The 117352-nt window shown below is 42.7% G+C and overlaps 4 protein-coding genes and 2 non-coding genes across 8 annotated transcripts; 1 reads left to right on the top strand and 5 right to left on the bottom strand.

The window, feature by feature from the left end:
- Window positions 1–5281: 5281 nt before the first annotated feature.
- On the bottom strand, window positions 5282–10557 carry LOC119919875 (T-cell immunoglobulin and mucin domain-containing protein 4-like). The gene is made up of 3 exons (XM_038740657.1): window positions 10431–10557; window positions 7221–7559; window positions 5282–5944 (listed from the first exon to the last, which is right to left on the bottom strand). Exons 1-3 carry the CDS (start codon window positions 10477–10479, stop codon window positions 5916–5918), a joined length of 417 nt encoding a protein of 138 aa, XP_038596585.1. The 5' UTR covers window positions 10480–10557; the 3' UTR covers window positions 5282–5915.
- Window positions 10558–30831: 20274 nt separating this feature from the next.
- Window positions 30832–47556, bottom strand: LOC119949844 (hepatitis A virus cellular receptor 2-like). The gene is made up of 9 exons (XM_038771684.1): window positions 47508–47556; window positions 45190–45531; window positions 42258–42341; window positions 38685–38768; window positions 37895–37993; window positions 36096–36151; window positions 35372–35486; window positions 33181–33217; window positions 30832–30988 (listed from the first exon to the last, which is right to left on the bottom strand). The coding sequence occupies exons 1-9, from the start codon at window positions 47554–47556 to the stop codon at window positions 30832–30834; spliced, it is 1023 nt and encodes a 340-aa protein (XP_038627612.1).
- Window positions 47557–63755: 16199 nt separating this feature from the next.
- Window positions 63756–79649, bottom strand: LOC119919485 (hepatitis A virus cellular receptor 2 homolog). 2 transcript variants are annotated; one of them, XM_038739929.1, is made up of 7 exons: window positions 79575–79649; window positions 78064–78405; window positions 73672–73755; window positions 70572–70624; window positions 69207–69321; window positions 65650–65686; window positions 63756–64458 (listed from the first exon to the last, which is right to left on the bottom strand). In XM_038739929.1, exons 1-7 carry the CDS (start codon window positions 79621–79623, stop codon window positions 64338–64340), a joined length of 801 nt encoding a protein of 266 aa, XP_038595857.1. In that variant the 5' UTR covers window positions 79624–79649; the 3' UTR covers window positions 63756–64337. The 2 variants fall into 2 exon arrangements, with proteins under 2 accessions (XP_038595857.1, XP_038595858.1); XM_038739930.1 differs by lacking the exon at window positions 73672–73755.
- On the bottom strand, window positions 75296–75433 carry LOC119920348. The gene has a single exon (XR_005448101.1). It is a non-coding gene; the product is annotated as a small nucleolar RNA SNORA7 (small nucleolar RNA).
- Window positions 79650–90035: 10386 nt separating the features above from the next.
- TRNAS-UGA lies at window positions 90036–90118 on the top strand. Its single transcript has one exon. It is a non-coding gene; the product is annotated as a tRNA-Ser (tRNA).
- Window positions 90119–97549: 7431 nt separating this feature from the next.
- Window positions 97550–102312, bottom strand: MED7 (mediator complex subunit 7). Of its 2 annotated transcripts, XM_038772887.1 has the most exons (3): window positions 102248–102312; window positions 99960–100076; window positions 97550–98703 (listed from the first exon to the last, which is right to left on the bottom strand). In XM_038772887.1, exon 3 carries the CDS (start codon window positions 98683–98685, stop codon window positions 97984–97986), a length of 702 nt encoding a protein of 233 aa, XP_038628815.1. In that variant the 5' UTR covers window positions 98686–98703; window positions 99960–100076; window positions 102248–102312; the 3' UTR covers window positions 97550–97983. The 2 variants fall into 2 exon arrangements, with proteins under 2 accessions (XP_038628815.1, XP_038628816.1); XM_038772888.1 differs by lacking the exon at window positions 102248–102312 and having other exon boundaries at window positions 99960–100180.
- Between the last annotated feature and the right edge of the window lie 15040 nt (window positions 102313–117352).

Here is a 117352-nt window from a genome sequence, read left to right as displayed (position 1 = left end):
ACTCCTGCATTATCTCAGTTGGGATCATTTCTAGCTCGAGTTCAATTGCCAGAATCAGACAAGGCTACTACAGAATCATAGAAATCATCATCATCATCAATCGTATTTATTGAGCGCATACTGTGTGCAGAGCACTGTACTAAGCACTTGGGAAGTACAAGTTGGCAACACATAGAGACAGTCCCTACCCAACAGTGGGCTCACAGTCTAAAAGAGTCTAAAAGAAATGAGGCAAGGTGAAAGATCCAACGGCTCCTACTCTATCCTAATCCTCCTCGACCTCTCAGCTGCCTTCCACACTGTGGACCACTCCCTTCTCCTCAACACGCTATCCAACCTTGGCTTCACAGACTCTGTCCTCTCCTGGTTCTCCTCATCTCTCCGGCTGTTCATTCTCAGTCTCTTCTGAGGGCCCCTCCTCCCCCTCCCATCCCATACTGTAGGGGTTTCTCAAGGGTCAGTTCTTGGTCCCCCTCTGTTATCTATCTACACTCACTCCCTTGGTGAACTCATTTGCTCCCACAGCTTCAACTATCATCTCTACGCTGATGACACCCAAATCTACATCTCTGCCCCTGCTCTCTCTCCCTCCCTTCAGGCTCGTGTCTCCTCCTGCCTTCAAGACATCTGGATGTCTGCCCGCCATCTAAAACTCAATATGTCCAAGACTGAACTCCTTATCTTCCCTCCCAAACCCTGCCCTCTCCCTGACTTTCCCATCACTGTTGACGGCACTACCATCCTTCCCGTCTCACAAGCCCGCAACCTTGGTGTCATCTTCATAAGACTCAGCTTCTGCTAGCAGGCCAGGGAATTCCGGTTAAGGAGGTACCTAGATTGATGAGAAAGTTGCTGGAGGAGGTGGCAGCTGTTAGCGCCCCATCTGACCTGCTCGTGTTGCTGGACATAGCGGAGATGCTAGCTCATCAGGTGAAAAATACCAGGATACCACTCAATGAGAGCACCTTGGAGGTGAGGACAAGCTTGGGGTCACAACAGTGCTGGAAGTGGTAGACTGGAGGCCTCGCTGGTCTTGCACTGAGCCTTATTATCCTCTTATTAGCCTTTCAGATAGTAGCTCTGTCAAAAATTATCTTGTTTGCTCTCCCAGTTTTTCTAGGAGAGTGGTGGGGAGCTGAATTTAGGCTTCAGTGCATTCAGGGCTGTGGAAACGTGGGGAGTCCCCTTGACCAAATTTGCCCCAAGTCACAGTTTTCTAGATTGTGAGCCCGTTGTTGGTTAGGGACCCTCTTTATATGTTGCCAACTTGTACTTCCCAAGCGCTTAGTACAGTGCTCTGCACACCATAAGCACTCAATAAATACGATTGAATGAATGAATGAATCCTCGACTCTACTCTCTCGTTCACCCCTCACATCCAATCTGTCACCAAAAGCTGCTGGTCTCACCTCCACAACATCGCCAAGATCTGCCCTTTCCTCTCCATTCAAACTGCTACCGTGCTGGTTCAATCTCTCATCCTATCCCTACTGGATTGCTGCATCAACCTCCTCACTGATCTCCCATCCTCCTTTCTCTCCCCACTTCAATCTGTACTTCACACTGCTGCCCGGATCATCTTTGTGCAGAAACACTCTGGGCATGTTACTCCTCTCCTCAAAAATCTCCAGTGGCTACAAATCAACCTATGCATCAGGCAAAAACTCCTCACTCTTGGCTTCAGGGCTCTCCATCACCTCGCCCCCTCCTACCTCACCTCCCTTCTCTCCTTCTAAAGCCCAGCCCACACCATCCACTCCTCTGCCGCTAACCTCCTCACTGTGCCTCGTTCTCGCCTGTCCCGCCATCAACCCCCAGCCCACGTCCTCCCCCTGGCCTGGAATGCCCTCCCTTCGCACATCCGCCAAGCTAGCTCTCTTCCTCCCTTCAAAGCTACTTAGAGCTCTCCTCCTCCAGGAGGTCTTCCCAGACTAAGCCCCCTCCTTCCTCTCCCCCTCCTTCCCCTATCCCTCCGGCCTTACCTCCTTCCCCTCCCCACAGCACCTGCATTTATGTATATATGTTTGTACATATTTATTACTCTATTTATTTATTTTACTTGTACATATTTATTCTATTTATTTTATTTTGTTAATATGTTTTGTTTTGTTGTCTGTCTCCCCCTTCCAGACTGTGAGCCCACTGTTGGGTAGGGACCATTTCTATATGTTGCCAACTTGTACTTCCCAAGCACTTAGTACAGTGCTCTGCACACAGTAAGCGCTCAATAAATACGATTGAATGAATGAATGAATGAATGAATGAATGAATGAATGAATGAATGAATACTTTGAAGAAAAGGAGCAGAGGAGGCAGCATGGCCAAGTGGAAAAGCACAGAATTGCGAGTCAGGAAAACTGGGGATCTGGATTCTAGTGCCTGCTCTACCCCTCACCTACTGGGTGACCTTGGGCAAATCACAACATCTTTTGCCTCAGTTTCATCACATTAATATAGATGGGATCCCTGCCATTACTTCTGTTTAGATCATGTGGGATGGGATATAGTCCAACCTAATTATCTTGAATCTACTGGAGTGCTTAGCCCAGTGCTTAACACATAAAAAGCACAAAAGTATTTGATAGTATCATCATAATCATTAATGTTAGTCAAAGAGAAAATAGGAATTTTGGTAAATTGTAATGGATTAAAAAATAGATTGTGGGGCAATCAGATTAACATGGGTAAAAGGGGCATAATAATAATATTAATGGCATTTATTAAGCACTTACTGTGTGCAAAGCACTGTTCTAAGCACTGGAGAGGTTACAAGGTGATCAGGTTGTCCCACGGAGGGACTCACAGTCTTAATCCCCATTTTACAGATGAAGTAACTGAGGCCCAGAGAAGTTAAGTGACTTGCCCAAAGTCACCCAGCTGACAATTGGTGGTGCCAGGATTTGAACCTATGACCTCTGACTCCAAAGCCTGTGCTCTTTCCACTGAGCCACACTGATTCTCCATATAAAGCAGGTCTCAAAATTTATGAGGCCACCTAGGAAGGTTCTGACCACAGAAAGGTCAGACCATCATGATCGGCCCTGCTGTCCATTAGATCAAAACCGTTTCAGCTATAGCCTGTCATCAACTTTAAATGTTTTGAGTTATATTGAGAAGCAGCATGGCCTAGTGGATAGGGCAGGGGCCTGGGAATCAGAAAGACCTGTAGGTGTCCACTTTATTCAAGAAAACTAAAAATAAAAAAAACTGAGAATTCTGTGTGGTTGAGACAAGAAAGTTTCATTTTTTTTCATTTATTGTACTCTCCTAAGCACTTTTAGAACAGTGCTCTTCACACAGTAAGCTATTAACAAATATGGTTGATTGATTGATTCAAAGATTGCAATGGCAGCAGTACGATGAAGCTAGCCAACCTGGGTATCCAGAAAAGCCAAGCTGTGAAGACAATCCTGGTCAGTCCAGATGTGGTCTGGCTTAGAGCAACTTCTTACTAGCTCAGAGCTTGAAACTAACGAAGAGTGGCTCAGGGGTGGTTAATCAATCAATCGTATTTATTGAGCACTTACTGTGTGCAGAGCACTGTACTAAGTGCTTGATAATAATGGCATTTATTAAGCACTTACATTAAAGGATGAAAACAGTGGTGTTCCTACCCCTCAAATTCCACCTCCACCAACAGATCAACCCCTCTTCATGGAAAATCACGCTGTAATCACCAACTGGTTAATCTCTAAGTGACTTCAGTTGAAGAAGAGATCAGCAGACTAAACTGCCCCTTTGCCATTAAAAGTAAAACCTTCCAGCAAATATGAGAGAACTGAATTACCTGGTTGAAGTTGAGGAATCCTATTTCATCTCTACCCGGTCTAAATGTCAGTCTAAAAGTTTTCATTTCCCCCAAAAGACAAGTTCCCAATATTAAAATAATCCACAAAAATTGTTTCATTTTTGAAAACACTAATAAGGACAAGAAGTGGAGGAAGCAGCATGGCCTAGAGGAGAGAGCACAGGCCTGGGTGTCAGGGGACCTGGGCTCCAATTCCGGCTCTTCCAACTGCTTGCTGTGTGACCTTGGGGAAGTCACTTAACTTCTCTGTGCCTGTTTCCTCATCTGCAAAATGGGGATTTAATACCTGTTCTCCCTCCTACTTAGACTCTGAGGACAGGGACTGTGTTCAACCTGATTAACTTGTATCCACCCCAGTGCTTAGAACAGTGTTTGACACAGAGTAAGTGCTTAATGACATTTAAAAAATTACACTTTTCCAACCATAAAAGTCTGTCCCAAATTCAAAATTTAGCTGTATTTGTAATAATTTAAATTAGAATGATGACTTTTTAGTAACTTAGAAGTTAGAAAAGGTTAAAGAGGGACCCAAAAATAATTCCAAGATGAAACTTGAGCAATGCTGCTACTTCACTTTCATGCATCGCCAGTTAGAGAAAAGATAAATTGAATAAGAGAAACCATGATGCCTGTGCACATAAGGAAGTCTGTTTTGAATATATGTAAAGTAAAGGATGATAACAAAGCTAGTAGTACGTCTGACTAGTCTAACCAAGTAATATTCTGGGATCCTCGGCTTTCAATAATATTCTGTATTTATTTATATATCTCCTTTTAAATCATCAAGTTCCAAAGCTAAGAGCTCAATATGCTTGCCTGCAGAGAAAAGGGGGAAAAACTATATAATAAAGAAGATTTATGCAATTGAAAAAGTTCAACTCCTATTTGATGATACGCTAGGTATTTTAATGATCAATCATTTATCTTAGGAGAATCATTTCCTGAAAAAGTATTTGAGTCTGACTAAATGGTATGCTTGATGGTACAACAGGAAAGTTTAGAAACTTCAGTCCTACGTGTCCCCCTCTTTCCTTCTCCCTCAGCTCTTACCACTGGTATAAAGTTGATTCCTGTATTTTGATTCACAGATAAGATATAAAGAGACCCTATGATTTTCCCAAGACAACCCAGCAAGCCAAACACTCCCCAGTGATTCCAGTGTTTTCTCTGTTTTAAGATAGACTCACCAGAGTTAGCGAATGTTAGAAAATTCTTGAATCAATCAATCAGTAGTATTTATTGAGCATTTACCCTGTGCAGAGCATTGTACAAAGAGCTTGAGAGAGTACGAGTTGGTAGACATGGTATCTGCTCTCAAAGAGCTTACAGTCTATAAGATGCTAGAAAATACTAGTAGATACTTTCTACACTAGTAGTGTCCTGAGTGGGGACAAAGAGAAAGAAGAGGGATTTGGGAAACAGCCATAATAGCCCTGGTGGGTCATTGTCACAGAGTCACAATGAGGAAAATACTCAGAAGCAGCAAAAAGCAGCTTTATTTTTGTCACATATCAAGGAAGAGTGCTACACCAGTTGTGTGCCCAATAGATAGGGATGAACCTTCTGTAACTACTGGAGAATGCACACCAATCCACCCATCCTCATAAACCCTCCCTCATTCCCAGTGGTTGCCTGTGTCCCAGCTGGGGATCCACTGGTCCTCCTGCCATCTGTGTCTTTCTGTGGTTGGTTGGTCAGATTGTGTTGTCCCCATGTCCGATCCTCTCGCCCATCAGTTGGATGATGGACGATCCCTCGTGCTGGTCTCTGTGCCTCGACATGGTTACATCTTTGTTGCTGCCATAAGTTGTAAGCAAAACTTGCTCCCTTATGCTACAAATCTACCACCATTCTGTAGAGCCTGGAAAGACTAGCTGTCCAAGCACTAACTCCCCCTAAAGTACAGCCTACAGTTACAAACTACGCAGCATATCACAGCAGACAATTGCAAAGCGTTGCTAGTACATACCCCTGCATTCCTTCATATTTTATTGTTGTTGTTTCTCTAGGTTTCCCTTTCACACAGACTGCCATTACCAGCCTCTTAAGTACATACCCCAACAGAAATTGAAAGAAACAACACCGGCTGATGGCAGGAAAGGAAAACTCACACCCAAGAGACGTCCACAAGAGAACCTGGGAAGAGAGAAGGGCAGAAACAGCAAGTCAATCTTTGCTAATTAACATGCTCAGTACTATTTTCTGCTATAACATATGTTCAGATTTCATGTTTTGGGTACAACACAATGAATCAGGGGGAGAATTAGTTCCACAACGCAAGTCTCTTCTGGAGAAAAGCGATTCACAAATTGGTACAGGCAGATTGGTTGTAGCGTGCCTTTGTTGAGGCCTAAAAGCCATGTACCCTGCAATTCTTTGTGTTCCTTTGCCTTAAGCTAATTTACATTATTTAACACAGTGAATTAGCAATGAGTGGATGTAGTGGTAGTCTTCCCTGTTGCAATAGGAGCTAAATCAGTCAAAGAACATGTAAATCAAGGGCAAAGGAAAACACCAAGGAATTCAACAGGAATTCAAGGAACCTAAGAATGATACATTCTTAGTGCCACCCCCTGCCTCTAGGCACACAAAGGCCTAAGGTGGATTTTGGTCTGGCTATTCTTTTCTTAAAGGCCTCCAGATTCTTATGCATTACAGCTACTAAGATATTTTTGTTGCTGCATCACCCAGCAAGAAATTCCCTATTGCAAAAATTAGGTATTGTCAGGCCCAGCAGCAATTCCTAGAGTTTGTTAAACTGACAAGGAAACCCTTCCAAAGTGCTGATTCCAACTCCACTGGCAGCTTTGGAACACAAAATTATAATTGAATTCAGCGAAACAAAGTTAATAAATTGGTACCACTCATTCAGTCATATTTATTGAGCACTTACTATGTGCAGAGCACTGTACTAAGTGCTTGTGAGAATACAATATAACAATTAATCAATCAATCAATCATATTTATTGAGAGCTTACTGTGTGCAGAGCACTGTACTAAGTGCTTGGGAAGTACAAGTTGGCAACATATAGAGACATTCCCTACCCAACAGTGGGCTCACAGTCTAAAAGACTATAACAATAAACAGACACATTCCCTGCCTACAATGAGCTTACAGTCTATCAGGGAGGCTTTCCTACTAAATTCCCTATTTGGCAAAGATTCTGACATTGTGTTCACAAAAAAAGTTGTATTCACTTATCCCTGATTAAAAATACCCTAGTTATTTCCTTAATTCCACTACACTTGGAAGAAGAGGTAATCTACAAGATTAACGAGCCGAAAACAAGGGGCAAATTGGGTAGCATTTTTTTATTAATTTTCCTCAGCTCCTAAAGAAGTCTACTTCCTCCAAAATACCACATTTAGAGTATTACAGGACTCTCCTCCAGATGAGGAACATTCCACTCACCTTTCCTTATCTGCAGATTCACATTATTTTTTATGTCATTGAACCATCCAGGGACTACTATCCGGCAGCAGTATGCACCACTATCATCTTCGTTGGCATCCATGATCGTGAGGGTCACATTCCCTTGACTGAGAGGACTGTTGAGTTGGTATTTTGGTGACTTCCTAGAGGTCACCTTCCACCCATCGGTTTGGAGAATTTCGTCACCGCAGTTAAAAATAGAGCATCTGCCCCTTCCCCAGCATACTTCCCTTCTGCCATCCTGTGTTCCATAGGAGCAGGGTAATTGCACGGACTGGCCCACTATGCCTTGCACTAGTTTGTCAGATGTGGCACAAGCTGCAGGAAGATGAGAGAAAATGAGGAGAAGCATTTCAGTTCCATAATGATCCTAAACTGGGATCTCAAAACCGTTCTAAGACTCCAACCTGTTGAGCAGCCCCAGTTGCAGGGGAATTAAAAAAAAAAAATCCCTCTTTCTATTTACCAACTTCTTAAATGCAGTCAGGGCTGGAAAATGGGACTGGTTATTATGGAAACCACATCTATAAAAATAACAATAACAATAATAATAATAGAGGTGTCGTTCCTATAATAGTCGTATTATTATTGTTATTGTTATTATTGTGGGATTTGTTAAGCACTTACTATGTGCCAAGCACTGTATTAAGCGCTGGGGTAGATACAAGATAATCAGGTCCCACAGTTGACGAAGGAGAGAGAACAACCATTGAATCCCCATTTTACAGATGAGGAACTGAGGCACAGAGAAGTTAAGTGACTTGCTCAAAGTCATCAGCACGTACGTGGCAGAGCCAGAATTAGAACCCAGGTCCTCTGACTCTAAGGCCCGTGCTCTTTCCACTAGGCACCCCTGCTTCTCACTCTGAAAGCCTTCAAACTGTGAGCCCTTTGTGGGACAGGGACTGTATCCAACCTGATTACTTTGTATCAATCCCAGAGTTTATTGCAGTGCATGGCATCTAGTAAGTAGTTAACAAACACCATTAGTATTGTTGGCTGTTAATTTTAAAATTATTTTAATATTTTTAATGATTTTTTACCAGCCTCCCCAGACTACCACTCCCCCACCCCCACATCACTTCTACCACTCAGTATTTCAAGTCACCTTTGTTTAGTCTGGTGTCAGAATGGTGGTCTTGAGAGCAGCTGTGCTCGCTAGTTAGACAGTTTGCCTCTCCTGGTGTACAAAGGGAATAAGGAAGATGGATCTTCCCTCTCCCCATCCCCAGCCCAGCCATACTTCAGAAGGATTCTCTGCTTGCTGACCCAAGTATGTTCCTGAGAATCACATGACTGGTTTCAGCAAGCAATCTTATCTTCATTCCTGAATTTGAGGGCTGAGGGGTTTCCTTCCTCCCTTATCTCCCCTCTCCCAGTCATTCGAACTTGAAAGGTCTGTCCAGTCAGCAACATGTTTACTTGCTGGATTTTTCCCTCTGATTCATGAAATCTCTCAAAACTATCTATTTTCTAGTGGACTATCAGCAGCCACTGGAAACTAAAGAGGCACAGTCCTAATGTGATCAGATATTTTGCTTTTCTTGAGATGGGTTAAGCGTTTTGGGATTCCACCCCGAATGAATAAGAGTTGGAAACCAATTACATGTTGATCGTCAACCAATAAAAAGATTGAGGTACAAGTAAGATCTTTACTTGCATCTTTCCAAGATCCTCACTATCCTAGAGAAATGGAGAATCCAGGCAAATTGTCTGGATGGCATCGGTAATGGAATCAGGATTTTACATTGCCTTGATACTAGAGACCAGATTCTCTCCTTCCTAGGATAGAGGCAGGAAGTATCTTTTTTCCTCTTCCGTGGTGTAAATGAAGGTATTACTTAAACTTTATTCTACTCCTCCTCTCCAAAATTAAGAATAAAATTGGTAGTAAAAGCTGCTTTGCCCACATACAACTGGAAGCATCCAGCTGATATTTTCTTGCAAGAAAAGAAATATTCATGTGAACCCTGAACCCTCCATACCATCAATGGCGCCTAGAAACATAGCTTTCTTTTGGAAATATTCCATTACAAGCATTAGGGTCATGGGTGGACTTGGGCCATTTGAAGATGAGAGAAACCTGGAGACCCTCCTCCAACCAACTCCAGGATCTGCTTTCCCCAAAAGGGTTGACGAAACCCATTTCATCAGAGTCCAAATTGGGCTGCTGTAAAAAAGCAGCCTCCAAAACACCAGTTCCCCAAATTAAATCGAAACATATAAAGCCTTTATACAAGTGAAAAAGTGTTTGCTGTTTATCACCTGCTCCCCACCAAAAATAAACACCCTTTCCAAATTTAAATGATGGCTTGGCTTGTCATATTTATTGAAATAATTTCTTCTTGATAACTAGATCTCTCCTATGAATCAACACTTTACAGTGGCCGGAGAGTTTCTGTATTCTAATGAAGCTTAGAGCTATGCCATTAAGAGATACTCTCTCATCAGGATTACCCATAATGGAAAGTTTTAAGCCGAAGCATCAGACAAAGTTGATTCACCTGTGCTGGGCAGCAGCGGCATGGGAAGGAGTCAAAGGTGGATGATAAAGTGACCAAAGACAAAGACGGAGACTTAAGTTTTTCCTGCACGGAAGAAGGCAATGGTAGAACACTTTTGTATTTTTTACCAAGAGAACTCTATGGAAAAAGAACCACAGAGTCACTATGAATAGGAAAAGATTGGACGGCATCTAAGAACGATAACTAGATGAGAATTTCAATCTGAAAATGCATATAGAACGTGCAGGCACTTCTTGATGCATCAGCTATTTCTGGAAATGTAAATTATGAAAGAGAAACGTCATGCTAGAAAATTACCCACATAGAAAAAAAAGATTAATTAAAGAACAGTAAGGAAATAGTAATTTTGACCCTCTAAAGTGTTCCATTGATTCTGGCTATGGTAACAGTGACTGCCAGGATATCATCTCCTTTCAATTCAATTTCATTCCCAGTTTATTTCTCCCGGTAGATCAGGACCTCTAATGTTACTAAAATCAAATACCGTCAGCAAATCACAAAGGGAACAGCTTACATGACTAACAGCAGAGAGCCAGGGGAGAGCCACTGTCCCCAACACACCTCGTGTTTGGCTTTATATCTCAGCAGCCCATCGTTCCTAACACTACAGAGTCTACAGTGTTCTCAGTCTAGAGTTGAATCTGTAAAACCTCTGAACACTTACCTGTGGAGACCTGCCCCACGATCCACAGAAGAATCACCAACTTGAACATTTTGTCTGGTCCCGGTTGGCATATGTCAGAAATGCCAAAATCAATTTCTTATACACATCTGTAGTGCTGACTGAGCTGGACTCTTCAGTTTCATTTCTCTAACTGACTTTTACTTTTTTTTGCCCCCACCCCCACCCCCATGAACTCTAGTGATTTTTAACTACCCTGTTGAAATTTGCTGAACTTAACCTTCCTCTGTGGGGATTTTTTCTGTTGTTTCCTTTTTTCATTTTTGACCCTAATAATAATATAGGAATTTGTATCAAAAAATATCAGCTGTGGTGGCAACTTCATACTATCTACTCTCTAACCAATTAATTTTCATTGCTTAAATGGTTTTTATAATGTGATTTTCTTATAACTCAGGGTTCTTTAAGAACACAACCCCCATGATATAAGAGAATCATCAGTACTTGCTATATATCAATTAAGCAAGCAGTAGCATTTATTGAGCACTTACTACATGCAGAGCACTGTGCTAATCGCTTGGGAAAGTACAATACAATAGTTTTGGTAGACATGATCCTTGCCCAGGGAACTTACATTCTAGAGGGGAAGACAGACTTAAAATCAATTACAGGCAGAGGAAATAGTAGTGTATAAGATATATATATTAAGTGCCATGGAACTAGGGTGAATATCAGAGTGTTCAAGGGTACATAGCCCAGTGCATAGGTGACATAATGGAGTGGGTAGGGAAATGAGGGCTTAGTCAGTGAAGGACTCGTGGAAAAGATGTGATTTTATGAAGGTTTTGAAAATGGGGAGCGTGACGAACTGCAGATATAAGCAGCATGGTCTAGTGGATAGAGATCAGGCCTGGGAGCCAGAAGGACCTTGGTTCTAATCCTATCTCCACCACTTGTCTGCTGTGTAACCTCGGGCGAGTTACTTAATTTCTCTGTGCCTCAGTTCCATCATCTGTAAAATGGGGATTAAGACTATGAGCACTACGTGGGGCAATAACTGTGTCCAACCTGATACTTTTCTATATAGCCCAGTGCTTAGAACAGTGCCTGGAACATAGTAAGCACTTAACAAGTGCCATTTAAAAAATACTTAAGCAGGGAGGGAGTTCCAGGCCAGAAGGAAGATGTGGGCAAGGGGTTGGGGGTGAGATATATTGAGATTGAGGTATAGAGAATAGGTTGGCATTAGAGTGAAGTGACTGAGTTATAATAGGAGATCAGTGGGGTAAACTAGGTAGGAGAGGGCTGATTAAGTGCCTTAAAAGTTGACAGTAAGGAGTTTCTGTGATTCAGAATTGGGTGGATAACCACTGGAGGTTTTTGAGGTGTGAGAAGATGTGAACTGAATGTATTACAAAAAATGATCAAGGCAGCAAAGTGAAGTATGGACATGGAGATGGGGAGAGACAGGAGGCAGGGAAATCAGTGAGGAAACTGAGGTAGAAGTCAAGGAGGAATATACTAAATGCTTGGATGAACATGGTAGTGGTTTGGATGGAGAGGAAAGGGTGGATTATAGAAATGTTGTTAAGGTAGAGACAACAGAATTTTGTGACATATTGAAAGTGTAGACTGAGTGAGAGAGGTGAGTCAAGGATAAAGCCAAGGTTACAGATTTGTGAGACAGGGAGAATGCTGGTGTTCTCTTCAGTGACAGGGAATTCACAAGGAGGGCAAAGTTTGGAGGGGAAGATGAGAAATCCAGTTTTGGACGTGTTAAATTTGAAGTGTCAGCAGTACATCCAAGTAGACATGCTCTGAAGGCAGGAGGAAATATGAGACTGCAGAAATGGAAGAGAGGTCAGGGCTGGAGAATCAGATTGGGGAATCATCTACATAGAGATAGAAGTAGATAGGAGATAGTAGAAGCCTTGGGAGCAAATTAGTTCTCCAAGGGAGTGGGTGTAGATGGAAAATAGAAGGGGATTCAGAACTGAGGCTAATGGGTCCCCCACAGTTAAAGGGAGAGAGGCAGAGGAGGAGCCCAAAAGAGACTGAGAAGGAGCAGCCAGAGAAATTGGAGGAGAACCAGTGAAGTCAAGGGTAGATAATGTTTCCAAGAGAAAGGACTAGTACACAGTGTTGAAGGCAGCCGAAAGGTAGAGGATGGAGAAAAGGCTATTGGATTTGCAAATAAGTGTTCATTGGTGACCTTAGAGAGGGCTGTTTCAGTGGAGTGAAGTAAACCAGGTTACAGGGGTTCAAGGAGAGAGTTGGAGGAGAGGAATTGGTAGCAGTGACTATAGACAACTCACTTGAGTAGTCTGGGGAGGAATGATATACATAAGTTAATGAAAGACAAATAATAAGTAAAATAATGGTGAGATGTGGGGAATAAATATTCTATTCCTAGAAGATTATAAAAGGGGACACCAAGCTCTGCATGAAAGAATGGGTATTTTTCTGAAAACAATTTTGAGGTAGTTTCTCATTTGAAAGGGGCAGTAAAGGAAACTATGCTCTGAAGAAATTCTGAGGAGAATTCTACTAGATAATTCATTCAATCGGATTTATTGAGCACTTACTGTGTGCAGAGCAATAATCCCCCTAGCTACACTGGGATTACTCAATAACAGCTCTGCTTCTTTCTGAATTTAGAAACTCCTTACCATCTGCTTTAAAGCACTCATCATCTTGCTCCCTCCTACTTTACTTATCCAATTTCCTACAACCCAACCTGCAAACTTTGCTCCTGTAATGCTAACCTACTCACGGTCCCTTGATCTCATCTCTCTGCCAATCTCTTGCCACTCTTCCCACCATCAAAACTTTTTTGAAGATACATCTTCTCCAAGAGGCCTTCCCCAAATAGGTCCTCATTTGCCCTTAACTCACTCTTCTGCATCATCCTTGCACTTGGATTTGCACCCTTTATTCACCCCTCTCTCAGCCCCACAGCACTTATTTACACATCCATAATGCATTTATTTATATTAATGTAATTCTGCCCCTCTAGACTGACTAAAAGCTCACTGTGGACAGGGAACATGTCTACTAACTCTGTTATATTGTACTCTCCAAGCGCTTAGTATAATGCTATGCACACAGCGCTCAATAAATAGGACTGATTGACTGATTAGAAGGTGGGCTCCTGGTTGGATGTTTCTTCAAGTTTGGGCACATTGAATGAACAAGAACATGTATATTTCCAGGCAGTATACTAAACTTTTCAGAATTCCAGAAAGATCATTCAGAGAGTTCATCAGAGATCATACAGAAGATCACTCAAGGAACCATTTGCTCCTCTGAATCATGTATGGAGAGTTTTTATGACTCTTTCTGAGCTCTGTGGGAAAATCATCTTCCTTTAGATCAGAATCTTAATCCAAGGGCATGGTAGGGAAGATATCTGATTACCTAGTAAGCTATAGCAGGACATCTTGTTTCTTCCAAACTGTGTGCCATTGGCATTAAATCTGAAGCAAGAACATGCCAACCAAGCTTGAATTGTGAAGTCTAGCAGCCAAACAATGACAATACAGAGGAGTTAGCCCAGTTTGAGACAGTTTTTTAAGAAAATTTCCACTGACCTACCAATCTTTTGGACTGGGTTAAAGAAAACCCATGGACTCCCTCAGGTTGATCCTGGGCTACTGATTGCCCTTGGGTAAACTTTACACCTTCTTACTGGAAGTAAGGGGTACACATTATGTTACGAGAACATGAAGGTTAAGCCTTACAAGGTAATGACTTCCTGTGGAATTTTTTGGGGAAATCCACAGGACCAGAGTGTTTCACCTAAGGAACCCCGGGACCACCCCTTTGTTCCAGGTTCATCATGTTCCCCTCCCAGAGCCCTGTGAACATGTTGCCACTTCTGAGCTACAGTACTGAAAGAAGGAGGGATGCTGGGTGTTTGGAATAAAATATGAAATAAAGCGGACAAATGTAGTATCCTCTCAGGACAGGGGACAGGCCAGTTGAAGCTTGTTCTTTAGACCGTAAGCTCATCCTCTAGATTTTAACCTTGTTGTGGACAGGAAATGTGTGTGGTATAATGTTGTGTTGTAGGCTGGTCTAGTGGATAGAGCATGGGCCTAATCTCATCTCCGCAACTTGAATGCTGAGTTACCTTGGGCAAGTCACTTCACTTCTCTGTGCCTCAATTTCCTCATGGGGATTAAGACTGTGAGCCCTTTGTGGGACAGGGACTGTGCCCAAGCTGAATGTATTGTATCTACCCCAGCACTTAGGACAGTGTCGGGCATTTAATAAGCACTTAACAAATACCACAATTATTATTATTATCATTAGTAGTAGTATTAATATTGTACTTAGTACTTAGTGCTTGATTGATCGATTGAAAACCAAGCCATTGGACGTAAAAGCAAGACAAGTGGGACCTGACATCCAGGGTAGTGTGGCTTAGTGGGTAGAGCATGGGCCTGGGATTCAGAAGGACCTGGGTTCTTATTCCAGCTCCACCACTTGTCTGCTGTGTGACCTTTGGCAATTCACTTCACTTTTCTGTGCCTCAATTACCTCATCTGTAAAATGGGGTTTAAAACTGTGAGCCCCAATTGTCACTCTGGTGCTAACCTTCTCACTGTGCCTTGATCTCACCTGTCTCACCACCCACCCCTAGCCCACGTCCTACCTCTGGTCTGGAATACCCTCCCTCCTCATATCCACCAAAGAATCACTTTTCCTCCTTCAAAGCCCTACTGAAGGCATACCTCCTCCAAGAGGCCTTCCCAGATGAAGCCCCCTTTTCCTCAGCTTCCCCTCCCTTCCGCGTCACCTCAACTCACTCTCTTTGCTCTCTCCCAACCCCACAGGACTTATGTATACATGTATGTATCTATGATTCTATTTATTTATATTGATGCCTGTTCGTTTTGATGTCTGTCTCCCTCCTCTAGGCTGTAAGCTCATTATGGCAGGGATTGTCTCTCTTTATTGTTGTATTGTACTTTCCAAGCACTTAGTACAGTGCTCTGCACACAGTAAGTGCTCAATAAATACAATTGAATGAATGAAAACAGGGACTGTGTCCAACCCGATTTGCTTGTATCCACCCCAGAGCTTAGCACAATGCCTGGCACATAGTAATCACATAGTTAATCAGTCATATTTATTCAGTGCTTACTATTCATTCAGTAGTATTTATTGAGCACGTGCTGTGTGCAAAGCACTGTACTGAGGACTTTGGAGAGTACAATATAACAACAAATAGACACATTCCTGCCCACAATGAGCTCACAGTCTAGAGGGGGAGACAGGCGTTAATTTAAATAGATAAATAGATAGATAGATTAGATAGATAGATAGATAGATGATGATAGATAGATAGATAGATAGATAGATAAATTACAGGTATATACATATGTGCTGTGGGGATGGGAGGGAGGATAAATGAAGGATCAAGTAAGAGTGGTGCAGAAGGGAGAGGGAGAAGAGGAAAGGAGGGCTTAATCAGGGAATGCTTATTGAAGAGGTGCAGAACACTACATGAACTATGTACATGAACTGAATGCTGAGCAGTGACCTTTGTGCAGAACATTGTACTGAGCACTTGGGAAAGTACAATATAACAGTCTAGAGGGCTAGACAGGCATTAATATAGATAAATAAATTACAGATAGGTACATAAGTGCTGTGGGCTGAGGGTTGGGATGAATAAAGGGAGAAAGTCAGGGTGACGCAGAAAGGAATAGGAGAAGAGGAAAGGAGGGCTTAGTCAGGGGAAGTCTCTTAGAGTAGATGTGCCTTTAGTAAGGCTCTGAAGTTGGGGAGAGTAATTGTTTGTCAGGTATGAGGAAAGAGTGTTTTCCAGGCCAGAGGCAGTACATGAGTGAGAAATTAGTAGCAAGATAGATGAGATCGAGGTACAGTGAGAAAGTTAGCATTAGAAGAGTGAAGTGTGCAGGCTGGGTTGTAGCAGGAGACTAGTGAGGTGAGGTAGGAGGGAGCAAAGTTACTGAGTGCTTTAAAGTTAATAGTGAGGAGTTTTCGTTTGATGCGGAGGTGGATGGGCAACCACTGGAGATTCTTGAGAAGTGGGGAAACATGACCTGCACTTTTCAGTAGAAAAATTATCCAAGTTGCAGAGTGAAGTATGGACTGGAGTGGGGAGAGACAAGAGGCTGGGGTGTCAGCAAGTAGTCTCATACAGTAAACAAGGCAGGACAGGATGAGTGATTAGATTATCATGGTAGCAGTTTGAATGCAGAGGGAAGGAGAGATTTTTGTGATGCTGTGAAGGTTGAACTGAGAGGATCTAGTGATGGATTGAGTATGTGGATTGAATGAAAGAGGAGTCAACGATAATGCTTAACAAATGCCACAATTATTATTAACTTTGTCAACAAGGCAGGTGTATTACTATTGACTTGAACCAAATCATCTGCCATCCTATCCAAAGAGGATTCAGCTGATGTATATGGGTGAGCCTGGAATGTTCCCTCACCCCTATATCTTCACCTCATTTCCTTTAAATGCTGGCTATGGTATTTTTAGGGCCTGCCATTCTGCCTCTTGTGTCACTGGATGATGAGTTGGCTGAAATTGCAACCCCACTTTTTTGATAGCCACAACTCCCTGCTAGTCACATCACCAATAGCCCAGATGAGAGAAAATCAAATGGAGCCAATTGTAGTCACTAAGTAGAAGAAACAAGGATTGAAAATAAGAAGTACTGAGGTGGCTTTCTGTAGGAACAAAAGCAGCAATGCTAAACTATCAAATAGAATAGAGGAAATAGGTCATAGGTGGGATAGAGCCAGGGTTGGTCCTAACACTCATCACGGCATTACTTTCATCCATGAAGATCACATTTCCCATTTCAATAAACGTGGGGAGAGTGGAAATAATCTCAGTATAACTCTACCATGCCTTTGAAACATCAGAGGCTCTTATCATGTGAAATTCATTCAATTGTATTTATAGAGCGCTTACTGTGAACAGAGCACTGTACTGAGCACTTGAAAAGTACAATTCAGCAAATCAGCAAATGTGAAATGAAACTGAGTTATGGACAAAAACTTAGGGTCCTCTCTGTCCTCCCCAAGAATCACTCTGGAGGTTTCAAACTGTCCTGCCGGAGCAGAGCTGAAAAAGGTCAAAGCATCAGGAGCAGCGCATGGCCTTGACCTTCCCACACTGCCTGCCCGCTGGCCCACACTGCTTGGGATAAGAATAATAATAATGATAATAATAATGATATTAATAATAATGGCATTTGTTAAGTGCTTACTCTGTGCCAAGTACTTTTCTAAGCACTGGGGATACAAGAAAATCAGTAGGGCACAATCCTTAACCCACATGGGGCTCACAGCCTTAATCTCCATTTTTACAGATGAGGTAACTGAGGTACAGAGAAGTTAAGTGACTTGCTCAAGATCACACAGTGGATGTGACAGAGCCAGATTAGAAACCAGGTCCTTCTGAACCCCAGGCTCATGCTATCTCCACTGGACCATGCTGTTTCCCTACTTCATCCTGGGCAGGGTCCAAATTGTTTGTCAAAGCAAGGTAGGGACGGGGTTGAATTTTTGGGGAGGCTGGGCTGGTTGTGACTACTTGACTATAAACCACAGTCTAAAAATTAAGACTGTGAGCCCCATGTGGGACAACCTAATCACCTTGTATCCCCCCAGTGCTTAGAACAGTGCTTCACATATAGTAAGTGCTTAACAAATACCATTACTAGAGAAGCAGTGTGGCTCAGTGGAAAGAGCTCGGGCTTGGGAGTCAGAGGTGGTGGATTCTAATCCTGGCTCCTCCACTGATCAGCTTTGTGACTTTGGACAAATCAGTTCACTTCTCTGTGCCTCAGTTACCTCATCTGTACAATGGAATTAAGACTGTGAGCCCCATGTGGGCAACCCGATTACCTTGCATCCCCTCAGTGCTTAGAACAGTGCTTTGTACATAGTAAGCACTTATCAAATACCATTATTATTATCATTTGCCATCATCATCATCATCATCAATCGTATTTATTGAGCGCTTACTGTGTGCAGAGCACTGTACTAAGCGCTTGGGAAGTACAAATTGGCAACATCTAGAGACAGTCCCTACCCAACAGTGGGCTCACAGTCTAAAACTGTGCCATCCCACTAGGATATCTGTAGAAGGGTAAGGGAATAAATCATGTTCCATTTGAACTCTGTGTCCAGAAGAAGAAGCCACTCTTTAGGGCAGGCAAATTAACACTGATGCGGTGAATCATTTAGTTTCTAAAAAACTGCTGTTTCCAAGTAAAACTAAAGGAGAGCTAGTCCTTTGGCAATGCAATTAAACTGATTGAAGAGGGAAAGTGGGAATGTGACCCAGACTTGTTTAGGTTTTTGCTGATGGCAGGTGCAATGAAGTTCAGCTTCAGAAATGTGGCTAGTTGTGGATTTAAGGAAGAGAATGATAGCAGACTCATCTGATCGGTGCATGGCAGTCAGAAAGGGGATCAGACACTTTGGGAACATGGCCAAACTGGAGGCCTACTTCCAAAACAGCCCCTACTCAACAGATAACAAATTCAACAGTACTACCTCCACCAACAATTTCCCACTTCATTCAGAATATTCTAAAAGTCAAACAAAATCATCAATTATCGCTAGCCCTTATTAATTTGTTTATGCCCATCTCCAGTACTTTTGAATATTGTCACATTCAATTATTTATCATATTTGCTATAATTGAGACTAAGCACCTTGTGTGCAGGGAATGTTCCACTTTGTTTTACACATCCAAAGCCCAAGCAGTCCTGCTTATTGGATAGAGTGCAGGCCTGGGAATCAGAAGGGTCTGGGTTCTAATCCGAGCTCTGGCACTTGCCTACTTTGTGTGACATTAGGAAAGTCACTTCACGTCTCTGTGCCTCTGTTATCTCATCTCTATAATGGGGATAATAACAATGATGGTGGCATTTTTAAGCGCTTACTACGTGCAAAGCACTGTTCTAAGTGCTGAGGAGGATACAAGGTGATCAGGTTGTCCCATGTCAGGCTCGCAGTCTTAATCATGCGGCTGCTCGGATTGACTTTGTCCAGAAACGCTCTGGGCATGTTACTCCCCTCCTCAAAAATCTCCAGTGGCTACCAATCAATCTGCACATCAGGCAGAAACTCCTCACCCTGGGCTTCAAGGCTGTCCATCACCTCGCCCCCTCCTATCTCACCTCCCTTCTCTACTTCTACAGCCCAGCCCGCACCCTCCGCTCCTCTGCCGCTAATCTCCTCACCGGGCCTCATTCTCATCTGTCCTGCCATCGACCCCCGGCCCACGTCATCCCCCGGGCCTGGAATGCCCTCCCTCTGCCCATCCGCCAAGCTAGCTCTCTTCCTCCCTTCACGGCCCTACTGAGAGCTCACCTTCTCCAGGAGGCCTTCCCAGACTGAGCCCCTTCCTTCCTCTCCCCCTCGTCCCCCTCTCCATCCCCCCCATCTTACCTCCTTCCCTTCCCCACAGCACCTGTGTATATGTATATATGTCTGTACATATTTATTACTCTATTTATTTATTTATTTTTCTTGTACATATCTATTCTATTTATTTTATTTTGTTAGTATGTTTGTTTTTGTTCTCTGTCTCCCCCTTCTAGACTGTGAGCCCACTGTTGGGTAGGAACTGTCTCTATATGTTGCCAACTTGTACTTCCCAAGCACTTAGTACAGTGCTCTGCACACAGTAAGCACTCAATAAATACGATTGATTGATTGATTAATCCCCATTTTACAGATGAGAGAATTGAGGCACAGAGAAGTTAAGTGACTTGCCCGAAGTCACACAGCTGACAAGTGGCAGAGCTGGGATTAAAACCCATGACCTCTGACTTCCAAGCCCGTGCTCTTTCCACTGACCCAGACTGTGAACCCTATGTGGGGCATTGACTATGTCCAACCTGATTAGCTTGTGTCTAACCCAGTGTTTCCCCTCAGGGTCGCACCTGGAGAGTTTCCAATACTCTGTTAGTCATGACTACGGGGGGGGAGAGTCAAGCAGAGTCATACTCATTTCATTCCCAGCTTGGGCAGTGGCTAGTGAGTGGAAGGCAATCTGCTACAAGTCAAAACTTACCTCTGCTGGGCAGCAGCAGCCTGGGAGAGAGTTGAGGGCAGAGACTTACTTACTACATGGAAGGAGAACCACTTCCATATTTTTACCAAGAAAACTCTACAGATACGCTACCAGATGACTGCAGATGGAAGTGGGGCATTCTGGAAGAGATGTGTCTATGACATCACTACGGATTGGATACAACTCGACAGCATAAGACAACAACAACAACAACCCCAGTGTTTAGTAGGTGCCTGGAACGTGATGAGCGCTTAACAAGTGCCATAAAACAAAAATCCAAAGTAGGAGCTCAGCAAGTATTAATACTAGAAAAGACACTTGCTGGGTATTCATGGCACAGAGGATATTGTTGGTTACCAACCAGCATTTTCAGCCCCCATCTACAAATATGAGAGCAACTTCATCATTAGCGGAGACAACTTCCATATGAGCCAGAAGGAATTCACTTCTTCTAGAATATAATAATATAATAATGGCATTTATTAAGCGCTTACTATGTGCAAAGCACTGTTCTAAGCGCTGGAGAGATTACGAGGTGATCAGGTTGTCCCACGGGGGGCTCACAGTCTTAATCCCCATTTTACAGATAAGGTAACTGAGGCACAGAGAAGTTAAGTGACTTGCCCAAAGTCGCACAGCTGACAATTGGCAGAGCTGGGATTTGAACCCATGAACCCATGACCTCTGACTCCAAAGCCCGAGCTCTTCCCACTGAGCCACACTGCTTCTCTAAAAGTGATTGAAGTTTAAATCCCCAGACTTACTCACCTATCTATCAATTTTTCCTTCTCTTTTCTATGTCTGCCCCACTAGATTGTAAGCTCCAGGAGGGTAATAATAATAATGATGGCATTTGTTAAGCGCTTACTATGTGCAAAGACTGTTCTAAGCGCTGGCACTGTTCTAAGCGCTGAAAAGATTGTGTTTTCTAACTCTACTGTGTTATCCCAAGCAGTTTATAGAGTGCTTTTCCTACAGCATGTGCTCAATCAATGCAATTGTTAGATTGACAAAGAAACTCCATTAGAATTAATTTTACGTAGCTCAGTAGGAAGGTGAGTCAGATGTATTAGTCATGATTATTAGTATTGTCACTAATACTAATAATATCAATAATTGTGGTATTTGCAAGTTTTTACTATAAGACAAGAACCAAGCTAATCCCTGGAGTAATTACAAGTTAAACAGATTGGACACAGATCATGTCCTACCTGGGCTCACAGTGTAAGAGGGAGAAAGAAGAAGTATTAAATCCCTATTTTGCAGATGAGGAAAGTTCAGATGCTCCTAGAGGAATAAAAGCTGTCCCTCTGTTAGGAAGCCCCTTGAAGATGAATGGCTGCTATATAAAATTTTATCTCTGACTTCTCAGATGTTTGCTCCATCTGCCTTAATTTTTGTCTCTCAGTTTTGCTGTCAGAAGTACTGAAATCATTCACATGAAATGTCCTAAAAGGAAGATTAAAGTAAATGTAAATAAAAGAATGTTATTAAACTTATTTACAGATGAAGAAATTGAGACGGAGTAGTGGAGAAATTTGCCCATCAAGCAAGTAATCCAAGTGACCTTTAAAGGATGTTCCTTATCTTGAAACTTTTTTGGGGGGAAGGTAAATGGCAAAAACAAATCCAGTTCACATCCTCTCGTCTGTAAAAGAGGAACTTAGGAGTGGAAATATGACCTGAAATGTCCAGCTTCCTTAAGCACAGGCCAAATAGAATGCTACTCTAGGAGTTTCACTTCTCCTCTCCCTCCCTTTATTCTTCACTGGAAAACTTTTAAGATTAGAGAGTCCAGCTGATATTATGTCAGATAGCAACTTGGAAATGCTTACAGCCATTTGTAAGCTAGTTATCGGCAGGGAATGTGTCTGCTAATTCTGTTGAATTGTACTTTCCCAAGGACTTAGTACAGTACACTCCATGTAGTAAGCACTAAATAAATACCATTGATTGATTCTGATAGTAGGGAAATAACAAGATGGTTGAATTAATATCATTTCACTTCCAAACTGCCTGTTCATACATGCTTGCAAGTTCTCTTTGACTCTGGACATTTTCATCCACCCGTAAGCTCATTGTGGACAGGGAATGTGTCTGTTTATTGCTATATTGTACTCTCCCAAGTGCTTAATACAGTGCTTTGCACATAGTAAGGGTTCAGTAAATACAATTGAATGAATAAAGTCACTGAACTTCTGTGTGTCTCAGTTTCCTATCTGTAAAATGGGGATGCAAACTCTATTCTCCCTCCTTCTTAGACTGTGAGCCCCTTGTAAGCGCTTAACAAAATTACAATAAGGGGTACTGATTTGCCCCATTCCCCTTTAGCCCCACCCGCTATTGAAAAATGGATAGGGGCAAAGACCACGACTGATGTCCTTGGGCCCAGAAATATTTTCAGTTGCCCCAAAATCACCATACCATTTGCAGAAAATTAGTTTTAAACTGCTTATGGCTCTGTGGGAAGTGTCTAGACTCACAATAATGCTCATTTAGCTCTAAGAATTGCTCTATCAGTGCTGATATTTCATGAAACAAAAGCTCTAATATGTGAATTTATGCAGAGTTACCCCAAAAAGTCTAAGTCAGCTTTCTAGGCTGTAGTAGAATATGAGAAACTGACAGTTTCAATATGACAGGCTTACAGTCTCTAGACTGTAAGCTCATTGTGGGCGGGGAATACATCTGTTTATTGTTATATTGTACTCTCGCAAGTGCTTAGTACAGTGCTCTGCGTACCATAAGTGCCCAATAAATGCATTTGAATGAATGAATGAATGACAGTTAATGCAAGTCTTCAAGAATGACATAATCAGAATTACTGGTGGTGTTTGGTTTTGAAATACTGCAGAAGTAGCATTTAATGATCATCTCCTCCATATAGTGCACTATGCATGGCACTTGGCAAGTACAGAATAATAAAGTGACTCATTCCCTGTCCACCAGGAGCTTATAGCCTTATGGGGGAGAATAATATAAGTAATGGGGGATGTTAAGAGCTCTAATAAGTGAGGGACATGTTGCTTTATTTCCCCTTTTATCCTTCATTTCTGCTTTGTCTTTACTTTTGTTCATTCCAGGGTTAAAAATATCAGGTCTCTACCACTAAATAACCTATCCTTTGGACAAAAATGTTGGGACTTTCCGTTCCCCTTCTCTATGATTATTGTTGATGGCCATCGCCCTTGCACAAGTCACAGAGCCCAAATCAGTACACCCTCACCAACTCTGTTCTCACTAGGTATCTGTATTCCCCACAGAAGGGTAAAAGAGAGAAGGGGAGAAACATTCCAGTAATAAGCAAGAGCAGCATGATACTGTATGATATTTATCCACCCACATATTTATCTACCTATGCAGCCCCACTTCCTTCCAACTAAAGAAGGCTTAATCTGGTTGGAGAGGAGATGATAGGAAGTTAAATGGAGTGAAGCTCTATATTTCTCTGCTCAGGAGGGCATGCTGCTAGCACCATCCTGTGGTTAAATGACAGCGGCAAGCTCAATATTTTAACTAATGTGCATGTGTGTTTTGTCCTCTGGGACTATTTCAAACTCAGAGGGCAACACAATCCTACTGAGAGCTCACTTCCCCAAGAGTCCTTCCCAGACTGAGCCCCCTTTTTCCTCTCCTCCTCCTCCTCATCATCAATCGTATTTATTGAGCGCTTACTGTGTGCAGAGCACTGTACTAAGCGCTTGGGAAGTACAAATTGGCAACATAAAGAGACAGTCCCTACCCAACAGCGGGCTCGCAGTCTAGAAGGGGGAGACTGACAACAAAACCAAACATACTAACAAAATAAAATAAATAGAATAGATATGTACAAGATAAATAAATCATCATCATCATCATCAATCGCATTTATTGAGCGCTTACTGTGTGCAGAGCACTGTACTAAGCGCTTGGGAAGTACAAGTTGGCAACATATAGAGACAGTCCCTACCCAACAGTGGGCTCACAGTCTAGAAGAGGGAGACAGACAACAAAACCAAACATACTAACAAAATAAAATAAATAGAATAGATATGTACAAGATAAATAAATAGAGTAATAAATATGTACAAACATATATACATATATACAGGTGCTGCGGGGAAGGGAAGGGGAAGAAAAGCCCCAACCCTGGACAGCCACGAATCCCAGACCCCGTTAAGCGCTTAGTACAGTGCTCTGCACACAGTAAGCGCTCAATAAATACGATTGAATGAATGAATGAGTAAGCGCTCAATAAATACGATTGAATGAATGAATGAATGACCCCGGAGAGATCCCCGAGAGACCCCGATCGGAGAGATCCCACTGCCAGAGAGACTCCGATCACTGAGATGTCGATGGCAGAGACCCCCAACCCGGGAGAGACTTCGCTCCCAGAGAGACCCCCAATTCCAGAGATCCCGACCTCAATGGGACCCCAACCCCAGGCAGGGAATGTGTCTGTTTATTGTTATACTGCATTCTTCCAAGCGCTTAGTACAGTGCTCTGCACCCAGGAAGCGCTCAGTAAATACGACTGAATGAAATAATAATTAAGGTACTTGTTAAACACTTACTCCTCCCCATCCCCCCCCCGCCCTACCTCCTTCCCCTCCCCACAGCAACTGTATATATGTTTGTACAGATTTATTACTCTATTTATTTGACTTGTACATATTTACTATTCTATTTATTTTGTTAATGATGTGCATTTAGCTTTAATTCTATTTGTTCTAACGACTTGACACCTGCCCACATGTTTTGTTTTGTTGTCTGTCTCCCCCTTCTAGACTGTGAGCCTGTTGTTGGGTAGGGACCGTCTCTATATGTTGCCAACTTGTACTTCCCAAGCGCTTAGTACAGTGCTCTGCACACAGTAAGTGCTCAATAAATACGATTGAATGAATGAATGAATCCAGTAAATGCCCAAGGGTTAAAATCTTGGGTAACCGTTGTTGGATCGGGCTGTTGACCTCTCAGGTCCTATGGGATGAAGCCATTCATTTGATCATATTTATTGAGTGCTTACTGTGTGCAGAGCACTGTACTAAGCACTTGGGAGAGTACAATATTAGAATAAACAGACACATTTCCCACCCACAACGAGTTTACACTTTAGAGCATATGGGGCTGGGTGAAATGTCCCTGGACAGTGAGGGTTAGGAGGTGAGATTCCCCTTTAAATAATGTTGATCCACCAGTTGTGAAAATTCATCCCACTCTCTCCACTTAGTCCAAGGACAATGTTGGTGAAGGCTCTGGACTCGGGTGTGTTCAGAACCCTGGTCCTTAGGCCACTGTTCAGGAAATTTTGCCCATCAATCAAAAATCCCCTCCAAGTGTCATCATGGGTTGTAAGTGTTTTGAGGACAGGGACCATGTCTACAAAACCCAAATTTACTCCACCCAAGTGCTTACTATAGTGCTCTGCAAAGAGTGATGGATCAATAAATATTGTTGATCCATTGATTTGGAATACAGGAAGCATGCAGTAAATGACGCAGTTCTCTAGGAAGGTAGACCGAGCAACATAGAGAGAGGCCCTCACATTTTAATAACTACAGAACAACTACAGCAAAGTGGAAAAGTGTACCTTCAGATGCAGGAATTGTTTTTTCCTCTTTAGTGTGATCCTTTATTGTGATCAGTGGTATTTAGTGAGTGCTTACTGTGTGCAGAGCACTGGACTGAGCTCTTACCTCAGGGTTGCATCGCTTTTGCCAGAAAAAAGGAAGCAAAGGCACAGTGATGGTGTCAGAAGGAAGTTACCCAAGATACTGGGAGTACATATTCCATGCAGGGTCTTGGAACTGCAAGCAGAATTCCGGGGAGGGCAAGGACTGCCCCAGCACCCACGTAAGTCCTTGTATCCAAACCCCCAGGATTGCACTTCCCCAGTCCTTCCATATATCCCAGGTGTGTGAAGGATCTACTTAGAGTCTGTATTCCCAGTAAATGCACATCTCTCAAATCCACAGAATAGTTTGCCCGAACAGCAGCCTCACTTTCATCATTCATTCATTTAATTATATTTATTGAGAGCTTATTGTGCACAAAGCACTGTACTAATACTGATTCTGGTATTTGCTGAGAACTTACTATGTGCCAGGCACTATACTAAGTGCTGGGGCACTGTACTAAGTGCTGGGAGTGCTGTGGAGAGTAGAATATAACAATGGTGAAAAAGGGTTGGGAGTAAAAGGATGCAGAAGAGGAGGAGGGTAGAGGAAGGGTTTGTCTCTTAATACTATGATTAATTGTGGTATTTGGCCCCTCTTCTAGATGGTAAGCTCCTTGTGGGCAGGGAATGCGCCTACCAACTCTGTTGCATTAGTACAGTGCTCTGCAATAAAAATAAGGTAATAAGATTTGATCGTATTATACTCTGCTAAGCATTAGTACAGTGCCCTGCACAGTCAGCACTCAATCAATCAATCAATCAATTGTATTTATTGGGCACTTACTGTGTACAGAGCACTGTACCATAAGCTTGTTGTGGGCTGGGAATGTGTCTCTTATATTGTACTCATTCATTAAAGAAGCAACGAGGCTTAGGGAAAAGAGCACAGGCTTGGGAGTCAGAGGACGTGGGTTCTAATCTCAGCTCTGCCACTTGACTGCTCTGTGACCTTGGGCAAGCCACTTAACTTCTCTGTGCTTCAGTAACCTCATCTGTAAAATGGGAATTAAGACTGTGAGCCCCATGGGGGAAAACCTGATTACCATATATCTACCCCAGTGCTTAGAACAGTGCTTAGCACATAGGATGTGCTTAACAAATACCATAGTTATTATTATTATTATTATTACTCTCCCAAGTGCTTAGTACAGTGCTCTGCACACAGTAAGCCCCCAGTAAATGTGATTGACAAAGTACTTGTTGCTGATTTGTACTTCCCAAGCACTTAGTACAGTGCTCTGCACACAGTCAGCACTCAATAAATACAATTGAATGAATGAATGAGAGAACAATATAACAGTATAACAGATTTGGTAGTTTCCTGCCTACAATGAGCAGATACCATTAATTAATTAATTACTTGCAATGTGCCAAGCACTGTGCAAAGTACTGGGGTAGTAATAGGATAGTCAGCTCAGACACATTTCCTTTTCTACCTGGGGCTTCCTAAGAAGCAGCAACCTACTGGCAAATTCTTAGTGGTTAATCTATTTATTGAGACATCTGGGACATCTTAACAAAGTTTTCTTTAATGAGGATTAGAGAAAAACTGAATCATGGTTCAAAATTAATCATTATATAGCATTCATTTACTGTACTATACACAAACAGCTGCAACCCTGACAAAGATGAGCTGCATACCAATACCCTCTTCATTCTAGAAACACCATTGAGCAATAAACTGCCTTTGTTACAATGAACAATTAAATGCAGTACAAAAATACTCCTTAAGTATATCGATCTCCTGGATGAAATATCCACCCTTTTTAAAAATGGGAAAACCTGACACACTTAAAATCACATGGCTCATTACCAAGGGAGATCAGTCACCAATGATCTATGAAAAACACCAACATGTGAAATCTCATTCCTAACTGTGTAGGTGGAGACAATATTCATTGTAAGAGATGACACTGTACAAAATTGCTACTGTCTAAAACACTTCATTCAGAAAACAATTTCAAATGATTAAATATGCTCTGGAAGTTTTTTTTTTGCTCCCACCTCATGAAGAAGTGATCACCATTAATCAAAATAATATCACTGGCTGGTTTCAAGGAAACGATCTGCAAAGATCATGGAAAGAAGAGTTAGCAGTTTCAACCTTATGAAGTCATCACCATCATCACTATCATTACTAGAATCTTAAATGAGCATATGCTATATGCTTGGCCTGACACTGAAGTATGTAGACCCAAAAATGTTATTTCTGTTGGTGTCCTGAAATAAACAACATTCATCTTGGGGTACTGTGAGGTTTCCAGGGGGGAAGTAAATAGTAGGGGGATGAGGGGGGTAGATAATTAATGCATTCTAGCACTCACTGATTCCCTTCTGTCAAGCCTGAAGGAGAGACAGTGGGGCTAAAGTAAGGCATGGGGGGGGCATGTGTGTCATAATTAGCACCCATTAATGCCACCCCTCCCTCCATTCCCCCGTCTCAGAAGGATGTATTGACAAATTTGTCTAGCTGCAGACAGGGATTCCAGGTGTCTACTGGTCCCATGGTGACTGTTGAGGCAGCCGGATAATGGCCCTGGGAGACCGAGTTGTTCCTCAGCTGCTCCTGTGCCACCTTCGGCATGGCTACCTGGCTCCCACTACCAGCTCCAGTCTTGTCCCTGTTCAGCTCCCACTGACACAACCACACCATGAGATACTGCAGGGGTGGGCAGTTCCAGAATTTGGTGACTTAGGACCAGGCTGAGGTACCCACTCAGCCAAAACCTCCTGTCCCAATGGATTTTACCGGGATTTGGGGTGAGGAAGGATGCAGAGGGTTCCCTCCGTTATGCCTCATTCTGAGACATGCAGGCTCCTTGCTTGGGCTACCCATCCCCAGCCTGCGCAGAGCAGGGGCTGAGCAACATGGTGAGTACACCATGCTGACCGCCAAAAGTTTGTACAGATAGCAGGCTACCCTGATCAACTTGGCTACCAATCCTAGGGGCCTGTGCTCAGCTGGAAGGATTTGGGTGGGTTGAGGATGGAAGAGCCAGAACAATCCCAAGAGAAGCACCTGAGCGCCAGAGCTGAGCTCCAAGCAGGTGACCCCACTAGGTTTGCTACCTCCTCCATTTTTTTCATCAGCCTCCCTCTCCTTTACAGAGATGAAAACTTTCAACGGCTTCTCTGTATTCATTAGAGCAGAGGAAGAGGTAGGGGGAGAAGGAACAGGCAGCAGGATCTGTAGACCAAAGTCAGTTCTACCCTGATTCATCTATGTTACATATGCGTGGTGGCCATTTTTTAAAAACCTACTTCATGTACTGTCTTCATAGTGTCCCAAATGATTGTGATGTTTTTAGGGTCAGGAGGTGTAAGATTACTATTTGAAGTTAGAGCAGCTAAAGTTGCACATATCTGGGAAGTGACTAGGGTCTCCTCTAAGTACTAGGAAATGGAGCTTTTCCTCTTAACGTCTCTACATTAATCTGGCCCTGGAAAGGGACAAAAAATAAGCCAAAGTGATATTTTCAAACTTCTACTCCATAACCCATTGATTCCCACTGAATCAACGGTAACTACAGTGATTTTCCCATAACCTGGGATTCTTTGAGAACAAAACTACCAAATAATAGTAGAAATTACAGTATTTGGTTTAATGTTTGCAGAAACTATCACCTTTTGCAAGAGCTATTACAAACAACTCTTCCTCCAAAGTTCTTCCAAATTTTAGTTGAAGATATTTCATTTCAGTTGAAAATCATTCCAGGGGGTAAATTCTAAAGAAATATTTGGGAATGACCATTTGACATCAATCTAACTGAAACTATCACTGCAACTGAAAACAAAAATTCATAGCTGCCTGAAGATGAGCCAATTCCAGGACTATTCCAAAAGAACTGCCTTTCTAAAATGACAATGGGTGAATTTTTCACACCTAGAAGATAGGATGGGGTAAGATTCAGTTTTCTTGAATCCTACTATATTCTTCCACATAAAACCAATCACTTTTTTCCAGATGTGTTATATGGGATGTACTGTGGGCACTCAACAAGAATTGTTGAGTGACTGAGTGAATGAATCTCCAAGGCAAATAGGATTTCCTAGTTCCCTATAATTCTGGAAATGAGCTATCCTGTCTTTTAGGGAAAGTATGTCATAAATCATACTTTGAAAGTCATAGGATGCACTTTTGTAGAATAAAATTAACAGTCGTAGCCAGAGGGAAAAATGAAACTTAAGGAGCCATTTGATGAATAAATAAATCCATTGGCTCCTAAGAAATAATGAAGAATTTGTAGTTTCCAATAAAGGTGACAGTTTAAAGAAGTAGTTATGACAGAGAAACTGCATGTTAGTTGTAGTCTTTGGGCTACAGGGTCTGGAAGGGATGCCAAGTCACCAGGAGTCCATCTATGAATCCCACAGTACACATTACTGTCTGATGGAATTCAAGTTAATAAGAATTGCAACATATGATGGCTGCCAGTTCAGGACCTGTTTGAGGGCTCTGATGGTTCAGTTCATTTCTCTAGAGATTGTTGACTTTGAGCCTTGATATAAATCAGTTTTAGAGAGGTCCCTGCATCGTCAAAATTGTAGATTGTACATGTGTTTATCCCAGCCTTGTCCGTTTTTGTTTAGGTGGACATAGGGTTTTCTGTCAGATGTAACATCCCCTGAAAATTGTCAACAAGTTTGAAAGGGGATAAATATAGAGATTAGAGACTCTTTGTTTGCTCTTGATGGCACCTCTGTTTTTCATCCGATAATATAGGCATTGTCCTCTGTGGTGAACTCATTTTCCTCAGTGGTATAAGCATTTTCCTCAACGGTGTATGCATTTTCTTCCGCACGAATGCCTGCCTCCATTGCAGTCCGTATTCCAGTGGGTGGAGGGCTATAGAGTGAAATTAAACTGGGAAGCAAAAGCATAAATCAGTATCAGGAGTGGGGTTTCACAGCTGGACAGGAAGGCAGATGAAATAATTCATCATAAAAGGACGTTATAAAAAAATTGGATATGTATATTCAAGCCTTTTAGCCTTGGAATGACAAACAGTGCAGCTTGAAAAGATCAATTTTTAATGATATTTAAGTGGTTACTATATGCCAGGAACTGTATTAAACACTGGGGTAGGAACAAGCTAATCAGGTTGAACATAGTGAACTGAGGCACAGAGAAGTTAAATGACTTCGCCAAGATGACACAGGAGACAAGTGGCAAAGCCAGGATTAGAACCCAGGTCCTTCTGATTCCCAAGCCTCCTTCTGATTCCCAGGCCCATGCTTTAACCATTAGGCCCCGATTTCACTAGGCCATGCTCCTTCTTGAGTGACAAAAGTAGTTGCCTCTAGACTGTAAGCTCATTACGGGCAGGGAACATGTCTGCTAATTCTTTTGTATTGTACTCTCCCAAGTGCTTAGTACAGTGCTCTGCACTTAGTAAATGCTCAATAAATACCATTGATTGATTGACTTTGCCCCTAGGGGCCCCACCAGGCTTCACCAAAATAATAATTAATAATTGTGCTATTTGCTAAGTGCTTACCATGTGCGAAACACTGCACTAAGTGATGGGGTAGATACAAGGTGCAATTAGACTGTGAGCCCCATGCATGTGGGACAGGGACTGTGTCCAACCTAATTAACTTGTACCTATCCCAGCCCTTAGAACAGACCTTAACAAATGCCATAAAAAGAAAAAAGATAATCAGGTCAGAAACGGTTCCTCGTCCACTGGTCCATATCAGACTAACACTTTAAGTATGAGGGAAAACAGGTATTGAATCGCTATTTTGATGAAGAAACTGAGTCACTGAGAAGTTAAGTAACTTGCCCAAGGTCACACAGCAGGCAAGTGACAGAGCTGGGATTAGAACCTGGGTCCCCCGATTCCCAGGCTTGTGTTCTTTCCACTAAGCAACACTGCTTCATTCATTTATTTATGTATTTATGTATGATAATGTATTATCTATACTATGTGTATTAATTTTTATCGATGCCTGTCTCCCCCCATCTAGCCTGTGAGCTCACTGTAGGAAGGAATTGTGTCTGATGGTTGTTGTATTGTACTTTCCCAAGCACTTATTTCAATGCTTTGCACCCAGGAAGTGCTCAATAAATACAATTAAATGAATGAATGAATGAACGAATGCTTGTAATGGACATGTAGAGAAAGGGAGTGGACAGATGCAGAGGGCAGCAGCAAGCTGTGACAGGATTCAACCATGGAAGGGTGAGAGTCATGGATCTCAACATAGACGATTCTGCCCCAGTTCCTGTGAATGGCCCAGTACTGTTCCCACCAGCACTGTCCTGGCCCAGGTCAGTGACATTCGTGGTGGTGGTGATGGTAGTGCTGAAGTGGAACTGGCCAAAATTTTCTTTCTGGAAGCTGAGTGGTTTCTATTCACTTCTGGTTCAGTGCCAAGATCACCTAGTCTGATGCCACCAAGCCCAAGCCCATCCTGGGGGCTGTGAACTTGACCTTATCTAAACCAGTCTGGAACTCAAGCTCCAAGGACTTTCCTCAGTCTGGCTAAAGCTTCCTTGCTCTCCTCTGTTCCTCTCATCCTCACCAAGAGGGAGGAGGTAACCTTGGCCAAGGTCAGGGCCCTACAGACAACCTAAGCCCCTGGGTCTCTTGTTCCATTACTGGCATATAATAACCCCAAAGGGGCCAACACTCTCAAGCTGAGTCAATATTGCCAAGCAAGTTTGTCGTGAACTTTAATAACTGGCCTTCATGCTATTCCCCTAACTTGATTGTGTACAAAGAGAAAAACAGTTCATCTGATTTCTTCCCTCACCACAGAGCTTGCTCAGCAATTATAGTCTCCTTGGTAAATTGTGACCACCGAATGACTTGTGCAGCTGTTTATAACGGCAGTGCCAGGCAACTGAGAAAGCTAGGGGATAGTCCTGAAAGGGCAAATTCTGGGCAAATTCCTCAAGAGGAGTGGGAGAAGATGAGAGATTAACAGTCAGTAATTTTCACTGATGAAGAAAAACAAGAAACAAGAAACCGATTCAAAATAAAAATCAAGCCTTCTACCCTTAGGATAGGCACAGCCTCTCAAATAATCATTTTAATAGGAGTCACTTACCTTAAGCTCTGCATCTTCTTTCGGTTGTGAATATGCCCTAAATAGAGGGAACAAAATGAGATTCAAATTCCCAGCGGCAAAAGTTGAGCATCTCAATTATAGTTCAAAGATAAGATAGCATTTTTGTTGAAATTGTTAACTGTTACCCTCCAAACAGGGAACACATTTGCAATCCAAGAATAATGTAGGGAAAAAGAGAGGGGTGGGGGAATCTAAATTTTAAAAAATGAACCCTGATAACATCAAATCACTATTCATATTACTCTATTGATGTCCTTTTATGTTTTTTTTTTAAATCTATTTCTAGGAGATAAAAGTTCTGGGCAAGCACTTTCTCATTTCAACTGAGAGGTTAAGGAAGACCATCAGCATTTCACTCATTTTGTCAATGGAGCAACCAGGGCATTGAGAAAAAATAGACTTCAAAAGCATAGAGGTCTTTTATATCTTGGTTGGTGTAAGCATTCATTGAATTCCAGGAGATGAGGAATTTGTCCAGATGATCTATTGAGGCCTTTCTAGCTCTAGGATTCTGTGATTTTTCCCAAAGATAATTTGCCTTCCAATGAGAGAGCTCAGAAATAAGGCCAAGAATGAAAGTCTCCAAGGCTCTGTCAAATAGTAGCACCCATTATTGCTCTTTGACAGACCCAACTCACAAATACAGTAGTGTATCTGAAATATGTGACTATCCCATTACATGTTTCTGATGTCCAAGATGTACGGTTGATTACTCTAATGTTATGCAACCTGCTGGAAATGGATTCTCAACTATTGCAATTTCAGGCAGAAGATAGTGCTTTTCTGGGCCAGAGATTGGAGCTGTAGGGGGGCTAGGGTAAAACTGGCTTGTGAATTTTGAAACTGTGTTTTCTAATTTACACCTGTGGAAATCTTCACCTCCAAGAAGCCTCCCCTGACTAAGCCCTCCTCTCTTCTTCTCCCACTTCCTTCTGTGGAGCCCTGTCTTGCTTCCTTCATTCACCCTCCATTCCAGCCCCACCGCACATATATATCGCTCTGGGCATGTCACCCACCTCCTCAAAAATCTCCAGTGGTTGCCAATCAACCTTCACATGAAGCAAAAACTCCTCACTATTGGCTTCAAAGCTTTCCATCACCTTGCCCCCTCCTACTTCACCTCCCTTCTCTCCTTCTACAGCCCAGCCTGCACACTTCGCTTCTCTGCCGCTAACCTCCTCACTGGGCCTCATTCTCGCCTGTCCCACTGTCAACCCCTGGCCCATGTCCTACCTCTGGCCTGTAATGTCCTCCCTCCTCACATCCACCAAACTAGCTCTCTTCCCTGCTTCAAAGCCCTACTGAGAGCTCACCTTCTCCAGGAGGCCTTCCCAGACTGAGCCTCCCTTTTCCTCTGCTCCTCCTCCCCTCCCCATCACTCCTACTCCCTCCCTCTGCTCTACCCCCTTTCCCACCCCACAGCACTTGTGTATATTTGTACATATTTATTATTCTATTTATTTTATTAATGATGTATATATATATCTAGAATTCTATTTATCTATTTTGATGCTATTGATACCTGTCTACTTGTTTTGTTTTGTTTGTCTCCCCCTTCTAGGCTGTGAGCCTATTGTTGGGTAGGGATTTTCTCTATCTGTTGCTGAATTGTACTTTCCAAGTGCTTAGTACAGTGCTCTGCACACAGTAAGCGCTCAGTAAATATGGTTGTATTAATGAATGAATGAATATATATACATATGTATTAATAATTTATGTATATTAATGTCCATCTACCCCTCTAGACTGTAAGCTCATTGAGGGCAGGGAATGTGTCTGTTGCTGTAGTGTACTCTCCCACAGACTTAGTACAGTGCTTTGCACACAGTAAGTGCTCAATAAATATGATTGAAGGAATGAATGAATCTAGAGTTCAGTCTTGTGTCCAGATGAGGGAACTAACTAGAAAATTCCTATTTATTTTGTGATTTAGAAGACACAAAATGACCTAACCTACCTGAGGTAGGTAGGAACATCATTATGGTCCAATTTTGTCAAAGATTCTTCTAGACAATGGAAATAATTACATTAAAAATCCACCACACCGTGTTCCATATGCAGATATGCTCTACTACCCCATTTGTTCCTCTAACTACTCACTATAGATTAATGTTCTGTCCAGAATGCTACTTCTCAGTGCAGTATGGAGAAAATTTCTCTGGTAACTTACATTTGAAAATAAGGATAACTAAAATAAGGCTGAGAAGGGCTCCCGCAAAAACACTGACTCCAATATATAGCCCCTTGCTGCTGGTCATCCATGGATCTGGTGCTGTTGTCATTTCCTATAAAAACACAAATAAAAGGAAATAATTAAGGGATAAGAATGGAAACAGCAGCACACTGTGAAAAAACAAACACTGATTGAGCATCCACTGTGCTAAGTTTTATGGAGAACATAAGAGGCAGAGAAAGATGTGGTTTCTCCCCTCAAAGAGTGTATAAACTAAAAGGAAGATGGACAATCGTTCTCACTTCCTCCCCTCAACCCTACCTCTAAAACAGCAACAACAAAAGTAATCAGGAACATGCAGTCCATGTTCCAGACATAAATTCATGCATACATATTTACATATATTCAGCGCTTCCATAGGAGGAATGGAAAACTCCAAAAGCACTCTAAGCCAGAGAAAAACGATATGTGCAATAACTTGTGGGTGAGAAACCCATAAGTGTAAAAATATTGAAATGTTAACATGGTCCCATAAGAGAATATGAGCACTTTCAAGGAAACGATAGAGGTGGAAGAGACATGGTGCCTGCCTCCAGACAGCTTGCAACCTAATGATCATATTTAATATCATATCTCTAAAGGTGTCATTTGTTTCCATGGAGTATTACATACTCTGGAATAATCAATCAAAAAAATGAAACTAGAAAACCAAAATGCTTACTGTTTGATTTCTATTTCGAAGGCCATCCAAAGTCTGTGTTACTGGTATGTTCACAGCTGCACAAAATAAAGAAAAATCACTTAGCTCTAGGAATGATTCCCACGCACACACACAAGCACCCACACCCAGGAGATATGGGTATCTGAGAAGCAGCGTGGCTCAGTGGAAAGAGCCGGACTTTGGAATCTGTAGTCATGGGTTCAAATCCCGGCTCCGCCAGTTGTCAGCTGTGTGACTTTGGGCAAGTCACTTAACTTCTCTGGGCCTCAGTTGCCTCATCTGTAAAATGGGGATTAAGACTGTAAGCCCCCCATGGGATAACCTGATCACTTTGTAACATCCCTAGCGCTTAGAACAGTGTTTTGCACATAGTAAGCGCTTAACAAATGCCATTATTATTATTATTATATTGTAGATCTAAAATAAAATTGGAATCACCTTCTCATAATGAATTAAAGGGATTAATAGAATGAGGCAAAATAGGAATAGTGCTTAAATTATTACTTAGCACATTTATTGCCTTTTAAGATGACTCCTTTTTTCACTGACAGAAAAGGCACTGAAATCTAATAAACTGTGAGAACAACGTATGCCTTTAGACTGAACACATGACATAAAGAAACAATGAGTCAGAATGGAAGTATTTTGTCAGATTTTGTTTATAGAGAAACTGTCTTGACACTTCTCTAAAGTAGTTGAATGGTAACTGTCACACCATGGGTGAATGCCAGTAGTACTACATTAGTCTAGTTTGACTTTTAAAAAGACAAATTATATTAAATCTACCACATTGCAAATACCACAGGGACAGGCATTTACTGGTCTCACCCACAGTACAGTTTCTATGAGCATACAAATTAAGAAAATCTTTCCACTACTCAGTGTATGCTTAGTAAATATGGCCCTCTGCTGCTGAAACTTTTGGAATTTGATTTCCAAAGGGTTTGATGACACTCAAAATATTAATGATCCAACTTCCCTTCTAGTTAAAGATTCTGGGCATTTATAAAATTCTCTAGACACTGCAACAGGTGACTGTATGAAGCTGCACCAAGCACATAAAAAGTGATTTTTCAGTTCATTATGACTTTACTTCTTGGTGCAAAATTATTAGAGTACGTAGCTGATTTGAGCATTCACATGTCTGGTTAGTAGAGGAATAATGTCAGAGCCCCTGTTAAACTGCTAAGACTTTTGGGATCTGAACTAAAACAAAAGCCTAACTTGCTCAGAACATACCAGAATTTCAGTCAGGCCTGTGCTTTCAAAGCAGATTTTGTGTCCAGATGATTTTTTAAAGATAGTTTTTATTCATTGCATTTGTTAGTGTGCTACTGTCCTGTTTGTTGTTCTCTACCAGTTTATATATTTGGATATTTTAATGTTATATTGTACTCTGAAGTGAGTCCATAAAATGGATTAGTTTTCAAAATAGAGTGAGTAAAATTAAATCAAACCCCACAAATTGTTAGTCCGTTCTTATCTTGAAATCCTATTTAATTTGATCAAAATAACAGATTGACAGGCATTTCAACACATTCTTAATTAGTCCAAAAGGTTTCCCGTCACCGTCAGCTATCTGGAATTACACAGAGTGTGAAAAAAAGACAACCATTTCTTCTCATTCAGGATGTTTGCACGTAAGCATACTAGCAAGACAGTGGTATGAATTCTCACATTAGTAGGCAAGGCAGTTGGGTTCTGAGAAGAGTGAGCACAAACTAATTTTATGTGTTAAGAACAATAGCTTAATGCGGCTCTAACATTTGTGGTATCTAAAATGCAACACTAGTATTTACCTATTGGGCAACACTGGTCGCTGGACTGGGTCCCATTCATTTGAACCGATGTTTCAGAGGATCCTGCCACCTCTGTTCTCAGAGTTGAAATAAAAGGAGCTTCCAAAGGAAAGAAAAATTTCAAAGTTATTTAAGAAAGGTTGACGTGAATTGATTCAGAGGAATGATTTTTCACCCACTGAACTGAGAACCACCTAAGCACATAAAGGAGGTAAGGAACCAGGTGCTCCAGATTAAAAAATGCAAAGTCTATCCTGAGATCAGGGTGATATCTACAAGGTCTAGGGTCTGGTCCACTCTAACTCACCTAAATCTAAACAAGCCACCGAAAAGCCATATTTTTTTTCCTTCTTCTCTGACCCCTCTCATCTCTGTAATGCTACAGAAGTATATCCCCTGAAGCATTCGAACCTAATCAGTAGGGCTTTATGAAATGGACTCCAACTCTTTTCTGACCAGGGAAATTCACACATATGTTAACTTTTAGCCTCTTCCATTAGCTAACCATGCCATAGCCAAATTTAATTACAGACAGAGAGTAAATTGCTTCTACTCTGAACACCCTGGGCAGGGGGAGTGAAAGATATTTTGGTGCCCTGGGCAAGAGGGAGGGAAGCAGGAGGTGGTTGAATCATGAGGAGAAAAGTGGAAGTAGGAAAGAGGAAAGAAGTATCAAACAAACACAACAGGCATTTGCCTCGCTGACCCTGGATCACATATTGTCTTGCTCCCATTATGAAGTCTGCCAAACTCAGAAACAAGAAGAGGGAATCTCTGTCCAGTACATTACCTGAGCTGTATCGTTCCATGGGGGCATATGTTGGAATTATTGAAGGGAAGTCCTTGGCTGGAGATAGAGCAGTGGAATTTCTGGCTGGTGTTAGAAACAAAACAGTGCAGGTGAGAAAATCTCAAACAAGTCATTGTTGCTTTGAATTATACAGCAGAGTACAGTAAAATGGAGATTAGTCTGTAAGCCACAGTTAGTAATAGCCATGAAACCCCCATTCCAATATCAACCAGAAGCAGCGTGGCTCAGTGGAAAGAGCCCAGGCTTGGGAGTCAGAGGTCATGGGTTCTAATCCAGGCTCCTCCACCTGTCAGCTATGTGACTTCGGGCAACTCACTTAACTTCTCTGTGCCTCAGTTCCCTCATCTGTAAAATGGGGATGAAGACTGTGAGCCCCATGTGGGACAACCTGATTACTTTGTATCTACTCCCGCGCTAAGAACAGTGGCACATTGTAAGTGCTTAACAAATACCATCATTATCATCATCATCATCACAAGGCACCACCTTACAGCGTTTGAGCAGCTTGGCTTAGTAGGTGGAGCAAGGGCCTGGGAATCAGAAGTTCCTGGGTTCTAAACCTGGCTCTGCCACATGTCTGCTTTGTGACCTTGGGCGAGTCGCTTCACTCATCTGGGCCTCAGCTACCTCATCTTTAAAATGGGGATTAAGAGTGTGAGTCCCATGTGAGACAGGGACTGTGTTCTACCTGATTAACTTGTATCTACCCCAGTGCTTAAAATAGGGCTTGGCACATAATTATACTTAAATACCATAATGATTATTGAGTCCCAGTATTTTACCATTCATTCATTCAATCGTATTTATTGAGCACTTCCTGTGTGTAAAACAGGATATTCACTCTCATGGACAAGATTCTAGAAGTGCTTAATGAGAAAATAAATATTTTCATATGGAAGTAAAGAAAATCTAGAGGAAGATTTCCTAAAATTGCCTGTGTCCCTCTCTGGTAATGCGTAAGTATTAGAAATACCAATTTAATCTGGAAATTAGAGAGAGGACTCTCTCACCTCCCAATATAATAGCTTGAATGGGATGGGTGGACTGTCAGATGAAAATAAAGAAGAAAAGAGGAAAGGATGAGAGTAAGAAAGGTTTTAGCAGTAAGCTTTTACAGGAAAACCTAAAGCAGTGTGTAAAACATTCATTCATTCATGCAATCATATTTACTGAGTGCTTACTGTGTGCAGAGCACTGTACTAAGCACTTGGGAAGTACATATTAGCAACATATAGAGTCGGTCCGTACCCAACAATGGGGGAAAACAGTAAAATGATGAACTGAAGGGATTCCTGAGGCTTTAGAAGGTAAATGTTCAGTTAAGCCAAAAGGAAATACACTGGGTTCTCTTTGTGGTGGGGCTGATTTGCAGTGTAGCTGACAGAGTAGTAGCATTATTCCTGGGCAGTGACAGCAATGTTTTCCCATAGGATTACCTATATTTAAAGCTATTTCTTTGGGATTTTCTCCTTGTTCCAGTTTATTCTTTTGTATTTTTACCAGGTAGATACAAACCAAGGAAAGCCATGTTATCCAGTTGCCGATTTCTCTCCTCCCTTTCCTCTCCCAGACCCTGCTTCTAGTTCCCACATCTGAGGGTAAGAAAATATGAATCTAAATTTTCTAGAGGTACGTAGAGGCAAAATTCATGGGTTTAGTTTAAAAAAATCAATTGATCAATGTCAGTTAGATTTATTGAGCACCTATTGAGTGCAAACACTGTAATAAACACTTGGAAGAGTACAGCAGCAGCAAAACATGTTTGCTGTCCTCAAGGAGCTTCCCACAACAATAGTAGCCCAAGCCTCCTGAAGCTTACTCCTTTATACCCCTCTCTTCTTACTCCAAAGTCCCTGTTTTTTCACTCTTTTGACTCACTCTATAGACTATAACTACAGACTACAACTCTTTCCTTCCTGACAAGATGTTGTGGATGCATCAGATAGACTCATCAGGCCCATTAAGCTGTAGGCTCCTTGAGAGTGGGGACTACATCATATACTTCTACTCCAATTCCATGTCCCTTAAACAGTGCTCTGTTCCTAGCCAGCCCTCAAATACTACTAATTATTTCCCATGTTTGGCCTGGGATTTTCATTTCTATTTGCTATAACGAGCTTGCTGTGGGCACGGAATGTGTCTGCTTATTGTTATATTGTATGCTCCCTAGCTCTTAGTACAGTGTTCTGCACACAGTAATTGCTCAATAAATACGACTGAATGAAGGTTCTCATTATAATCCATCCTAATTGAACAATATGCTTCCTTTAAACTTCCCTCAAATAAATGTTATGAGAATGAATTAATTAGTAGTGTGATCTCTTTAGAATAAGACCTAAAGTGCCCAAAATCTTAGGTGGAATGAGGGAGGTGGCCTCAGAGCATGGGAACAAAAAGACGGGGCCGAACGGGAAATAGAGAGTGGGGACAGAGCAAGGAGAAACAGAAAGTTAAGGAGAAGGAGAGAAAGAGAAAGAGTCATGCTTCCTTCAAGTAACCACAGCGGCCCCAGAAGGTTATTTTAACCCCAATCACTAGGGCTACTGCCATTTCCGCTTCTACTTCCGCCACCTCTTCCACCCAGTTAGCTGTAGCAACGTGGCCTAGTTGAGAAGTAGCATGGCTTAGTGGATAGAGCACGGACCTGGGTTCTAATCCTGACTCCTCCACATGTCTTCTGTGTGACCTTGGACAAGTCAATTCACTTCTCTGGGCCTCAGTCCCCTCATCTGTCAAATGCAGATTATGAGTATGGGACAGGGATTGTGTCCAACCTGATTAACTTGTTTCTACCCCAGCACTTAGAATAGTGCTTGGCAATAATAAGCGCTTTACAAGTACCATAATTATTATTGTTATTACTATTATTATTATTATGGCTACTCAGAGCTGGCTAAGTGGATGAAGAATGGTGGGAACAGGCTGCTCCAGAATAACCAAGCCAATGTCTATTCAAGACCAGGAAGATATCTCAAAGATCCAGGGTGTTAACCACCCTAAATCTATTACCTGGCACTGAAAAACCATATTTTCTTTCTTTTTTCTCTTTCAGTAAATCAGTCAATTAATCATACTTGTTGAGCACTTACTGTGTACTAAGCACTGTACTAAGCACTTGAGAGAGTGTAATATTGGAAATATATCTCTCAAAGCTCTCAAACTGGATCAGTAGGAGTTTATAAAATGGGCTCCAACTCTTTCTTGACCATGGCAATTATATGCTAACCTTTAGCCTTTTCATTAACTGGCCACTTCATGGCCAACTTTAACTGCTGACCGGAGGATAAATTGCTTCTTCTCTGAACACCCTGGGCAGGGTCAGTGAAAGTAATTTTGGTGCCCTGGGCAAAAGGGAGGGATGTGGAAAGCAGTTGAGTCATCAGGAGAAAAGCAGAAGTAGGAAAGAGGAAAGAAGTGCCGAAAAACATAGTAGGCAATTGCCTCATTTCCTATGTGGTAGAACTGATCCTGGGCCACAGTGTTGTCTTGCTTCCATTATGAAGTCTCCCGTGCTCAGAAATAAGAAGTGGGCTTCTCCGTCCATTACATTACCTGAGCCGTAGCCTTCCGTGGAGACATAAATTGGTATTCCTGAAGGGAAGTCCTTGGCTGGCAGTAGATCAGTGGAATTGCTGGCTGGTGTTAGAAACAAAGCAACACTTGTGAGAAAATCTAAAAAAAACCCTTCATTATTACTTTGAACTATGCTACCTAAAGCAGTGTGAAAGTGTTGGTAAGATGATGGACTGAAGGGATTTGTAAGGCTTTGGAAGGTAAATGTTCAGTAAAGCCAAAAGGAACACACTGGGTTCTGTACATGACAAGGTAGACTTACAATGTTGCTTCTAGAACAATGATGGAAGTGCTTTCCCATAGGATTATCCATATTTAAAGTAAATTCTCTGGGATTTTCTCCTTGGTCCAGTTTATTCTTCTGTAGTTTCCCACTTAGAAACAAAGCATGGAAAACCATGTTCTCCAGCTCCCTATCACCCTTCCCCTTCCTCTCTCTGCCCTCACTTCTAGTTCCCACACATGAGGACAACAAAATATGAATAAAAATTTTCCAGGGGTTCCACAGTGGAGAAACCTCCTAAAGATTCATGGGCTTCATTCAAAACTCAAATAATCAACCATTCAGTGATATTTATTGAGCACTTAGTGCAAAAATGGTACTAAACATTTGGGAGAGTAAAACAGCATCAAGGCCTAGTGAAAAGGAGGACAGGACTGGGATCCTAATCCAACTTCTGCCCTTTGTCTACATCGTGACCTTGACAAGTCACAACATCACCGTAACTCAGTTTCTTCTTCTGTTAAATGGCAATTCAGTACCTGTTATTCTTCCATAGCACAGTGTTTGGCATATAATCATTATTATTTTATTTTTATTATTATTACACTTGTTCCCTGTCATCCAGGAGTTTCCCACAATGATTGTAAATCAAGCCTCCTTCATACCCCTGTCATTTCTCCCTTGCTCAGGAGTTTGGTTTTAACTCATTCTGTAACAGACTGAAAGCTACTTGAAGTTGGGTATCACATCTTTTGCTTCTGCAAAATTCCCCAGGTTCCTGGTATGCTGCTCTGCACCTAGTCAATCCAGAAATACTACTGATTATGGTGATGACTGAGTTTGTTTCCTATCTTTGGCCTGGGGTCTTCATTTCAATTTGCTATAACAAGGTTCTTATTACAATCCATCTTTGTTAAACAATATACCTCCTTTTAACCAACCTCAAACAAATATTATGAATTAATTACAAAAACTGTTAGTGCTCTCCCTCTCCATCCCCCCATCTTACCTCCTTCCCTTCCCCACAGCACCTGTATATATGTATATATGTCTGTACATATTTATTACTCTATTTATTTATTTATTTTACTTGTACATATCTATTCTATTTATTTTATTTTGTTAGTATTTTTGGTTTTGTTTTCTGTCTCCCCCTTTTAGACTGTGAGCCCACTGTTGGGTAGGGACTGTCTCTATATGTTGCCAACTTGTACTTCCCAAGCGCTTAGTACAGTGCTCTGCACACAGTAAGCGCTCAATAAATACGATTGATGATGATGATGCTTTGGCCTCTTTAGGGAAGGGCTTAGGTGACCAAAATCTGGTTACCTTAGATGCAATGAAGAAGGGGCCTGTGGGAACAAAAAGGGGACAGAGCCAGAAATAAAGAGGGGCCACTGACTGAGGAGAGAGAGAGAGAGAGAGAGAGAGAGAGAGAGAGAGAGAGAGAGAGAGAAGAGTTACTGCTTCCACCAAGTAACCTCAGCTGCTCTGGCAAGTTATATAACTCTGACCACCATGGCCACTTCCACTTCCACCACCACTTTCACTCGAGTAGCACTGACCTGGGGTTGGTGATGGTCTCTGATGAACCAGCCCTGCCAAGGCAGCTGGGCGGCCAACAGAAGTGGTAACAAAGCAGCAGCACAAGCCACGACAAACCAGTTTATCCACGGCCACCATCAACACTCTCATCACTACTGCCAAAGCCCTTAGTTGAAATGATCTTTGCTGGGGTCAGCACAACCACTTCAACAACAGGGCCTGCTTCCACCAAAGAGGAGGGGAAACTACCCTTGGGCTCAGGTCATCACTGCCACAAAGTAAAAATGGGTCCTCCAAAAATTCTGCCCTTCCTCATTTGTGATGTGGGACCAAACTCACCATGGTTTACATGGCCGTCTGGTCACAACATGTTCTCCATCCCCAGAATGTTCTCTTGTATTCAGCCATCTTATTCCTTCTTTATAGCAGCTTTCCCAACATTACCCTAGGGATACATTCCCTGACAGAGGGTCCTAATAATGATACTAATAATTGTGGTATTCGTTTAGCGCATACTTTGTGCAAAGAGCAGTCCCTGTCCTACATGGGGCTCACAGTATAATGGCTCACAGTCTAACCCCTATCCTGTCCTGTTCCTATTTTTGCATCCCCATGTTGAGAAAGTCCAATAAATTACAGGAAATGGCAAAACTTAAAGACACTATGATCTCTTCCTCTTTTTTCCTCATCAAGGATAAGTGAGGGAGAAGAAGAGCCAGCTTTTGGGAAATGTAGGCAGAGTTCTGTGAAAAAAATAAAAGATCCTTTGTTACTCAAAATGTTACCTAAGTGAGACTAAGCAATTAACACAGCCCTAGAGATCCAGAGGATATGCAGGAAGTTCAGATAAAGGTCTGAGAAGAATTAGCAAAGGAGACTTCCCTACGGGCTTCCCAGGCTTGGGCTCATCATTTCCTGAATTAGTCACTAAGGGATGTCACTGTTCGGAGGAGAAGTGGGCTGTAAAAAAAAATAACAACATTACTCATGATTTACTAAAAGTCCCAAACCCTCCTTTAGTGGTCATAGGGTCAAGAAAGTCTCCAGGAGCAATAGAGAATACTGAGGAGAAATGGGGGGTGTTCCTGTACCTATCAGAGGAAGGGAACCTTAAAAGATGATCTTAGAAGAGAGAATGCTCACCTTGCTCAATCACCAACTGTAGGTTAACTTTCTTATCATTAAACCAACCAGTACACTCCACCCGGCAGCAGTACATTCCGCCATCTGCACCGGTCACATTTGCTATAGTCAGGGAGACCTCTCCTTTGAGGAGATCCCCTTTCAACTGGTATCTGCTGCTCCTTCGATAGGTCACTTCCCTCCCATCGGTCCAGATGATTTCATCCCCACATCTATTCAGAGGGCACACTCCACGACCCCAGCACATGGATGTAAGATGTGTTTCATCAGGAACTGAGTAGAAACAGGGTAAGGTGACAGAAAGACCCATCACTCCTACTGTTTGCCCACATTCTGCACAACCTGAAGGGAGAGAGAAAATGTTTTCGGCCAAAATTCAGAGGCTATTCACATCACCTCTTCACCTCCACAACATGTAGGCACATATCTTTGCACTCTATTGCTTCCTTCTACCTGCAGTTTATTTCAGAGCCTGTCTCCCCTCCTAGGTTGTAAGATCATATCTCCTAATTGTACTCTCCCAAGAGCTTAGTTCAGTGCTCTGTACACTGTAAGCATTCAGTGAACACTATTTAATTGATTGATGGATAGATATCTCAGGAGAAGAGGAGAAATCAAATTTTAGTTTATTCCATTAGAAGATAAAAAATAAAATAGGTGTCTTTAAGTGGAATAATTGATTATCATCTTCTGAGCACTGGAATTTCAGGTGTGTGCATTTGAGAGAAAAACCTCATTGCTTTAGGATTAAAGAGATGGTGAAGGACCCTGTCAGAATTAGTGAAATGTTCCAATTGAAAAATATTTAATAGGTAGCATACATTGTCAAGAAATGGGACCTGATATCAATTTCACAACTCTTCTCTGTCCTTATTCATGCCATTGGCATTCCATCAAACATTTACTAGATAACCAATAATAATAATATTTTTAAGCACTTACCATGTGTCAAACACTACTAAGCATTGGAAATATAATAATAGTAATAATGGCATTTATTAAGCACTTACTATGTGCAAAGCACTGTTCTAAGCACTGTGGAGGTTACAAGGTGATCAGGTTGTCCCATGGAAGGCTCACAGTCTTAATCCCCACTTTACAGATGAGGTAACTGAGGCACAGAGAAGTTAAGTGACTTGCCCAAAGTCACACAGCTGACAATTGGCAGAGCCGGGATTTGAACCCATGACCTCTGACTCCAAAGCCCATGTTCTTTCCACAGAGCCACACTGCTTCTCCTATATAAGATAATTAGGTCAGATACAAGCTCTGTCCTACATGAGGATCCCAATTTAAGTAGGAGGAACAACAAGTATTTAAAGCCCATTTTACAAATGAGAAAACTGAGACACAGAGAAGTTAAGTGACTTTCCCCACTATCATTTACTTCACCAATATGATAATTTATTTGTCATCCCTGGAACATCATCAAGCTGTTTTAAGATATACTAGCAGCAGCATATTTAAAACTTCCTTTCCCCCCCACAAATTAATTACTTTTTCCAAAACTTTACACATCTCTTGTTATCCATCAGTCAGTCAGTCAATGGTATTTACTGAGTGCTTACCATGCACAGAACACTGTAAATATCTTCAAATTATACAGTACAAATTCTTTATTTATATTAATGTCTGTCTCCTCCTTTGGACTATATGCTTGTTGTGGGCAGGAAACAATTCTGCCAGCTCTGTTGTACTCTCCCAAGTGCTTAGTACAGTGTTCTGCACATAGTAAGTGCTCAATAAATTCCATTGATCGATTGATTGATTATTTAGGAGAGTACAATTCTCAAGTTGGTAGACACGATCTCTGTCCTTACAAACCCAACAATCTATTAACACAGTATTAATGTAAAAGATAAGAATGCCTTAAGACATGTCTGAATTACCATGAATTCCAAATTGGTGGGGTCAGAATGAATGAGATTGTAGTTAAAAAATCATTGATTAAAAATCAGTGCCAATCTCAACAAAACCAGAGCAAAGTCAATAAAAAATGGTGGAGTAACATACTAGTTACACAACTGCATATTTCTGTACTACCTCAAGGCTTGGAGAAACACTATGAAAACTAGATTAAAAATTTTAAAGCAACCACCATTTTTCTTTCATGCTTGAATCTCTTACTGACTTGTTTTCTCTCCTAAAATGTTTTGCCGTCAGTTTCCAAGGGAGATCAGCAGCCTCATCCAGTATGAACTGAAATGACTTGCTCTTCAACACTAAAATAATTTTTGTGCCCTGATGGATTTTCCTACCCCTCATTTCCCTGTCCGTAATATCATTTTTGTGTACCGTCACCTCAATTTCTTTCTTACCTACAAGAAGCAGCATCAGTATCCAACTGAAGAAGAAATGAATAGACATGGCATCCGCTGAAGAAAAAACAGAGGGCAGAATGATAAGTACTCAGTAAATATCCCTCACAAGTCACATGAGCTGCTCACAGCATTCACCAACCGGGGGTCACAGTTCAAATAACATTAGATTTGCCTCTGCTTTGTTAGTTCATGACTGCGGGGTCTTTAGCTTCAGCTGAGGAGAAACGAAAAATCACTTGATCAATCAGTGGAATTTATTGAGCGCTTTACTGCGTGCAGATGGCTTGGGGGAACTTCATAAATGTATTTTAGAGACCCACCTCTCTTCCACCGGAAATAGTGTGCCCATACCATGGATTATGACTCCAAGATACGCAAAAAGGAATAGAACAGCAGTGACATCTGAAGAGTGCCATTGAATTAAGGAAGCAACATGGCCTAGTAGATTGAGCTGTGCCTGGAGTTGGAAGGACTTGGCTTCTAATCCCAGCTCTACCACCTGTCTGCTGAATGACCTGGGGCAAGTCTCTTAACTTCTCTGTGCCTCACCTGTAAAAATGGAGATTAAGACTATGAGCCCCATATGGGCCATGGACTGAGTCCAACCTGATTAGCTTGTATCTATATGGACCAGTTTGGTGCCTGGCACATGGTAAGCACTTAGTAAATACCATTTAAAAAAGGAGAAATTTTACATATCATATGTAAGCTACCCTCTCCCTTATAGCTAGCTGAATGTTTTTGCTCTTTCAGGTCCAAAGAGAAATATTCAGCCATCCCATCCCGCTTTAGAACTCATATATTTATCTGTTTATTTATCCCTAACTGGTATATTCAGATATTCAGATATTAGTTAACTATTTCTCCTATTTATTAACACTGCAAGCTTCTTGAGAGGACAGCGAATTTTTGCTTCTTTTGTCTGTTCACCAAGACTTCATTGAGTGAAGTCTTACAAAATGGACACCCAATAAATATTCTTAATACTGAGACTCTTAGTATTTTGGCAGTCTAATAGAGTTAGTGCAGACTACATAGGTCACCTCCTCCAGGAGGCCTCCCCAGACTGAGCCCCCTCCTTCCTCTCCCCCTCCTCCCCCTCTCCATCCCCCCTGCCTTACCTCCTTCCCTTCCCCACAGCACCTGTATATGTGTATATATGTTTGTACATATTTATTACTCTATTTATTTATTTTACTTGTACATATCTATTCCATTTATTTTATTTTGTTAGTATGTTTGGTTTTGTTCTCTGTCTCCCCCTTCTAGACTGTGAGCCCACTGTTGGGTAGGGACCGTCTCTATGTGTTCCCAACTTGTGCTTCCCAAGTGCTTAGTACAGTGCTCTGCACACAGTAAGCGCTCAATAAATGTGATTGATTGATAGGTCTCTAACTTACTTGCAGGGTATAGATTAGAAATAGTAGACATTGCTAAATTTCAGCATCCTGCAGCATTCATTCATTCATTCAATCGTATTTATTGAGCACTTACTTTATGCAGAGCACTGTACTAAGCACTTGGAAAGTAAAAGTTGGCAACATATAGAGATGGTCCCTACCCAACAACGAATGGGCTCACAGTCTAGAAGCATTCCTCAGGTATTGCCCCTTTACCTAGAGTTAAAAGGCGTTTTGTTCCCTTTGTCTATAGAACTAATAGAGAGCTTGCTCTAGCCTACTCTGGCACCAGATTTGGATGTGTGTGTGTTTGTTTTATGGTATTTATTAAGCACTTACTGTGTGTCTAACACTGTTCTAAACACTGGAGTAGGTATAAGTCAATTAAGTCAGACATAGTCCCTGTCCTCCATGGGGCTCACTGTCCAAAGAAGGAGGTTACAGGTTACAAGTTATAGTTTACATTTTATAGTTGAGAAAACTGAGGCACAGAGAAGTTAAGTGACTTGCCTAAGGTCACACAGCAAGCAATTGGCAGAGAAATTGGCAGGTCCAGGATTAAAACCCAGGTCCTCTGCCAGATCCGTGCTCTTTCCACTAGGCCATGCTGCTCAAACCTAAAGAACTCAAATCAGACTCTTTTTATCTATGTTCTTTGTGGATGGGCTTCTTCACCAGCAGGCCAGTTCAAAACAAATCACTCCAAAGCAATTGGTCCTCAGAACCCTTTCTAATGACGCAAGCATGTTTGTTGAGATATCAGCATGGAATAGTTGGCCCAAGCTAAATATCCACAGTGAGATCCCTCACCCCCACCCTTCTTCAATTCTGTTTAAAAAGGGATAAACTCTGCTTGCATTAAACCATTTTCAGTCCTTCCACTGACTCTTTCATACACCATTCATGGTTTGGGAATAATAATAGAAATTGTGGTATTTGTTAAGCCCTTATGTGCAAAAAACATTGCATTTAGCACCTAGGTACATACAAGATAATCTGGTCAGACACAGTCCCTGGACCACGTGGAGCTCATAGTTTAAGTAAATGGGAGTACAAGTAATGAATCCTCATTCCTCATGAGGAAACTGAGACACAGCGAAGTTAAATAACTTGCCCAAGTCCACAGAGCAGGCCAAGGGTGGAGTCAGGATTAGAACCCAGGCCCTCTGACTCTCAGAGTCATACTCTTTCCACTAAGCCATGCTGTGGTAACAGCTGTGATTATACCCATTTTGCAGCTGGGAAAACTGAAAAGTTTAGCCATTGGATCACCCCAAAATTTTATAGCCAAGTCAGAATTTTCAGTCCTGGGCCACTCAGCTTTGTTGTATTCTACTTTTCCATCATCATCATCATCATCAATCGCATTTATTGAGCGCTTACTGTGTGCAGAACACTGTACTAAGCGCTTGGGAAGTACAAATTGGCAACATATAGAGAAAGTCCCTACCCAACAGTGGGCTCACAGTCTAAAAGGGGGAGGCAGAGAACAAAACCAAACATACTAACAAAATAAAATAAATAGAATAGATATGTACAAGTAAAATAAATAAATAAATAAATAAATAAATAGAGTAATAAATATGTACAAATAAATATTTCCAAGCACTTAGTACAGTGTTCTGCACACAGTCAGCACTCAATAAATACCGTTAATTAATTGATTGATTCCATGAAGGGGATGGGAGGATTTTCTGCAGAATGTAAAGTGCTAAATGACTCTGAAGCAGTCATTCAGGAATCCGCATAAGCCCGATTCAAATAAACGCATAACAGTGCCTCACTTAGAGAATAGTTTAACCTTTAGAGGTTAGGCATACAAGCCGCATATACCCAGGATGTTATGCTTCATAATGAGTCACTGTGGGTAACCAACCACATAGAAGCACTAGTATAATAATAATAGTGATGGCATTTATTAAGCGCTTACTATGTGCAAAGCACTGTTCTAAGCGCTGGGGGGTACAGGGTAATCAGGTTGTCCCACAGGGGGCTCACAGGCTTCACCCCCATTTTACAGATGAGGGAACTGAGGCCCGGAGAAGTGAAGTGACTTGCCCAAAGTCACGCAGCTGACAATTGGCAGAGCTGGGATTTGAACTCATGACCTCTGACTCCAAAGCCTGGGCTCTTTCCACTGAGCCATGCTCCTTCTCCAGTGTTTAATGTATAAGCATAAAATACTTCAGCTACAGGATCCAGCTATTTAATAATAATAATAATGTTGGTATTTGTTAAGTGCTTACTATGTGCAAAGCACTGTTCTAAGCGCTGGGGTAGATACAAGGTAATCAGGTTGTCCCACGTGGGGCTCACAGTCTTCATCCCCATTTTACAGATGAGGTAACTGAGGCCCAGAGAAGTGAAGTGACTTGCCCAAAGTCACACAGCTGACAAGTGGTGGAGCCGGGATTTGAACCCATGACCTCTGGCTCCAAAGCCCGTGCTCTTTCCACTGAGCCGTGCTGCTTCTCTATGTCTCTATTTTTGAAGCTAATCATCACAGCTTGAGCAGTAAGAAAAGGAGCCTGGTCTAGATACCTGCACAGGTATTATATTTTGCACCAGTATCTGGAACCTGACACCTGCAGATCAAGCATCCATGCCTGCAAGAAAATCTACTTACCAAACCCAACCCACATCATAAGTACCACTGTGGGTACCACTGGTCAAACTAGTTGTATTGTGGGTATCTACAGTAAGGCAGGCAAGGTAGCCATTCATTCATTCACTCCTTCATTCATTCAATCTTATTTATTGAGTGCTTACTGTGTGCAGAGCATTGTACTAAGAGTTTGGAAGAGTACAATATTACAATAAATGGATGCATTCCCTGCCCACAGAGAGTTACGGTCTAGAGGGTCACTTATGTACCACCCCTACAACTGTTCTTGTACCACTCTGGAGAGCCTGGCATCTTCTCCTTAGGGCAGAGTGGGGTGGGTCAGGGGCCAAGGCAGGATAATAATTGTAGTACTTGTTAAGCCCATGTGCCAGGCACTGTACTAAGCACTGGGGTGGATACAAGCAATCAGGTTGGGCACAGTCCTTGTTCCGTATGGGGCCCATAGTCTCAATCCCCATTTTACAGATGAGGTAACTGAGACCCAGAGATGTAAAGTGACTTGCCCAAGGTCACAGAGGTTCTCTCCTTCTACAGCCCAACCCGCACCCTCTGCCGCTAATCTCCTCACTGTGCCTCGTTCTCGCCTGTCCCGCCATCGACCCCCGGCCCATGTCATCCCCCTGGCCTGGAATGCCCTCCCTCCACACATCCGCCAAGCTAGCTCTCTTCCTCCCTTCAAGGCCCTACTGAGAGCTCACCTCCTCCAGGAGGCCTTCCCAGACTGAGCCCCCTCCTTCCTCTCCCCCTCTTTCCCCTCCCCATCCTCACCACCTTACCTCCTTCCCCTCCCCACAGCACCTGCATATATGTTTGTATGTATTTATTACTCTATTTATTTTATTTGTACATATTTATTCTATTTATTTGATTTTGTTAATATGTTTTGTTTTGTTGTCTGTCTCCCCCTTCTAGACTGTGAGCCCACTGTTGGGTAGGGACCGTCTCTATATGTTGCCAACTTGTACTTCCCAAGCGCTTAGTACAGTGCTCTGCACACAGTAAGCGCTCAATAAATATGATTGAATGAATGAATGAATGAAAGTAGTGGAGCTGGGATTAGAACCCATGCCCTTCTAACTCCCAGGCCCTTGCTCTACCAACCACGTCATGAAACAGGATGGGAGAAAGTCTGGAGAGGAAAGGAGGAATAGGGGAAAGAAAAGTGGGATGGTGGGGGTTAGGGAAGGGAATGGGGTGGGAGGGGTGGATGACCTCAGCCTGGGCTGTAGCCCAGTTCCAGTCACATCTTACTTGGAGCACCTTGGTTCGTTCATTCAATCGTATTTATTGAGCTCTTACTGTGTGCAGAGCACTGTACTAAGCGCTTGGGAAGTACAAGTACAAGAGACGGTCTCTACCCAACAAGGGGCTCACAGTCTAGAAGACTAGATCTCTATAAGATCTTGATGACGGTGGTGGTCTCCAAAGCAGGTCTCTATAGAAATTGACTCATTATTCAGTTTATCAGCATTTACTCGCATCTGACCAATGCCCACATACTTACACTGATTATCTGATGCAACCTACAACTTGGCTGTTGGTCAGGTTGGGTAACTGACAACTCTCGACCTAACACTTCTCTCTTCTTGTATCTACCCTGATGTCCAAAAATGGTAGAAAACTCGGATTGTATGGTATCTCCTGAGAATTAACTCCATTAACTTCAAAGGGTTTGAACTTGAACTTTGAAACTGACACTCTCAACACCACCCGCACTACTGAACTTAACTTACTTGTTGCCTTATCCCTTCCTTGATCTCTTACCACAAACCCACAGCCCTGTATCACCTCCATAGTCTGCCTTCTTCGCTCTTGTGCACGTTCCACAGAGCGCTGCTGTGGAAATCTAGATATTGGGCAGACTTTGTCCACTTAAGTTTGCTTTAACTTTTCCCTCTCCTGTGTCTGGCAAAATTAGTTCTCCTTCCTTATGGACACACATGCCCACTGTCCTCACCACTTGTTCCAAACACCTAACTCCCCCCTCAAATCACCTGTCCCCCTGTCTCCCTCATTCTTGGCCCCTAATAACCTGGCTACCTACTTTATTGAGAAAATTGAAACTATTGGGCCTGATCTCTCTAAAATCTTCCCAGCCTGCCTCCAGTCCCTCCGTTCTCCTGCCCCTTCTTCAACTCAGCGGTTCCTCAGGAGGAAATCTGCCTTCTCACAAAATCCAGCCCCTCTACCTGTGCATCTGATCCCATTCCTTTGTACCTTATCAGAACACTTGCCCCCTCCCTTCTTTCCCCCATAACTGCCATCTTCCACTGTTCCCTCTGCAATGACTCCTTCACCACGGCTTTCAAACATGCCTATGTCTTCCCTAGCCTAAAAAAAAACCCTCCCTTGACCCCACAGCTCCCTCCAGTTATTGCCCCTTCTCTCTCCTACCATTTGTCTCCAAACTCCTTGAACAAGTTGTCTACCCCCGATGTCCCAAGTTCCTCTCCTCCAATTCTCTCCTTGACCTTCGCCAATCTGGCTTCGTCTCCACTCCACAGAAACCTCCCTCTCAAAAGTCACCCATGCTCTCTTCCTTGCCAAATCCAAGGGCTGCTACTCCATCCTAATTCTTGACCACTCAGTTGCCTTCGACACTGTCAACTACCCCCTTCTCCTGGAAACATTATCCAACCTTGGCTTCACTGATACTGTCCTCTCCTGGTTCTCCTCTGATCTCTCTAGCTGTTCACTCTCAGTCTGCCTCCCAACCCTTAACTGTGGATGTCCTCAAGATTCAGTTCTGGGTCCCCTTCTATTTTCCATCTACACCCACTCCCTTGGAGAACTCATTCACTAATATGGCTTCAACTGTGACCTCTCTGTGGATGAGTCTACATCTTCAGGCCTTGTCTCTCTCACTCTTTCTCTCGTCTCACATTTCCTTCTGCCTTCAAGACATCTCTACTTGGATGTTCACCATCACCTCCAACTTCACATGTCCTTATCTTCCCACCCAAACTCTATCCTTCCCCTGACTTTCCCATCACTGTAGATGGCACTGCCATCCTTCCTGTAACTTTGGCGTTATCCATGACTCCTTTCTCTCATTCATTCATTCATTCATTCAATCATATTTATTGAACACTTACTATGTGCAGAGCACTAAGAGAGTGCAACTCAACAATAAACAGACACAATCCCCTCCCACAACAAGCTTACAGTCAACCCACATATTCAGTCCTTTACTAAATCCTGTTGGTTCAACCTATACAATGCTGCTAAAATCTGCCCCTTCCTCTCCATCAAAACTGCTACCACATTATTCCAAGCACTAATCCTATCCCTCCTTTATCAGCCTCCTTGCTGACTTCTCTGCCTCCTGTCTCTCCCTACTCCAGTCCATATTTCATGCTGCTGCCTGGATCATTTTTCTACAAAAATGTTCAGGTTATGTTTCCCCACTCAAGAACTTCCAGTGGTTGTCTATCCACCTCCACATCAAACAGACACTTCTTAAAATCGGCTGTAAAACGTTCAATCACCTTGCCCCCTCCTCCCTCACCTCCGCCTATTACAACCCAGCCTGCACATTTTGCTCTTCTAATACTAATCTTCCCACTGTACCTCTATGTCTTCTATCTCGTCCCCAGCCCCTTGCTCACATCCTGCCTTTGGTCTGGAACGCCCATCCTTTTCATATCAGACAAACAATTACTCTCCCCAACTTCAAAGCTTCATGGCAGGCACATCTCCTTCAAGAGGCCTTCCCTGATTAAGCCCTTCTTTCCTCCTTTCCCACTCCCTCCTGCATCACCCTGACTTACTCCCTTTATTCATCCCCCACCCCAGCCACAAAGCACTTAAATACCTATCTGTAATTTTATTTATTTATATTTCTGTGTGTCTCCCTCTCTAGATTGTAAACTCATTGTGGGCAGGGACAGTGTCTGTTGTATTGTTATATTGTACTTTCCCAAGCATTTAGTAAGTGCTCTGCACACAGTGCTCACTGACTGTTCCCATTACTCTATGGAAAAATAAGAACACAGAAACTTTCGCAAGTGTTTCTACCTCAGGTTTTGGAGAGAGGACCAATCTGCCTTTGATTATGTTTTTCCAAGGAGTGAGCCGAATTCTCACTGCCACTGAACATGAAACCAAAACTGGATCGGGTAAACAGGGAAAGCATTTGGAAGCCAGGTACTCCTAGTCCCAACTCCAAGCCTGAACCAATAACTCCTCTAGACTGTAAGCTCCTTGTGGGAAGGTAATATGTCTACGAGCTCTATTATATTGTACTCTCCTAATCACTTAGTACGGCACTCTGCACACCATAAGCACTCAATGAATAATAATAATAATAATAATAATGGCATTTATTAAGCGCTTACTATGTGCAAAGCACTGTTCTAAGCGCTGGGGAGGTTACAAGGTGATCAGGTTGTCCAACGGGGGGCTCACAGTCTTAATCTCCATTTTACAGATGAGGTAACTGAGACACAGAGAAGCTAAGTGACTTGCCCAAAGTCACACAGCTGACAAGTGTCAGAGCGGGATTTGAACCCATGACCTCTGACTCCAAAGCCCATGCTCTTTCCACTGAGCCATGCTGCTTCTCTAATGAATGATTGATTGATTGATCATCAGGTGTCAGAACATCAATATGATTGACAGAAGGCATCTCAAGATGAGCCTGTCCGCAACCTCTTCCCATTTTATATTACTTGGATGGCCTCAGAACACCTATCCAATCCTTGGCACCGTAGACATTAGTCATCCTACCGGCAGAGTTTGGAAAGATCAGGAAGCCCAGACAAGGAAGCACACATGACAATCGCCTGGTTTGCTCTATGAGCCCAAATTAGCATTCGCTAAGGAAAATGAGTTCAATTGTGGGGGAAAATATGTTTATACGACTTATCAAGCTCCCTTTTGATGACAGCAAATGAGGCTGAGAATGTTTGCAGTGATAACCACAGAGATCTGTTAACTTTTCATTGTTTTCAAACTGCTTCTGGGAGGCAAACTTCTGAGACACGGAGCCTGAGACTGCCAGTGACAGATCAGGTCCTCAAGAAGTTCTTTTTGAGCAGAAGCTCCGTAAGGACAGTGAAACGAGGAGACACATATCTAAGCAACAGCGGGCAATGCAAGCAGCAGATATGTCAGCACAAGAGACAGTCTAGGTCTGCGTACAGTGCAGGTAGGATTATGAGTCTATACTATTATTTTTATATATTATTTCTAGACTGTGAGCCCACTGTTGGGTAGGGACTGTCTCTATATGTTGCCAACTTGTACTTCCCAAGCGCTTAGTACAGTGCTCTGCACACAGTAAGCACTCAATAAATATGATTGATTGATTGATTGATTGAGAACAAGTCTCTCTATATGTATATGTGTATAATAATTACCATTATTATAATATTTGTTAAGCATTTACAATGTTCCAAGTACTGTTCTAAGAGCTCTGGTAGATAAATACATCCCTTCAAAGCCCTACTGAGAGCTCACCTCCTCCAGGAGGCCTTCCCAGACTGAGCCCCCTCCTTCCTCTGCCCCTCCTCCCCCTCCCCATCCCCCCACCTTACCTCCTTCCCCTCCACACAGCACCTGTATGTATGTATATATGTTTGTACGTATTTATTACTCTATTTATTTTATTTGTACATATTTATTATATTTATTTTGTTTTGTTAATATGTTTTGTTTTGTTGTCTGTCTCCCCCTTCTAGAGTGAGAGCTTGCTGTTGAGTAGCGACCGTCTCTATATGTTGCCAACTTGTACTTCCCAGGCGCTTAGTACAGTGCTCTGCACACAGTAAGTGCTCAATAAATACGATTGAATTGAATGAATTATGAGTCATATACTTTTCAGTCACTCATGCACTCATAGGTAAAATTCACTATCAGTGAGTGATGTCATCTTTAAGTGTGGAGGACAAGTCTCTCTCTCTCTCTATATATATACATATAATAAGAATTATAATTATTATAATATTTGTTAAGCATTTACTATGTTCCAAGTACTGTTCTAAGAGCTCTGGTAGATAAATACATCCCTTCAAAGCCCTGCTGAGAGCTCACCTCCTCCAGGAGGCCTTCCCAGACTGAGCCCCCTCCTTCCTCTCCCCCTCATCCCCCTCCCCATCCCCCCTGCCTTACCTCCTTCCCCTCCCCACAGCACCTGTATATATTTATATATGTTTGTACATATTTATTATTCTATTTATTTTATTTGAACATATTTATTCTATTTATTTTGTTTTGTTAATATGTTTTGTTTTGTTGTCTGTCTCCCCCTTCTAGACTGTGAGCCCGCTGTTGGGTAGGGACCATCTCTATATGTTGCCAACTTGTACTTCCCAAGTGCTTAGTACTGTGCTCTGCACACAGTAAGCACTCAATAAATACGATTGAATGAATGAATGAGTAAATAGGTTTAATATATACATATTAAACATCTCCAATGGAAGGAATTGATTTTAACCCTGAAGCTCTTATTAACAGTCCTACTCCCTTGAAAATAACACATGGGCCACCTTTGAATATTCACATTACTAGTGAGGATTCCTCTTGTCCTCCAATATTGTCAGGAAGCTTCTGTTTCTTCCTGGGAATTCAAGAGCCAGATCTTGTTTCTTAAAAGTGTGGGAGATTTTCAGTGACAAAAGTGTACTTATATTACAACGTTAACTATTGTTGCAATATTGGAGGGGCTTCCATATCCTCTGTATTGCCCTCTTCTGTCTCATGTACAAGAAAGTTGGAGAACTAGAGAATGAGAAGAGGGAAGACTTAGAATGAGATAATGGGTGTAAAAGAGGAATCCCTGAGGCATTCAGTTATTGGCTTAAAGGAGGGTGGGCAGAGGAGCCAAGATGATAACCTAGATGGCAGTCTCCCTAATCCTGATGACATCCCTGAAACAATAAAACTCACAACAAACAAGCTCACCCAGACACAGATAAAAGAAATCTGATCGAAATTAAAATGGTGAGAGAATTTCACCGACCTGCCCTAAACACAGTCAAATACAAGAAGGCTTCAGCCTTCCCTGGGTGGCTTCAACTCACCTCCTCGGGCTTTACTAATTTACCGTAGAAAAGTCTCATAGAGTTTTATGGTTCCGGTGAGATGCCTGGGGTTAATTTTAACATATTTCTTAATTTGAGGATGGAGACTTAAAAAGGAGATTCCACCAAGACACCACCAAGACACACAGAACGGCAGCTGGTATCAAAATTAGTCTCCAAATTCATGGCAGTAGTTCATATTTCACAAGAAAGGAAAGAAGTAATGAGGAATCACTATTCCCTCCAAAGTTTCCTTTTAAAAAGAGTCATAACAGACTTGAAATAGTCTTGATTTGACTTGATTTTATTTGAATCAAATTTGATTTGATTTGATTTGATTTCGAATTTTGATTTGATTTGATTTCAGACTTGATTTGAACTGAAGATTCCAAACACCATGGCAAAAAAAGTCTCCAACGGCAACCATTGAGGTTATTGATCCCTTACATCCCATTAATATACAGATATTTGAATCACAGACCTACAGACAACTTCCATGACAGCCATTCCTCTTTAACAAAAATGCTTCCAGAGAAACCATACCTACCTTAGTGGAGTGAACCTTGGACAATCCCCAGTTTGTAGTGTCTCTGTCCTGGTCTCCCTGCCTCTAATCCTGCTTCCCGGTGTTCCCGTGAGAGAAAAGAGGTTTTCCCCCAGAATCCCTTTTTCTATCACTTTAACCCTCCTTCAGCATACCTCAGAACTGGGTCTTTGAAGTAACTTTGAGAAGTTAGACTGTCAGAGTCCACCTATCTCCTCACATATTTTGACCTCATTAATTTAAACAGGTCATTAACTCGAACAATAGCCCCTTGAAGATGGTGAAGGGATTGTAGGACTAGCCTGAGACCTGGAACAAGCAATTGTTCTCTTCAGCACTGAGTTTAACACCTTCATCAAAGGCCCTTCAGGCTAGCCTGACTTGGTTTAGAAAAGGACAGTGGAGGCAGGGTAACTGGAAGGTCACTGGCTCACGCTAATTTACAATGATAAATCTCAGATAAGTGGCTTTCTTACTAATTTCCAAAATAACTAATGGAGCTGATTGAGTACTCAATTTTATTTATTCTGTGTCCACTGTTTGTAGAGTATTTCTATAATAATAATGGCATTTATTAAGTGTTTACTATGTGCAAAGCACCATTCTAAGCGCTGGGGAGGTTACAAGGTGATCAGGTTGTCCCATGGTGGGCTCACAGTCTTAATCCCCATTTTACAGATGAGGTAACTGAGGTGCAGAGAAGTGAAGTGACTTGCCCAAAGTCACATAGCTGACAATTGATGGAGTTGGGATTTGAACCCATGACCTCTGACTCCAAAGCCTGTCCTCTTTCCACTGAGCCACACTGCTTCTCATTTTGGGGAAGCAGAACTGAGGTAGAGGAAGGGAACAACGACTCCACAGAAGGCCACAGGATTGCACATTTTGGTGGGGGCTTTCAAAAATAAGATCAATCAACATTTTCTCTGAACACAGGAAAACCTGCACCCAGGTCATGGGTGTAAAACCCAGCCTGACTAGGAAAGGAAAGTTTTCAATTACTATAATTCAATTCTATTAGTCTTTCCCATTAGAGTGGAAGTTCTTCAGGGGTAGGGAACACATTTAATATTTCTCCAGTATTTAGTTGGGTGCATTGTCTTCAATAGGCCCTCAATAAATACCATGATTACTACTTTCATCCTAAGAAATAGAAATAAGACAGGGAGAATGAAGCAGGTAAAACTGGAAAAAACATAAACACTTATAAAAAGAGAGGAGTTTTCCAGCAAAGCAGAATTAGGTGCACTCATGCGATGCTGTGTTGGATGTTCTCCAAACAACTACAGTAAAACAGACTTGACCCCGTGCTGACCCCTAGGATTTTACAGTCTAAATCAGATTAATAATGGGCAGGGAGTCCCTGATGCAGTTTCTTCCAGTTGTGGACCTTGTGATCAGGATGAAGGGAGAGATCATATCTCTTAACTCCTTCACTCCTCCTCCTCCATATGGCACACCACTTAACCGACCTTTCTTTTGGTTCAAGGACTGTTGTCGTTCTGTTCATTCTGTCTCCTGAAGGTTTATAGTCAATTTAATACTTTATTTCAAATGGACATTTTTTCTGCTGTCATATGAAAACTGAAAGACACAAAGTGATGCTTTTTTTCAGCTGCTAATTGCCCCACACTGTGTAATAATAATAATGGTATTTGTTAAGCACTTACGATGTGCAAAGCACTGTTCTAAGTGCTGGGGAGATACAAGGTGATCAGGTTGTCCCAGGTGGGGCTCACAGTCTTAATCCCCATTTTACAGATGAGGGAACTGAGGCCCAGAGAAGTTAAGTGATTTGCCCAAAGTCGCACAGCTAATTGGCAGAACCGGGATTTGAACCCATGACTTCTGACTCCAAAGCCCGTGCTCTTTCCACTGAGCCACACTGCTTCTCTAAAGCAGTGTAAAAATATGTTCATCAGTTTGGGCGGTGTAGATGGGTATGAAGCTGCTTGGCAGGGTAGGGGGCCAAAGGAGAAGCAGCGTGGCTCAGAGTAAAGAGCATGGGCTTTGGAGTCATTCATTCAATCGTATTTATTGAGTGCTTACTGTGTGCAGAGCACTGTACTAAGCGATTGAGTCAGAGGTCATGGGTTCAAATCCCTGCTCCGCCAACTGTCAGCTGTGTGACTTCGGGCAAGTCACTTCACTTCTCCATGCCTCAGTTACCTCATCTGTAAAAGGGGATTAAAACTAGGAGCCCCCCGAGGGACAACCTGATCACCTTGTAACCTCCCCAGAGCTTAGAACAGTGCTCTGCACATAGTAAGCGCTTAACAAATACCATCATTATTATTATTATTATTAAAGGGGCCATGTTGGGACAGAGTTACAAAAAAAAATTTAGAAAAACCGCAAGGATGCAGGAGTTGGGGCGTGGTTATGGGTGTGGAGTCAGCGGGAGGGGATGGGTGCGGGAAGATTATGGGGAAGGGGATGAGGAAGTGGGGAGGGTTGTGTTCCAGGCATAGGGAAGTGGATGCATAGGGAAGTCACAGGACAGAGATTTAAAGAACCAATACCATTCAAAAAAATAAAAATTGGAAGGGCAGGGATGGAGGGAATGGAGCGGGCAGGGATGATCGACCTGGGAAATAGGGGGACTTTGAAAAAAACCGTTTAAATACCACAATTACAATTTTCAAGGAAAAAGTTTTATTACTTAATGTCAATGGTTTAAAAGTCTCATTAGTATTTTAACCGAACAGTTTTTTAAAGGATCTGTCACAATATCACTAAATCATTTAATCAATAGTATTGATGGAACACCTACTGTATGCAGAGAACTTTACTAAGAGCCTGAGAAAGTAGGACAGACTTAATGTTACCAACTTGTACTTCCCAAGTGCTTAGTACAGTGCTCTGCACACAGTAAGTGCCGGAAGGAAGGAAGGAAGGAAGGAAGGAAGGAAGGAAGGAAGGAAGGAAGGAAGGAAGGAAGGAAGGAAGGGACTCACCAATGGAAAAATTACCAAAAGTAGAAATTCTGACAGATCCCTAAAGAAAGGAACAAGGAAATAGTGCAATAATGTAGGAATAAGACTAGAAAAGCAAACACTATAAAGGAAATACATATGATTGAATGAATGAAATACATATAATATGATATTCAAAAGATAATAAATATCTTTCCAAACATATATATATATATACATATATAATCATACTTCTCTATAATAGAGGAGGGATAGAAAAAGGTGAGCTTTTAGTGGGATTTTTGTTTGTTTATAGCTTTACAGAAAAGATTGAAAGTGAACAGCTCAACAATGCAAGACCTATTCAGATGACAAGTAGAAGAAACAGTTAAAAGACATTTAAAAAAATAGATGCATTTCAGTTAATAAGCACTAATGATTTACAGTCTAGGGTACTGTAAAAGTGTAGATGTTAGTGCAGAATCACTAGCTATTATTCTTTAAATCTCCAGTAGAAAGGTGTGGCCTTGGTAACTGGGAAAGGCTAAGTGTGTTCAGGTCTAACAAGGGGAAGAGGGAAACACTTGGAATTGCAGCAGTCAGTTTGAAAATAGTGATCAATCAATTAATCAATCAATCATATTTATTAAGCACTTACTGTTTGCAATTACTGAACTGAGTGCTTGGGAGAATACAATATAACAGAGTTAGTAGACACATTCCCTGCCCAAAAGAAGCTTACAGGCTAGAGGGAGATAGATATTAAAATAAATTACGGATATCTACACAAGTGCTATGGGGACTGAAGGTGGGGTGAATAAAGGGTATAAATCCAAGTGCAAGGGCCACACAGAAAGGAGAGGGAGAAGAGGAAATGAAGACTTAGTCAGGAAAGGCTTCTTGGAGGAGATGTGCTTTTAATAAGGCTTTGAAGATGGGGAAAGTGGAACAAATTATCAAACAAGAATTTTGCCTCCTTCCTTAGGTGGCTCTGAACTTACCTTGAAAGGGCTTTTTCAAGAAAACTTTAGGCTCACAAAAAATTATATATTTGGGAAAAAAGTCTGTCCTTAAGAGTTTTCTATAGTCCACTTTGCAAAAAAAAATTTTTTCATTTTTTGCAAATTCATCATTTTTCATTTTTTAAATTTTTCTTAAGTATTTCTGAATTAGGAAGGTCTTACTTCTAGACTGTAAGCCTGCTGAGGGCCGGGATTGTCTCTCTTTATTGCTGAATTGTACTTTTCAAGCACTTAGTACAATGCTCTGCACACAGTAAGAGCTCTATAAATACAAATGAATGAATGCATGAATAGTACATCCTTCATATCAAAATGATTTATTCCCCAAAACTGCCCCCAAAGGATTTTATTAGTGGAAAGATAATTCCCCTAGGATATTCTTGTCTCACTAGGAATAGGATATCCACTATAAGCTCTCTGTAATCACAACAAGTGGAAAACTCAGTTCATTTCTGCTCTATGTTTTCAGATAAATTGGAAAAACATTTTATAGAAACTTGCCATTGCTGGGTCTTTAAGAAATTTGTTGTACCCTCCCCTCCTTGTTTGTATCCAATTTCAGTTCACCAATCCGCAGTTGTTTGAGTATCCTGCTATTATTATTCATTCTTCTCTTTGTGATGGTATTTATTAAGTGCTTATTATGTGCTAAACACTAGGGTGGATTCCAGATAGATTGGATTCAGTCCCTGCCCTACATGGGGCTAACAGGCTTAAACCAGGGGGGGGAATAGGTATTTTATCCCCATTTTATGATGGAGGAAGTTGAGGTACAGAGAAGTTGTTACCTGGTCTAGGACACTCAGCAGAAAAGTACCTCAGCCTAGACTAGATTACAGATCTGCTGATTCCCAATCCCATTCTCAAATGTCTGCTAAAGCATTTGGGTTATGATAAGCACAGGTTTAATGCTGAACTGTATTTGAAGACCTCATTGTAAATCTTATCCCACCATTTAACACAAGTGTTACCAATCAGTAAATCAATGGTATTGACTGAGCACTTACTATGTGTAGAGCACTATAGTAAGTGCTTAGGAGAGTACAATATAACAGAGTTCTGTGGGAGCTCCTGGGCTCCTAGTCATATAAAAGGTTGGTACTGCTATAATGTTAACAATGCAATATTCAGAGTTCATAGCTCATTATGCATAAGGGTCTCTCAGCATGTCGTGTTGATTCCCTGAAAGGGGAAACAAGATCTGAAACCATTAGATGTCTTGAAAATGAAACACATATGGATGTGGTGAGTGATTTTCTGTATTAGCTGCTTTGGTCATCAAAACTCCCTGGGGATCCCTACCCATCTTCTATTTCATAAGCATTTTCCTCTATGCTGTAGACGTTTTCCTCCGTGTGGGGCCTTTCTTCCATTGCCAACTGTGTCCCTGGGCGTTGGGGACTGAACTTTGAGATGGCACTGTAGAAAGAGAATATTAAACAGCTTCATGATTACAGACCCAGGGAACAGACCATGCAAACAAATTTAAAAACAGAGGTGGTAGACATCAGAAGAACTCAAAGCTTTTCAGGTTCAGGATGCCTGTTTAGGAGTTAAGGAGAGAAAAGAAAAAAGAAGCAAACAACCCAGCATTTTGTCAGTCTTCACTGAGTCCTGGAAAACTAAACTGGAGAGAATGGAAGTTGGTCACTTCTCCTTCGTGTGTCCTTGTAGTCAGGATCAGAGGACTAGCTGGGATGGGATCTGAATGCTGGGAAAGAAGGGGGAGGGGAAGATTAGGGAGAGGAATGTCTGGGTGGCTGGAATTTGCACCATGAAGCCTGTTACAAAACAGTATTTATCTCCAATCAGTTGTAGTCATGTTGACAACTGCAACACCCACTGATTGAAAATCCATTTGGAAAATGGTTCAAATTGAATACATCAAATTCAGCTATAGATTTTCATGGCAATTACTCATAAAAGAGAAGACTTGGTTACAAATTGAGCATTTCATTCATTGCCTGTCGATCAAAAGTCATTTCACTGATGTATTAATGTCATCTTTTAATACTGTGCACTTTCACAAAGCCACTGAAAGAACATATAGAGCAGGCATTAGGAATTTCAAATTTGAAAGTGTACTTGAAGTAAAAACTCACACAAATTTGAGTGGGTATGATCTGTATTTTGATCTGCTGGGTATGTTGCCTTATGCATTAAGGGTATTAAAAGTATAGATTGAGAAGAGAAAATGAGAACTTTGGAGAAAAATGCAAAATATTTATAGTGATACAATCCAAATCTATGATATAACAAGCATCGAGGTTTGGTGAAAAAGTTAACTAAAAACTGATTTCAATCTTGGGATATACTTTTTGAGGTTATAAATAATCTCCAGGAAATAATGAAGGGTTTCTAGCAACAGGAACTTTTCTGTGTTCTAGTAAATCACCTATTATTTTCTATGTAATATCAAAACCAAGGCAGAGTCCAAGGAAACCAATTTTAACTGCCTATCATGTTTCTGCATTAAGATGTCTTTGAATTCTTTAAAAAACATTTCTGGTTTCTGTCCTTGCTAATGCTCTATTTATTGCACCCTCTGTGGGAAGAATCTGCTCAACTCAGATCCTAGGATGTGAATGGAATCTAAGAGTAGTATTTTACCTTAAATTCTGCAACTTGCCTCCATTTTTCAAATTCCCTAGAAAGCAAAGCAAATATAACAGTAATAAAGTGAAAATTGAATACGACCTCAAAAGTAGATGCATGAAACAAAAGATTAAATATAAATTTCTATCTATAGCCCTCATTTTGTCTTATGCTGTCGAGTGTCTCCGACCCATAGTGACTCCAGGACGCATCTCTCCCAGAACACCCCATTCTCTATCTGCAATCATTCTGGTAGTGTATCTATAGAGTTTTCTTGGTAAAATTATGGATGTGGTTTACCATTGCCTTCTTCCACGTAGTAAACTTGAGCCTCCTTCCTCAGCTCTCTCCCATGCCGCTGTTGCCCAGCACAGATGAGTTTTGACTTGTAGCAGATTGCCTTCCACTCGCTAGCCCCTGCCCAAGCTAAGAATGAAATGGGTATGCCTCCGCTTGACTCTGTCATCATCATCATCATCAATCGTATTTATTGAGCACTTACTGTGTGCAGAGCACTGTACTAAGCACTTGGGAAGTACAAGTTGGCAACATATAGAGACAGTCCCTACCCAACAGTGGGCTCTGTCTCCCAAAGCCAAGGCTGGTAGAGTACTGGAAACTCTCCAGGTGCTAGCCTGAGGGGGTTATATCTCCTGTTAAGGAGGATGAATAATTCACCACTTCTAGAATTTCTCTAGTGGTGAAAAAACACAATTTATGGTATTTTCAAATTTAAGAATGAAAACGTCCAAATAAGCACTGTACTAATATTAAGAGAAGTGATATTAAGAATTTACATTCCCAGTTTCAGTCATATTTATAAACACATAGCTTCAAATTGCCTAAAGCATTTTACAAATCATTCCTCACAACTTTACCCAATTTTCTATGCTTGTCAAAGACTTATTTTATTATTATTAATAATAATAGTAATAATAATAATAATAATGTGCCAAGCACTGTTCTAAGCACTAAAGTAAATACAAGGTAATCAGGTTGTCCCATGTGGGGCTCACAGACTTTTTACATTTTACCAGTGAAGTAACTCAGGCACAGAGAAGTTAAGTGACTTACCCAATGTCACACAGCTGAGAAGTTGCAGAGCCAGGATTAGAACCCACAGCCTCTGACTCCCAAGCCCGTGCTCTTTCCACTAAGAGAAGCAGCATGGCTCAGTGGAAAGAGCACGGACTTGGGAGTCAGAGGTCATGTGTTCAAATCCCGGCTCCACGGCTGGTCAGCTGTGTGGCTTTGGGCAAGTCACTTAACTTCTCTGTGCCTCAGTTACCTCAGCTGTAAAATGGGGATTAAGATTGTGAGCGCCACATGGGACAACCTGATTACCTTGTATCTTCCCCAGCACTTAGGACAGTGTTTTGCACATAGTAAGTGCTTAACAAATACCAAAATGATGATTATTACTGCTTATTTTACACACTTTATGCCTACCTTCTTATGGTGAGGCACCTAAGCAGTGAAATAGACCCCAGGTACCCAGCAGAGGACAGGTACCCTGTCCTTTGCTCCATTGCTTTAAGGCAGCTTGTTTTGTTGTTCTTTGGAAATCAGTCATATCAGCCTCATTCTTCAAATTCGGCCAGAGGTTAATCTTAAACAATTGCAACTATTAGGTCAAGAATCAGAGTAGAGTTTGTTCCCTGCAATCTCACCCAACATCCACCCTACTGCAACTGTCAACATCCAATAAAGTGCCAGTATTTCCTGGCGATCTGCTAAGCACCAGAGATAAAGAATTCAAAGAGGTATGGTCCCTTTCCTCACAAATATTCCCCCATTCCATGAGGGGATCAGAGCCATATAAGCCTGTGACTGTTGGTCTAAACCACGGAGTAGTTTACCAACATCCCCCGTCACAAGGGACATCGGGATTGTATGCACCTTCCTGAAGAGTGAAAGCTTTAGCTCACTGTGGGCAAGGAACACGGCTACCAACTTTGTTGTACTGTATTTTCCCAAGCACTTAACTGCTCTGTGCATGGTAAGGACTCAATAAATACCACTGATTGATTGATTCCTTGCACACATCCTCAGTCATCCCTACAGCACCATTTGGGGTGGAGTATCTGGGGAGTAACAGTTGCAATGCTGGTGCCCACCCAATGGACCCCAACATCCCTTTGAACACCCTAACTCACGAACCCCAGAAATGTAGGTAGAGTTGCTCAGCCCCGAGAGATCCTAAGCCAGGAGACTTAGGATGACTTGGTTTTGTTCTCTGTCTCCCCCTTCTAGACTGTGAGCCCACTGTTGGGTAGGGACTGTCTCTATATGTTGCCAACTTGTACTTCCCAAGCGCTTAGTACAGTGCTGTGCACACAGTAAGCGCTCAATAAATACGATTGATTGATTGAGACACTTTTTGGCTGAGTTGACAGCCCTGCTCTCTCTGCTTAGCAGTGGGGCTCAGTGGATAGATCACGAATCTGGGAGTCCGAAGGACCTGAGTTCTAATCCTGGCTCCTCCACGTGTCTGCTATGTGACTTTGGGCAAGTCACTTCACTTCTCTGGGCCTCAGCGACCTCATCTGTAAAATGGGGATTAAGAGTGTGATCGCATGTGGGACAAGGACTGGGCCCACAAGTAAGGCTCAACAAGTACCATAATTGTTATTATTATCATTACCAGGGGCAACTGGAGTTTTCTAGTAGTCTCTAAGCCAGAGAGCTCTCCCTGTCATGTGTTTCCTTTGAAGAGTGAGTTGAGAAAAAATCCTGCAGCTTCAAGGGAGTTAAAATGTGCCTCCTAAACCAGATAATCAGAGACAGCACACACACAACACACACACACCCCACCCCCGAAACCCATAATAATAACAGCGATGGCATTTGTTAAGCGCTTACTGTGTGCCAAGTACTATTCTAAGCGCTGGGGGAGATACAAGATAATCAGGTTGTCCTTCATGGGGCTCACAATCTTAATCCCCATTTTACAGATGAGGGAACTGAGGCACAGAGAAGTTAAGTGACTTAACCAAAGTCACACAGCCGGTAAGTGGCGGAGCCAGGATTAGAACCCATGACCTCTGACTCCCAAGCCTGTGCTTTTTCCACTGAGCCACGCTGCTTCCCATCTAAGGTGTTTTTTTCCAAATCTATATGGAAAAATAGTAGCAGGGAAATATTTTTAATGACTTCACTTTACTGTTTTTGTTCTGAGACTTACTCAACAATAGTGATTGTGTCAAGGAATCCAGCCCCTCAAGGAAAATCAAGGCATAGAACCCAGCATTTAGGTAGCTAAGTGAACCCAGAGGACCTGAATCCTGAACCCAACTCACTCATTTGTCTGCTGTGTGACCTTGGGCAAGTCACTTAACTTCTCTCTGTCTCAGTTACCTCATCTGTAAAATGGAGATTAAGACTGTGAGCTCCATGTGGGACAGGGACGGTACCAACTGATTACGATGCACCTGTCCCAGGGCTTAGTACAGTGCCTGGCACACAAGAAATGCTCAATAAATACCATCTAAACTAAGGAAGTGAAGCTTCTTATCCAAGAGGTCCCCTCCAGGGGCCAGTGCAGTGTGGAAGGTGTTTCTGAATCTACTTACTTTTGAAAATAATTACAGCAAGGAGCGTGAAGAGAGATAAACCAACTAAGGTACTGATGCCAATATACACTGCTGTTGCCCTTGTGTTCATGTCTTGAGGCTCCTTTGTCATTTTCTGGGGAAACACCAACAAAATTTGAAGTTGCAAGAGTCTGGAACAGAAAAGTCTCACATACATTGCTAGATTGATGAGATCGGTTTTCTCACATCTCTCAAGGAGCCATTGAGCTAGAAGTTCTCCCCCACTTCCCCTGAGACGACCTGTAAAACGCAACCATTTCAGAAAGATATTCTCTTTTAGGTGAAATTGCATTGATCACAAGACACTGTCTGTTGAAACAAAGAAATAAATTTAAAACCCCCCAAAAAACCAGTTCAGGTACCCACAACTTACTAAATTCCCCAAAGAGGCAAAGTGTTTGTTGGCAGTGGGACTACTGTGTCTTGTGAGAAGCAGCGTGGCTCAGTGGAAACAGCACGGGCTTGGGAGTCAAAGGTCATGGGTTCTAATCCTGGCTCCGCCACTTACCAGCTGTGTGACTTTGGGTGAGTCACTTAACTTCTCTGTGCCTCAGTTACCTCATCTGTAAAATGGGGATTAAGATTTTGAGCCCCACGTGGGACAACTTGTATCCCCCCAGTGCTTAGAACAGTGCTTTTCACATAGTAGGCGCTTAACAAATATCATCATTATTATTATTGTGGGTCCTCTAGGTACCCCAGGATTCCCAGAAGTTAAGGACAGTCTTAGGGAATCCCCTCCAGCAAGACTCCCTCTCCACTGTCACTGATAAAATCTACTAGTACTCCTGAACCTTATGGTGACTTGGATTTATGGCCTAGTGGACAGAGCACAGGCCCGGGAGTCAGAAAGTCATGGGTTCTAATCCCGGCTCCACCACTTGTCTGCTGTGTGACCTTGGGCAAGTCACTTAACGTCTCTGGGCCTCAGTTACCTCACCTGTAAAGTGGGGAGTGAGACTGGGAGCCCCATGTGGGACAGGGACTGTGTCCAACCCAATTTGTTTGTATCCTCCCCAGCGCTTACAACAGTGCTTGGCACATAGTAAGCACCTAACAAATGCCATTATTATTATATTATAAACTCTGGGACTAGAATGGAGGCTCAAAGTGGCCTTGAGAATCTATTCTGGGCCATAGGTCCACTCAGACAGAAACAGGCTAAGTCAAGGCCTGATTCAGGATCCAACTGGGCTGTGAGCTGTTCCTGGAAAGCCGGGCTCCCCCTGGGCCTGCCTTGGAGGTCATCAAAACTTGCAGCACCCCCCAAAACTGATCCAGTTACCCCAGGGCCCTTCAGATCTCACAGGAATGATGGGCTCTGGCAGGAAAATAGATGCTTACGGTTGAAGTTTGATTCTGGTGACTGCTTGAAGTGTAATTTCTTGTGAAAGTCACTGCAGAACAAAGAGAGTAAAACCCAGTTATAATCTCTAAGGGGTGCTGTGATTTGTCTCTGTATAGTCTAATCATCTGGAGAAAGTTGGTCTCTCTGCTGATGAATGCAGTGATCCACAAAATAGATGCGAATGGAAAAGTAAGAAAAGTTTCCTGATGCTTCAAAAAATAACTGATTGTAAACTCAGTGTTCTTACATATTCATCAACCTTAAGATTAGCAGGTTTTTTTGCAAGAAAAAAAAAACAGGAGAGTCTCCATGAGAAATGAGGAAGCTTCATACTGAGAGAGCATGCCAAGAGCAAAAGAAACCCAGTCAGAGTGAACCTTCATATGGTTCCTTTTGTCTACAAGGAAGTAAAAGTCTATTCTCTGAACTGCTTTAATTGGCACAAAGCGGTTATGACCCTTCCCATTCAATTTTGTTTGGTTATCAGATCCAAATTTTTGGTTATCTACACAATCCTTGGGCTCATTTATCAAATTTCTACTGTAATAAAACTTAGAAGATTCCTGAGTATCATTAACTCATCTTCATTCTTATACAAAGTAGATGAGGTGCATGGAGGCCAGCCACCTCTCCATGCCATTCCTGATAAGGTCATTAAGCCTGGACTAGTTTCCAATTCCATCTTGAAGCCACCTCTTTCCCCTTTTTTTATTTTTATGGCATTTATTAAGTGCTTATTATGTGCCAGGCACTGTATAAGCTAATTAAGTTGGACACAGTCCATGCCCTACATGGGGCTCACAGCCTTAATCCCTCTTTTACAGAAGAGGCCCAGAGTAGTTAAGTGACTTGGCCAAGGTCACCCAGCAGACAAGTGGCAGAGCTGGGATTAGAATGCCAATTTTGCCCAATCAACTCAAAGCTCACTTCTTTAGGAAGTGCTCTGGTTTAAATAAGATCTGCCCTATCTCCTGTATAATCTTTGGAATCAAGAATAGTCACGAAAACCTAACAAAAAACTTACATTAGGACAGCCCATCAGAAGTCACCTAACTTTTCTCCTGTTTCAACTGCCACATTCAGATCACATGGGCTGGTGTTACCCAGAGAGCAAGCCCCCACCACAATCCAGGGCTACACTGAGCCAAAAGGGTCAAGAAGAGCAGACTGTGGACTTCCCTTTTTCTCTTCACTATCATTCATTCATTCATTTAATTGTATTTATTGAATGCATACCGTGTGCAGAGCACTGTACCAAGCGCTTGAGAGAGTACAATACAATAATAAACAGACACATCCTGTGCCCATGATGAGCTCTCAGTAATCCTCCCGGAGTGAAGGGCAGAAGAAAGCCCAGTAAATACTAAGACATAAGTGCTGCTGAAATAAAATTATTTTTATTGTTGATATTTCTGGCTGATAATACCTCTGAATCTCTTTAGACAACATGGGGAGCTAAAGGTCTATTCTGTTTTGACTAAGTGATTATGTTTTGAGTACCCTGACTATAAACAGACTTGGCAAGATCCTTTCTAAATCCTTCTAAGGCATAGGTATAGCCTTCACAGACAGGTCAAATATTACCCCATCTGTAAGGTAGGGGTTATCTTACTCTTATCTTATAGCTGTGCTTAGGTTATTGTATTACCTAAAAGGGAATTTAAAACATGAAAACACGTGGTGGGACTTAAGTAAACATGGATCTTCACCACAGAAAAAAATGTCCACTCTGGAAAGAGAGGAAGGTCTGATGTAGAGAAGAAGCATGACCTAGTGTCAAAAATAAGATGTGCTTTCAATTTGACCTTAAGTAAATCATTTAATTCCTCCATGCCTCCATTTCCTCATTTGTAAAATGGGGATTAAATACCTACCTGTCCATGTTTCCCCCTAGTCAGTGAGCCCCATGTATGACAGGGGCTGTTTCTGGTCTGCTTATCATGTATCTACTCCAGCGCTTAGCACAGTGCTTGATACAAAGCAGACATTTTTCTAATTCCACAATTGTTATTATTATCATCATCATCATCATCATTGTTATTATTATCATTACAATGTTCTTGAACATCTTCCCAAGACTTTCATATCCAATTCTCACTTTCATGAGATTACAGTATTTTTGGTCAAGCTAGATTATGTTACTGCTTGTAGCTTTTCAGATAAATTCTAAAATGCTCTTAAAAATTATAGGTTTCCAGAATGAGTAAAGGACTTTGGAACCAGCAGTTGCAAAGTAATAATAATAACAATAATAATAATGGGCTTACTATGTGCCAAGCACTGAATAGTAAGCACTTAACAAATCCCATAATTATTATTATGTGCCAAGCACTGAACTAAACAAGGGGGTAGATACAATGCAATCAGATCAGACACAGTTTCTTTACTAGGCTCACAGCCTACAGGAAAAACAACAGGTATTTAATCTCCACTTAGCCGATGAGGGAATTGAAGCACAGAGAAGTTAAGTGACTTGGATAAGGTCACACAACAGGCAAGTGATGGAGTCAGGATTAGAACCAGGTCTCCTGCCTCCCAGGCCTGAATTATTTCCAAATATAAAAGAAAAATTTGATTTGTGTGTCTGACATCAAGTAATTCAGTGTAATTCACTAAGGTTAGGGGTTTTCAGCGTGAGTATTCCCTGCGGTATTTATCACATCAAGCTGAAAACCCACTTCACTGTCACTTTGTCCCTCCCTCACTTCTCCTTCTTCCCCTCCACCCTCCAGGGGCCATTCTTCTGGAAAATGGCACTCAATCAATCAATCAATTGTATTTATTGAGTGCTTACTGTGTGCAGAGCACTGTACTAAGCGCTTGGGAAGTACAGGTTGGCAACATATAGAGACAGTCCCTACCCAACAGTGGGCTCACAGTCTAGAAGGGGGAGAAGACTCAATGGCTTGAAGACTTCCCTACCTCTTGACATTTGTCTTACCTGTCAATCTTCTCACATATACTCATGCCCTGTTATCACTTCACACGCAAAGTCAAAGGGTTGTAAGTCATTCTAGCTCTGACTTTTTCTTGCTCCCATTAAGAATTCTCCCAAGTCCAGAATTAAGATGAGAGCGTCTCTGCCCGGCATGTTACCTGAATTGTGTTCCTCCGTGGGGACATTAGCTGGAAGAATTGAAGTGGTACCCTTGGCTGTGGTTAGAACAGGAGAAGGCTTGGCTGGCATTACAAATAAAATAAAACAGTGAAGAGTCTAACAAAAAAAATTCATTTTAATTAAGCAAAAATCACAATAAATACAAATTTCTAGAAATGGAAAATGAACAATGTAACCCAAAATCTCATAATCTGTTGGGCTAGCACTGAGTTCCAAAATTTATTCATGAGCATTTAGCCCTACAATTAGCATTTCTTGCCACTGATTATGGAAATAATATTTATTAAGCACTTCACTTTACTAACCACTTGGAAAAGTATAATCAATCAATTGAATTTACTGAGCCCTTACTATGTGCAGAGCACTTACTAAGCACTTGGGAGAGTACAGTACAACAGAATCAGACACGTTCCCTGCCCATAATGAGCTACAACAGAAGCACAAGTCAACAAAAACCTTTCGGCCCTCATTACCTAAAAAACATTTGCCTGTGCTGTTATTTCCACAGTTTCCTGACCATTAGCCAAACTTTAGTGGGGCAGAGCTGAATTAACTAACATAGAAACACCTGGGGACTTGCCCAGCTGCAGGGATTGTGCCACAGTTAACTAAAAACTTAGTCACCACATCTACCCTCACCTCTTGAATCTTCTGTCCGGGTTTATTACAGCTTTGCCTTAAGAGAGTGGGCATGTACCCTCCAAGTGGGACAGGGAAGGGGCCAAATTCAGCCTAAAGCTACTTGGAGCTTTCACCATCCAGGACAAGACTATAAGCTCACTGTGGGCAGGGAACATGTTTATCAACTCAGTTATATTGCTATATTATACTCTCCTAAGTGCTTAGTACAGTGCTCTGCACACAGTTGTGTTCAATTGATTGATGGATTGATCGGACTCACCGGAACCAAGGTTCAGGAATATTCATTAGTCTTCCTAATCATTTAACATCCTTATTCCTACCCGAGCTTCTTTTCTTAAGGTCAGACAACCTTCCCATGTTTGTTCAAACTTGTGAGGCTTTGTTTATAACTAGCATTTTCCATGTGCTAGTCTTCAAAATGAAAATGAGAAGCAGCGTGGCTCAGTGGAAAGAGCCCGGGCTTTGGAGTCAGAGGTCATGGGTTCAAATCCTGGCTCCGCCAACTGTCAGCTGTGTGACTTTGGGCAAGTCACTTAACTTCTCTGAGCCTCAGTTACCTCATCTGTAAAAAATGGGGATTAAGACTGTGAGCCCCCCGGGGGACAACCTATCACCTTGTAACCTTCCCAGCGCTTAGAACAGTGCTTTGCACATATTAAGCGCTTAATGAATGCCATTATAAAAAAAAACCCATTCAGGAGTTAAATCCAAGTCTTCAGTGGCTCTTATGTCTTGTCCTGTCTTATGCGGTCGAGTCGTTTCTGACCCATAGCGACACCACGGACACATCTCTCCCAAAACACCCCTCTCTCCATCTGCAATTGTTCTGGTAGTGGATCCATAGAATTTTCTTGGTAAAAACATGGAAGTGGTTTACCATTGCTGCCTTCCGCACAGTAAACTCGAGTCGCCACCTCAACTCTCTTCCATGCCGCTGCTGCCCAGCACAGGTGAGTTTTGACTTGTAGCAGATTGCCTTCCACTTGCTAGCCACTGCCCAAGCTAGGAATGGAATGGATAGGTCTCTGCTTGACTCTCCCTCCCATAGCTGAGACTGGTAGAGTACTGGAAACTCTCCAGGTGTGACTCTGAGAGGGGTGTACATTTCTTTAAACTTGGTTAGATTGAAAGATCCTTGAGACTGGGGATCTTATCTACTAATTCTACTGTATTCCCCAAAGGGCATAGTACAGTGCTCTGCACAGAGTAAGCACTCAATAAATACAACTGATTGATAATCATTAATGTCTTTTGGCTCTTCCTACAGCTTCCTTCTGTCACCCTTTCCCCTAGCTAGCCAATCAATCGATCAACGATATTTATTGGGCACTTACTGTGGGCAGAACACCATACTAAGCGCTTGGGAGAATACAACATTCAATTTTTTGGCTTCAGATCTGTTATTTGTCTGGACAAACAGTTGTGTTCCACTCCAACCTAAAAATAGAGCGTTCCAGTCATGCTGACCATGCATCAGTCAAATGATTGAACTGCACAATTATTGTGGACTAGCCCTCACACTATTGTGAACAGAAATAGCTGGTCAGAGGCACAACAGAGGTTGCACCCAAGGCATTGCCAGGAGAGACACCGTAAGCAGGTGACACGAGGATACAAAAGGGCACAAGGCCACCCCAGCTTTCCAGTGGAGAATCGGGCCAAGGCTACTTATCTACATGGGGGGAGGAAAGCAGGGTGGAGCTGGGAAAATAACAGGGGGACATCATTCCAACCTCCACTAAGAACCCCCTCTACGCCATGGGGACAGGGTAGTATCCAGCATGGGCCTCCCAAACTGGGAAAAGGAGATGGGATGCCTGATTGGCAGGACATCTCTACCTGGATGTCCCCCTAAAACCTCAACTTTAACACGTCCAAAACAGAATGCCTCATCTTCCCAGCCAAGCCCTGTAATACCCCATCTTTCCCAACACTGTAGAAAGTGTCCTTAACTTCCCTTTATAATAACAATAATGATTATTATTATCATTATGGTATTTGTTAAGTCCTTACTATGGGCCGAGCACTGTTCTAAGCACTGGGGCAGATACAAGGTAATCAGGTTGTCCCGTGAGGGGCTCACAGTTTTAATCTCCATTTCACAGATGAGGTAGCTGAGGCACAGAGAAGTTAAGTGGCTTGCCCAAGGTCACACAGCAGACAAGAGGCAGAGCCGGGATTAGAATCCATGTCCTCTGACTCCCAAGCTCATGCTCTTCCCAATAAGCTACATTATCCTTGACTCGTCTCTCTCATTCAGCCCACATATTTTAACTGTTGCCAAATCCTGTCAGTTCTACTTTCACATCGCTAAAATCTGTCTTTTCTTCTCCAGTCAAACTGCTACCATGCTGATCCAAACCCTGTCATAACCTGCTTTGAGTACTGCATCAGCCTCTTCACTTACCATCCTGCCTCCTGTCTACCCCCTCTCCAGTCCTTAATTCACTCTGCTGCCTAGATCTCTTTTCTAAAAAAATCTCAGTCCATGTCTCCCCACTCAAAAATTTCAAGTGGTGAGCCATCTAATTCCACATCAAATGGAAAGTCCTTATGTCAGCTTTAAAGTACTCAATCTGCACATCCCCTCTTACTTTACTTCCCTAATTTTCAACTACAACCGAGCCTTGCATGCTTTGCTCCTCTAATGCTAACCTCCTCACCATACTTCGATCTCGTCTAGCATACCCCTAACCCCTTGTCCACAGCCTTCATCTGGCTTGGAATTTCTTGACCATTCACATCTGACAAACCATCACCCTCTTCACCTTCAAAGCCTTATTAAAATCACGATTTCCCCAAGAGCTCTTCCATGATGAAACCTTCATTTTCCCTACTCTTTCTCCCTTCTGCATTGCTCTTGAACTTGGATTTGTATACTTTGTCAGACCCACTATATTTATTTACATATTCATAATTTATTTTAATGTCTGTCATCCCCTCTAGGACTATTAAGCTCCTTGTGGGCAGGAAACGGGTCTACCAACTCTGTTTACTGTACTCTCCCAAAAGTTTAGTACCATGCTCTGTAGACAGCAAACAGTCAATAAACACCATTTATTGCCTGATTGATTGTCAGCCGTGGCTTTTGCACTGCCTATCTTTGTGACTTGGGGCGGCAGGGCAGAATTGGGAGAGTCACTTGGCTCACTTCTCCCATACTCTGGGGGCCCAAAGTGAGGCGGGGGAGCCAGCATGGGGTGCTTCTCTCCAGGTGTGTCTCTTGTGCTCTGCAGTCTTGCCCAACAGCCCTCTTTATCCCCCAGGGCAAGGTAATGACTTTGGAGTGGAGGCAGGACCAAGATGAAACCAGAGAGAAGGCCTCCATGACATCACAAGCAGTGTCTGTATAATGATGTCACTGCACTGCACTGCAGTGCTTTGTGCCAAGTGATATAATGACATCACTGCACCACATGATGTAATAGCACCATGAGGAGAGGGGTCCACAAGACATAGAGGCCCCACAGCCCACGGCAGGATTAATCTGGCCCACTTTCGCAGTGCAAAAATTAGTGATGAGAAAAGCTGTACAAACTGCTTTTCAGTTCTTATGGAATTAAAGATCGAAACGACTTCACAAGAGGCTACCAAGAGCTGGCCAACCAATGAGGGCAACACAGTCATCCTTCATCAGAGAATCAGAATTTTGAAAAGAAATTTGGTATGTTTCCATATCTGTCCACAGACTTATACCCTGTGAGATGTTCTTAGAGGAGAGAACTCACCTTGCCAAATCTCCAGTTCCCGGTTATTTTTCTCATCGTTAAACCAACCAGCGATCTCTACCCGGCAGCAATACATCCCGCTATCTGCTTTTGTCACCCCAGTTATAGTCAGAGAAACATTCCCTTTGAGGAGATTCCCCTTTAAATTGTATCTGCTGTTGCTTTGGAAGATCACTTTCTTTCCATCCGTCTTGACGATTGTATCCCCACAGCCATTTAAGTGGCATCTTCCACGGCCCCAGCACACGGATGTGAGGTCATTTGGATTTTGCACCAAGTATGAGCAGGGTAACGTGGCATCGTCACCCACTTTTTTCACTATTTTTTCAGATACTGAGAGATCTGTGGGAAAAGGTAAAATAATAACAGTAAAAGATAAATAATGGAGAGGAGTGGCTATATTTTGTAAGAGCTAAAACAAGGAGTCCAAATAAAATGTTCAAATGAATGTTCCCTAAATGACACTCATGATCGCCACAGCACATTTGTACATATCCCTGTATTCAGTTACTTCCATTACCTGCAATTTATTTTAATGTCTGTCTTTCCTGCTAGACCTTAAGTTCCTTGAGAGCAGGGATTGCATCTACCAACTTAATTGTACTCTCCCAAGGACTTAGTACGGTTCTCTGCACAAAGTAAGCACTCAATAAATATCATCAATGATTTACATGAATAATGGTTCTACTGTGAGGATTCTGGTTTTGTAACGGAGACAGTAGATGAAATATCGTTAGTTCTTCAGGGGTAAGTCACTATGACTGGGTAAAATAATAAAGAGTAATAGTTGTTCCCTAGGAAAATAACTAAATTATTTGTCCGCTGGATTAAATATTAATCATAACACTATCACTTAGCTAAGCCCTGAAAATACAAGTATGAACTCTAGGTAGAAACAGTGAAAAAGAGCATGCTTTCATTTCAGCCCGCAGACACTTCCCGGCACTTTGATCCCATCAGTTACCAAGTGACAACAACAGCCTTCCCATAGAAGTAGTAATGGTAACATTTATTGAGTGTCCACTTGGGACTGTGGCCTGTATTAGGCATTTGGGAAGTTCAGAATAAAGAAGCGGCATGTTCCCAATCCACACGCAGTTTACATTGTAATGAGAGAGCCAAAAACAAAAAATAGGCTTCTCATAAAGTTACTAGAGAAGTAACATGGCCTAGTGGATAGAGCAGGGGCTTGGGAGTCAGAGGACCTGGGTTCTAATTCCAACTCCGCCACTTGACTGATGTGAGACCTTGGTCAAGTCACTTCACTTCTCTGTGCCTCAGTTACCTCATCTGTCAAATGGGGATTAAGACTGTGAGCCCCCATGTGGGACAGGAACTGTGTCCAACCCAGTTTTCTTGTATCCACCCCAGTGCTTAATACAGTGCCTGGCACGTAGTAAGCGCTTAAGAAATACCGGAATTGTTATTATACTTATAATTACTGAACCTTCCAGCCCTTTCTGTCATCCTTTCTTATCTACAAAGTTGTAATAGAGCCTCTGTTTCTTTACCTGTAATTATCAGCGTCAGGATCCAGCTGAGTAAGAAATGAAGAGACATGCCATCTGCTGAAGAAAAGCCAGGGAACAGACGGGTTTATTCACAGCACCCAGGGTTTAATTCCCCAATTTAACTTCTGCTCCTCATGAATGACTGCCCCTGGGTCAAGTCACATGATGATCACCCGAGAGACACAAAGTTGAAACAGTTCCTCTAAGCGTTATTAGCTCATAACTGCAGGGTCTTTACGTTCAGGAAATGAAGAAAAGGAAAACATCATATTTGGGGTTTAGCCACCAAGTATTACTTCTAACCACATAGTCTTCCTGTAAAGGAAAAGGGGTGCTGCTGAGAATTGGAAAGAGCAATATGATATCTCAGATAAAATATGGAGGAAAATGATCCTTACCCTATTGGGGTTATCCACAGTTCGTGATCTTAGAAGGAATCAATCAATCAATCAATGTCATATTTATTGAGTGCTTACTGTGTGCAGAGCACTGTACTAAGCACTTGGGAAGTACAAGTTGGAAACATATAGAGACAGTCCCTACCCAACAGTGGGCTCACAGTCTAAAAGGGGGAGACAGAGAACAAAACCAAACATACTAACAAAATAAAGTAAATAGAATAGATATGTACAAGTAAAATAAATAAATAAATAAATAGAGTAATAAATATGTACAGACATATATACATATATACAAGTGGTGTGGGGAAGGGAAGGAGGTAAGATGGGGGGGCTGGAGAGGGGGACGAGGGGGAGAGGAAGGAAGGGGCTCAGTCTGGGAAGGCTTCCTGAAGGAGGCGAGCTCTCAGTAGGGCCTTGAAGGGAGGAAGAGAGCTAACTTGGCGGATGGGCAGAGGGAGGGCATTCCAGGCCCGGGGGATGACGTGGGGGTCGATGGCGGGACAGGAGAGAACGAGGCACGGTGAGGAGATTAACGGCGGAGGAGTGGAGGGTGTGGCGTGGGCTGCAGAAGATGAGAAGGGCGGTGAGGTAGGAGGGAGCGAGGTGATGGACAGCCTTGAAGCCGAGGGTGAGGAGTTTCTGCCTGATGCGCAAGAAACATAGATCAAGCACTATAGTATGGGCTTGTTTTGAACTAATCTGCTCTTCAATCTGAAAATGAATGGCCACCTTTCTCTACAACACATTGGGACAGGAGCAATGTCTGATGTCCCAAACCAAGCTCTTAGTCATCTATATGGTTCTTGAATGGAACTTCCAGACCAAGCAATCAACAGAATGAGTTCTAGTGATGTGAGGATATTGGTGTTACAACAGAGTCAAGTAAAGAAACTTGTGGTCAGTCACTATAGTGGGTCCTTCTCTGTAAAGGGGTGTGGACTGATACTGTATTGCTCCCAGATCCTACCTTTAATATGGTGCCCTCTAGCAAGTCACTTTGCTCATCCATGTCTTTCCCTCCCTTATGTCAACTGATGATGAATAAACGGTCAGCAAATTCACTGGGACCCATTGCCAGGCTTGCAAGAGGCCTAGAGTTCTCACGGCCATTGCAAGGTTCCCCCCTTACGAATCCACAGCCCAACACAGTAAGTAGGACAGTGCACTGCGGGGGTCCTCTGCCACCCCCAGTTCCTCCACCCCGGGCATTCTTGGGACATGAAGTGCTAGAAACTAAATGTCATAGAAAAAATGTGAGCCTATACAAAAAACTCCTCCTTCTTTACCCCTTTTATTTTCAAATCTCAATTTGTGCATGGGTGACCACTGGCACAATGGAATTTGGGTTTTCTACTCTACTGATATTCACCACTCAGTTTCTCTGCATAACTAGGTAAAGAACAAGCAGTTCTTCATCAGTTTCAGAGAGGGGGAAACCAAGGGTTAAAGTAAGCAGAATAGTCTGGACAAGGCACCAGTGTGAAAGATTAATCATTCAATCAGTGGTATTTACTGAGTGCTTACTATGTGCAGAGCACTGTACTACGCCCTTCGGAGAGTACAATACAACCAAATTAGCAGATATGTTCTCTGCCCATAATGAGCTTTCAGTCTAGAGGGAAAGATATTAACACGAAAGACATTCATTCATTCAACTGACCTTATTGAGCGCTTACTGTGTGCAGAGCACTGTACTAAGCGCTTGGAAAGTGCAATTCAGCACCCTGTCCTCAAGCAGCTTAAAATCTTGTGGGGGAGATACGCCCAACGTAATTCACAGATAGTAGGGAGAAGAGAATGGAAAGTGGGAAAGGTCAGTCATATTTATTGAGCACTTACTATGTGCAGAACACTGTACTAACCGCTTGGGAGAGTACATTATAACAGGAGAGAAAAACTGCTGGATCGCCAATCCTGGGGTGAATTGCTTCAGAGCACGTGCTTTTTTAGCACCGAATCAAGAGGACTTGGCTGGGGCTTCCAGGTGGCAAAGAGTGGCCAGTGTCCTGCTTTTGATGCATCCAGGGTGCAGGGTCGAAACTGCGGCGTGCCATGCAACCGGTCAGTCAGCCGGGCACCAGAAGCGCTGTCTGCTTCTGTAGTCAGCTGGCATGGCTCTGGCAGGACCTCTGGGCCACTCCGGGATGGATGGAAAAGAACAGCTAGTTCCCTCTTTTGGCTGGCCCGAGGGCCTGTGGTGTTTCTCTTTGTCGTCACAGGGCTAGGGTGAGGTGGAGTATTTTAACACCATGATCTGAAGATGCTTCACTTTATACATCCTCAAAAATCTCCAGTGGCTACCAATCAATTTGCGCATCAGGTAGAAACTCCTCACCCTGGGCTTCAAGGCTGTCCATCACCTCGCCCCCTCCTACCTCACCTCCCTTCTCTCCTTCTCCAGCCCAGCCCTCACACTCCGCTCCTCTGCCGCTAATCTCCTCACAGTACCTCGTTCTCGCCTGTCCCGCCATCGACCTCCTGGCCTGGAATGCCCTCCCTCTGCCCACCCGCCAAGCTAGCTCTCTTCCTCCCTTCAAGGCCCTACTGAGAGCTTGCCTCCTCCAGGAGGCCTTCCCAGACTTAGCCCCTTCCTTCCTCTCCCCCTCGTCCCCCTCTCCATCCCATCTTACCTCCTTCCCTTCCCCACAGCACCTGCATACATGTATATATGTTTGTACATATTTATTACTCTATTTATTTATTTATTTATTTTGCTTGTACATATCTATTCTATTTATTTTATTTTGTTAGTATGTTTGGTTTTGTTCTCTGTCTCCCCCTTTGAGACCGTGAGCCCACTGTTGGGTAGGGACTGTCTCTATATGTTGCCAACTTATACTTCCCAAGTGCTTAGTACAGGGCTCTGCACACAGTAAGCGCTCAATAAATATGATTGATGATGATAGGATAGCAGCGTGGCTCAGTGGCAAGAGCCCGGGCTTTGGAGTCAGAAGTCAGGGGTTCAAATCCCAGCTCCACCACTTGTCAGCTGTGTGACTTTAAGCAAGTCACTTCACTTCTCTGTGCCTCAGTTCCCTCATTTGTAAAATGGGGATTAAGACTGCGAGCCCCCCATGGACAACATAATCACCTTATAACCTCCCCAGTGCTTAGAACAGTGCTTTGCACATAGTGCTTAATAAATGCCATTATTATTATTATTATAGGGTGAGGTGGACTATTTTAACACGATGATCTGAAGATGCTTCACTTTATACATCCAGCTGTCGATCCTCTCCTTCCCACCCTCTACCCACAGCATACAACACCTCATCTTCAAACTGGCCAAGTGCGTTAAAACGTCTCACTCCCCCACTTCATTCTGGGAGTGAGTTAATTTTTCCTCCTACACCTGCGGGGAACTGAGGCATAAATAATTTGAATGAGTTGCGCCAAACCACACAATTCTCTGTACCCTGGCCAACTTTTTAAAAAATATATATATATTTGTTAAGTCCTTACTATGCGCCAGACACTGTACTAAGTGCTGGGGGAGATGATGATGATGATGATGGTATTTGTTAAGTTCTTACTATGTGTCGAGCACTGTTCTAAGCACCGGGGTAGATGCAAGGTTATCAGATTGTCCCACGTGGGACTCACAGGTCTTAATCCCCATTTTCCAGATGAGGTAACTAAGGCAGAGAAGTGACGTGACTTGCCCAAAGTCACACAGCTGACAGGTGGCAGAGTCGGGATTAAAACCCACTACCTTCGACTCCCCACACCGTGCTTTTTCCACTAACCCACACTGTTTCTCAAGATACAAGCTAAACAGGTTGGACAGAGCCCATGTCCCACATGGGGCTCACAGCCTTAGCCCCCCTTTTAGAGATGAGGTGACTGAGGCTCTGTACATAATAATTGTCCATATCTAGTCTATTTATTTTATTTTGTTAGTATGTTTGGTTTTGTTCTCTGTCTCCCCCTTTTAGACTGTGAGCCCACTGCTGGGTAGGGACTGTCTCTATAGGTTGCCAACTTGGACTTCCCAAGTGCTTAGTACAGTGCTCGGCACACAGTAAGCGCTCAATAAATCCAATTGATTGATTGATTGATTGATTGATTGAGGCTCCAGAGAAATTAAGTGATCATCCAAGGTCCCACAGCAGATCCTTCTAACTCCTAAGCCCGGGCTCTACCCATTAGGCCACACTGCTTCCCAACTAAACAAACCGTCCTGCTCATGGCTCAGTGGAAAGAGCATGGGCTTGGGGAGTCAGAGGTCGTGGGTTTGAATCCTGACTCTGCCACTTGTCAGCTGTGTGACCTTGGGCAAGCCACTTAACTTCTCTGTGCCTCAGTTACCTCATCTGTGAGCCCCATGTGGGACAACCTGATCACCTTGTATCCCCCCAGCGCTTAGAACAGTGCTTTGCACATAGTAAGCGCTTAACAAATGCCATTATTATTATTATTATTATTATTATTATGGGTTCTAAATCCAGCTCTGCCACTTGTCAGCTGTGTGACTTTGGGCAAGTCACTTAACTTCTCTGTGCCTCAGTTACCTCATCTGTGAGCCCCACATGGGACAGCCTGATCACCTTGTATCCCCCCAGCGCTTAGAACAGTGCTTTGCACATAGTAAGCACTTAACAAATGCCATTCTTATTCTTATTCTTATTCTTATTCTTATTATTATTATTATTATGGGTTCTAAATCAATCAATCAATTGTATTTATTGAGCGCTTACTGTGTGCAGAGCACTGGACTAAGTGCTTGGGAAGTCCAAGTTGGCAACCTATAGAGACAGTCCCTGCCCAACAGTGGGCTCACAGTCTAGAAGATCCAGCTCTGCCACGTGTCAGCTGTGTGACTTTGGGCAAGCCACTTAACTTCTCTGTGCCTCAGTTACCTCATCTGTGAGCCCCACGTGGGACAACCTGATCACCTTGTATCCACCCCAGTGCTTAGAACAGTGCTTCGCACATAGTAAGCGCTTAACAAATGCCATCATCGTCATCATCATCATCCTGCTGCCTTTCTGAGGGCCCATGGGGTGAGACAAAGGTCTCTTAGGTGGGCGTGTTTATCATCATCATCATCATCAATCGTATTTATTGAGCGCTTACTGTGTGCAGAGCACTGGACTAAGCGCTTGGGAAGTACAAATTGGCAACATATAGAGACAGTCCCTGCCCAACAGTGGGCTCACAGTTTAAAAGGGGGAGACGGAGAACAAAACCAAACATACTAACAAAATAAAATAAATAGAATAGATATGTACAAGTAAAATAAATAGAGTAATAAATATGTACAAACATGTATACAGGTGCTGTGGGGAAGGGAAGGAGGTAAGATGGGGGGGATGGAGAGGGGGACGAGGGGGAGGGGAGGGAAGGGGCTCAGTCTGGGAAGGCCTCCTGGAGGAGGTGAGCTCTCAGTAGGGCCTTGAAGGGAGGAAGAGAGCTAGCTGGGCGGATGGGCAGAGGGAGGGCATTCCAGGCCCGGGGGATGACGTGGGCCGGGCATCACTTGGGTCAACCTGGTCGTCCAAGACGGTTTTCCCTGCCCGAGGCCTTCCCCTTCGCCCAGCAGCCGGGGTTTCCCTCCCTTTCCCGGAAGATTTTGCTCGGCGATGATTCACTGGTAATAAGAGGGGAAGCCCCCGCGCCCGCTGGGCCTGCCCACCCGAAAACACTCCTCGCCTCGCTGCTCTGAACGGCACCTCCTGGGCCACAAGCAGTCAATCAATCAATCAATCAATCGTATTTATTGAGCGCTTACTGTGTGCAGAGCACTGTACGAAGCGCTTGGGAAGTACAAGCTGGCAATCTAGAGAGACAGTCCCTACCCAACAGTGGGCTCACAGTCTAGAAGGGGGAGACAGAGAACAAAAGCAAACAACATACTAACAAGATAAAATAGAATAGATAGGTACAAGTAAAATAAATAAATGGAAAGAGCCCGGGCTTGGGAGTCAGAGGTCACGGGTTCTAATCCTGTCTCCGCCATTTGTCAGTCAATTTCTCTGTGCTTCAGTCCCCTCATCTGTCAAATGGGGACGAAGATGGTGAGCCCCACATGGGACTACCTGATTACCTTGTATCCCCCCCGCAGCGCTTAGAACAGCGCTTTGCACACGGTAAGCACTTAACAAATACCATCATCATCATTATTATTACTTGTTTTGACGTCTGTCTCCCCCTTCTAGACTGTGAGCCCACTGTTGGGTAGGGACCGTCTCTGTATGCTGCCAACCTGTACTTCCCAAGCGCTTAGTACAGTGCTCTGCACACAGTAAGTGCTCAGTAAATACGATTGAATGAATGAGCGAATGACGCTGGGACTAGATAAGGGGGAATTGATCACAATAATTAATAATAATGATGGTATTTGTTAAGCTCTTACTATGTGCCAAGCACTGTTCTAAGCGCTGGGGTAGATACAAGTTAGGCAGATTTCTCTACGTGGGGCTCACAGTCTTCATCCCCATTTTCCAGATGAGGTAACTGAGGCCCAGAGAAGTTAAGTGACTTGCCCAAAGTCACACAGCTGATTAAATGGCGGAGTGAGGATTAGAACCCAGGTCCTCTGACTCCCAAGTCCGGCCTCTTGGCCCAGGACCAGGTTGCTGCTTCGGATCCCGAGTTTGGTAATGATAATAAGAATGATGCTGTTGGTTCATTCATTCATTCAATCGTATTTATTGAGCGCTTACTGTGTGCAGAGCACAGTGAGGAGGTTACCGGCAGAGGAGCATTAAGCGCCTACTATATGCCAAGCCCTGTTCTAAGCGCTGGGGGAGATACAAGGTGATCAGGTTGTCCCAGGTGGGGCTCCCAGTCTTCATCCCCGTTTTACAGATGAGGGAACTGAGGCACAGAGAAGGTTACACAGCTGACCGGCGGCGGAGCGGAATTAGAACCCATGACTTCTGACTCCCAAGTACGAGTTGGATTTACCCCAGTCGCCCTGGCCAAGTCCTCCCGCTGGGCAAGCGGGAGCTCTCCCCCTTCTAGAATGGGAGCCCGTTGGTGGGTAGGGACTGTCTCTATATGTTGCCGGATTGTCAAAAATAAATAAATAATGGCATTTATTAAGTGCTTACTATATGTGCAAAGCACTGTTCTAAGCGCTGGCGCTTAACTTCTCTGTGCCTCAGTTCCCGCATCTGTAAAATGAGGATTAAAACTGTGAGCCCCCCGTGGGACCACCTGATCACCTTGTAACCTCCCCAGCGCTTAGAACAGTGTACATATTTGTACATATTTATTACTCTATTTATTTATTTATTTATTTTACTTGTACATATCTATTCTATTTATTTTATTTTGTTAGTATGTTTGGTTTTGTTCTCTGTCTCCCCTTTTAGACTGTGAGCCCACTGTTGGGTAGGGACTGTCTCTATATGTTGCCAATTTGTACTTAACAAGCGCTTAGTACAGTGATCTGCACATAGTAAGCGCTCAATAAATACGATTGATGATGATGATGAACAGTGCTTTGCACATAGTAAGCGCTTAACAAATACCATTATTATTATCCAGCGCTTAGAACAGTTCTTTGCACAAAGTAAGCGCTTAACAAATACCATTATTATTATCCAGCGCTTAGAACAGTTCTTTGCACAAAGTAAGCGCTTAACAAATACCATTATTATTATCCAGCGCTTAGAACAGTTCTTTGCACAAAGTAAGCGCTTAACAAATACTATTATTATTATCCAGCGCTTAGAACAGTTCTTTGCACAAAGCAAGCGCTTAATAAATGCCGTTATTATTATTATTACAAGGTGATCAGGTTGTCCCACGTGGGGCTCACCCTCTTAATCCCCATTTTCCAGATGAGGTAACTGAGGCTCAGGGAAGGGAAGTGACTTGCCCGAAGTCACACAGCTGACAAGTGGCGGAGTCGGGATTTGAACCCATGACCTCTGACTCCCAAGCCCGGGCTGTGCCCACTGAGCCATGCAAGCGCTTAGTCATCATCATCATCATCATCATCATCAATCGTATTTATTGAGCGCTTACTATGTGCAGAGCACTGTACTAAGCTCTTGGGAAGTACAAATTGGCAACATCTAGAGACAGTCCCTACCCAACAGTGGGCTCACAGTCTAAAAGGGGAAGACAGAGAACAAAACCAAACATACTAACAAAATAAAATAAATAGAATAGATATGGACAAGTAAAACAAATAAATAAATAGTCCAGTGCTGTGCACACAGTCAGTGCTCAATAAAAATGAATTCATTCATTCTTTCAATCGTATTTATTGAGCGCTTACTGTGTGCAGAGCTCTGGACTAAGCGCTTGGGAAGTCCAAGTTGGCAACATAGAGAGACGGTCCCTACCCAACATCATCATCATCGATTGTATTTATTGAGCGCTTACTGTGTGCAGAGCACTGGACTAAGCGCTTGGGAAGTACAAATTGGCAACATAGAGAGACGGTCCCTACCCAACAGCGGGCTCACAGTCTAAAAGGGGAAGACAGAGAACAAAACCAAACATACCAACAAAATAAAATAAATAGAATAGATATGGACAAGTAAAATAAATAAATAAATAGTCCAGTGCTGTGCACACAGTCAGTGCTCAATAAAAATGAATTCATTCATTCATTCATTCAATCGTATTTATTGAGCGCTTACTGTGTGCAGAGCACTGGACTAAGCGCTTGGGAAGGACAAGTTGGCAACATAGAGAGACAGTCCCTACCCAACAGCGGGCTCACAGTCTAAAAGGGGAAGACAGAGAACAAAACCAAACATACCAACAAAATAAAATAAATAGAATAGATATGGACAAGTAAAATAAATAAATAAATAGTCCAGTGCTGTGCACACAGTCAGTGCTCAATAAAAATGAATTCATTCATTCATTCATTCAATCGTATTTATTGAGCGCTTACTGTGTGCAGAGCACTGTACTAAGCACTTGGGAAGTACAAATTGGCAACATACAGAGACAGTCCCTACCCAACAGCGGGCTCACAGTCTAAAAGGGGAAGACAGAGAACAAAACCAAACATACCAACAAAATAAAATAAATAGAATAGATATGGACTAGTAAAATAAATAAATAAATAGTCCAGTGCTGTGCACACAGTCAGTGCTCAATAAAAATGAACTCATTCATTCAATCGTATTTATTGAGCGCTTACTGTGTGCAGAGCACTGGACTAAGCGCTTGGGAAGGACAAGTTGGCAACATAGAGAGACAGTCCCTACCCAACAGCGGGCTCACAGTCTAAAAGGGGAAGACAGAGAACAAAACCAAACATACCAACAAAATAAAATAAATAGAATAGATATGGACAAGTAAAATAAATAAATAAATAGTCCAGTGCTGTGCACACAGTCAGTGCTCAATAAAAATGAATTCATTCATTCATTCAATCGTATTTATTGAGCGCTTACTGTGTGCAGAGCACTGGACTAAGCGCTTGGGAAATCCAAGTTGGCAACATAGACGGTCCCTACCCAACATCATCATCATCAATCGTATTTATTGAGCGCTTACTATGTGCAGAGCACTGGACTAAGCGCTTGGGAAGTACAAATTGGCAACATAGAGAGACAGTCCTACCCAACAGTGGGCTCACAGTCTAGAAGGGGGAGACAGACATCAAAACATATTAACAAAATAAAATAAATGGACTAAATATGTACAAATAAAATAAATAAATAGAGGAATAAATACGTACAAACATATATATAGGAGTTGTGGGGAGGGGAAGGAGGTAAGGCGGGGGGGGAGGGGGCTCAGTTTGGTAAGGCCTCCTGGAGTAGGGCAATGGATGAATGAATGACGAACGAACGAACGAACGAACGAACGAACGAACGAACGAACGAACGAACGAACGAACGAACGAACGAACGAACGAACGAACGAACGAACGAACGAACGAACGAACGAACGAACGAACGAACGAACGAACGAACGAACGAACGAACGAACGAACGAACGAACGAACGAACGAACGAACGAACGAACGAACGAGCCGGGCGCGCAGCCCTAAAGCTCGGGAGGGGCGATGTGCCGTCCGCGCCGCTAGGGGGCGGCCGCGACACAGGGCCCAGGACGCCGCGCAGGCGCCTTCCGCCGCGGCGCTGCGATGGCCGAGTGGTTAAGGCGTTGGACTTGAAATCCAATGGGGGTGTCCCCGCGCAGGTTCGAACCCTGCTCGCAGCGATGAGGCGGAAAATTTTACAAATCTCCCCCGAGGGGCTGATGAAAGGGGGGGGGGAGAAACCCGAAATCCCCGTAAAACCTGCCAGAAACAGCAAGCTTCCCAGTATCCATCAATCAATCATATTTATTGGGCGCTTACTGTGTGCAGAGCACTGTACTAAGCGCTTGGGAGGTACAAGTTGGCAACATATAGAGACAGTCCCTACCCAACAGTGGGCTCACAGTCTAAAAGGGGGAGACAGAGAACAAAACCAAACACACTAAGAAAATAAAATAAATAGAATAGATATGTACAGGTAAAATAGAGTAATAAATATGTACAGACATATATACAGGTGCTGTAGGAAAGGGAAGGAGGTAAGATGGGGGGATGGAGAGGGGGGCCCTGGGAGGTGGGCCCTCACCCCCTCTCTGCAGCTGAGCTTTAGGGTCCCAGGTGCAGGGAGCTTGCAGAGGCGAAATTCGTTGTCTCAGCCCGACCCCGTCTTTATTTATTTTCTTGCTGATTGCTTTTCGATAGAGTCCCACACTTGCCATGAAGAGTCTGGAAAAAGTCATGAAATGTGCCGGTGTAACAAATGCCACAAAAGCACAAATTGTATGGTGTTTCAATCAATCAGTCAATCAATCGTATTTATTGAGCGCTTACTGTGTGCAGAGCACTGGACTAAGTGCTTGGGAAGTACAAGTTGGCAACATATAGGGACAGTCCCTACCCAACAGTGGGTTCACAGTCTAAAAGGGGGAGACGGAGAACAAAACCAAACACACTAACAAAATAAAATAAATGGAATAGATATGTACAAGTAAAATACATAAATAGAGTAATAAATATGTACAAACATATATACAGGTGCTGTGGGGAAGGGAAGGAGGTAAGATGGGGGGGATGGAGCCTGGGAGGTGGGCCCTCACCCCCTCTCTGCAGCTGAGCTTTAGGGTCCCAGCTGCAGGGAGCTTGCAAAGGCGAAATTCGTTGTCTCAGTCCGACCCCGTCTTTATTTATTTTCTTGCTTATTGCTTTTCGATAGAGTCCCACACTTGCTATGAAGAGTCTGGAAAAAGCAGTGTGGCTCAATGGAAAGAGCACGGGCTTTGGATATATGTATATATATTGTATGTATACATGTTTGTACATATTTATTATTCTATTTATTTAGCCATTTATTTTACTTGTACATATCTATTCTATTTTATTTTGTTAGTATGTTTTGGTTTTGTTCTCTGTCTCCCCCTTTCAGACTGTGAGCCCACTGTTGGGTAGGGACTGTCTCTATGTGTTGCCAATTTGTACTTCCCAAGCGCTTAGTACAGTGCTCTGCACATATTAAGCGCTCAATAAATACGATTGATTGATTGATTGATTGATTGATTTTGTTCTCTGTCTCCCCCTTTTAGACTATGAGCCCACTGTTGGGTAGGGACTGTCTCTATATGTTACCAACTTATACTTCCCAAGCACTTAGTACAGTGCCCTGCACACAGTAAGCGCTCAATAAATACAATTGATTGATTGAGTCAGAGGTCATGGGTTCGAATCCCAGCTCCACCACATGTCTGTTGTGTGACCTTGGGCAAGTCACTTAACTTCTCTGAGCCTCAGTTGCCTCATGTGTAAAACGGGGATTAAGACTGTGAGCCCCACGTGGGACAACTTAATCACCTTGTATTCCCCCCAGCGCTTAGAACAGTGCTTTGCACATAGTAAGCGCTTAACAAATGCCATTATTATCATTATTATTATTATTATTATCATGAAATGTGCTGGTGTAACAAATGCCACAAAAACACAAATGGTCAGTTCTACGGTGTTTCCAGGGACAATGTAGGGAAAGCTGGATAGTGGGGGGGAAAAAAGGGTAGAAAAAGCATCAGTTCTTTTGATGATGATGACGATGGTGGTATTTGTTAAGCGATTACTATGTGCAAAGCACTGTTCTAAGCGCTGAGGGGATACACACTTTTGAAATGTGTTGGAGAAGGCTTTTGCAACTACCATGGACTGCCCGAAAAAACAATCAATCAATCAATTGTATTTATTGAGCGCTTACTGTGTGCAGAGCACTGGACTAAGCGCTTGGGAAGTACAAGTTGGCAACATATAGAGACAGTCCCTACCCAACAGTGGGCTCACAGTCTAAAAATAAAAAATAAAGAGTCTAAAAACAAATAACAAATAAATGGATTTTTGAGAAAATTAAGCCAAAGTGATTTTTGGAAGGCCAAATGACTCGACTTATATTAGCATATTTTGGACACATCCTCAGGAGGATTAATTCTCTGGAAAAAAAACACTAATGCTAGGAAAAGTCCAGGGGAAACGTTGAAGAGGCAGACGGGCAGCTAGATGGATAGAGTCCATATCAGCATTGCGTAGTGGAGGGCCTGGGAGTCGGAAGGTTATGGGTTCTAATTCCGCTCTGCCACTTGCCTGCTGCGTGCCCTTGGGCAAGTCACTTTACTTCTCTGGGCCTTAGTTACCTCATCTGTAAAATGGGGATTGAGACTGTGAGCCCCGCATGGGACAGGGACTGTGTCCAACCCGGTTTGCTTGTATCTACCCCGGCGCTTAGTACAATGCCTGGCACAGAGTAAGCACTTAGCAAGTGTTATTATTATTATAACAATGATAACGGAAAAGCCATTTGAAGGGTTATGGATCATGGCAGAAGATAGGACGTTCTGGAGAAACTAGATCCTTAGAGTCGCTCTGAATTGGAAAAGACTCGACAGCAGCTAATAATAATAATATTAGTAATAATAATAAGTCCAGTGTGTTGGGAAGGAGCAGAAACAGTGAAGCAGCATGGCTCGGTGGATAGAGCACGGGCTTTGGAGTCAGAGGTCGTGGGTTCAAATCCCAACTCCTCCACGTCTGCTGTGTGACCTTGGGCAAGTCACTTTACTTCTCTGTGCCTCAGTTCCCTCATCTGTAAAATGGAAATTAAGACTGTGAGCCCCACATGGGACAACCTCCTCTCCTTGTGTTCCCCCCAGCGCTTAGAACAGTGCTTTGCACATAGTAAGTGCTTAATACCAACATTATTATTATTATTATTAAAGAGAAATTGGGCAGTTTGCCCCCAAGGCGAGAAGGGGAAGAGAAATCACAAAGATGGACTAACTAGGTGCCCGTGGTCAAAGGTCAAGGCCGAGAAGGTGCAGATTTGGAAGGGGAGACCCGGAAATACACCCCATTTTGAGCCCTCAACAGGGGAATTTAGCCCAGGATAGCCGCCTTGCTCCAATGCTCGGACCTTAAGCTCTAATTCCCTAATTCTGTTGTCTTGCATTCTCCCAAGTGCCTAGTACAGTGCACACAGTAACCTCTCAGTAAGCTCCACTGATTGATTGCCCAGTCCTGCCAAGAGCCATAGGACACCATACGCTTGGAACAGTTCTCGTCATATAGTAAGTGCTTGCTTTTCATTCATTCATTCATTGTCGTATTTATTGAGCGCTTACTGTGTACAGAGCACCGTACTAAGCACTTGGGAAGTACAAGTCGGCAACATCTAGAGACGGTCCCTACCCAACAATGGGCTTACAGTCTAGAAGGGGGAGACAGACAACAAAACATGTGGTCAGGTGTCATCGGAATAAATAGAAGTAGAGCTAGATGCACACCATTGACAAAATAAATAGAATAGTAAATATGTACAAGTAAAACAAATGGAGTAATAAATCTGTACAAACAGATATACAGGTGCTGTGGGGAGGGGAAGGAGGTAGGGCCAGGGGGGTGGGGAGGGGGAGAGGAAAAAGGGGGCTCAGTCTGGGACTGGGTTATGGTGGTGATAATAATAATAATTATGGTATTTGTTAAGCCCTTACTTTGTGTCAGGTACTGTACTGAGCAGTGGGGTGGATACAAGCAAATAGCCCCACACAGAGCTCCCAATCTTCATCCCTGTTTTACAGTCAATCAATCAATCGTATTTATTGAGCGCTTACTGTGTGCAGAGCACTGTACTAAGCGCTTGACACTGTACTTGCTTGACACCAACAGCGAAGACCCATTCCTTGCACGGCAGGCAGGAAGTAATAATAATAATAATAATAATGGCATTAATTGAGCACTTACTATGTGCCGGGCACTGGGATGGATACGAGCAAATCAGGTTGGACACAGCTCCTGTCCCATGTGGGGCTCGCAGTCTCAATCCCCATTTTACATATGAGGGAACTGAGGCCCAGAGAAGTGAAGTGACTTGCCCCAAAGTCACACAACTGTGAGCCCATTGTTGGGTAGGGACCATCTCTATATGGTGCCGACTTGTATTTCCCAAGCACTTAGCACAGTGCTCTGCACACAGTAAGCGCTCAATAAATACGCTTGAATGAAAAGTGACTGAGCAGGATTAGAACTCATGACCTTTTGACTCCCAGGACTGTGCTCTATCCATTATGCCTTGGAACCCACTAGCTTTTTGTGGGCAGGGAACGTGCCTACCATTTCTGATGTATTGTACTCTCCCAAGCGACAACCTGATCACCTTGTAACCTCCCCAGTGCTTAGAACAGTGCTTTGCACATAGTAAGCGCTTAATAAATGCCATCATTATCATTATCATTATTATTACAGTGCTCTGCACACAGTAAGTGCTCAATAAAGGTCATTGATTGAAGCCTTGCTTGTTATTTACAATCAGCTTTACCTTTCTTTCACTCATCAACCGCCTCCCAGATCGTGAGTTCAGTGTGGGACGGGAACTGTCTTAACTGCTACACTTGTTCCTACCCCAATTTTAATAAGGTACTTGACACATAGGAAGTGCTTAATGAATACCACGGTTTTAAAATTATAACAATTAAAATGTGAACGTAAATAGTCTACTTGGTTTAGCTCAATATACCCTCTCCTCTTTACTTCATTTCCCGAATAGCATGTATTGTAAAGCTAGCTGTATCGCATTACTGTCGTAACCCAAGTGCTAATTACAGAGTCATCTGACGCTGGTAGAAATTGTTTAGGAAGTATCATCAATTAGTAGTATTTACTGGATTTTTTTGTGTGCAGAGCACTATATTAAGCAGTTGGTATTGTATATTTTCCCCCCATAAAGAATTTTATCAGAAAGAACACTCGTTTGTTCAGTGCTTCCTGCCCCAATTCCTGTTTTGATCACTCCACAAATCTAAGGAAAATAACCAGCTTCGGTCATTTTGAGGAATGAAGCTAAAAACTTGAACTGTCCTTGAACTTCCTAGTAAGATTGCTTTAGAGTGTGAACTTTCTAAAAAGAGGGCTGACAGTTTTAAGGGAAGATTGCTTCTCAACTCTTCTCTGAACCTCTGTGAATAGGTTGTATGGGGGGATGAAAACGGAACAGAAATTGTTTCTGAAGTTTAAAGCTATACTAATTCACATATTTGCAAGAATATTACACAATATAGACTGTAAATTCGTTGTGTACAGGGAATTTATCTACCAATTCTGTTATACTGCACTCTCACAAGCACTTAGTACACTGCTATGCACAAAGTAAACACCCAATAAATACAATTGAGTGATAACATAGTATTAAGAAACTGAAGTGATGTTATCTATCAGATACGTGGTTGAAAAGCTTGTCTGAAGATGTTAACTATTTGACATTTAATCAGGCATCTTGAAATACTTCAGGAGAAAGGTGTTTATAGTCAATCATATTTATTGAGCAATGACTGTGCAAAGCACTGTTCTAAAGCACTTATAAATGCAGAGTAATGAAAATAAGGCATTAAACCATGAAAGATGTTGACATTTTATAAACTTTTTCCTTTTCTGTGAAGCTTAGCATTATCTATAATTTTTCCAGCTTATGAATCTCTAAAATAAAAGCTACCTTTTCCTTTTTTAAATAGGGGACAGGGTACAGTATGCTAAAAGCTAATACTGAAGCTTCACTGTCTTCCAGTTACAAATGGATCTCTTGCCTACCAATATGTAAATAAGATGATCTACCAGACAGGTTTCAGGAGGGAAGAAAGTGCATTCTTAAAACATAATTGTGTTTTTTATGTATAGGAGTCTCGGGAAAGTTGTCGTTATCATCTTTAATACTCTGCACACAGTAAGCACTCAAATACCACTGATACTAAAACAGTAATATTTTACTTTCTTTGCACTTAATTTTTTCAAACTCGGTACCAAAATGCCTCCTTTTATCCAGTGCTCCCTGGGACTACTGGGACACTGACTAAAATGAGTTTATTTTTTCTCCTGATCCCTGGGGTTTTAGCTTTTGCTTTCCTAACATCTCATAATGTACAGCCAAATGTTGAAAAACATGATTTGGAATTGTTGATTTTGCCCTGCCAATCAAGTGCCCACATTAGATGCTGAGCCCCATGAGCTAGGTAGGGGCTTGCCTTGAATCAATGTGATATTTTGCAATTTGATGCACTTAATGACATAATTTAATTTGTGGGCTAATCAATTAATAGTATTTATTGAACATTTACCAGATTAAAGGATCAAGAACACTTAGGGAGTGGTAGCAGTGGGTACATACAACCCTTCTGAGAAGTTTGGCCAGGATTCAGAAAGAGATGAAAGAATAGCTAGATTGCCCAGAAGAACCCAGAGGTATTTTTAGGATAGGGGAGGCATGGGCATGTGTGAAAACGGCACCAGAGAGTCAACAGTCATGCGGCAGTGAGAGATGTTTATGCACTTTGTCTCTTCACCCTTGAATCCCACTAATTTGATTAAAAAAAAAAAAATCTTTCCAATGAAATGTGTAGGCAAAAAGATAAAACTTAACTGGGTCAATTTTGCTACTTAGCAGCTAGAGGTGAATGATGTTGTGGAGAACTACTACATAAAATGATGTTTTGGGGTTATGTGAATGTCCATTACTTATGCCATTTTTTCCACAGTAGCAGACAACAGAACTACCTAGATGTAACGGCTATCCTGTTAAAATGGTGGCATCGATCTAACGTTAATAAAATTCACGTCAAGGCATACAATGCAGTACAGTATTTTAAACTCCTGAGTCAGACACTGTAAAAATTCAGGAAAAATGTGTTAATTTGAAATCCCTGACCACTTTGGTACAGTTATTCAAGTATATATTAATACTTATATCAATATATAATATATATCAATATATAAGTAATATATTTATCATGGCAACTCCTGTATTTTTATTTGTCTCCCCCATTAGCGTACATGCTCCTTGGGGGCAAAGAAAACATCCCATTTTTGTTCTATACTTTCCAAGCACTTAAATAGTGCAATGCACTTGAGAGTGCTCAAAAAAATACTACTACTATCAGAAAAAAGGAATTGACTGGACCACAAACAGATTTTACATTTTTAAATAATTAAAGACCAATAAGACACCTTATGAGAATGAAAATATTTAAAGCTGCATGCCATTCATAATCATTTGATCAAAATTAAGGTTGTACTTTATAACATCTTCTGGACTCCAATAATACTTTAAGCGAATTATTTTATTATTTACAGAGATTTAACTGAAATTAGTAATTACAAATACCTATAACCCCAAAGGGATTCTCTCTAGAGATTCTTATTTATGATCAATAAAAAAAAGTAGCAATTAAGAAAATAAGGGACAAATTGACCAGGGTTTATTTGGTTTACTAGAGGTTAGACTTTGTAAAAATTATATGTATTTCAGCCCAAACAACCGAGCAAAATTTCTTAGCTATTTCAGTCAGTTGTAAGAAAGTTAATTTTCACTAGAAAAAATAAAACTTTCAGATTTAGTCCCTATATACATAAGAGTTTCATGAAGTCTAAACCTCTCCACTCTCCTGCAAAGAAAAACAAATCTGCAAGACTTTCCAATTTACAATCTTGTTTCATTTTGCCCCATAAAATGTTGACGCAATTACAAACAGAAAGCCTTTCAAGGTCTCTCATTCATTTCATCAATTAGGATGCACAGAGCAGCATCTTTCTCTATAATCTGATCTTTCCTGTAACCAGAAATCTCTCTCTGGTGCTCATTCTGTCCAATACAGCTGTTGCCGTCATCGGCATCCATTGCTTCAGTTTTTAACTTTAGTCCTCCCTCAGAATGGGGCAGATCATCAGGTAAGGATGCGAGGCAGTTCTGGATCATTTCTATAACTCGTTCCAAGTGTTTCTGAAATCTCTCGGCCGTCTCAAGGCGCTGTCGTTTCTGCACCTCCATCATAACTCTCAGGGTTTCCCTTGCTTGGTGGGGTCGGTATTCATTTATAAGATGATGCACATGGACAAAAAGCAGCTTGAGATCTTCCAGTTTTTCCTCCCTTTTTATACTTCCCGGGCTCCTTATCAAAATATCCAAGAGGTCTAAGAAGTTAATTAGAATGGACATGTTGAGTTTCCTTAGTTCTTTCTTGTGATCAAACTGCATCGGGTGCAATCGTTCGATGCCCTGACTCTCCAAAGGCCGGATAATGAGATCATCACACTGGAACTGGTTGCCAAACATCATATAACTGTCTTTCACAGGGGGTGGGGGTTTAGGAGCTAAACCCTTCCGAATATTTTCATCAGTATATTCCTTGATGTACTGCATTGGAGGTGGAGGAAGAGCACTGACTTGCTGAGGTTCGCCCATTGCGAAAAATAAAAGCACCTGCAGAAACACAAATATATGGTTTTAACAAATTAAGGACAGGACTAAAGAATATTTTTTTTTGGCCTTTTGGAAAAGGTGAGGGATCTGAGAAGAAGTAATGCCCATGAACTGTCCAGACATTTGAGCTCACATCTCCTCCCTGGAAAGTCTCCAGTCTTTTGGGGGAGAAGAGAAGGAAGATAAATTGGAGCCAATAAGAGCAAGGTAAGGCAACCGTTACATCTATCAGCAATACGAGGGCATGAGACCTATTCCAATATCACTACCATTTTCCAAAACCTGGTCCCTGCAGAACTATCCTAGTGACTCCAAGTTCAATTAATCGGTAGTACTTAGTGTTTCTCTGGGTAGAGCACTGTACTAAGTGTTTAGGAGGGTAAGAGAGGTAAAAACTATGCCAGTTCTTGCCCCCTCCTACCTCACCTCCCTTCTCCCCTTCTACAGCCCAGCCTGCACCCTCCGCTCCTCTGCCTCTAATCTCCCCACCGTGCCTCGTTTTCGCCTGTGCCACCGTTGACCCCCGGCCCACGTCACCCCCCTGGCCTGGAATGCGCTCCCTCCGCACATCGGCCAAGCTAGCTCTCTTCCTCCCTTCAAGGCCTTACTGAGAGCTCACCTCCCCAAGGAGGCCTTCCCAGATTGAGCCCCCTCCTTCCTCTCCCCCTCTTCCCCCTCCCCATCCCCCCAACCTTACCTCCTTTCCCTCCCCACAGCACCTGTATATATGTATATATGTTTGTCTGTATTTATTACTCTATTTATTTTATTTTTACATATTTATTCTATTTATTTTGTTAATATGTTTTGTTTTGTTCTCTGTCTCCCCCTTCTAGACTGTGAGCCCACTGTTGGGTAGGGACCATCTCTATATGCTGCCAACTTGTACTTCCCAAGCGCTTAGTACAGTGCTCTGCACACAGTAAGCACTCAATAAATACGACAATGAATGAATGAATAATTATAAGGTGAACTACATGGTTTTAGGGGTGCAAATTAAAAACCACTGCAACTACTCTCCAGTGGTGGGGTGAGGTGGCTACAGAAAGAAGGGATGCTCTAAGTCACAATACCCTATCACCCTGCCTTTACAGCTTCCTAATTTCACTGTGACATCCATAACTTCCTCTCTGGGGGCAGGGAATGTGTTTACTGTTATAGTGTGCTCTCCCAAAGCGCTTAGTACAGTGCTTTGCACACAATAAGCACTCAATAAAGATGATTAAATGAATGAACTTCCTCTTATCCTCACTTACCCTGTGACGTGTCTGGAAAGAAGTGTTAAACCCCTGGCGGGAGATGAAAGATGGAGGTCACAATTAAGCCTCCAGATTTCCCGTCCAGTGCCGGTGAGCCCTTCAGGGCGCAGCCACCTAGAAAAGTAGAATGCAGGCACACAATGGAAGGCACACACGATGGTTTCAACACGAAGAACCGTGGCAAAGGAAGAAGCACGAGGATGAGTCTCTCTCTCGCTCCCTGGCTCTCTCCTTTCTCAGGTCCTGTCTCACTCACTCTCTCTCTTCCCCCTCAGGTGTGCCCTGTCTCTCACTCTCTTTCCCCTCAGTTGAGCCCTGTCACTCACTCTCTTCCTCCTCGTGTGCCCTCACTCACTCTCTCGTGTGCCCTCACTCTCTCCTCAAGTGTGCCCTGTCTCTCACTCTCTCAAGTGTGCCCTCCCACTCTCTCCTCAAATGTGCCCCACCTCTCCCTCTCACTTCAGGTGTGCCCTGTCTCTCACTCTCTCTTCCTCCTCAGGCGTGCCCTGTCACTCACTCTCTCAAGTGTGCCTTCCCACGCTAAGTGTGCCCCGTCTCTCACTCTCTCTTCCTCAAGTGTGCCCTGTCGCTCACTCTCTCAAGTGTGCTGTCTCTCACTCTCTCAAGTGTGCCCTCCCACTCTCTCAAGTGTGCCCTGTCTCTCACTCTCTCCTCAAGTGTGCCCCATCTCTCACTCTCTCTTCCTCCTCAGGTGTGCCATTGCTCACTCTCTCCTCAAGTGTGCCCTGTCGCTCACTCTCAAGTGTGCCCTCCCACTCTCTCAAGTGTGCCCTGTCTCTCACTCTCTCCTCAAGTGTGCCCCATCTCACTCTCTCTTCCTCCTCAGGCGTGCCCTGTCTCTCCCTCTCTCAAGTGTGCCCTGTCTCTCCCTCTCTCCTCAGGTGTGCCCCATCTCTCACTCTCTCTTCCTCCTCAGGTGTGCCCTGTCTCTCACACTCTCAAGTGTGCCCTGTTGCTCACACTCTCTTCAAGTGCGCCATCACTCACGCTCTCAAGTGTGCCCTGTTTCTCACTCTCTCCTCAAGTGTGCCCCATCTCTCACTCTTCCTCCTCAGGTGTGCCCTGTCTCTCACTCTCTCCTCAACTGTGCCCTGTCTCTCACTCTCTCTTCCTCCTCAGGTGTGCCCTGTCGTTCACTCTCTCAAGTGTGCCCTGTCACTCACTCTCTCAAGTGTGCCCTCCCACTCTCTCAAGTGTGCCCTGTCTCTCACTCTCTCCTCAAGTGTGCCCCATCTCTCACTCTCTCTTCCTCCTCAGGTGTGCCCTGTCACTCACTCTCTCAAGTGTGCCCTGTCACTCACTCTCTCCTCAAGTGTGCCCCATCTCTCACTCTCTCTTCCTCCTCAGGCGTGCCCTGTCGCTCCCTCTCTCAAGTGTGCCCTGTCTCTCCCTCTCTCCTCAGGTGTGCCCCATCTCTCACTCTCTCTTCCTCCTCAGGTGTGCCCTGTCGCTCACACTCTCCTCAAGTGTGCCCTGTTGCTCACACTCTCTTCAAGTGCGCCATCACTCACGCTCTCAAGTGTGCCCTGTTTCTCACTCTCTCCTCAAGTGTGCCCCATCTCTCACTCTCTCTTCCTCCTCAGGTGTGCCCTGTCTCTCACTCTCTCCTCAACTGTGCCCTGTCTCTCACTCTCTCTTCCTCCTCAGGTGTGCCCTGTCGTTCACTCTCTCAAGTGTGCCCTGTCACTCACTCTCTCCTCAAGTGTGCCCTCCCACTCTCTCAAGTGTGCCCTGTCTCTCACTCTCTCCTCAAGTGTGCCCCGTCTCTCACTCTCTCTTCCTCCTCAGGTGTACCCTGTCGTTCACTCTCTCAAGTGTGCCCTGTCGCTCACTCTCTCCTCAAGTGTGCCCTCCCACTCTCTCAAATGTGCCCTGTCTCTCACTCTCTCCTCCAGTGTGCCCCATCTCTCACTCTCTCTTCCTCCTCAGGTGTGCCCTGTCTCTCCCTCTCTCCTCAAGTGTGCCCTGTCTCTCCCCCACTCCTCAGGTGTACCCTGCCTCTTCCTCTCACTTCAGGTGTGCCCTGCTCGTGTCTCTCACTCCCTCAAGTGGTGCCCTGTCTCCCTCTCCCTCTCCCCTCAGGCGTCTCCTGCTTCTCCCTCCTCCCTCAAGCGTGTCCCCAGCCCGGCCCCGGTGTGTGCTGTCTTTTCCTCTCCTCAGGTGTCCCCCCCACGCTGCCCTCCCTGGGGAGGGGGCCGGCTCGGGGCCAGGACGGCCCCCGACGCGCGCACGCGCACACGCCCACGCACGCGCTTCACCCTCACCGTTCGCGGGCAGGGGGCCGCGAGCGCCAGGCCAGTCCCTCCCGCGCGCTCCCCTCGCTCCACTTCCGGCAGCGCCCTGGGCCCGCCCCCTTGCACCGGAAGCAGCCCCGAACGCCGCGTGACGATTGGCCGCTGGGGCCGTCACGTCGAGAACAGGCGTCCTCCCCCCCTCCCAACGGCGCCCTCAAGGCCACGGCAACGGCCGCCTCGCGGCGCAGGTAGCTTCTGCGCATGCGCGCTCCGTCGGCGCGCGCGTGCGCGCTGACTCTTCAGGTGTTTGTGGGGGCGGGCAGGGGGCAATGGCGCACCCACCTTGGCCTGTGGTGAGGGAATTGTTGCTCCCTCTAATTAATTAATTCATTCAATCCTATTTACTGAAGCCATATTCTATTTATAGAAGCAGGGTGGCACAGTGGAAAGAGCCCGGGCTCTGGAGTCAGAGGTCATGGGTTCAAATCCTGCCTCTGCCAGTTGTCAGCTGTGTGACTTTGGGCAAGCCACTTCACTTCTCTGTGCCTCAGTTTCCCTCATCTGGAAAAATGGGGATGAAGACTGTGAGCCCCCCGTGGGACAACCTGATCACCTTGTAATCTCCCCAGCGCTTGGAACAGTGCTTTGCACATAGTAAGCGCTTAATAAATGCCATTATTATTATTATTATTATTATTATTGAGTGCTTACTGTGTGCAGAGCACTAGACTAAGCGCTTGGGAAGTACAAGGTGGCAACATATAGAGACGGTCCCTACCCAACCACGGGCTCACAGGCTAGGAGGGAGCCTAGCCCCTCAATCAATCAATAAATACGATTGATTGATTGATTGAGGGAGAGACAGACAACAAAACAAAACACGTGGACAGGTGTCAAGTCGTCAGAATAAATAGAAATAAAGCTAGATGCATATCATTAACAAAATAAATAGAATAGTAAATATGTACAAGTAAAATAAATAAAAACAGTAATAAATCCGTACAAACATATATATATGTATGTTTGTACAGATTTATTACTGTTTTTATTTTACTTGTACATATACGTATATATGTATATGTTTGTACAGATTTATTACTCTATTTTACTCGTACATATAGAGTAATAAATCTGTACAAACATATATATATATGTATATATGTTTGTACAGATTTATTACTGTTTTTATTTATTTTACTTGTACATATACATATATATGTATATGTTTGTATAGATTTATTACTCTATTTTACTTGTACATATAGAGTAATAAATCTGTACAAACATATATATATATGTATATATGTGTACAGATTTATTACTCTATTTTACTTGTACATATAGAGTAATAAATCTGTACAAACATATATATGTATATATGTTTGTACAGATTTATTACTCTATTTTACTTGTACATATAGAGTAATAAATCTGTACAAACATATATATGTATATATGTTTGTACAGATTTATTACTCTATTTTACTTGTACATATAGAGTAATAAATCTGTACAAACATATATATATGTATATATGTTTGTACAGATTTATTACTGTTTTTATTTATTTTACTTGTACCTATCTATTCTATTTATTTTATTTTGTTAGTATGTTTGGTTTTGTTCTCTGTCTCCCCCTTCTAGACTGTGAGCCCACTATTGGGTAGGGACTGTCTCTATGTGTCGCCAGCTTGTACTTCCCAAGCGCTTAGTACAGTGCTCTGCACACAGTAAGCACTCAATAAATACGATTGATTGATTGATATATACAGGTGCTATTGGGAGGGGAAAGAGGTAGGGCGGGGGGCGGGGGGAGGAGGAGAGGAAAAAGGGGGCTCAGTCTGGGAAGGCCTCCTGGGGGAGGTGAGCTCTCAGTAGGGCTTATAATAATGTTGGTATTTGTTAAGCGCTTACTCTGTGCCAAGCACTGTTCTAAGCACTGTTGGGTAGGGACTGTCTCTATATGTTGCCAACTTGTACTTCCCAAGCGCTTAGTACAGTGCTCTGCACACAGTAAGCGCTCAATAAATACGATTGATCGATTGACTGAATACAGGGTAATCAAGGTTGTCCCACATGGGGCTCACAGGCTTCGTCCCCATTTGACAGTTGAGGGAACTGAGGCCCAGGGAAGGGAAGTGACTTGCCCAAAGTCACACAGCTGACAAGTGGCGGAGTCAGGATTAGAACCCATGACTTCCGACTCCCAAACCCGGGCTCTTTCCACTGAGCCATGCTGCTAATTCTGAGGAGTGCAGTGCCCTACTCATTTATTAATTCACCATGGAATCTACAGGGTTAGGGGCCAAAATTGATTCCACTTTAATGGGTTGGGAAACAGAGTTAAATAATAATAATAATAATAATAATAATAATAATAATAATAATAATAATGGCATTTTTTAAGCGCTTACTATGTGCAGAGCACTGTTCTAAGCGCTGAGCACTGTTCTAAGCGCTGTTAAAGAGAACTAGTGATAGCTCACAATCCAACGAATCAGGGTAAGAACGGACGCTGTAAACCAGCCCTTCCAATCCACTTAATTTCACATTTATCTTGCCAGATGGAAAAAAATGAACTTTCAAAGATGTTATTATTATTTAATATGACAGCTCCCTTGTAATAATAATAATGATGTTTTTTGTTAAGCGTTTACCATGTGTAAAGCACTGTTCTAAGCGCTGTGGGGGGGATACAAGGTGATCAGGTTGTCCCATGTGGGGCTCACGGTCTTAATCCCCATTTTACAGATGAGGTAGCTGAGGCACAGAGAAGTGAAGTGACTTCCCCAAAGTCACACAGTTGACAAGTGGCAGAGCTGGGAGTAGAACCTGTGATCTCTGACTCCCAAGCCCGGGATCTTTCCACTGCTTCTCTAATTTGGGTCCAGCACAGAGAGAGGATGGCCAGTTGTCCAGTTTCGTACTGAACAAGAAGGTTTTCATGTGGCCTGCTCTCTGCCTAATATGGACAGAGCATTGGACAACTTTCTGTCCACTATTCTTATTTTCAGCATTCGATCTCCCTTTGCCACTGCTCCTGTCGCCAAATTCTGTGATTCCTTCCCCCCTTCCTTCCTCTCCCCCTCATCCCCCCTCCATCCCCCCATCTTACCTCCTTCCCTTCCCCACAGCACCTGTATATATGTATATATGTTTGTACATATTTATTACTCTATTTATTTATTTATTTTACTTGTACCTATCTATTCTATTTATTTTATTTGGTTAGTATGTTTGGTTTTGTTCTCTGTCTCCCCCTTTTAGACTGTGAGCCCACTGTTGGGTAGGGACTGTCTCTATATGTTGCCAATTTGTACTTCCCAAGCGCTTAGTACAGTGCTCTGCACATAGTAAGTGCTCAATAAATACGATTGATTGATTGATTGATTGATCCCCCCTCCATCCCCCCATCTTACCCCCTTCCCTTCCTCACAGCACCTGTATATATGTATATATGTTTGTACATATTTATTACCCTATTTATTTATTTATTTTACTTATACCTATCTATTCTATTTATTTTATTTGGTTAGTATGTTTGGTTTTGTTCTCTGTCTCCCCCTTCTAGACTGTGAGCCCACTGTTGGGTAGGGACTGTCTCTATATGTTGCCAGCTTGTACTTCCCAAGCACTTAGTACAGTGCTCTGCACACAGTAAGCGCTCAATAAATACGATTGATTGATTGATTGATTCAGACTTAGTGCCTGGAGTCACACGGTCATAGGAAGGGAACACAGCAAAAGAGGCTGTCCAGGAAATGCTTTAAGTTCAGAAGACCTCAGCAAACTTCTGAAAAAGAGCACTTATGACATCATCATGTTTTGCTGTATGGCCTGTGTAGTACCCCCTCTAATCTGCATACTACTTCTAGACAGGTATTGTCTAAACTCACTCTTTTACGTGTATTCTCCCAAGTGCTTCATACAGTGCTCTGCACACAAGTGTGCAATAAACATCATTGATTGTTACACTTGACATCATCATCAATCGTATTTATTGAGCGCTTACTGTGTGCAGAGCACTGTACTAAGACATCACTGACATCTCAATATCTGGTATTCCCAAGGCCTCTCAGTGGCCAGACTACACAGAGGTTATGTAGGACTTCCCGTATGTTATAGGTATTGTGATTATTGCTATAGTTTAATAAAAAATTGAACCTTTTCTTTGCTGATTTTAATATTGTATAGTAAAGTATGTGACTGTGACTGTGAAGACATTCCTCCTTCTAGACTGTGAGCCCACTGTTGGGTAGGGACCGTCTCTATATGTTGCCAACTTGTACTTCCCAAGCGCTTAGTGCAGTGCTCTGCACACAGTAAGTGCTCAATAAATACGATTGATTGATTGATTGATCGTATGCTAAAGATTTTTCTTATGTCTAACGTAAATCCTAGCCTTGTGCTTATCCTAATTGCAGTGAAGGGAGAATACAGGTGATTACTCTAAAAGCCCTGTGTGTACAGGACTTTGCCATAAATATTAGTAGTAGTATTTATTGAGTATCACTTGATATAGTGATTGTATTAAGTGTTTGGGAAGTACAAAAAAGAAATGACATGTCCACTGCTCACCAAAAAAAAAAAACAACGCTCTGTGTGCAACAAACAAAAACATTTACAGAGTAGTCAAAATAAATAATTGAATGTACACTTAAGCACATATATGAAAGTTAGAGGATAGATAGGAATAAGTTCAGAGATGATTCATGGATTTATATGGTTTAGGATGCTAAGAAGTCTTATTGTTGGAGGTGGGATTTTAGGACAGCTTTGAATTTATAGAGAGCTGGAGGGGGCTGCAGAGGAGTCAGGGGAGTGTTCCCCCTCGCCTCTTTGCCCTTCTCCCACCTGCTCCCTCTTATATTTTCTCATATTTCCCTATCTTACTCTCTTCTTTATCCCTCTTCCCTTTTATTCTATTTCATCCCCTTTTTTTTTTTTTAAAAAAAAAGGGTATTTGTTAAGCACCTACTAGGTGGCAGGCACTGTTCTAAGCCCTGGGATAGATAATAATAATAATAATAATAATAATAATAATAATAATGATAATGGCATTTATTAAGTGCTTACTATGTGCAAAGCACTGTTCTAAGTGCTGGGGAGGCTACAGAGTGATTAGCTTGTCCCACAGGGGGCTCACAGTCAATACCAATTTTACAGATGAGGCAACTGAGGAACTGAAAAGTGACTTGCCCAAAGTCACACAGCTGACAGGTGGCGGAGCCGGGATTTGAACCCATTAATTCTGACTCCAAAGCCCGTGCTCTTTCCACTGAGCCACGCTGCTTCTCAATGGCAGCACGAGTGTAGAGCTGCTCTGCTCTGGAGAATAGCCAGCTGGGACATTGGTCCCGGAGATTGCCCCGGCATACTTTGGGCTGACTAATTATTCACCATCAACAGTCACATGTTTTGTTTTTTAAAAAAAAAAACAACAACAAAAACCAAAGAACTCCAAGCTTCTCCCTTCACCAACCTCAAATACACATTATACAATTGCATGTAACTAGCTTTTCTGTTAAAATGGCATCTTTGAGCTAAATATATGAATGAGCGATCGGTCTTTCATAGCGACCCTTCCTCTCTCTTGACACCCAGTTAAATAATGATTTATGCCACAAGCTCCCTTTGAGAGAAAGAAAGGCCTACATTTCCTGAGACAATCTACAAGGTAAGTCAGGTTGGACAGAGTGCATTTCCCACATGGGACTCACAGTCTTAATCCCCATTTTACAGATGAGGTAACTGAGGCACAGAGAAGTGAAATGACTTGCCCAAGCTAACACAACCGACAAGTGGCAGAGCCAAGACTGGAACCTAGGTCCTTCAGACCCCCAGCACCGCGCTCTATCAAAAAGTTGCACTATAAGCCTTGCTGCTTCTCTTCCTTTTTCTCCCTCCATTCCCTATCCATTTAATCAATCAATCAAATACGATTGATTAATTGATTGATTGATTAACCTTATCCCCACTTTCTCTGTCGCCTTTTGGCCATTCGCCATCCCACCTAGGTTGGTTAGACATGCAGTAGAAACAAAACTTAACGACTCTGTAGCCCAGTGGAAATCTGTAAAATGGGGATGAAGACTTGTGAGCCCCACCTGGGACAATCTGATCACCTTGTAGCCTCTCCAGCGCTTAGAACAGTGCTTTGCACATAGTAAGCGCTTAATAAATGCCATCGTTATTATTATTATTATTATTATTATTATTATTATTATATTACTTGCTATACTCTATCCTTAGCGCCAGAGGGCAGCAGTGAGCCTAGTCTTTCAGGAATGAGCTACAATTTCTCACCAATCAATCAATCAATCAATCGTATTTATTGAGCGCTTACTGTGTGCAGAGCACTGTACTAAGCGCTTGGGAAGTACAAGTTGGCAACATATGGAGACAGTCCCTACCTAACAGTGGGCTCACAGTCTAGAAGGGGGAGACAAACAAAACAAAACATGTGGACAAGTGTCAAGTCATCAGAATAAACAGAAGTAAAGCTAGATGCACATCGTGAAGAAGCACATCTAGAAGTGGCGGAGAAAGATGGTAACAAACATATTAACAGAAACCATTTTCAGTTACTTTTCTAAATTTTTAATAGTCGAAGTTAAAATAATAATAATAATAATAATAATAATAATAATAATGGCATTTGTTAAGCGCTTACTATGTGCAAAGCACTGTCCTAAGCACTGGGGGGATACAATGGGATCAAGTTGTCCCACGTGGGGCTCACAGTCTTAATCCTCATTTTACAGATGAGGTAACTGAGGCTCAGAGAAGTTCAGTGACTTGCCCGAGGTCACACAGCAGACATGTGGCGGAGCCGGGATTCGAACCCATGACCTCTGACTCCAAAGCCCGGGCTCTTTCCACCGAGCCACGCTGCTTCGCCAGCAGCGTGATTAAAAGGAATTACTTTGTGCAAATATTAGTTGCAGATTTAAATGGGAATTTCAGAAGACAAGGTCTCTGCTCTAAGAAGTTTATAATCTAGCAAAAGAGACTGATAAACAGATACGATTAAATTATTAAATGAAAGTGCAAGGGTAAAAATGTCCTATCTACTATATTAATCATCATCATCAATCGTATTTATTGAGCGCTTACTGTGTGCAGAGCACTGTGCTAAGCGCTTGGGAAGTACAATGTAGCAATGATTTTTGGCTGCTTACATTGGTTCATCAAAACCTACCCTTTCCAGAAGACATTCTCACCTTAATTTCCTATTCCAGGATTATCACCCCACAATTTCCTTTAGCATTTATTTTTATACATCTTTCCTCGGTAGTTGTGTGTATATCAACTTATGCGAATTTCCCTGTTTACCCTGCCACGAATGGCCTGCTATCAAGAGTTATAGTTTCGTTCTTTACTGTTTATAAATAGTTTGTGTCTTTTGGGCTTCCCCACCGAGGGCAAGGACCATCATTTCTATTTTTATTTTACTCTCCGAAAACCTTTTTAAAGTGCTCTCTGCCCACAGTAGATGCTCAATAAATACTATTGAATGAATGAATAAACGAATGAATGAATGGAATCTGAGACATCGTGTCCTTTTCCATACTCCCCATGGTCAGCTTTCTTTGGCCACCTCTTCCACTGCTGTTGCCACCTCCCTCCTCCTTCCACCTCTCCGTCATTTTTGGTACTCTGAGACCAGGCTGTACTCAAGTTTACAGTGAGATGTAGAGGTATTTAGAGGATTGGAATACATGATATAGTGGGGAGAATGGGAATTCGATTAGAAAGGCTTCCCCCAGGGGAGAGATTTTTAGTAGTTCTTTGACAAATGGGTAGGACCGGTTGTGGAGTACTGATGGAAGGGAGGAAGGAAATACTGCGAAAAACAGGCCAGCTCTTTGGCTTTGATAGTTAGTAGGCAGTTGGTCTATCGAACCTGTTGAGTTTGACATCTGAATGATCACCATGGTAATGACTGCGCTGTAACAACCACTGACTTTCATCTGATAGGTGTACCCACTGATGTCCTAACTGATATATCTCTACGGCGATACGTGGTCTCTCTTTAAGAAAAGTTGGTATTTATGCATTCTTGATAAATAGCAAAGATAGCAGAGGAAATTCAGAGTTTGCGCAAGAAAAAAATAGTGCATATTTGGCATTTCCCCACCTCCCCCTCCTTCGGTGGTATCCGCACATGTTGCGAAGCTGCTATTCAACTTGCACTATACAAAGTCACTCAGGTTTGATAGACTTGAATGCGAGCCAGGGAGAAAAAAATTTGTTTATGTTTTGATTTTTTAGAATTGTGCATTGCAAGCAATTGGCAACAGTTTTAGACTGTGAGCCCACTGTTGGGTAGGGACTGTCTCTATATGTTGCCAACTTGTACTTCCCAAGCGCTTAGTACAGTGCTGTGCACACAGTAAGCGCTCAATAAATACGATTGATGATGATGAACACCAGCCACCAAGTCAGCAACCTTGGCATTATCCTTGATTCCTTCTTTCTTTCAACTTTCCAATCCAGTGTGTTGCTAAATCCTGCTGGGTTTTCTTCCACAACATTTCCTCAATCTTCTCTTGCCTCTCCATCCAAACAACCCCCAACTTAGTCTGAGTGTGTGCGCTAACCCAGATTGACTACTATATGAGCCTTTTCACTGTTCACCCTACCCATAGTTAAGTGCTAACTATGTCTCAGGCACTGTATGAATCTCTGGGGTAAATTTGCCAAACTAGCACACTTACCCCCTTCAAAGCCCACCTGAAAGCTCACCTCCTCCAGGAGGCCTTCCTAGACTAAGCCCCCCTTTTCCTTTGCTTCCCCCTCCCCTCCCCATCACCCTGACCCGCTCCCATTGCTCTACTCCCTCCCTGCCCCACAGCACTTATGTATATATGTACATATTTATAATTATAATTGCATTAATTTTTATTAATGATGTGTATATACCTATAATTCTATTTATAATGATGCTACTGATGCCTGTTTACTTGTTTTGATGTCGCCTCCCCACTTCTAGACTGTGAGCCCGTTGTGGGCAGGGATTGTCTCTGTTGCTGAATTGCACTTCCCAAGCACTCGGTGCACTGTAGGCGCTCAATAAATATGACTGACTGCATGAATGAATGCAAGATAAGCAGGTTGGGCACAGTACCTGTCCCACACGAGGCTCTTCCTAGTTGTAAATTATTTTATGTCTGTTTCCTCATTAGATTGTAAATTCCTTGTGGTGGTCAGGGATCATGTATTCTTCTTCTATTCTATTGCCCCAGGTGCTTAGTACAGTGATCTGTACACAGCAGGTTCACAGTAAATACTATTGATTGATTTATAATAATAATAATAATAATGTTGGTATTTGTTAAGCGCTTGCTACGTGCAAAGCACTGTTCTAAGCGCTGGGGTAGATACAAGGTAATCAGGTTGTCCCACGTGGGGCTCACAGTCTTCATCCCCATTTTACAGGTGAGGGAACTGAGGCCCAGAGAAGTGAAGTGACTTGCCCAAAGTCACACAGCTGACAAGTGGCGGAGCCGGGATTTGAACCCACGACCTCTGACTCCAAAGCCGGGGCTCTTTTCCACTGAGCCACGCTGATTTATAAATAAATCTGTGAACATTCTCTAACAGCTTATTAGACTGCTCTAAATATTAAAGAGAGGCAGCAAGGAGAGTTGGAATGGTCATCGCATGTCATGCTTAGAGTTGGCTCAGCATCTTGCAGGGGATCTGCATGTTTGTGCAAAGAGCCACTGTAAAATCCCTTGGTCTAACTCACGGTTGAAAACAGCTGGAATCGGTCAATGAGAACTTGAATCATTCCGAGAATTAGGGAAATCAATTTGAAGTCACAGCAAACAGTAGCTCACTGGTTCTGTAGAGATTCAGTCCATACTTCATTCTGTTGCCTGGATCATTTTTCTAAAAAAACCACTCAGTTCACATCTCCCTACTCCTCAAAATTCTCCAGTGGTGGCCTCTCCACCTCGGCATCAGAAAGAAACTCCGGACTTCGGCTTTAAGACACTCAAGCAGCTCTCCCCCTCTTACTTTACACCTCCCTGATTCTCTACTACAACGCAACCCGCAAACTTCGCTCTCCTAACGACCTACTCACTATGCTTCTTTCTCATCTTTCTCACTGCCAAATTCTTGCTCATGCCTCCTCTTTTGCCGGGAACTGCCTCCCCCTTCATATCTGATAGGCCATCACTCTCCCCATCGTCAAAGCCCTACTAAAATCATATCTCTTCCTAGAATCCTTCCCTGGCAAAGTAAGATAATAATAATAATGATGGCATTTAAGCGCTTACTATGTGCAAAGCTCTGTAAGATCTCACTTGCCCTATTTGCCCTCTCTTGTGTGTTGCCTGTACACTTGGCTCTTAACCTTTTAAACACTTTCATTTTCACCCTACCCCCACAGCACTTATGTAGACATCTAGCTGCAATTTATTTTAATATCTCCCATTCTATTCTGTAAGCTCTTTGTGGGCAGGGATCATGTTGACCTGTACTCTCCTAAGCACTTAGTGCAGCACTCTGCATACAGTAAGGGCTCAATAAATACCACTGCTTGGTTGATGATGACTGGTGAACATTTTAGAGTTTTTAAAGAGTTGCATTATATTTGAAAGCCTAATTATTAGTATTATTATAACATTAAATATGTTTTTGTTTTGGAAGAAAATATTTTTTTCTTTCTTAATCTTCTTTGGCCCAACAGTGTTGAGGATACGTGTTTTGAATTTCAAAACCTTGTACGTGAATTTATTTAAAAAAAAACAACCTCGATGTGCCGATTGCACATTGCCTATGGTAAGTCTCTTCATTTTTGTGGCATCTTGACAATCTAGAACCACAAATGTCATATGATTTGGAAGGTGATCCAACTAGGGGTTCTTTTCTAGTTAGCCATTTGTTGCACATGTTTGGATTTTCTAGGTCTGAGCCTTAAGTTTCGAATCACAGTGGTATTTCCCACACTGGCATTCTTTTTCACTTCTGACGCCTGGGTTGATAAAGCGTAGTTTGACCTTCTACATTTACAAAGTACTGTTCAGTGGAATTGGAACTCAACCCAAATTCCCCACCATCACCAGCTCTTCTAAGAAAATGACTTCACACCCTCAACCACAATCAGATTCTTTATTGCCCCGAGGTCTTGAAAGGAATTCCTCCAGTGTTACTTGGATACCGTTTTCAAAGCAGACCTCCAGAGTGCCCGTCCTCTTAAATTGAAAACTCACTAATGGTAAGAAGTCCCGTGCTAAACTTGGTTTGATATTGACCAAACAACCTTCTGCCAAACAGCCGTTATAACTGTCTGAAAGAAGAATGCGGAAGAACAGTTCAAGTGTGTGAAATTCTGATAGTACAGTGCTCTGCGCGCAGTAAGCGCTCAATAAATATGATTGAATGAATGAATGATGTATACTATTGCCTAATACCAACAGGTTCTTCATATTCCACTTAGAGCCCAGCCTTTCGCTCTCTATAAAAAAGGCACAATGCACAGCTCACAAATTAAGCGCTTAGTACAGTGCTCTGCACACAGTAAGCGCTCAATAAATACGATTGATGATTAAAGCCAGGAATCTTTAGGCAGCTTGTAGGCTTCCCAAACTTTATTAAACGTGATGAAAACCCATACATTCATTCAATTATATTTATTGCACCGTATTAAGCACTTGGGAGAGTACAATATAACAATAAGCAGACATATTCCCTACACCCAAAGAACCCATGAAATTCCTTTCTTAGACCTATTTCTTCCCTTTTCTAAGTTTCCCTAACTTTAAAAAATATGTCTTAAAAATATACATGCGACAAATTAGAACCTAGAATGAAGTGAACACCTCATCATTACATTCCCTTCACTGGGGAAGGGATCAACAAGTTTGGAACTAAGAATGCAATTTTCTACTTCAGCCTCTACTTGTGTTCAGAGCTCTGTACGGAGAACATGGGAGGGTACAACAGAAGTTGTACACAGTGTCTTACACAGTGGTGGAGACGTGCAGACACACGTTATTTACAAATGGTGAGAGCAGGAGAAAGGCCCCATTACAACTGCCGTGAGGAGGAGTATGGTAGGATAAATACAGAAACAAGAAAATGTAAATTAATGAAAGTTGAAATATTCGTAAGTGCCAAGTGTGAGTGGGTAAACGCTAGTGCGAAAGGCAGTGTGGAACTGACACAAGTCCAGGAACCTGTATATATGTTTGTATGTATTTATTAATCTATTTTATTTGTACATATTTATTCTATTTATTTTATTTGGTTAATATGTTTTGTTTTGTTCTCTGTCTCCCCCTTCTAGACTGTGAGCCCACTGTTGGGTAGGGACCGTCTCTATATGTTACCAACTTGTACTTCCCAAGTGTTTAGTACAGTGCTCTGCACACAGGAAGCGCTCAATAAATATGATTGAATGAATGAATAGGTTTCCAGGAGATTTGTGAAGTTGGTAGGGAGCTGAGGTTTGACTGATTTGAAGAGAAACGGGAGTTCCTGGAAGGAGGAAGGGTGTGAGCGTGGAGTCAGAGGTGGGAAAATCAAGAATGGGGCGTAGTAAGAAAGTTAGTTTGGAAGAATGAGAGTATGAGGGGAAGTGTTGCAGGAGAAGAGCTAACAGAAAAGAGAGTGAGAGAGAGTGTGGGATAGAGGGAAAGTGTGAGAGTCTTGAAATCAAGAGTCAAGAGTTTCTACTTGAGCTAGAGAGAAAGGGGTAGCCATTGCAGACTTTTGGGAAACAGAGCTGAATGATAAATTAGAAAGATGATCCAAAGAGCAGAGTGTGGTGTTGACTGGATAGAGGAAATGTTGTAGATCAGGAATATCAGTGAGGAGTCATGTCAGGTGGAAATGAATAAATCAGTCCTGGCTGGTGTTCAACAAACATTTTGGTATGTCTGTGTACAAGAGAAATGAAGACTAAGATATAGTGCCAGAATATAACACATCCATGATTTTAAATGACTGGAGTCTTGATTTTTATCATGAGTGAAAAATTTCGGTCAATGTCTTCCTGTCTGTTATTTAAAAAACCAGCATGTACCTATATATAACTTTTCAATGACTTCACTACCTTAGGACAGGGTTGTTAGCTGAGCAGGATGTGAGGGTGGGGAGATTTCCAGAGCCAACATCACGTACCTGCTGAGTGAACAGGCCAACCTGGGTAAATCCCCTGTAAAAACTTTTGCCACAATATGGTGCTTTCATTTCAGCATGTAAAAGTGGAGGAGGCGTGGAACAGGTTATGATTAAGAGCGAGAACATATAGATACAAAAGAACAAGTCTAATGAAGACCTGGGGAGTAAAATTGATCAAAGCCATTAGATTGTAAGCTCTTTGGGGGCAGGAATAATTTTTTTTTGCCCCTTTTGTATGTCTCCCATGTCCCTTCACACAGAAGATTCTCAATAAATACCATGATGATGATGGTAGTCTTACTTCCTGGCAATCAAAAGTGACCATCGTTCCTGAAATTCTCTCCTCTTCAGAAATCTTTTTTGGGGTCCAGAAGAAATTAGACTGGATCTAAAGGAAATCAAGTGTTGGGCCTAAAAGGCAATGAAGAACAGGCTGATGGTATTGAATACACCCTATCATTTTTCTCAGTCAATCAATCAATCGTATTTACTGAGCACATAACGTGTGCAGAGCACTGTACTAAGTTTTTGGGAGAGTACGATACAACAGAGTTGGTAGATACAATCCCTGCCCTAAAGGATCTTCCAATCCAGTGGGGAGACAGACTTAAAGTATGGGTAGGAAGAAGCAATAGAGAATAGAGATAGGTCCAGAAGTGCTATACTGCGCGGGGTGCTGAGGCACGAAGAGCCAAGTACATGATGATGCAGAAGTGGTGAAATGGCAGTGAAAGGGAAAATAGGGTGAGAGGATAAGAGAATAATCCGGAAAGGTCTCCTGGAGGAGATATGATTTCTCCTTCATGGGCTCCTCCTTTGCCTCCCAGCCCCTAACTGTGAGGGTCCCTCAAGGTTCAGTTCTGGGTCCCCTTCTGTTTTCCATCTACACGCACTCCCTTGGAAAACTCATTTGCTCCCATGGCTTCAGTTACCACCTCTCTTCATTCATTCATTCAATCATATTTATTAAGCTCTTACTATGTGCAGAGCACTGGACTAAGCACTTGGGAAAGTATGATACAACACTAAAAAGTAACATCCCTACCTATAATGAGCTCACAGTCTGCGGATGATACCCAAATCTACATTTGCAGCCCTGATCTCTCTCCCTCTCTCCAGTCTTGCGTCTCCACCTGCCTTCAAGATATCTCTACTTGGATGTTCCCCCATCACCTCAAACTTAACATGTCCAAAACAGACTCCTTATCTTCCCACCCAAACCCTGCCCCCCCGGCTTTCCCATCACTATAGATGGCACCACCATCCTTCCTGTCTCATAAACCCATAACCTTGGTGTTATCCTTGACTCCTCTCTCTCATTCAACCCATATATTCAATCTGTCACTACATCCATCTTCCACAGTCTCATCTTCTCAACATCACTAAAATTCGCCCTTTCCTCTCCATCCAAACTGCTGCCGTATTAATACAATCCCTCATCCTATCCCACCTGGCTTACTGCATCAGCCTCCTTGCTGACCTCCCAGCCTCCTGTCTCTCCCCACTCTAGTCCATACTTCACTCTGCTGCTCGGATCGTTTTTCTACAAAAACATTCAGGACATGTCACACCGCTCCTCAAAAAACTCCAGTAGTTGTCCATCCACCTCTGCACCAAACAAAAAACTCCTCATCTTTAGCTTTAAAGGACTCCTCCATCTTGCCCCCTCCTGCCTCACTTTGCTTCTCTCCTTCTACAACCCATCCCGCACATTTTGCTCCTCCAGTGCTAACTTTCTCATTAATCTCTCAGTCTCATCGCCGACCCCATACCCACATCCTGCCTCTGGCCTGGAATGTCCTCCCTCCTCAAATCCAACAGATAATTTACTCTCCCCAACTTCAAAGCCTTATTGAAGGCACATCTGCTCCAAGAGGCTTTCCCAGACTAAGCCCCACTTTTCCTCATCTCCCACTCCTTTCTGACTTGCTCTCTTTGCTCTTCCCTGCTCCCAACCCTACAGCACTTATGTACATATCTGCAATTTTATTTATTTGT

The sequence above is a fragment of the Tachyglossus aculeatus genome, chromosome X1 (genome assembly GCF_015852505.1).
Source record: "Tachyglossus aculeatus isolate mTacAcu1 chromosome X1, mTacAcu1.pri, whole genome shotgun sequence".
NCBI classification, from domain to species: Eukaryota; Metazoa; Chordata; class Mammalia; order Monotremata; family Tachyglossidae; genus Tachyglossus; species Tachyglossus aculeatus.
This window is presented reverse-complemented; position numbering and strand designations above follow the sequence as displayed.

Bases quoted from the DNA above. Each gene is read 5' to 3' on its own strand.
- LOC119919875 (XM_038740657.1), bottom strand. From the start codon at position 10,479: ATGTTCAAGTTGGTGATTCTTCTGTGGATCGTGGGGCAGGTCTCCACA. The intron at 7,560-10,430 runs GTAAGTGTTCAG...ATCTTCCTGCAG, and splicing joins CGTGGGGCAGGTCTCCACAG to CTTGTGCCACATCTGACAAA. The intron at 5,945-7,220 runs GTGAGTGGAATG...CTCTCTTCCCAG, and splicing joins GAATCTGCAGATAAGGAAAG to GTTCTCTTGTGGACGTCTCT.
- LOC119949844 (XM_038771684.1), bottom strand. From the start codon at position 47,556: ATGTCTATTCATTTCTTCTTCAGTTGGATACTGATGCTGCTTCTTGTA. The intron at 45,532-47,507 runs GTAAGAAAGAAA...CTCTCCCTTCAG, and splicing joins ACTGATGCTGCTTCTTGTAG to GTTGTGCAGAATGTGGGCAA. The intron at 33,218-35,371 runs GTAAGTTACCAG...CCCTCTATTTAG, and splicing joins AGTTATCCTTATTTTCAAAT to GGCATATTCACAACCGAAAG.
- LOC119919485 (XM_038739929.1), bottom strand. From the start codon at position 79,623: ATGTCTCTTCATTTCTTACTCAGCTGGATCCTGACGCTGATAATTACA. The intron at 73,756-78,063 runs GTGAGTTCTCTC...TTGTAATGCCAG, and splicing joins GGAACTGGAGATTTGGCAAG to CCAAGCCTTCTCCTGTTCTA. The intron at 64,459-65,649 runs GTAAAATACTAC...CTCTTTCTACAG, and splicing joins GGCAAGTTGCAGAATTTAAG to TGCCATCTCAAAGTTCAGTC.
- MED7 (XM_038772887.1), bottom strand. From the start codon at position 98,685: ATGGGCGAACCTCAGCAAGTCAGTGCTCTTCCTCCACCTCCAATGCAG.